Below are 144179 nucleotides of genomic sequence, written 5' to 3' on the forward strand. Positions count from 1 at the left end.
AGCACCAGCCATGCACCTGCCATGTCCAAGGCCAGAATTGTCCTAAGGGGGGTAAAGCCTCATGGAGATCTGCTAGCTGCCTGTAGTCATCCAGACTGATATTCAAAAGCATCTAATGCCCTTCTTGGAGGAAGATTTATTTCCCTGCCCCATCAGCAGCAGCCTTGGCTATGGGACTCAATTTTGCCAGAGAAACATGAGCAGAAGAGATGTGTGACATTTCCAAGCAGAAAAGCCAGCTTAGAGTTCACCGTACAAACAACACAACTTTCAAGGTCGAGGCTGTTCCATCAGCCTGGTCATGGAGTGATGCTGCCCACAAGGAATGTGAAGCATGACTGCAAGATACACCACCAGCTCACAGAGCCCTGGGATGGGGTCATTCGTCACTGCAGCATGACCTAGACTATTCAGGGCTCGGAAGCGCCAACAGGCAAATCCACTGCCTGATGTTTGTCAGTCATCTTTCTAAACTTATGATAAATACCAGAGTGGCCCAGGGTCTACAGTCAGATTGAGCTGGGTCTGAATCCTGACCTTGCTATCCTTGCCCTGTGCCATCTTGGCAAGCCGTGCAGCCCTTCTTAGCCTTAATTTTCTCATGTATAAAAATGAGAGGAATAATGTCAACCGCATACACATTTGAGGTGAAGTCTAACAGAGAAAACAAAGGGAGAGGCCCTTGCTCTGTCTCTGGCACTCCAGAAACATCCCCTCAAACTTTCTCCATCCCTAAGTGCCACCCCGACACACAGACATGTGTGCACATGCGCACACCCACATACCTTCTCCCGGTTCTCGCAGCACCTCCATTTCCCTGTGAGCCCTTTCTTCCCTGTCCTACCCTAATGACCGGTGCTCAGGCCATCCCCATCCTCCTCTGCACTTGTGTGCTTTCTCTCCTGTTGCCTCTCTCCTTCCTAGCACTTCGCTGTCCCCTGCACGCACACCCAGACACTCATCTTCCTTCTGACGCCTTCCCTTCCTCCCTCCTCCAGTAACAACTGTCTTACTTGAGAGCCTCGACCTCCTTCCCTGCATCTGTAATCAGCAGTGAAATGCTGAGCACAGCTGGATTTTCAAAGCCAATGGTTAATTGCAGGGAGCTGAGGGTGACCCAATGGCAGTTTCAAGTATTTGGAGTGTGAAATAATGAAGACGCTGGTGAGCAGACAGCCTGAAAATCAGCATCTAACCCCCCTGAACAGCTTCCAAGGGTTCTGATGAAAGCCGCCTCTCCCCAGCTGCTGAGGCTTGTGCTCGAGCTGGGAGGCAGACGAGAGCCAGAGACCACCCCAGGGAGATGCGCAGCAGGAGAGTGCGTCCTCAGACCTGCGGAAAGGTTTTGATAACTTCCCAGTTACCATGGCAGCTGGGCTCAGAAAGGATTACACAGGAACTAAGCAGCAAAATCTTTAATGGGGTGGTGACCTTGAGGACCTAGGTCTCCCCTAGCCACAACAGTGATCTCTTGGTCCCCAACACCGTTAATGAGTGACCCTCACTAAGACCCTCCACACAAAGAACGGGCCTTACTGCGTCATGGATGACAAGGGAACCTGATCAATTATGTCATTGCCTTGGCTCTTTTTTACTCTCAAAACCAGGAGGACAGTCAGTCTGTGCCCCTCATCATATCTTTCTTTGCCCAGTCCGCAATCCAGATTGATAGTGGGCAGGCAAATCCCCCCAAAAGACCTCTCTACAGACTATAAAGTGGTCCCATGGGTTTATTTACATAGATGGAATTTCCTGAAGAGTCTTCAACTTCTAAGATACAGCATTTTGTTAACTATTTTTACTCTGTGCCAGCACTGGGGACAAAGCAATGAAAAAATCTAGGTCCCTGCTTTCAAGGGGTTTATAGTCAAAGGGGGAGAAACACAAACCAACAAGCAATTTTAATAGTGAGGTAAGCCCTGGGTGCTGAGTGTGGGGAGAGGCAGAAAGTGCTGATCATATGGTAAGTGCTCAGTAAATGGAATCAACATACCAGGCACCTCCTACCACAGTACATTTGTATCTGCTATTTCTCGGTCTGGAACGTTCTCCCCCATTATCTGTGTATGGGCTTCCTATTGTGGCTTTACCAGCTCCTAGTGGCCATCTACACTCCTTGACTCCTGGCTGGTCCTCACATCACTTCAACTTCTTACTTTGGTCATAATATCTCCTACCTCTGACTCTCTTTTTGTTTTCCTCTTATAAGCACCCTTGTGAGGACACTGGATCCACCAAGAAAATCCAAAATAATCTTCCCATCTCAAATTTTTCATTTAATCCCATCTGCAAAGTCCCTTTACCACGTAAGGTAATAGTCACAGGTTGTGGAGATTGGGATGTGGACATATTTGGGGGGCCACTATTTGGTGTATAGCAACCCTCACAACTGTACTTAAAATCTCTGCTTAGACACTACTTATATCAGGCCTTTTTGGCCAAAGTAGCATAAAATACAGACACACTACCCATTCCTCCCTGTCTTCCCTATCTTGATTAATTTTTCTCCACTTTTTCACATCCCTATCTGCAGTACTATTATTTGCTCATTTATTGATTTTTGACCCCTCTCCCCCCAACTACAATGTGAGTTCCATGAAGGTAGGTATTTGGTTGGCTTTATGTCACCAGAGCCTAGAACAGTGCCTGGCAGTTAAAATGAAAGAATCTAACCTACAGATAGGATGGCACTGATGAGAACTTAGCTAGGCAAAGGGGTAGTAAAGAGAAAAAGGGGGTGGGGAGGGCTGCAGGAAAAGAGAAAACATGAACATGTAAGAAACATGGTTAGTTCCAGAGACAAAAAGAGATTCAGCATCACTCTGAGGTGGACACTTTTGGTTGCCCAACCACCGTCCATTTCCCCACTCGCTTCTAGTAGAAGCCCAATTGTGAGCACATGAACACCCTCATGTACACACGTACCCAACGCAACTCAACCCAACACTGACCCCATGCTTTGTCTTTATCACACAGATTCTGACCCCTAGAGGCTGCATTTCCCAACTTCCCGTGTCAACCATGGGTTTGACCCATGGGAGGCCCTGATAGGAGACAGAAAGTGTTATGGACTGGAGTGTTTCCCCTCCAAATTCAGATGTTGAAGCCCTAACCCCCAATATGATTGTATCTGGAGATAAGGCCCTGACATAAGGGTGGGGCCTTAATCTGAAAGGACAGGTGTTCTCGAATAAGAGGAAGAGACACCAGAGCATTCATTCTCTCTCTCTCTTTCTTTCTCTCTCTCTGCACACGCACAGGGGAAAGGCCATGTGGTCTTAGGCACCCAGCCTCTAGGACTGTGAGAAAATAAATGTCTGCTGTGTAAGCCACCCCGTCTGTGCTATTCTATTATGGCCGCCTGAGCTAATTGAGACAGGAAGGAAGGAGAAAGAAAAAGCCAGAATATTTCTCTCTCCTTCCCTGTCTCAGGCCGCTCTGTCTCATCAGTGACTTCAGCTGGACAGGCTTACGGGATCCCGGCCTCTTCCAGGTGACCAAGGCCCCATCTGTGGTCTTTGTCCCTACACCATCCCGTTGGCTTTTCGGCCCTCCTTTACTGATGAATTCCCTGCATTTAATGCCTTCTGTTGTAAGACTTCCCTGGTGGGACCCCGCTCGACACCTCATAAGGCACAGAAGGTGTGTGTAAGGGAAGCAGTACCAAAGGACAGTGAAGGGCACTGCAGGGGCAGCTCACCGAGTTCCTTGCCTCTCACATTGCAGGGGGCAATGTCGGAGCTCAAAGTGGGGCATATCCAGGTGGCAATGGGGAGTCAACACAGAACGTCTTCCACAGGGGGAGGGCCATTTTGAAGGCTCCATTTCAGAAAGATCATGTCATAAAAGGCATCTACCTTCACCACCTGGAGAATTATTCTGTGGGGCTTAACATTTTCTATATGATTTCTCTAATGTTGTATAGACACCACCTAAGACTTCTCTTCCAGAAGGAACGGTGGTGGGAAGGAGAAAAGAGAAAACAAAGTGAACAGAGGTGAGAGCTGGCCCTCCCACCCTCACTGGATCTAGACTGTGTCTAAACCACCATTTACATGGCAGGGCATGCCATAGAAACTAAGGTGTCCCCATGCCCACCCTCCTTCCCCTCACAAGCCCCGGCTTCTTATGCTTCGAAGCCGAGCAGGGACTGAGAAAATGCGAGCCAGAAACACCCCAGTCAGCACTTTAAATAGAAAATCTATCTGTTCCAAATATGGGCGTCATATGGGTGATGCGGCGAGTGCCAGCTCATAGCTGTAACTCAAAGCCAGGGCCCCGGTCTGTACGATCAATCACACATGGCAGGCGGAGGCCGGTGTGTTCTCATTCTTCAGCAGAACTCTCTCCCTCTCTCTTATTTGCTTTGCTTTTCTCCCTTTCTTTCCTCTTCCCTTTCACTCTTTTTTCTTTTTAAAATATTCTTGGAAACACTTTTCTGCCAATCGCTGTCAGCGGCTACTCAGGCCTGGGTAAAGCAACAGCAGATGCACAATGAGATGCACAGACTTGGAAACAAGCGTGGGAGGGAGTAGTCCTCTCTCACCAGAAAGAGCAGATAAAACATTAGACGCTAATACAGCCTGAGACAGAATCTAATCTAATAAGAATCATTCTTCAGGTGCACAGGCGGGCAGAAAACCGAATTGAACGCTTCATCACACAGAGCTGATTTCTTTTAAGTAATATTAAAAATGTTACTCTCCTACAAGAGAAGGCTGCTGAGATTTATACATATTGCTAATATATTTAAGGCAGAAGAAGAAAAGAGAATGGTCTCCAACAGGGGCATAGAAATTGAATGGAAACAATGTCAGAACTCAAGGTAGGGCCTCCTGTCCCGAAGAGCCCGGAATTATCTGAGACTCTCTTAGGACCGGCCTTCTTGATTACCCAGGCCAGAGGGTCTGGCTGGGGCTTTCGGATGAAGGGAAACACATTTTAAGGGCACTGGCCTGTTATAGAAATCAGCTAAGGTTTCTAGTATTTAAGAAAAGCCATGGATTTCAGAGAAAGGCTCATAGGAAAGTCAGGAGACCTCTGTCTCTCCTGGCCCCTCTCACGCGACACGGACCTGCATGCATCTGGGTCGGCTCACACGAGCCATCCTGTCCTCTCCAAGACCTGCGCAGAGCTACCTGCACACGGAGGACCCGACAGAGCCTATGGCTGGGAGGCCGCATGGGGTTGGGTAGACAGAACACCGTCAACCTCATACTTAGACTCTTGCTGTCTGTAGTCAAACATTCATCATTTTTCAATACAGGGGAGATGACTGGGGCCTCTCCTCAACATTGAGAGCTCCCTGGTATCAGTGGCCTGATAAATTCTTCATCAATAAGGCCAGCATGTCCCAATCCCCCAAGAAGTGGATAAATCCAGACTTCTTTGATATTTGATGTACAAAGTCTCAGTTGGGTCTACTTAACAATGTATGCTCGGTGGGGAAGAGGCCAGTTCTTTTTCCCAGGAAAAAAAATGCCACCACTGAATCCCAAAGGAAAGAACATTAGGAAAGCACAGAAATGATCCTTTCTTAAGCCTCCAGAATTTCTAGGACCATTTGTCAGACATCAACTCTACTGTCTCTCTCTGGAATGCCTCTCACCCTCTCTGGACTATGTCTCCAGCCCCTCTTCACCTAGCCAGCCTCTGCTTGTCTTTCTAACCTCAGCCCCAGAAATCTCCTTCCTCCAGGAAGTCTTCCCAACCTTTCATAATACCAGGCTCTCTGTGATACCATCTCGTGGTCTTCTGGGCTTCTCTTCCGTGGCTCTAATCACAACTGCAAACAATCATTGCCTCTGAGATTATTTAATGCCTGTGTCCCCCTCCAAACTGTAAACTCCATGAAGGCAGTGTGGCAGCCCTAGAAATGGGCCCCTCAGGTCTCCGCCAAAGTACTATGCCACGGCCTTTCTTCCCATGGGCTCCGCCCAGCTACTGCCCTAGCAAGCCCTGAATGCAGGTTGTTCCTGCCAGATGCGGGACTCCTCTGACAGGCCAAACCGTTCTTAGAATGGGGCAGCCGTCTGAGACTCTTGCTACCCATGTTCCTTCCTGCTCTCTCTCCTTCACAGGGCTCTCTGAAGGCTCTCTGCATCCCTCCAGCCGCCTCCCCTTTTTCTCTCCAAGGGCATCTGCTTCCCTGAGCACCCAGACGATTCATACTGATGCAGGTAGTGATTCCCACCTATTCCCCAGTTTTTCCTGGGCCCAAGGCCTGGTGTGTAAGAGGTGCTCAATTAAGATGCATAAAATGAATATATGCTTGCAGACATGGTCGAGCCTGGTTGAGAGAGTGTGGATTAATCAGAGCAAATCTAACTCATCCTCTGGGAAATTAGCTCCAAGGACAGAATCCATACCAAATGCCCCAAGTTCTTTAGAGCCTTTGTAAGTGACCATACCAATGGCTGAAGGAAAAAGATGTTTTCAACACTGTAACACGGTAGCAACACAGTATCAACATGGCTACCTTTATTGATCACCCTGTACATACAAGGCATTGACTACATAATTTATAAACATTAATTCATTGAAGTCTCACAATAGCCATATGAGGTTAATCTTACTCCCATTTTGCAGATGAGAAAACTGAGGCTTAGTGAGTCAGAACAGTTTAAGTTTTGCTGTGGTGACAAAAAACCCCAAATCTTGGTGGCTTAAAACTATTGTGTGTAAATATAAGTTCTCCACCTCCTGCTAGCCTTTCAAAGAAGTAAAAAAAACTTTGAACGGCGCCAGTTGCTAAGTGTGACCTCTACAACCTGAGTTGGTGAGGCCCTGCTTCACTTGGACCTCCATCACCCGGGAACATCCATAACTTCCTTGCTGGAGTTAAGCTGCAGGGACCTGAGGTCACAGCAACAGATCTGCACTCCCAGCTCTCACCAGGTCTGGCCAACCCAGATCAGTTGGCTCTCCAAACACAATACAAAGCCCACTCACTAACCATTCTTGTCACTGTTGAAAGCTGGGACAGCCCTTTCAAAGACATGGCACTTTATTATTTTTAGTCTTCACATTATTGCTGTGACTGTGTCCAGAATCCCCAGCTCTGGGCTATTGTTTCAGCCAGGCAACTAGAAAAGAGTCTATTTTTATTTCAGTTTTTTTTTTTTTCTTAATAAACATTAAGAAATGTTTATTTCCCAACAATTTTTAGAATGACTGGTTATCCCAAGTGGCCAAGAAAATTTGAATGAGCTTCACTTTTGGTAGTTCACTTAGGCAAATGCCAAGATGGGCAAATCACAAAACCAACAGATTCTTTTTTTAATGTCCAAAGTACAAAATTAAACTATACTATTACATAAGCTTGTTCAAACTATACCATACACACCCAACTCCCCCAGTCCCCGGGGGTCCCTTCGGGAGGTTCTGACAATCGCTCCTGGATGATGACCACTGCCACAGACTGGGGTGAAAGGGTAAGACATTTTGCTCCACCTCTGGATGTGCTTAGTGAAACTGAAAGTGACAAATGATATCACAACCATCTCTAGACAGGAATCCACTTTGGTTTCCGGATGTGTCTCCACTGAGAGGCAACCCCGATATGGGCCACTCAAGGGACCTTAGAAACCAGCCAGCGAAAGGAAGAGGAGAGACCCAGTTGCCACATGTCCAGCGTGTCCCTCACGGACTGCAGCCCAGGACTCACAGCTCTGATGCTACCAGGGCTCCTGCAACCTGAAGCAACACCTGGTTTCTTGATTCAAGCCTCTCTTTGGCAAAACAGGTTCTCTCCCGGCAGGGTCTCGAGTCCCTCTAATATTTCTTAAGCCTAATTAGAGACGGGGGTCTGAGAAGCCTCAGCCGTTCTTGAGAGTCAGGGAGTCCCAGGGAGGGAGACCTTGGTCCCATTCCTAGGACCTGCCAGTTGTGTTGGCCAGAGTCCTACATCCAGCGAGCTGTGATCTGAGCCAATCCCATAACCAATTTCAGTACCTCAGTTTCCCTACCCATAAAACTTAGCTCTGGGACTTGGGAGCCTTAATGAGCATTGGCCTTTCCTGGATAAATTAACCAGGTGCCGGAAACATCTGTGGCTGGAGGCAGAATCTGCTGTATAAACAGAATATAGTATTCTTATACACAAGACTGCAGCTAGAGCTCAAATCACAACTAAGCCTGACTTCATCCTAAGTCCTATTCAGTAAGTATCTTGGGAAAGGTCAATCCCTTCTCTAGATTAACATTATATTTGAAGAACTCACCTTCTCATTTACCTTGCTCTATTCTTCTCAGGACAAAGGGTTTTCTGTAAAAAGTGAAAAGTCAATAATTCTTATAGCACCATTTTCCATTTAAATCATAACAACCCTCCAAAAATAAATAGCCCAAGAGAACACATGCTCTGTATGGACAAGGGCAATATCTTATTCACAAACATATCCACAAAGTACTGATCCGTAGAAGATACTAAAAAAGAACTTGTTGGACAAATGAGTATGTGGACAGATAATAACCCTAGAAAACTACTACTATCTGTCTGCATAGTTTTAGACTGCCTTTCCGGCATCTCCTTCTATGCTGTCCTTAGTTTATGACTTTATTAGGGCAGAAAATACAGTCACTTGATAAACCGGGTAAGGCTCAAAGAAGTCAACTTGACAGGCAGTGGCAGATCTGGAAACAAAATCTAGGTCTCCAAACATCCAATTCAATCTTATCTTTACAATTCACTGCTTTCCTTTGCCTAAAGTAAGGGTCAGAAGGACTATAGACGGGGGGGGGGGGGGGGGGGGGTGCAAATACAGACCATCACATGAGTTTTATAAAGTTTTACTGGAACACAGCCACACCCATCTTCTTACATATGATCTGTGGCTATTTTCCCACTAAAACAGCAGAGCTGAGTCGTTGCCATAGAGACTTTCTGGCCCACAAAGCCTAAAATATTTACTATGTGGCTCTTTATAGAAAGCATGCTGACCCCAGCTCTCTAGCAACCTTCCCTGGAATCCATAGCCCTCCTTGGAGCTACTGCTCGAGACAAGGGCTGGTTGGTTACATTGTTTTGGTCGCATAGTCCACACAACACCAGTCCATGAATGCTTGCTACTGTGAGTGTGAAGAGCTTTACACCCGTCACCCTGTGAAATTCTCCCAACAATCATTATGAGCTGGGCATCACTATACACATACATAGTGTGCTAACGGAACTGGGCTGAATCAGGTGAAATTGCCATTTTTGTTGGTCAAATCCTAGCAATTTCCATTTTGAAGATAGGAAAACATCATCAGAGTTAAGTGAAAGCACTCACTCAGATGCTAACTGGCTCTGTGCCTAGGGCAGCCAGGAGCTATACTGTTGCTTCTTGAAAATTCACACTTCACTTTTTGTATTACAAGTTGTGCAAATCCTGAAGAACCCAATCTAATGCTGTTTAAGCAAGCTTTTCCCAAGTTGATGTGACCGGAAAAGTTCTTGGGATTTCCTCCCCACGTAGCACCTGTAAGTATCCCACAAAACTAGTCTTCCTTGGGACACATTAGAGAAACACCCCCAGTCCCTCTATCCCCATCTGAGAGGCTGCAACATTTCATAGGCGCTGTGGTCCCCCTTACCCTGAATGCCACTATCTCCTGCCCCCCCACCCCCCACTCAGAATGCCTATACAACTGCCTTTAGGCATGCCCAATTTAAGACACACTGTACCTTGCTCCATGGGCAAATGGAACTCCATTTTCACTAAAATAACCTGAATAGTCCATGCTGTTGCTGCAGGCTAATTCCATTTACAGGAATAATGAAACTCCATCCTTGTGTGGTGTTGGATGTTCATTTAATACACTTTAACCATCCCATACCTCCCATTTGTAATGCAAATAAACTGCATCTTCCATCAGAACTGCTGCTCACTCTCCCTCTAAGTCCAAGTTCTTAGGATTTATGTGCTGTATCAGTCGCGGGCTTTTTTCCAAAGGTAGTATCCAAAATCCGAGGCTGCCTTTTAGTCCAGGTCAATTAAACAATGTACTTGGCTGTTTTCCCCTGACTTTTTAAAAGAGAATAATTGCTAGTATATGTAAAGTTTACAGTCGGGGCCTCATTTATTACAAATTTTGTCCAGGAATAATATTTAAGTCCATAACTTACATTAAGCATCCTCCCCTACCCCCTCCTAAAATATTAACTTGGTAGGGAGGTTAGAAATCTATCATAACCAATGACAGACATCCATGCACAAAAATAGCAACTCTCAATTTTAATATTTTATTGCCATATTTTGAAACAACTGGTTAGGCAGCTGCTACTGTTATCTTCCAATTATTTCTCATTTTTCCAGAGTTTTAAATGCAAGCTGTAACAAATTAAATCTAAATATCTATATGCTCCTTAAAAAAAAAAAAAGTTTCGGAGAAGACTACCAAAAAAAGTTGAAGTAGAGAGGAAGAAAGGGATATTGGCAGCAAGAAAGAAAACTCTATTTTTAATGTCTCCAATGATTTGTTTCAATTGCCTCCAGGTATGTGGCTGTGCTTTTCCCCAGGTGGTCCATGAAGCCTCCATTCTGAATAGGCTCTTAGGCTGAGACTTTGCAGTTTGCTAAAAATGCACTTCTCCTGCCATTTTTGTAAAGGTGCTCAAGAAATCCCTTCACAGGGGAGCCTGGGTAGCTCAGTCGGTTGAGTGGCTGCCTTCAGCTCAGGTCGTGGTCCCGGGGTCCTGGGATCGAGCCTCACATCGGGCTCCCTGCTCCGCGGGAAGCCTGCTTCTCCCTCTCCCACTCCCCCTGCTTGTGTTCCCTCTCTCGCTGTGTCTCTCTGTCAAATAAATAAATAAAAATCTTAAAAAAAAAAAGAAGAAGAAGAAGAAGAAATCCCTTCACTGAATGTTGAATATTTTGCATGCTCTGGTGTATACTAGCAATGGTGCTCAGATACCCAAGAAATTTCTCCCAAGATTAAATGGGTCATATTTTGGCGATATCAGTTCAAACAGAATTGCATGTGATTTTTGACTGAATACAAAGGCAGAGAACAGTGTGATTATTTCTTTTTCCAACATCAACACGCTTTTCATCATAAAATACAGGCCTTGGGTCTAACAATTACATTTTTGCTAAAAAAAAAAAAAAATAATTAATACCTATCCAAATCTTGTTTTCTTTGTTTGCTTTTGAAAAAAATCTGGGTCCTTGACCCTAATTAGGGGAAGCCGAGGGTGAACATGGGAGGCAGACTGTCACAGTGCCTCTCCCTCCCACTGCCGAGAGTCAACACAGATTTCATGTCACTGCGGCTTTTTTGGGCGCCAGGCTGTGGAGTGGCCCACGCTTGCTGTCCTTCTTGCTGTAGTACATGATGCGGCTGCTTGCAGGTGGCTCCTGGGATCACTGGCGGATAAACGAAGCCCTGCTATTTTATCAAGCTCCTTGTACACCTGGTTTCAACTGCTGGTGACTCCAAGAGAAGGCCCCCAGGCACGGCACACAAGTCTCCAGACCTGTGACTCCTTCCAGCCTTTGTCTCCTCCCCCTCAGGCCTGAGTTCTTTCTGCTCGAGTTCCCTTCCTTCCCCATGACCTGGTCTAACTATTACTCTTCACTTCTAATAGAAGTGGCTACTCTCTACTTCATTGCAATGTCTCCCCCCAAATCATCTCTGGCAACTTAAAAAACAAAACAGGAAAACAGAAAACTTAAAAAACAAAACAGAAAAACAAACAAACAGATTCCCAGGCCTTATTTCAAGACCTGACTTTTTAAAAAACTCTCCAGGCATTAAGACACGGAGCCAGATGCAGGAACCAGTTCCAGAGCAAACTCCAGCAAGCATGAGCATCACCCAGGGTGGCTGCTAAAGTGCAGGTTTGAGGCCTGAGGATGTACATTTTGGACAAGCTCTGGGTGCCACACCTAGAGAACCACTTGTCTTGGGTAAGCCCCCTGTGGGTCAGGATGCGTACTACCCTATCAGTCCCAGTGCTGAACGGAATCTGGCACATTTGTCTGAATGAACCCCAGAAGCTACTCTAACATTAATACAGTACAAGGGAAAACCCATGATGATCACCATTTTTAAAGTATTAAGTCTATGATTCTAGTTTCATCCACAATGATGCTCCACTTGCAGAGCTAAAACCCAGCTGCTCATTTAGACATAAAGAGAGCCTCAAAAGTGCTAAACTGACAGGGTAAGCACCACTCGATTCTCTTTAAGGAAAAATGCCATCTTATTGGTTGGCTGGCAGGTTGGTTGACTTTTCTTCTGAGAAGTAATGAGAGGCAAGTGTCTAGTACATGAAAGCATCAGGAGAAAATTATCGTTTTGTCCAAGTGGGCTTTAAATCGGGAGCAATGATTTCCTGCTAACACTGAATTTATTCAGAATCCATGGAGGATTTGCATGGCCAGCCTCTAATCACTTTCAGCAGAGCTCCCCACGACTGCTACAGTCCGTTGAAACAAGAGGAGAGATTGTCATCTGAGATTTGCCACATCAGGGCTTCATGAAAATACAAAATCAACACCTTCCCTTTCTCCCTCTCCTACCCCAGATGATTTCTGAATTCCGTGCATTTGTGAATTCACAGAAGCATGAACAGAATGACGTGAACATCACAAATGCAAATGTCTTTGTTCCTAACAAATTGCTCTAGCTTCCCTCCTTCCCTAAGTTTGGGAGTGGGAGGGAATGGACTCCACACATCATTTCATCTTAAGTTCAAAAGGTGAGGGCAAACGTGAGTTACACTTTTCCAAAGTGTTTTGTTAGGAGTAGCTCTTACACACACACACACACACACACACACACACACACACCCTCAACTATTTTTTTTGCAATGCTGCTTTGTACTTTAATAAAACTGACGTCTGCATCTCTAAACAAATACTTTACTGTCAAAAGAATCTAGCTTAGTTTCATTTGCTTGAAAATGTTTTCATCTCAGACCAAATTTAGACTACCCCACCACCTGTTTACACCACCAATCTCCAGCAAAGCAGCAAAAACTCACCTCTTCCATCCACTTCCCAGATGGAACAGTCGAGGTGACCCAGATATCCAAGAGGTTAATTTAATCAGCCCCTACACCTCCTTCTTGAGAATGTGCAACCTTTGTGCTCCAAACGCTGCAGAAACACTCATCAACTCCAGTGCATGAGAGGGCAATTTCCTATCGGAAAGATTCAGTGTATACTGGGCAGCATTTGAGCTCTTTACGAAATGCTGACGGGGGGGTGCAGGGTGAGCGAAATGGGTGTATAAAGGGTCAAACGGTACAAACTTCCAGTTATAAGTCACAGGAATGTCATGTACAGCACGGTGGCTGTAAGTTCACACTAAAGTGCTATTTCAAAGATGCTGAGAGAATAGATCTTAAAAGTCTTCACCATAAGAAAAAAATTTTTCTAACTATGTATGGTGACAAATGTTAACGAGACTTACTCATTTTGATCATTTAGCAATACATACAAATATCAAATCAAGAAAAAGAAAAAAATACTGAGACAGAATAATATGAAAAAAGAGTGAACAATCTAGGCTATTCTGGAAACAATATCTAATACTCTTGGAGCCTGTTTCCACATCTGTGAATGGGAGGTTTGTGGTGGCCAAGAGATCAGGCTAGGTCCCCTCCTGCTCTAAAATTCTATTAAAATATTTGCAAGGTAACTTTTATTCTCCTATTACCTCTTAAGGCTGCACCTTCTCAAATCTGTTCGGTCTCATAGCAAATAAACCTTGGCATATACAGGAGTTCGGTTAGGTATTTTTGAGGTTGAAAGCAACAGAAACCAACTCAAAGGTGAAGAAAATAAAAGGGCAGTGTTATTAAGAAGATTCAAATATGCTTTTATGAGACCTAGGGGCAGGAACACAAACAGGGACAGAAAGGGACTAGAAACAGAAAATCCAGGTGTTAAGAACCTGCAGGCATGCTTTCATTTTTGTACCTCTCTGCTTCTTCCCCTGCACTCCGCTGTGCTACTCAGCCCTGTATCACAAATGGTTATGAGTTCTCTACTCAAGAAATGAGCCTGAATGGACACTAGAACCCATGAATCTCACTTCTTGTACATCAATCAGAAAAGGGTCCAATGATAAACACAACACGTAGAGCGTAGGGAGGTTGCAGTGAATCACTGCAATGAAGAGGGTGAAGCAGTTCCTTGAAATTGGTGGGGGAGGGGAGAGAGTGGTTCACCACAGAGGGGAAGATACAAGATGAACGGGAATCTGTGTTGAAATAAGAACTATTTTCCTCGTGCTGTGTTGAGAAGTTGTGCCAAGTCCTGGTAAGAGGACTCAAGACCTGAGCTCCAGTCCTGATCCTGCCACCTATGAATAGGTTTGCTTTAATCAATCACTGTTTTGAAGTCTGGTTTCATCATCTTTGAGCAGGAATTAACATGTTTCTCACTCCCTTAGTATTCTTAGTACCAAGCACGTTGGTTTCATAATGCATTTGTCCTCCTTTCCCATTCTAAATGAGAAACTATATGAGCAAGTACTTTGTTAATATATAAAATATTAACGTAGATCATTCTTAAAAGCTGATTCAAATGCAATGTAACTAGTCTATTCACTTTCTTCCAGGATCTGGGTCTTTCACCTCCATAATAAAGGTCCCCCTCAGCAGGTATGGAATACCAGAGACTATAAGCCAAAGCAATACCACCCGGCCATTAAGACCAGACTAGATATTTTATGTAGGCAGCACATGCATTTTGTATTTCTTTGGCCCATTGCCTCCTGAGAGTACATTTCTGTTATAGTACAGTGGGCTAGAAGTGGAAATCATCAGCTGCAATTCCTCTCTGTATCTCATTAGAGGTCTAGTTTCCCCTTAATGCACATGAAGACCTTTCATTAGCAATAATGGGGGCTGCACACACATCAAAGAGAAAAATAGACCCTCACCATTGTGATCTAGGAGATGAGGTTACTGGGACACTTGCCTGCCTGATTGGAGAATTATGACATTCAGAGATGCATGATCAGATCAAGGAAAAATTAAAATCTTTGTGACTATTTAAAAAAAGTAAAATGCAATTTAAAAACCTCAAACTGGAGAAGGGCAACAATCAAAACTAAAAAAAATCACAGGCAGATTGAATCTAGGAATGAGTTAAGCAAGTGAAAGCCAAATGACAAGATAAACAAAGGTGGGGAAAGATTACTCGGGGGATCTGACAAAATAAGAGCTGTTTCCAATACATACAAAGTAAAACATTGGCAAGAGAGACTATGGTCCAAGAAGAAAAGGCAAGGACCATTTACCGTCAGAAGCGGTAAACACTGCTGAAAAGTTAAACAAATCCTTTGCCTCCATATCCACAAAGGAAGATGGAAGATGCCAGAAATGACTGTGCCCTGGAGAAAGGTCAATGAAAAAAAATATTACTGAAGGAAATGGAAGTGACACCTGAGTTTATGTCTTGAGGTTGACACAATGCCAGAAGCAATATTTTCCTACTGCAATCAACTCAACTTTAAATAAGGAGAATGGGCCACCCTCTATTGTTACAGGTCTGATGAAGTAGTAGAGTCCTTCACTTTTGTCCAAATGTAAAAACCGTAATTTGGGGATTAAAAGAAGAGAAAGTCATTTTTACCTTTCTTTATAGTGTAACATCAGTGGATGAGGATTTTTTTATAGTTTTTTTCTGAAAGGAAGACACACGTAGAAAGAAGACTAAAGATGTATCTGCAACCTATTGAAAGGGGCTTCCAGCAAGTCCTACTATACGCATGGATTCAGTAACCCATCTACTATCCCCTCACTTCATGAAGGTTCCAGGGAATACTTAATAAGACTCTGAGGCTACATCCAATCTTTTCAATCAAAGAACTGCAAATGGGTTGCCTAACTCACAGTTGTAAGGAAATGCAACATCAATCCTGTGGAATCAAATTGTGACTCTAATAAACTGATCATATGACAATTGATATGAGGGCCTAACAGCCTCTGAGAACAAGACAACAGGTAATCGAAGAATTGTCTGGGATAGACCAAACCCCTAAGGATTGGCCCAAACTCCCCAAGCTGGGGGTGGTGGCTCTTGAAAACCATTTCTGTATCTGTGGGTTTTATCCCTAAAATCACTATCGAGGCTTTGGTATAGCCATTATGGGTTCTACTATAGGGCCAACCAGGCTTAAGGTACATTAGAGTCTTTTTTTTCCTACATAAAAAGGAAACTCAAGGGAATGGGTATTAGGCCACAGCTGTTTGCTCCAGCAAACTATAATTTCCCAGTAGCTCTGGCTCCCCAGCCCCTCCCTCCCTGTCTCAAGTAGTCTGGAGACAGATCAATCCCTGTCCCTGTTCCAATCCATGCAAAAAGGTGCAGACTCTAATTGGAAAAGTCACCACACGGTAAGCCAGCTTTAACTCCTCCACTGCACAGTCTTGGCTATGGGATGCAGAAACCACCCACTGCTTTTCTCTCATCTTTGTAAACATCTAAGAGACTCGGGATCTTCATCCTTCCCCTCATTATTTATCTACTAACTGCTGTCCCAACAGAAGGGAGATAGACCTCTGTTGAGATAGACCAAAGCACTGTCCAAGGCACTGACGACTTGATCAGGCTCTCTGCAGATGGGCACTTGAGTCATTTGCTAAAATAAGCCCTATAGGCATTTGGCTTGACCCCAGTTTAGTATTACCTCTCTAAATACCCTTGTCCCATTTCTATGATAGGACTATCACAGAAGAAGATGCCCAATGAGAAGATTAAGGGAAAAATTGGTAAATGGTATATATTTAATATGAATGAGAAATGTTTACTATAAAAATGGAGTTTAAAACTCAAAACGATTCTTTCATAACACACCAGAGTTCAATGCCAGCATGGTTTGAAAATGAAGATTTCACTTAGGTTTTCCAAAGAATGTTAAAAAATACAGTGCGAACAATGTAGAAACACTTTAGAAGACACTAAAATTTGAAATTTCAAAATAATTAAGTTAGCATTAGATAACCACATCTCAATTTCCAAGCTTCCAAAAATGGAGAAAAAACTTTTAGTTTACCTCAGTATTTTAAAAATCAGGTTATCTGGGGCAGTCTGAAGATTCATTCTCTCAGGTATTTTCAATTAAGAATAATGCTATGTCTTCTAGAACCTTATCAAGCATTATCAATGATCATGGAGTCAACTTCAAATATGTTTTACTGTTTCAGTTTGTCACATTTAATTTTCCATTAGATTAATATGCTAGGCTTTTTCTGTGTTTTTGTTCTTGGGTAAGTGAATGATTTATTAGACCTGGTACTCAGTTTATGAGCTTTTCTCATTTCAACTTGAAGAAACTGCAAATATTTATAGAAGATGAACCATACATATCTGTTCCTGAAAAATGTCAGGATATAGCACTCAAATCAAATGCGAACAGAAGCTATTCCCTAACACTACATACTGTGCAGATTTAATTTCCATTGACATGTTTCCCTAAACAGTTTTTCCCACTACAGTAATTCCTAACCCCAAAACTCCTGAAATCTTCAAATGTGCACTCGCATATTACTCTGAGTTATGGGTATCTAAACAGTCATATGGAATTTAGTAAATAACCACATTTTAAAAAATATAATTGAATCCTGTTAATCTTACACCATGAGGAAAACAGTAATTATGTTTCAACTGATTTTCCTTTTATTTTACTCTTTGATACTTCAAGGGTGTTTTGTTTAACTCACAATAGAATTCCAAATGTAGGCAATTAGAATGCAAGGAAATAAACCAACAGAGTATACAATCCACAAGGACAGAGAACATGACCGGCTTTGTTTATCAATACATCTCATCTATGTAACACAGTCACACTCAAATGTGTGTGGACTCAAATAAGCAAGCCCCATGGGTGGGACTGCAAATCAGTAGAACCTTTTTTTTTTTTGGAAAGATTTTTTTTTTTATTCATGAGAGAGCGAGAGAGAAAGGCAGAGGGAGAAGCAGGCTCCCAAGGAGCAGGGAGCCCGATGCGGCACTCGATCCCAGGACCCTGAGATCATGACCTGAGCCGAAGGCAGACGCTTAACCATCTGAGCCACCCAGGCGCCCTCAGTATAACCTTTCTTGAAGGCAATTTGGCAATACAGGTAAAAAGCCTTAGAATTTTATATACTCTTTGACCACTAAGTCCATTTCTAGGAGTTTATCCTAGAAAAATTAATTCATGTGAGCAAGTACCTGAATTCTAGAATGGTCAAAGGCCATAGCTTTTTAAAAGCAAAACCCTGCTAACAACCTAATATCCTGAATAAGAACTTAGTGTAGCGCTCATCAGGTAAGTACTGAGCATCTGCTACATACCAACCACTATTCTAGGTGCTTTACCCCACTCTTCAATAAACTTCAACACTCACACCCACCCTATAGGGTATTACACTTGTCCCCTTTCCTCAACTCATTTGGATGAGGTAAGTGAAGCAGAGGGAGGTTAAGCAACTAGTTTAAGGATACCCTAGAAGGAAAAGAGTCAGGTTTCAATCCAGCTGCCTGATCCCAGAGCCCCAGTGGTACCTCCAAAACAATGTTGTGGGGGGCGGAGGGGGGAGAAAAAGGATTTCTCAACTCTCCTTACCCCTTACCCATTCTTTCTGATCTTCCTATGGGCCATGTCTTCAAGGTGAAAGTCACGAAATAGAAGTCTCACAGGCACAATCCACAGCTGTAGATCTCACTGACTTTGGTGTTACAAATAGCAGGACTTTTGATTATCTTTTTTTTTTTTTTAAGATTTTATTTAATTGAGACAGCAAGACAGAGAACACAAGCAGGGGGAGAGACAGAGGGAGACGGAAAAGCAGACTACCCGCTAAGCAGGGAGACAGACACAGGGCTCGATCCCAGGACCCCGGGATCAAGACCTGAGCCAAAGGCAGACGGGTTAACCAACTGAGCCACCCAGGAGCCCCTCGACTGTCTTTCAAATATGAAATTAAAAAGTTTTTTTCTCTCCTCAATGTAGTACTGTTCTTCCAATTCTTCTTTCCCCACTTATGAAACATAATGTCAGCAGAATTGTATTTCATTGTATGGAAAAGATAAGTAAGAAGTCCTAAATAAAAAAATAGACACAGAATGAATTTCATTTTCATACAAAATATGGATGGCTTTCTTGATGAAATTTTTTAAAAAAAATTCTAGTGCCTGATTAATGACCTACGAGCATGGGGACTGGTTGACATTCACCGGTGGAAACGAAAAGGCAGACCGACAAGAAGCATGCCGTGCGATTCCAGGCCTAGGTATGAGGGTGCCTGGGCTTCCAGGGCACTAATTTGGGAGCAACGAAGTAAAGAATTCCCAGTAGGTACCAGGGCTGCTAGGTCAGGGGTCCGGACAAGCAGCATTGGACTGCATGTTGAAATGTGGCACCTCACACGGAGCAGCAAAGACGACGGAGCCTGGAGGTCTGGGCTCCCATGTAGCTTCTGGTCGAATCCGTTTAATCTTTCGGAGATAAATAGTGTAAGCAAAACAAAAATAAAAAGCTAGATATAATATGTGTAAAATCAAATGAGCAAGCAGTCAAGGTTGTTTTATTTTTACTTTATTATTAGCTAGAAAGACTTTTCACTAGGCAAGTGTATTTCTTCCAAGAATTGCCCCAATGTGATCTCAAGAGTCCATGTTAAAACGCCTTTTCTGGAAGCTTCCTTTTCTCAGTTGTTGTATTCCTGAAGAGCCTGGGCCATGAAGAGTTTGCCTAAGTTTTGGGCAGTGAACTCCTTGATGTTCTGGCAGTAAGTGTTAATCTGGCCTGTGCATTTGGGAAAGTGAGAAAGAGAGTCACAATGTTCCACAAATTATAAAATGACCTAGCACACTAGGCAAGCAAGAAAATCAGAATACATAATCACCAGAATTTTATTTTGTTTTGTTCTCAATCAAGAGTTTATAGGAACCAATTCTGTTTGTCCATATCCTTGTAATACAGAATGTAAATTCTTTTGAAAATAAGCTATCTTCCACTCTTGGTTACGTGGAGACGGAAGAAAAACAACAGCAGTTAGGTACTATTAGCTATCAATCAAAAGGTACTGACCTTGGGGCTTGGACGCACACTGTACTAACACAAGTGAGAAAACAACACTGGCTCTCCTCAGCCAGGCACAAAGCAGCTACCAAATCACAGAACTGCAAACAAAATGGACCACCTGACCCAGATGTGCACAGTACAGTAGTTTTCAGGCTGTGCTCTAGAAATATTAAGGGTTCCTTTTCTGGCCCAAGACAGAGCAGAAGCAGAGCGTCCCCACCAAGACAGGGGTCCATCGCTGCTCTTTAAGTCTTAAAACTAATGATCTAATCTGATGCAACATTTATGCAAGGTATTTTATATATATATAATACAAGTCTGTTTGAATTGGAATGTGTCTCGGTTTCCCAAATTTATGTGTGTTCTAGAAGGTTTTAAGAATTTGGAATCTGACCCCCCCCACCACACACACACACACACACACACTGAAAATGTATAAATGGAACTGAGAAATTGTAGAGTATTAGCTTTTTTTTGAGTGGGGTTTTCACTCTAAAAAAATCTCTCACGGACAACCGGCTGAATGAATCAAACAGTATTTAGCAACATTTATACAGAAATAAGGTTATCACAGCTAAATAAGAGCAAAATCAAGTCCTAGCATAGGACACAAGACCCCACCACTAAAAAATAGTGTTAAATGGTAGATACTCCCAAAGTACAACCAGAACTGCATTCCTATTGCTACAATGTAAGTCAAAGTAAGGGAAATCCTTTTCCTCCAGTCAGAAAATCCAATTCAATTCAAACACCCACCTACAGACGTGGGTTCAGTGCTGGGCTGGAACATGAAAAGTAAGCAGCTTGAGCTGAATGATCTTCTGCGTTATGGAACGTAAATATTTTTCCTTGGTTTCTATGAAAGATGACTCAAATAAAACCTTTCCACTTTAGAAAGTTTATAATGCCATCTCAAAAATGTTTAGCTAAACATAGAGTGAAGAAGCACTGAAAGGACCTTAGAAATAACAAAGACTGACAAATTCTTAAATTTCAGAAATTATAGGTGCTAAATTCAAATTCATCATTCAACCATTTTAAATACACTAGGTTTTATGATATATTTTTCTGTTTATAAATCTCTCCTTGTCTTCTGCTTCCTAAGGAAAAGAGAAAACTAGCCATGTTTGCACTGGCCAACAATACCTGCAATGAGCAGAGAATCCATCCTGGCAGGAGGCTGAGGAGGTTTGAAAAGTTTGGACAGATCCTCCTCAGGTAGTGGGGGTTCTCCTCGACTCTGGCGCTGCATATTCTCCTGCTGGCGACGCTGCTGATACTAAAATTCAGAGAAGAAATGATTTGGTTATTTTTCTCTGAGGAGAAAAAAAAAAAAAAAGACCTCCATCAATTATGCAATCAGCAAAACCCCACTGCCCTGAATTCCAACCTCAGTTTTATAAATGGTAACCCATGGTAACTCCTCCTTCTAAGAAGCTAATAAATATGGCAACAAAGAAAATTCCTTTGTTGGAAACTCTAGTGTCACTTTGGGCTCTAAGAGTCTATTAACTAATGATATCGAAAAAGCAAACTGGTTATGTGGGAAACTGGGGGCTTAAAAGGCAAAGAAGCTCATGATTAGTGAGTGGAGTGATTTTACCATTTATGACAATGGAGTAGATGACAGCATTAGAAGTATGACTTACCTTAACTGTAATAATGAAGTAATTAACCACCACATGGGGGAATTTTTTCAACTTTATCCTTACCGACCAAAACAATAATACTGATGATGGTGATAACTATAACATCATCATCATCACTATCATTATTATTATTATACTAGTAAATACTTCTACTAATCAGCTGTGCTTTTAGCTCTATAGCTAAGAATGAACATTAGCTTAGGAAATGCTCAAAAACTGTCAAACTAGGGGCGCCTGGGTGGCTCAGTCGGTCAAGCGGCTGCCTTCAGCTCAGGTCGTGATCCCAGGGTCCCGGGATCGAGCCCCGCATCAGGCTCCCTGCTCAGCGGGGAGCCTGCTTCTCCCTCTCCCTCTGCCTGCCTCTCTGCCTACTTGTTCTATCTCTCTGTCAAATAAATAAATAAAATCTTTAAAAAAAAAAAAAACACTTAAAAAAAAAAAACCTGTCAAACTATGGACTCCTAGGATTCTCAGAAGAGAAGGTGGGGATACATCTAAAGGTATGGATCAACTACAAACTTACTGAGCCAATTACAATCAAGAGGTAATACTTATGGGGTGCTTACAATGGCAGAGGGAAAATATCCCACACAGAGCCTTAAAAGGTGAGGTAATGAGAAACCAAGGTGGGCTAGTAAAAAATTTAAGTTCTTGGGTTCCTAAAGAAGGGAAGTACCTTGCTTTTTGCAAAGATTTCTATACTCATTATAGGGTTTGAGGGTAGAAGCCAGACAAATTTAAAAAGGGTTGTGAATGGTGCTGGTACAAATAAACATCAAATGCAAAATTTTAAGACATGCTGGAATTCTGGAAAATGACTGTAAGACTAGTTTCCAGAATCAACTGTCTCTGAGTTGACAGATTTTCAATTTGATACTCCAGGTTGCATCCTTTCCCTATGGGAAGAACCAGCAGGAGAACGGAATCAAGCGAGGTTTTTCTGTCCTTCCCCCCACCGCCACCCTTTAGAAGTTTTTCACTACTGCCATCTTTAACCAACCATCCTCTTTTCAGTTAAAAAGTATATACTTTACAGATTTATATGTGTTTTTTAAATTCTAAGTACAGTAGAAACAAAGTATTTTAAATTTCACTATATATGAACATTGATATTAAAAAATTTTTTTTAAATATTCTCAGAGCCACCTAAGTTGTAGTTGTGCTGAGTTAACACCACCAAGTTTAAAGTACATTTTAATGAACACACGGTAGTCATACAAATGCTTTCACAGGTAAACATTCTGGAATCAACTTATCTATGAATCAAATGTTGTAAGAATACTTCAGAGCAATACAGTCCAAAAACAATATTCCAGGAACTGTGAAAATCATGTGGCCTTCAAGCAACATGAAAAAAGAAAAGGTTAAATGGCCATAGCAGTATATATGTGCATATGAGAATATTCAGGTAGCTCTAGGGTTTTTATCTGTATTATACTATTTCACAGCAGTTGGTCTATTATTTCCTATCAAAACTGCTTGCTCTTAATCACAACTGCTCAGTTTTTCAAATGAACGGAAGATCGCTAACTATGCTGCAAGGAGCCACTACCAAACCAATTACAGTTAGTAAAGAAATGAGCTGTGAGGCTCCAGAATCTCATTGCCTCTGACTTTCTCAATAAATGTCTCTCTTATTTGCATAACACTGCCATCGTGATCTGAGCTTAATATACCAGCTCTCTTTAAAACAGGTATGTTTAAGTACAACTTAGAAACAGTGTGTGGTAATAAATATGATCGCTACTAGCTAATAGTTAACGCTTTATCAAGTATGATTTTGATCACTCTGAAGCACCACACTTAGAAATGAATCCCGGGCGCCTGGGTGGCTCAGTTGGTTGGGCGACTGCCTTCGGCTCAGGTCATGATCCTGGAGTCCCAGGATCAAGTCCCGCATCGGGCTCCCTGCTCGGCGGGGAGTCTGCTTCTCCCCCTGACCCTTCCCCTCTCATGCTCTCTGTCTCCCATTCTCTCTCTCAGATAAATAAATAAAATCTTAAAAAAAAAAAAAAAACCTGGTAAAACCAGGGGTGCCTGGGTGGCTCAGTCAGTTAAGCGACTGCCTTCGGCTCAGGTCGCGATCTCAGGGTCCTGGGATTGAATCCTGCATCACGCTCCCTGCTCAGTGGGGAGTCTGCTGCTCCCCCTGCTTATGTGCATGCTCTCTCTCTCTCTCAAATAAATAAATAAAATCTTGGCGCCTGGGTGGCTCAGTTGGTTGAGCGACTGCCTTCGGCTCAGGTCATGATCCTAGAGTCCTAGGATCGAGTCCCACATCGGGCTCCTTGCTCAGCAGGGAGTCTGCTTCTCCCTCTGACCCTCCTCCCTCTCATGCTCTCTATCATTCTCTCTCTCTCAATAAATAAGTAAAATCTTTAAAAAAAAAAAAAGAAATGAATCCCGTGTATGTCGGATTTTCCCGTAACACCAACCTGATGTTTCTGCTGCTGCTGTTTACTCGTGTTCCTCATGTACGTGTTATATTTAACTATATCTTGGCTCATTTCATCCACTCTGTCCATCAGCAACTGTAGATTCTTCCCCAAATGGTTGCTGAAATGTAAATATACTGACATGTCATACTTTAAAGCCAGAGGTCTGCCACTGCTCTAAACACCTCTGAGATATTAAACTGATTTGCCATTTGCTATAAGAATGAGAGCACACAACCGCATAAAAGCAAGGGGACAGCAAAGAATCTGAGTCAGCTTGTTACTAAACTTCCCATACTGAACCCACACCTGTAACCACCAGAGTATCTGAAATAGCTCAGTTTATTATCAGAGCATACATGTATCAGAGTAGGAGCTGTTACACGTATCTAGCAGGTTATCTATAATGTATGTTTTCTGAACAACCAAGTTTAACCTAAGCTCAGTACTCCTGCACCCTTTTCTTAGGCCACTTAGCACTGCCCCCTCCCCAACTGTGCTCCAGAGCATTTAAATCAGGAGCCATGGAAAGGAGGAACCAGACACTAAGACTTCTGGTACATGATTCCTCTATCCAGCAGGTTCTAAAAGAACAACAACAGCATTTATTCTGCAAAGCCAAATGAAGAAAAAAAGAGGGCTCCCTCCCTCTTGCCCTTCCTAGAATCCACAGTACATTGACACTTCTTTTCCTCTCCAGAAATTTCTATTGCAACTCATTTACCAAAATCATCTTATAAAGGGATGCTCACGGTTAGTACAATCACCACCATATTCATTGATTTCTGCCTGCAACTATCTCTTACCATGGTAAAGCCTGCTACTGCATACATATACTCTAAAAATACCTAGTTAACAAATAGTATTCACTCCTTCATTTCAAACAAGTATTAAGCACCTATTACATTCTGACTTCAGTGTTAGCAAAGAGAGAAGCGATATGAATGAGACATTCATGGTCTCTGTTTTCACTGAGCTTACAGATGATTGGGAGTAGGGAGGAGAAAAAAGGTAGAAACACTTTAGATAGTATGGTTGCCCTATCCCTTTCCCTTATGGAGAGGACAGGCTGAAAGCAAGTGATTAGAAGGAATCAGCCAAGCAAAAAAGTATTCTAAGCAGAAGACAGCATTAGTGCTGAATGCCTGAGATGGGCAAGTACTAGGCAGATAAAAAGAAGAGGTCCAGCATGGCTGGAGCAGTGATAGGTTATGGAGGTCAGACAAACACAGATGGGAAGCCATTAGCTGCACCACAAAACACCCCAACAACAGTTAGTGTGAACGAGACTCCTCAACTCCAACTTAAATGGTGCCCTTGAGTTGCATGTGTTTATGATATATTTTGTCTTAAATTTTAAAATGACCACTCTGGCTGCTATGCAGAGAACAGACTGGAGAGTAGAAACCAGGAGATGAGTAAAGAGTCTACTGTGGAGTGCTGGCAAGGATGTAGAGAAATCGGACACCCATACACTGTGCTGGGAAGGCAAAATAATGGTCAAGATGGTAGATTTTATGTTACGTAAATTTTATCTCTACTTTAAAAACTACACACATAAGCACACAGAATCTACTGTGGTATTACAAAGAGAACAGTGGTGGCCTGGACGAGGATGGTGGCAGTAAGCATGGGAAAGCATGAGAAAAATGGGCAGAAGTGAGAGAGAAATCAAGGGTGACTCTCAGTTTCCTGGCTTGAGCAGCCAAATGTTGGTTTATGGCATTTACAGAGAAGGGGCAGGCTGAGGAAGGAACAGACTGGGAATGTTGGGAATAAATGAAAGTAAATTCAGTTACAATATGGATCCTAAATGGACTGTATCTATAACCTGGAGAAAATTAGCAAGTTTTGGCTCTTTCTTAAATAGCAGAAAAAAGCACAGAACTGGTGTGTGTGTGTGTAAATAAATGTACCATCTAATCCCAGGTCTGGCACTATCTACATAACCTTGGCCCAGTGACTTGGCCTAATGACTTAATCTCTTTTTCAAATGTTTCAGTTTTTTGAAAAAGGGCTTTTTTCAAATTAAGTTTTCATATTTTTCTTATTCCATTTTAATTTTGTGAATCATTTTTTAACTTTAAAATATTTCTTTTTCTTTGGAAACGAGATTAAGTATTTGTTCCTGTTTTCTTCTAATTTCTTAACAGCTTGATTTTAACTTACCTCTAATTAAGTGTCTGGGCCTATGGTGAAAGGTGAGTGAATAAAATGATTTGCTCTACCAAGTAGCTAGTCAAATGTCCAGATCCACTGATTATATAGCCACATTGTGTTCTAAACAACTTCAAGGTTAAAATTTAACAATACTCTGTCACCTAAATGCACTCTTTCAATACATTCTAATGAGTACATATGTACTCTGCTAGTCACTTTGTCGGACACTGAGGCTTAAAATCTGTAAGACACTGCTGCACTCCACCCATCCTAATGAGAAGACAGGAATGCACCCAGATAAACACAGCACAATGGTGTCATCGTTCTAATAGAATGGAAGCACAAAAGATAGCATGGCAGAACCAGATGAGAGTTTCCAGATTCTCTGACAGCTGAAGTTAAGAGTTTTTGAAGAGGAGTTGGAGACAAGGAAGGTGGGAAGGACACTGACAGACACTGGGTGAAGGCAGTGTGTTCAGACACTCTGGCATGAAAAGCATAATGCCTTTGAAGAACTGCACAGAAGGGCAGGACTGGGAAAAAAGAGAGCAGTGAAACTAAGAGGCAGACAACAGTCATAGCACAGAGTCTTGGAAGCCAGGACTAGAAGTCTGGATTCTATTCTAAGGCCAATGGGGAACCAGCCAAAAAGTTAAGCAAAGGAGTAATATGATCATACAATTTGCATTTAGCAAGATCACTACAACGAAAGAGGAAAAGGTTAAAAGCAGGAAGTTAGGAGACTGCGAAAGTAATCAGGAATAGAAATAACGAGACCCTGGTCTAAGGTAGCAAAAGACACAGAAATAAGATGAAATCACGCCAGGAATGTACACACGAGAAGACAGACCCTGAGGAACACTGATCTTTAGAGATGAGCAAAGAGGGATCACCATGGAGAATGAAAAGGGACCTCACAGCGTTGCAGTTGCACAGACTCCAAAAAAAGGTATTTCAGGAAGAAGAGGTCATCAACATATTAAATGTTTAAGCGTCTACAACACCCAGTAACATGGTGATAAAGTCGTCCTTTATGACTTTAGTGAGAGCTCTGACAACACAGAATAGGTGGAACACTAAGAAGTCTGACTACAAAAACAGATGAATGCAAGGTGCCTGGGGGGCTCAGTCAGTTAACCACCCAACTCGATTTCGGCTCAGGTCATGATCTCAGGGTTGTTAGAATGAGCCCTGCATCGGGATCCACCCTCAGCATGGAGTCTGCTTAAGACTCTCTCTCCTTCTCCCTCTGCTCCATCCCACCACCCCATACCCGATCGTGTGCACTCTCTCTCTCAAATAAATGAATGAATCTTTAAAAAAACAAAACAAAACAGGTGAATATGAACCAAAAGGTGAAAGGAAATGGATAATAATGGCATGAGGTCAAAAAGTGCTTTTTTTGTAACTTTGTTTTTTAAGATGAGGGAGACTTGAATTTAAACATCCTTATTCTTGGAAGATGTATGTTCAAATATTTAGGGGTTAAAAGTTATGTCAGGAATTTACTTTCAAATGGTTCAGAAAAAAAAGTTATGCATTTATGTATATAGATAGCAGGTATAAATGTGGCAAGACAGACCACTGGTGAATCTAGGCAAAAGGTTTATGTGTGTTCATCAGATTGTTTTCTTTCAGTTTTTCTGAGGAGTTGAACATTTTCCGTTTTTTTTAATGGGAAAAACAAGTCAAGAAACCTAACAGAAAAGAACCAGTACGGAAAGTAACTGAAGATATCTGAGGAAAGAGAGTGTAGAAGAACCCAGTCAGATCCCGAGAAGGCAGGATGGACAGGAATGGAGCACCAACCCTCTCATTTCTATCAGTGGGAGAACTGAGGCCCAGAGAGCTAAGCAAGAAATGCTATCATTACTATGCAATTAGTTGTTAAATAAGTCATTTATATGCTGAAGTGCAAAAGGAATTCAGAGAAGAGAAAGATCACCACAAACCCTACCCCTGGGCGATGGGCAGGAGGATAGTGACACTGGAGAAAATCATAAAGGAGAGTTACTGCCATATGCAGAGACAGATCCATTATTTGTTCCTACACCTTAAATCCTGGAGTCTGACTACACTAATTATAGCAATGAGAAAGGTGCTACTAGAAGAGACCCTCTCGATCTACACCAAAAAATGTCTTTAATATAAAGTAATATTGCTAAATATATGTAATTAGCGAAAGAACACAAGCATAGATATGTGGCCTTTAAACGTTTCATAACATTTTTATCACTACAATGTTCTTCAAAATATATCCAATAAGGAACCCTCAAAAATCTGTACAACAGATCTTGAACGGGAAAAGGAATTAAAATAATACCTATTTCAGATAACATTCACAGGAAATCAGGTCCATTACCAAGAGCAGCTTTATGGGGATCTTTTCAGTACCCATTCAACTAGAATACTGAACCAGGGAGTTACTGTTAGGAGTTTCAATAATATAGCCTTTTCTTTTATTGTCAAGGAAACAAAGAACTGAAAAACAGCTCACTTCAACAGATGTGAACCAAGACACGCAGTGAGAAGTCTGCTCTGGCTGCAGACTTAATGTACAAGGCCCACCCTTAGTTTACTTGTTTAAAGAGGAAATAAAAACAGAATTGTTTCTTCATGTGTGAAAAGCTGAAGGCTTGGGTAACACATTTGTAAACATTAATAAAGGCTGTTATGAAACAGCCATTGCTAGAACTTCCAGCCAATAAAATTAAAACTAAAAATTAAAAAAATTCTCGGGGCGCCTGGGTGGCTCAGTTGGTTAAGCGACTGCCTTCAGCTCAGGTCATGATCCTGGAGTCCTGGGATCGAGTCCCGCATTGGGCTCCCTGCTCGGCGGGGAGCCTGCTTCTCCCTCTGACCCTCCTCCCTCTCATGCTCTCTGTATCTCATTCTCTCTGTCTCAAATAAATAAATAAAATCTTAAAAAAAAAAAAAATTAAAAAAATTCTTTAAATGAAAGGAAATGTAGTATGCTTTATTCACAGCCTAGAACAAATATATCAGGTAAACCAAAAAGTGTATCCACATACGGGCTGTGAAAAGCAAGACCAAGCAAAATTTGAGGAGCTTCTTGGGCATGATTTCTGATGTGGTTTCTTAGAAAAAAATTTATGGCGACAGGCCTGACTACCATCATGCCATTGATGTAAGAAATTAAAATTTGAAGGGCGCCTGGGTGGCTCAGTTGGTTAAGCGTCGGACTCTTGATTTCGGCTCAGGTCATGATCTCAGGGTCGTGAGACGGAGCCTCGCGTCAGGCTCCACACTCAGTGGAGAGTCTGCCTGAGACTCTCTCTCTCCCTCTCCCACTCAGCCCCTCCCCTCCTGCCCCTCCCCCCACTTGCATGCTCGCCCTCTCTCTCTCTCTCAAGCAAATAAATCTTAAAAATAAACTGAAATTTGAGATGTACAGAGTCTTTTAAAACAGGACTATCAGTCTGGATGACTGTAACAACCCATCAGCATAGGCGCTGCTTCAGGGTTGCTTCATTTTTTTCCTTCCAACAGCAACACAAATTTACCTTTTAAATAATTTCACATGAAAAGGAAAGGGCCCCTCTTTCTATTTCACATAAGATACAGAAGATAGAAACAGTAATAAAATATTTGTCTAGATCTTAGTTGCTATGGCAAACTGGGAACATTTTCTTGGCTATTATAAATGCTGTTTTGGACAAACAGACATTATGGACCAGCTCACTGGTAATTTAAAGCACAAAAGGGCTGTATTTGTTTTGTATGCTCAATAAGCTTGGGAAAAGGTGAAGGCATATATTATATAAGCAAACACTTCCATGTAGTAAATTTAAAATTATTGTATAACTACATATACTCAATACATCAAATTGTAACCTTGCATGCTAAAGAATGTTCTTAGTGCAATGCTTTAAATACAGGTGTGCTCAGTGTGTTTGTAAAAGCAATGAAGAATTAAGTATGACCTTCTAAAAGAGACAAATTAAAGGACTATTATGAATATATGTTTGCAGTCAACAGTGCACTCTTCAGTGCCAAATTAGCCTTGAAAGCTGGCTGTATCACTTAGCACTCCGTTCACCATGCAGTTTCCATCTCCTTCCTCTGTACATACTTTCTCGTGGCCCCTATGATGGATTCATGCAATACAAAGTGTCACTTCAAGTACGGTCCTATCCAGCCCAGAGCATGGAGAACAATACTGGGCTCTCAGGTCCTCCTGGGTTTACCCTACTTGTCTTCTAACAAACAAGTACAAAGTCTGTATGTTCTTTTGCACAAGCTTCTATCTGGGATTAGAGAAATCTGATAAACTGAGCCTCCATTCCAAACTGGTTGCTTAAGAAAACACACCTTGTTTTTTTCAGTCATCCAACAAATGCATACAGACTGACTACCTACTCTGTCTATTTAATTTCATTCTACAGGCCTGCTGCTAGCATTCTCCCACCACAAAACAATCAAGCTTAACGGGCACTTAAGAGGAGCTATATAGACGATTCTGCCTATATTTCTGTTAAGAGCAATAAATGCTAGGAAAAGAAACATTAATTCCATAAAGGAAATAATCTGTTTGGAACACCTCAGTCAGCATTTTACCAATACAATAAATAATATGTAGCAACTAGGTAGCTAAAGCAGTCACAATGGAGGAAGTTATGTCACCACAGTCTAAGACAGAAAAAGCAGTGTCAGGTTCAGAAAATCCTAATTTTACTTGAAAATCCACATTGGAAATTCACTACTAATAGAGTCTGCATCTGAACAAGGGCAAGTGCCACCAGTAAAACGAAGAAGCATTTTTGTATTTTTCCTGAGCATTATTAAATATCCCGACATAATACCATAGGCCTCCAAGGACAGTGTACAATAAATAAAGCTAAGCTCCCCCCCCCCCGCCAAAAAACCCTCCCCCATGGGCATTTACCCTGTATCAAAAGCAAAAATGATACAGCAAAGGCATCAGAGGGTTCTTATAACAGGAATTATTAGTATTCAAACACTTTCATTTTATCAGTTTGGCTTTTTTCCTGGGATCTTAGCAGGGCTGGACAAATACTACATATCATTACATATGTCTCAAGAACCTCAAAATATGCTTGGATAATTTTTCTCTGGATCGATGGGTTAAATTCTAAGTGAAAGAATCTTTTGCAGAAAGTGATTAAAAAAGGACTTTTCATTAGACAGGGTCACTTACCTACTAGCAAGACTGAGCAATTCATGTTTATCTGCTACAGCTGACTTCTTCTCAAGCTCCCACATTAGGACGTTGATCAGATGTGAATTTTTAATTACAATCGGCACTTCTTCAAACATGTGCTCAAAGGTGATATTTCCCTTTTTCAATCTGTGAAGCATGTTAAAAAATACTTTAGTCTGGTGGTCAGAAGTAAGTGTTAAATTGACTATTTCATACATTTTCCCTAATTACAGGCCCTCTCCAGGATCTTTGTTTCATTAGGACTCTTTAAAAAAGAGAAACTAGTTTTACAGAGTCAAGCATAAGTCGAATGATTTGAATAACACTGAAAACAATCCAAGTTTGAGCTATACAGCCCAGAAAAAAAGATTCTTGGCAGAAGAAACTATTCTTTCTTTGTAATCAGGTATCTTCAAAATTTCACTGATACTAAAATGTAAATGTCATGGGTAGTTATGCTATATAATCTGTATCTAAAACATTTAAAATAAATAGATACAACAGAGAAATACTTCAGTTCTTGGAAAGTTCATTTTAAAAGCCTACCAAACTAAAGAAACTAACAACTAGCAGAACACTCACAGGATATCCTATACACAATGGTTCAGAACACAGCAAGAATGCAATTTCTCATTAATTTAGTTGTAACTATCATACCCAGGAATTGTTCATGAGTTAGCTTTTAAAACGTTTTGCACCTTAATTTCTTTAGAAGCTATTGGGAAACTAGCAAAGAACTGTCCTACATGAAATCAAAGCCACTAACTTCAATTTAATAAGAAATCAAAACTCCCAAAGTTAACAGAAAATGAAAGAATTCTGAATTTTTAAAAATTTTAATGTAAATATTCCAATGCCATTATGTAAGATCATAAAACAGCTTTACCGATTAAGTCTGTGCATATCTATCACCCATAAAATTTCCAAAATGCCACATTCCTTACTGATACCTTAAAATGTTTATGTCTTTCCCATCCCCACCCCCCATGAAACAGGCGCTCAGAAAGTAAGACATACAGCTTACAATCATCCTGATACAGAGCTCACAGTCTGACAGCTGCCGGTCACTCATCCCACCTCCCTTTATTTAATCATTTATTTCTTCAAATTCAGTAGCTAATTAATTCCCACTCCAACTGAATTCACCCACAGTGAGAACAACAGATGAGACACTCCATAAAGAACAGTTTAAACATGGAAAGGGAGAAATCAAGTGGCACTCGGCCATGCAAAAGACTTCTACCATCCACATGGCAAAAGCATTACCACGCCACCACTACCAAGGATTCAACAAATGTGGCAAACTAAAATCTTAAAAGGAAAACAGCCAATGCTTTACCATACACCTCACAGGCCCCCAAACACTTACGCTTCAGGAGAAAAATCCTTCTCTTTACAAACTTCCATCAGTTTAGGAGTCAGTCTATATGCTTTCAGTGAGAGAGACCCTTGGGCAGTTTTTATGGGATCTCAAATAGGGAAAAGAGAAAGAAATTACTAACAATTTCGTTACTGACAATGCTTTGCCTGAAAGACACTGGTTCTAGGCACACTGTTACTTACCACACGATATTTACAAAATGAAGATCAAAATAAAAGATCAGAACTCAATCTGAAGCAGATTAAAACCAGTATAGCGAATAGTTAAGTGAAAATGTAGGAACCTTATCATCCTACTTGGAATTGGTAGAGTAACTTCCTCCCAACGTTTTAAAAACAGAAGATTCAAAATGCAGTTATTTTCAAATCTATTCATCAGCTTGAACCAGAAATCTTGATGAAAATTAAACATCTCATATGTTCTATACACCTTATATTCATCTTGTATAATTAGAAGAAAAATACTAATGAATATTAAATGTGAAAATACACTGCATGCATTTGTGTAGTTCAGTCGAGTAATTTAAATGAATAGCCCTGTGAACAAAATTTATCCATCCTAATAGTCACTGTCCAAATTTTTTAGTTAAAACAGATTCTAAAAATGAAATGACTAAAAAGTGCTATCACAAAAGTGTCTTTTTAGTTCCAGAGAAACTCATTTTGTCAAAACTAGCTGCTTACACACTCCATGAGTAAGGGAGCTTAGCACTTGCTGCATGATAACGGCTCCGGCATGCCAATATTCGCCTAAAACCTGTGTTAACATTCATGTTGTCTGAAACTTAACACAGTGAAACTTTTAGCAATAGGTGATAAAATGAAAACCAAAATAGATTGAAACAAGTGGAAAATTCATCAAGGTCTGATGATGCAATGTTTCCAGCCAATATAAGTACACTTTAACAACTTGTTCTTTACTGTAATCCAATTGTTAACATACTGAAACAATTTTGGGGCAGCTCATAAGATTGATCGTATTCATTAGTATTTTTTCTGACAGATACTCAGGACGTTACATTTACTTCTCAGCTGGAAACTATATGCAAGTCTGCCAGATATGGCAAACTGTGAGTGTTTGGGGAGGGGGAAGGCTATAAAGCTGTTAAATTGCCTACAGTTCTGATACAGCACAGAACATCTGGTCTGGAGAGCTTGAGGAAACACCATTAAATAGGCCGAAAAGAAAAAAATCTTTGTGCTAAGAAACAGTCCAGGTTTTGTACGCTGCTGTCAGAGGTATAAAAAAAACTTGGCACACTGTGTTATGATTGGTCAGTCACGTACAGAGCCAGACACTCTAGCAATTGGGGTTTGTTAGACATCTGGTCTAGTTCCACCAGCCCCTTCAAATGAGGGAGGGGAGATGGAGGAATAAAAATGAAGCAGCTACTCCAGCATTCCAAAATGTACACATCAGGGCTCTGATAGCAAGAAAAATAAACAGAAAGAAGGAAACCCTGTCTAGACTTAGCTGCTGCTGAGGCTGCTGCAGAAACAGGGTTGGTATTTACTTGAGAAGGCCTTCCAGGCTGCTCTTAGAGGCAAAAAGACAGAAAGCAAAAATAGTAGTAATAACATTAAGGGAAGAAAAGAATAATAAAGGAAACTCCTACTAACCGTAAATGAGAACGACAGATTCTTCAATGGCATGCTGGTAACTGAACTGAGAATCCAGGAGTGCTCGGGTGACGAACGAGCCATAGTACGTGGACTGGTACCAACCCACGTGGAGGTGATCGATGTTGACATGGCGAAGGCTGCGCATCATTTCCATTTGATATTGGACTAGATGATAGGGAGGAGGGGGTAAAAGAAAAACTATTTAATGATGCCACAAATAGTAAAAAACAAGCCTTTTTGGAAACCTGTTTTTACACAACTATTTATTAGCTAAAGGACACAACACAGTTTCCAGATTTAAAATTCATTCAGTTCACCTATACCGAAAATGAATTTAAGCTTTCAAATCATTTCAAATCACTGAAGCTTTCCTTTTTTCATTAATGAAATAACATACTGCGGAAAAGTTACTAAAAACAACAGTAATAATGCCTTGTTCTAAACAAGAAATTATTTATTAAATGTGGTTTCCACTCCCTTCTTAAAACTCTTAAAAATAGTAAATGTTTAAGAAAAAAATTGTATAATTGCTAAAATGGTTAATTTTAAGACATTTCATTTGAATTAATAAAGTGAGAATGTCTTCTTCAACACAGCTTTTAGAACTGAGAAGTTAAAATCATCAAGAAAATGAATAGGGAAACAATTAACTACCACATTATTTAAATACGAACAGAATACAAGCTGTAGCTGATTTAAAATATAAGAATTCATTTTTGCCTTCATCTGGTGCCCCCTGCTGCATATGCTAAATTTTAAAAAAAAATCTTTTTTCTTGCGTGTGTGTTCTTTTGCGTTACGTAACAGATATTAATTTTTCATTAGAGTTATAGGTTAATCACCACGTATAGAATGAAAAGGTTGAAAGACTTTTACTTTCATCAAATTAATGACTATAATGTCTATTATTAACTTAAAGCAATATTACTAGAATAGGTGCAAACTGAGACTATAATAAGTAGAAGATTTTAAAAAGCAATAGAGTCCAATAATGAATAGCAAATATGTAATACAGGAGACAATTTTATAGTCAACATAATAACCAAGTTACTTCTATTATAATGAATGTACAACTATGTGGAGTAAATATATTTGCTTACCTTGGAATCTAACCTATTTCATTTTTAAACTTTTAATCAGGCTTTAGCAAAAGTAAAGTTATATGCCTGTCATTTCCTTGGTTATAGCACTATGGTTTAATAAAGCAAACAAGATTCAGGATCATAAAGTATGAAAGAATCTCCCTCAGATGGTCACAATCTTATTTTTTCAACGTTTGTTACTAGGCAAAGAAATTATAAATCTGCTTATTCCAAGGAAGGTTATATTTCTCATGATAAATATGGCAGCCAGCTTTTCAACTATTCAAGAATTTGGTTTTTTAGTTTTTCTTTTTATATACAATATGATGGCCTCAAGAAGAAGCAGTATAAAAATAATATGATAATCTTATATCAATTATCTTTTATCTTAAATTTTTGTCCCTCTGGCACATAACAGACCTCCTTTCCAGCTACTTTAACAGATTTGTACGTATCAACCACATAAATATGGTATAGAACCACTGCTATGGCCTCTTTCTGCTTTAAAATTCCCGCTTTTAAATTAAAATCACCCATTTGACTAATGGAATTTAATCAAATACCACAAGTAAAACAGGAGCCAGTACTATTCATTTTAAAGGAATAGGGAGAAGGAGATAGGGAGAGATTACCAAGCAATTGACAGTACAAACATGGCTTTATAGGATGATTTCTTTCTGCCAATGTACAATTTAGGTGTAATATAAGCAGAAGTTAGATTCAATCTGCAACAGTAGAAAAAAAAGAAAAGACTTGGAATCTTGAGATCTAGGTTCTCATACTAGCTCTTAGATTGCTCTTAGATTTTTCCCATGGGGAATCTTGCTGTCCAGTTAATGATCCTTTTCTGATGCTCAGCCTTCCCACCTCCAGAAAGATCAGAGAGCACATCACAAGCAAAATGTTGTGACTCCACAGTGTTCATTAAATATGCTAATTAAAGTAATAATTTTTCTAAAGACTAAAGCAGAGCCTCCAGCATGCATTAATACCTAAAAAATGCATTTCTCTGGAAGAGTCTGTAATCTTACTAAGTCTCTCCCCAAATAGCCTGAATACAATAGGTTTTATAATAGCATTTTCAGGATGCAGGGGGTAAAACAAACTATATGATTAGTAGCAAACCTCCAAATTCCTTCTTCACCCAGAATCTTACCTATTTTATAGCTCCTTGGACAAGAATGAAAATGAAGTATTCCTCTCAGCTAAAAAGAGACTAAGGGATAGGAGCTTGTCATTCTACAGGAAATACCACTGTTCCAGTGTATTTACTTCTTGAGAATTGAGAAGTAGAGAGATGAGCTTGTAAGGCTCTAATAAAAATTTATTTTTAAGGTTATAAAGAGTTTTCATATGACCTAAATATGGCAAATAAATATTAAAATGTAAGGGGTAGGACCAAGACAGGTAAGTTGATAAATTGCTTCTAAAAATCTACAAGGCACTGGAATTTCACTATTACCCAAAAAATACAGTCTGGGCCTATTCTATGTGAAATGTCCAAATATTCTCTATTTCGGTTTGGACTTTCCACCCCAAGTTTAAAAATTAAAAAACACAACTTAAAGAATGTCCTCTTGGAGGTGTCACACAAAGAAAGGATCTTAAAGGATTGCAAGTGCCTGGGTGGCACAGTTGGCTGACCATCCAACTCTTTGGTTTTGCTTCAAGTCGTGATCTCGGGGTCATGAGACCGAGCCCTGCGCTGGGCCCCATGTCGGCCTCTATGCAGCGTTCCATGTAGGGCTCCATACTCAGCACAGAGCCTGATTAAGATTCTCTCTTCCTCTCCCTCTGCCCCTTCTGCTCATGCTCTCTCTAAAATAAATAAATAAATCTTAAAAAATAAAAGGACGGCAAGTGATCTGTGAAAAGATGAGCTTCCAAGTAAAGTTGGGGTGCACTGAGGCCCAGTCCTCACCAGGACTATGCACATGAGCCTCCAGTAAGTGCACAGTTCAAAGAGGTAAGTTTAATTCAATAACAAACAAACAAACAAAAATTTAAGTGATATGTTTTTCTATTATATACAAGCTGAGGACCAAGAAAAACCTCAGAGCCTGCCAAGTGAATTGCTTTCTTTGTAGACTTTTCGGTCTGTGTCCTCCCTTTTAATGGTGACAAAGACATGTGACTCTCATCTCCCTTCACCCAGTGTTTCTTTTCTTCCCCCTCCAACCCAAGTTTTCAAAAAACACAAAACCAAACCCTGCAAGTATCCTCACAAATCTAAGGACAAGAAATGCACAGCAGACTATCCCAATACACCGGTCTCAAAACCACGCTCCTGGCAGCTACCACCAATCAAATGATCTGAGCTGCCACACCAGCTAACACCTATTTATTTACCCCTCCGGCCTATGGAAGACACAAGGAAAAAATCGTGAAATGGTGATGTCCCAGTTAATTTTACCCAGGAAATAAGGAACGACCACTGCAGATTCTCATCTCCCAGCGAATGCCATTGCTTTTGTGGCTATGCTAGTTTCTCTCAGGAGTTATACTGGGGTGGGCACTTAAGGCACACACAAGAGACCCAATTTAGCTACAACACTAAGATAACAGGGGAGGAGAGGAAGCTCATGCTTTCTGGAAGTGGCTATGAGGATGCCTTGTCCCATCCCACAGGCTCTGGGTGAGTGGGAGGTAGAGCCGTATTTGCCTTCTCCTGCCCAGCTGAACTCACTTTACTGGGCTGGAGTTTTAACAGGAGGGCATAAAAGATGTGCCTAGGTAGAGATAAGGTTCATCCCTGTGTAGGGAGTGCCTCGTACCTCAGAACTCAAGAGAGTCACAGCAAAAGAAACAAAAGGAAAAAAGAGAAGGAAAAGAAAAAATGAGGCTCCTTGATACAAAGTACCAAAATTCCCTACTGTTGAGTTAATGCAGGTCAATGAAGTAAGAAATAAGCATTTCCTGGCATCTTTGTAGAGTTGGTCCAGGGTTAGGCACACTTTCACTTTTATTCTAAAGTTCTCATATTTAACAAAAAGAAGCCCAAAAGCAGCAATTTCAACCAATGATATTCACTTCTGAATTGATAACCAAATATTCCTGGGGGAGTTCCCAAAGATGAATAGCAAGAGGAAAATTGTTTTGGAGGGGGACTATTTTTAAATCATGGTAATATCCAACAAAAGGGCTCAGCTCAGAATTGTATAGTGAAAAGTTCAGGAAGGAACTTTTTAATTTTTAAGCATTCTTAGTCTAAAAAGCAAACACCCTACTGACTGAGGAGAAACAGTGCACAGCAAATGAATTTCAAAAACAAATTGGTAGTTTCTATTAAGCCAACTCAAATTACTAATACAAAAGCAATCTTAACATGCAACTGAGGTGGGTGCTACAAAATTTGGAAGGATTATAAAAATGAGCTGAAGTTTTATAAATCTCTTCAATCTCTACAACTGTCTTAATTGGCTAAGCCTCTCCCAAGCAAAGGAGAACCTGGTTTACAACACTGAATAACTGTTCGAGGTTTGGCACCAGTATATTCATATTCACTTTTTCCAGACATCCTCTTTGCAAAACAGTCAATTTTAAATTGCCTAGAACTAAAACTGTCTTAACTGAGGCAGGCTGCCCAATAACTATTCCTTTCAAAAATCCACCGCATTTGTTAGGCTTTCTTTTGTTTTTATCTCCAAATATGAAAACAGCTAAAATAATATGTTGTTTTATATTTAAATGCTATATCTGGAGTTACACTGGCAAGCAACAAAAAAGCTTAAGATTTGAGTTCTCCTGAAGATCACTGAGAAGGACAAGGAATTAGAAGCTTTTTAGTTCAGTAGAATAATGAACCAGCATTCTTTCTCCTTCAATTCCTCACCCTCATCTTTAAAATCATCTTTTTTATTATTTTAAGTGAGCCTTACCAAAATACAAAAGAAAAACAAGAACAAAGACTTGCCATAGGTGGCTAGGCTGAGATGAGCTGAGGGCAGAAAGTTAAAGCTGTAGCATAGTCCAAAACTCGAGATAATCAGTCTATCAGATTAGGGGGGGGGGGGGAAGTGTTTTATAGATGTATTAGGGAACTTTTAAAAGACAAAGTGACCTAATGTAAATTTTAGAAATTAAAGACAATTTAATAGACATACTGTTTTCATTTAATGACTTAATACCATATCAAATAAATCCAAATTATTTTAAAATAAATTATGACAAAATTATATAAAAAATATACATATATATATATATATATAGCCTAGAGGGAAAGGGTAGAGCTAAACACTAGGAGAGAAGGTAGCACTTAGTGAGCACTTATTATGTCAGACTTCCTGCGAAGTGGTCTACATATGTTATCTGACTTTATTCCTCACAGTAACTCTAATGAGCTAATTACGGTTACTGAAATCCTCTTAGAAAAACTGTTTACCACAGCTTGTAAAGTGGCAGGACTCAATTTGACTTCAGACTCTCTGACTCCAAAGCCCAGGTAACCACCCACTCACAGAATCTCATCTCTTCTTATTGGTAGAGTGTAAATTATTTCTGAGCCAATAAAGCGTAACACACAAACACAACAGAAATACACAATTTCAAGGTTTTGAGAAAACACAGCTTGTGCATGTTTGACCACTAAATCAACCAATAATTTAGCAATACCAGTAAGATTTTAAGTGATAAAACTACCTAAAAAGATTTGTAATTGTCAAAGTCCATAGTTATCACAAATATGTAATCAAACTCCTAAAACACTGCTATGTTACTATTTGAAATTTATGCCAATACTACTCTTTGTAACTAAGAACTGGCTTAGATCAAAGATGACTTGCACAAACACATCAAGTAAGGGAACAGAGACCAGATCTAGTAGATGCTCTTTGCAGCAAAGAAACCTACTAAGTTCAATCAAGAGATGCAAATGGCTTTAAAAGCAAGCAAACAAACAAAACCCCACAACTCTGAAACAAATCAATGGTTTCAACAAACATGACAGGGAAGTGGAATACATCAAAATCTCCTATCTGTTTTAGCGCGAGGGCTAACCTAAGTAGGACTTTTAAGAAAATAATTATAAGCCTCCTTCCCAGCAGCACCATGGGACACCAGTGAACACCGACAGGCTATGAACTGTGAAGGCTTTGCTCATCATTTAACAAGACAAACTATTCTGAGCTTTCCTCTTCATATCAGACTTTCTGCCAAGCTGCACATACGTTTCAGGCAGTGTTCAAAGCTAGTAGCAGATGTAGATTTAAGCAAACAGAATGTGCATTTGAAAGAAGACTTAAATAAGAGTCTACTATGGGTGGAGAGAACTATGGAATATATATACATTTCTTAAAACTTCCATATTCTCTTTACCCAGTCTGTATCATATATGCATCCTTTTTTCCAATTAATACATCATCTGTTATTAAGGCCACCCCTGTGAATGCTTAAGGATTTTGGTAACAGTTCATTTTTCACATTAAGTGCCTGATACATTACTCTACCTAGAAACTAATTTGTTTTATTTTAAAAGAAATAAGAAAAATACTGCCTTTCTTAATAATCTTACAGAATATTTTTTAATAGTTCATTTGTCCTGGGTGGTTTAATTTCTTCTTTAAAGTATTTATGAATTCTGACAAATAATTTCTTCGGAATGCCAAGCTGAAGATAAGGGAAGGGGTGGCAACCACTCTATCTTTTAAAACTAGTAAGAGCTTTGAAAATTGGGGCAAATAAGGTTTTTTGAGGTTTTAATGTTTCTCAAAAAGTATTTTATGAAATAAACTTGACTCTTTACAGAAAATAACATGTATATCCTGTAAAAAATTCATATTGTTATCTTCTCAACTAAATCATGAAACATAGTCAAAGAGATTCTATTTCTTTGAGGTTATGAAATCTAAAATGTATACACATCTCTGCCCTTGATCATGAAAACACATGCAAGTAAGTGGATGATGGAGAGCAACTAATAAGTTAACTATAGGTCATCTGAGATCTGTTTATACAAAGTGAATTCACCTGGACAGGACCAAAGGCTACAGACCTCTTTACCCATCACCACGAAGAATTCTCTCCTGAAGAACAGCCTACTGACCACTGCTACCTCTTGCTACAATTATGAGGATGATATGTTAGAAGATTAAAGGAGAATCTCTGGATTTAGAAAAATACATATTTCATACTAGGTTATAGGCTCTTTCATGAGGACAAGTAACACTTCTGTCATATTTACAGCTATATATCAGGTATTAGACTAATTCTGGCCCAAAATTAAGTACTGAAAGTATTCAGGAAAAAAAAAACAAAACGGAGTATTTCAAAAACATGATTGTTGTTAATGTACTAGAAAGGTCACAATTATTAGTAAATTTTTTATATATATCCATGTTACTATGTCCACAGAGGACACGAATTAGCTTGCTTTAAAACAGATAAAATCATCAGAAATCAAGACTGGGTAAAGTATAAATTAGAATGCATAAATAGAAATTGCAGGTGAGGCAGAGACCTGAACAAAATGAAGTAAACCACAGATATTTTTTTTTTATAATAGCATTTTTTAAAATTTTTTTAAAAGATTTTATTTATTTATTTATCAGAGAGAGAGAGACAGCGAGAGCGGGAACACAAACAGGAATGGGAGAGAGAGAAGCAGGCTTCCCGCCAAGCAGGGAGCCCGATGCGGGGCTCGATCCCAGGACGCTGGGATCAATGACCTGAGCAGAAGGCAGACGCTTAATGACTGAACCACCCAGGCGCCCCCATAGATATTTTGTTTTACTAAAATACACAAATTTGGCTCTAAGCATTCTGGCAATCAAAGCAATAAGGGAAACTTGGTCATTTACATTATCCAAAGGGAGAAAAACATCAGATCTCAAAGTCAGTAAGACTTTCCCCAGTACTTAACCCATATATAAAGTTTTCATGTGGGGTTTCAAAGCAAAACTAGTATGCAATTTTTTGAGAAACAGAAGACATTTCTGTAATAGAATAATTACACTTGATTTACCTTTCCTATAAATCTAAGTTTTTAATGTAAAACAAGGAAAGAATGGCCTCATGAGTACTTGTTATAACACACAAAATAGTCTATACAAGTTATCAAAAAAAAAAAAAAAAAGAAGAAGAAGAAAAGGGCTGCCAAAATGAATTAATAGTTTCACCCCCAGGGGCGCCTGGGTGGCACAGTCAGTTGGGTGTCCGATTCTTGGTTTCGGCTCAGATTGTGATCTCAGGGTTGTGGGATCAAGCCCTGCATTGGGCTCTGTACTCAGCACAGAGTCTGCTTAGAGTTTCTTTCTCCCTCTCCCTCTGCTGCTCCACCGTGCACGTGCACTCTCCCTAATAAATAAATAAATCTTAAAAAAAAAAAAAGTTTCATCCCCTATCAGTTCAAACTTCAGTTGTTCAAAAAATAGAATGAGATGCTTTAGCAGTGCGCAGTCAATATTCAAAATAGAGAACAAATGATCACTTTTGGGAGGTACTGGTTGCGATGTGCAAACAAAACTGTTTGTACTGAAACCATTTACTGAGCACCACCTGTGCTGGGAGCCTCATAAAGTTAGAGTGACACCATTTTCTAAAAAGTACCCTCTTCAGTATGGCTGCCCAACAAGCTGGTGGTAGTTACTGCATTTATCTCCCTGAGCTTTAATTTCCCCAGCTGGAAAATGGTGATTTCCACTTCCAACCATATGATGATGGCAATTTAAAAAATTTACCTCCAGTCCACATGGCTTTGTGCTTACTGAGCATTTTCAGGGGGAAAGTCCCATAGATACTACACACTACAAACGTATACACTGACTTTATCCATCCCACCCACAAACCCTACTACTTCTCCCTCACTAAGGGGTACTCTGAGTCATCAATCTTCACCACACTCAGCTCATATAGCTATTTACCTTCTGAATTGGTCTCAAATTTATTTTCTCCAAGGCATTTAGAATGTTTCTAAAAAGGGCGCCTGGGTGGCTCAGTTGGTTAAGCGACTGCCTTCGGCTCAGGTCATGATCCTGGAGTCCCGGGATCGAGTCCCGCATCGGGCTCCCTGCTCAGCAGGGAGCCTGCTTCTCCCTCTGACCCTCCCCCCTCTCATGTACTCGCTCTCTCTCATTCTCTCTCTCAAATAAATAAAATCTTTAAAAAAAAAAAAAAAAAGAATGTTTCTAAAAAATTTATAAATGGCATGGGAAAATGTTCATGAGATGCTACCAGGAAAAAAAGAAGAATATAAAACTATAAACCATATAAATGCCAGTATGTAAACAACCTGGGTTCCTCCCTCCTTGTAAGGAGAAAGACTACAAAGAAACATGCTAAAATGGTAACGACGGTAGTTCTCCAGGGAGTGACATCATACGTGATTTTTGTTTTCTTACTTATTCTTGCCCTTATTTTCCATGTTTTTTGACAAAAGAAGTATGCAATACACGTAACATGAAAGGTGTATGTGCATACATATCAACAGAATTTTCTACTGCTGCTAACTTGCCTACATTTACCACGGTCATCAAATAACCTGGGTACCAGCACTCCTAAACTGTGGGAGCAGGGAACAGAACAGGGTACTTCAGACTACTCAGAATCTGAAGTAGCCAACTTGGTCTAAATACCGTCTGCTACAGACTGAATTATCACCTACCCCAAGTTCTTATGTTAAAGCCCTAACTCCCCAAGTTGATGGTATTCAGAGATGGGGTCTTTAGAAAGTAATCGGGTTCAGTTGAGGCCATGATGGTGGGGCCCTTCACAATGGGACTAGTGCCCTTTAGATACCATGTAAGAAGAGACACCACAGAGTTTGCTTCCTTCCTCCCTCCCTCTCTCTCCTCCCATCTCCAGCCACAGGCAGTACTAGGGCCATGTGAAGTCACAGTGAAAAGTGCCAACCCTGCTGGCACCCTGATCTTGGACTTCCAGTCTCCCAAACTGTGAGAAATAAATTCCTGTTGTTTAAACCATCCAGTCTACTGTACTTGTTAATTAAGCAGCCCAAACCCAGACACCATCGTTAATACACATCAGTTGTGTGACCTACAACAAAATTATTTTGGCCTAGGTCTCCTCTGTTGCAAATTAAGAGGAAAAAACAGTACTTACTTCAGAAAGTAGTTAAAAGAGGATTAAATGAAATTATTCACAGCAAGAGTGTGGTGTGTTAAATAACCTCAAGAAGAATTCAATACGTCTTCACCATCACCTATTATTCAGAAGTGCTGTGTAGAATCGAGAAGTCATGGCACTTATCTCGAGCAAAGGATAAGTTTTTGGAAAATTGGACTGGATTAACTTGGTCTCCAAGTGTTGTATAAACTCTCCCTTGCCCATCTCCATACCAGGAGTAGGAAGGAATCAGGAAAACAGAGAAGGGGATTAGAGATTGTATGTGTGACTACAAAAACAAAGTCTGTGAATCTGTAACATCTATTTCATGAAACCAAATTTATAGTATGAATATGAATACGATAAAAAAAACAATCTAGCATAAAAAAGGATTACAAAACAAACAAAAAAAACTTCTTAGATACTAAAACTATGAGCTAATTTTATTCCGTACAATAAAGAACAGATTCAATAAAGAAAGAGACAAGCTACAGAAATTAGATTTCAAGCAAAGGTAATCTTGGGTGTTCTATTATTATTGTGTATGTAACAATATAATTGCATTGTACCATATAAGTTTCTATCTCCTGATTCCATTTATAACTCTTCCAAAGAAAGAAAATAAGCTCCCTGTCCCCTCCCAACAAGTAACTTTAGAAACAACACTGAGAATGAGGGTGGGGATGGGATGGAGGAGTGAGCAGTAATGCCAGCTTGCATGGGGACTTGGTAAAGGCTAATGGAAATACTGCCACCCCAATAAAACAGTAAACTCAATCAGATAGAGCAAACAGCTTTATAGCAGGCCCCTATTGCTCAGGGAAATGATCCACTCTGGCAGCCTCAACTTTCCAAAGATAGTTTCCTTTACCTTCAAACATCAGGACAATTTGGACTAGAAAACCAGTATTAAACATGTCATAAGAAGAAAGCCGAAGGGACACAATCTTTTAAGAATATCTTAACTACAAATTAAAGGGAAAGCTGGCAAGAATGGCAAATGACCAGAGTTAAAGAAAAGGTTAGGAAGGCAAATAATTTTCCTATGGATTACTTAAATCAGAGAAACAGAAGTACTTACAACCACACTCTCCATTCACCCCTTTTTTGTCCCCCCGATTTCCCTGCACGCTCTGCTTAGTCCAAACTTATTTTTATAGGATAAGGAATACAGAGTTCTATGCTGAGAAAATGATCAAGCAGAAATCCTTATGGCAGCCACAATAAATCTGAGGTTAGAAAACCTGTGGCTTATTTTTAAGGAGGCCATGTTACCTTTCCCATTACAATCTCCTTTTCCCAAAACCACATGCATATGTACTTTTGTGGAAAGAAGATCTAAAACTTTCACCAAATTCTCAATGGGACTCAAGATCCAAAAGATGAGTAACAAGTACTGAGGTGTAGTGGAGAACAAGCCAAACGTGGTCCCACTTAGGGATTCTCACTCCTCTGTATGATTGTGGGGAGAGGAGGAGGGGCTGGGTGTGAAGCAATAATCAATTCACTTCGGGGGTAGCCAAACAGTAGCAAAAACAGCACTGAGATCACTAAAAATAACACTATCCAGAAGAGTTAGAATGACAGGCCAAAGGAATAGAGAAAACCCCAGCTGTCAGCAAGATACCCAACAATGTCACTCTTACCCTTGTCCTGCCAAGACCAGGAAGTCCATCATGGAGAAAGCCGGATGGAGGCTTCACCTAAACTACTCTGTGATGGAGACTAGTTAATTCCCAAAATGGACAAGAGAAAACACATGCTCTTACCCATACAGGGACAGTGACTAGGGCTTATAAGCTAATAAGACTGTTCTAAAGGCAGGGACGGAGTTGTGATCCTAACAGAGAGATAAACCTTCTCTTTTTGAGAAGAAACATTTTGGGGAAAGGTTGGTCTCTACCAAAAATATTACATTATAAAAACACGCTTAGCACAAACCATATTCTGCTATGTTACAAATATACCTTGGAGGTATACAGCTCTACAAACACACAGTAACACCATCCTCAAGCAACTCAGTACTCCTGTTATCTTTCAGAGATTTTACACAGAGATCTCTACATGCCATTACTGAGACATGTCTAATCAGCTGTCACTATGTAATCTGAAGCTCCTAAAGATGTTTTTCTAGGGAGGGCCTCGTGGATTAGTGAAGAAGATGAAATACAGTGTGTAGGGGGAAGTAAAAATCATTGAAAGGCAAGAAAATCACTACAGAAAGATGTTGGAAGGCTACAAAACAGACCAAATAATTCTCTTCCGCAATTGGCAGGCAAGATCCTGCCAGATGTTTGAAATAGAATTAACCTTTATGGACTACACTGATAGAAATAAACTGCATAACTATAAACAAATAAATATCTAGGGAAGCATAAATAACTACCTAAGAAGGGCTATCTTTGTTTTACTTTCCCTGAATTTGTTTCAAATAGATTATTTCTCCCATCCCACCAAAAAATAAAAAATAAAAATAAATAAAAAATTTGTCCCTCACAGCAGTGTCCACAGATACTGAGAGCCAAAAGCTTATGCCAAGGCTTTTGAAATTGTGCCAAAGGCAAACCAAATAGTATCTCCTTAAAAAGCTGAGTTTAATCAGAGTATTTGCAAACCAGGTAATATCACCTTAACAACAAAAACTTTTTTTTTTTTCTCTTTTTCCTTGAAGAAAAGATTACAACAGTCAGTCAGATAAAGGCATCACAAATGGCTTACAGATGCTTCCTCCTCATATTTTGGGGAAGAAAAATCTTAAACAGCAAATCATGCATTCATCCCTTCATATATTCATACAAGCAGGTATTCCAAGCTCTAATGTGCCAGGGTTTTAGGTGCTGTCCAGCACTGGGCCTTGAAGACTGAAAAGGTTCCCACAGCTGATATTCTAGTAGAGAAGAGCAGATACGACATACACTGTGACAGCCAGTAGTCCTGGCTCTACACAAATGCTTAAATGTTCCCTCAAGAAAATATCTGGGCAATCCCAGATAGTTCTCCGCACATTTAAAATGAACAAACTATTTCTGTTAATAACAACCAGGAAATCAAGTCTGGGAGTCAAAGACCTGGCTTCTTACCCTGCCAAATAATGCAGTGCAGAAGAATAGTCACGGGCTGAGAAAACAAGAGACCCGAATCACTATTTTGGCTTTGCCAGTAAATACAATAAAATAAAGCAGGGGAAAACCTCCCAATAACCAAACTGCTCTTAAAGATATAGTTTTAAAACCATCTAGACTTTATCTCAAATGAAAAAATGATTTGGTTTAATGTTTATCACATGGTAATGATGACAAAGAGTTTTAAAAGCAAGGACCAGATAACTATCCTCCCTGAATAAAATTTCATGTGTTTCTTTGCTAAGCTTTGAAGTTGGAATCAATTATCTCTAAAGTGCTTTTAGATGATAATATTCCACAGAGATAAATGAAAAAAGTCCGTTTTCACTAAAAAATACAGTCTAGAAACCCTAACAACAAGTGTGGTCAGAAGAGCAGGGGCAGTAACAAGGAACACAGCCTAAGAAGTAACAAGAGTTTGGGCACCTGGGTGGCTCAGTTGGTTAAGCGACTGCCTTCGGCTCAGGTCATGATCCTGGAGTCCCGGGATCGAGTCCCGCATCGGGCTCCCTGCTCGGCAGGGAGTCTGCTTCTCCCTCTGACCCTCCTCCCTCTCATGCTCTCTGTCTCTCATTCTCTCTCTCGCAAATAAATAAAATCTTTAAAAAAAAAAAAAAAAGTAACAAGAGTTCTAGACTAATGAGTATATGTGGGTTCCCCACACAGAAAAAGGGTCTTGGGCTAACCCTTAAGAAGGTGGAGGTTCGAAAGAGTCATCAGATTTTCTTCCCAACATTTACTTTATTTCAGACAAATATGCACTGGAACAGTGGCTCTCAAACTTATATCATCTGAAGATCATTTAATGGACATTTGGTCTCATGAAAACCACCAATTTCAAGTTTAAAAAAGCTGTTATCCTAATTTTAATTATATAAATAGAAGTTTGATTAAAATTAAAACCATAATAAATCTACTGTATATCTGTGATAGAGATGCTGTGCATGAGGTCCAGGGTTTAAACACACAACCTGGAGATGGATGATGTGGATGTGGATTATAGACAGCAGCCTAAGAGGCTGCTTTTCTCATTCTAGTTGTACTAACTTAGAAGCTCCTTATGCAGACTTACAGGTTATAAGAAAATGCAACAAGAGTTTTGTTGTCAGATGATCTTACATATATGCATATATGTGTTTTATATATATATATATGTATATATATATAAATCTCTGTCCAAGGGACACATTATACCTAAAAATTACTATTTCAATTGGGGAAATTCTGGAACTAGATTTTAACCCTTGATTTTATTAAGCTCTGGAGCTATTCATATCCTACTGCCATATTTAGATATAGTTTTGAAAATATGCACAGCAATCTCATCTTCTTTTTTTAAGACTTTTTTTTTTTAATTATTTATTTATTAGTGAGAGAGGGATAGACCAGAAGCAGGGGGGAGCAGCAGGCTGAGGGAGAAGCAGGCTCCCTGCCAAGCAGGGAGCTGGATGTGGGACTCGATCCCAGGACCCTGGGATCATGACCTGAGCCGAAGGCAGACGCTCAACCGACTGAGCCACCCAAGCACCCCTCTCATCAACTTCTTCCTCAAATAAATTATCAAGGCTTAGTAAAAGTGGAAACACTTTACTCATCCCAGTATCACAATTTCAATGTTAAAAATTGTGATTTTTTTTTTTTTTACTCACAAGTAATAATGTAAAGCTACTTAGGATACTACATGTTTAGCTAAAACATGCTACTTTTAGCAAATTATTTGAAGGAATGGAAATAGCTTTTATTGGCACTGTGTCATAAAGAAGGCATAAAAATGTAAACTCTTCTCTAAAGTCAAAGATTCATGCAGACATACTTCTCCTCATAGGCAGTACTGGAAAAGCAGGGTCAGATTTTTCATTCAGCATATTCTAAAGACAAACACTCAGAGGCTGAAATTTTAATTTTATTATTTTCACTATTTCCCTCCATACTAAATTAAGATTAGAAAGCAATTAACATTATTTCAAATTCCACTGAGTATAAAAAAAGAAGGAAAGAGGACTGGCAATTTTAATTATAAGATACCATGGATTAAAAAAATGCAAACCACTTTCATAGATGTTCAGGTAAAAGAAAGGAGGATCTGAGAGGAAAATTCTAGAGCCAATGAAGCTGTTCCCTGTAAACAAAGTATGTGGGTGAGCACTGCAGTAGCAATGCTCTTTTCCTGCTAAAAACACAACTGTATTCTATCAGTACTGATCCTGACACATTTTTTCCAGCCTGTATCACAGCTCACAGAGTAATTGTTAAATAAAAACTCTCTCCTCTTCAACCATGGATTTTCCATGATGAACAAGAAAATCACATAGCACTTCTCTGTGATATAAGAACAGCATATATGCTAAGGAGGAATGCTTCTGTGCATATCAATTGTGAAACTGAAGGAATATCTAGTAACATGCACATATTTAATGGTAAGCCTTTTACATACTGTATACAACTGATATTACGCAATATTAACAGTCATTTTGTAAAACAAACAACATAACTACTCTGCGTTCTCCCCAAACATAGTATTTGTCATTAACTCTGCAGCTGTTTTACAAGGTTCACTGCAACAGTGTGACTTCTGCTTGTTTGTGCTTTAAAAAAAAGTGCTGCTATAAATGATGCTCTGGTAGTCCAGCCTTGAACATTTTTAGCTACAAAATTCATTATTTTTGAAAATAATTCTTTGGAAAGTATTATTTTACATTTGTCCTGGAAAAAAACTTTATTGATTTACAAACATACACACACACACACATATCACTGTAGTTTATTTTTAAATACACAATGTTTTGATGGCATTATGCCACTACTTGAAAAAGTTTCATAAATGACCAAAAACTTTGGGGGCAAGGGGAAAATGACTCAAGAAGTCAATAAAACCTACTCCGAGGCAGTCATAGTAATAATAATTGTGTCACAGTAATTCCGAATTATTTACTGAGCACCTATTATATTTCATCAATAAATCAGACACTCCCCATATTTGACATTAAGGTAGGTATTAGTTTTTCCATTTGTCACCTGAGTAACTTGTCCATAAAAAAAGTAACCACCAGGACTCAAGGCTAGCCTTTCCTGCTACCAAACCCACCTTCTTTTCAATATATCATAAAAATGTTTGGCCTATTACTGATTCTTCTGCTAGAAATTATTTAGCAGTAAGATTATAATTCAAATTCTGTAAAAAAAAAAAAAGTTACATTATTAAGTGGTTATCAAAAATTAGAAACTACAGGGGAGCCTGGGTGGCTCAGTCGTTAAGCGTCTGCCTTTGGCTCAGGTCATGATCCCAGGGTCCTGGGATCCAGCCCTGTATCAGGCTCCCTGCTCGGCGGGAGGCCTGCTTCTCTCTTTCCCACTCCCCCTGCTTGTGTTCCCTCTCTCACGGTCTCTCTCTCTGTGTCAAATAAATAAATAAAATCTTAAAAAATAAAAAAAATTAGAATACCTAATATGTCTGGCGACAGGAAGATTTAACTATGAAAAAAATGTTCATGCCTTCAAGTGTTTACAACACAGCTTTAACAATGATGGTGAAGATCATTTAATAACACAATATGAACTATAATGTGAGGCAGATACAAAAGGTAAGGTAAAATTAAAATTTTTAGGCATTTAAAATTTTAAAAAAGCATTCTAAGTTGAAGAAAATATACCAAATTATTAACAATCACTGTTAAAGATACAAGATGAATAACTTTTCCTGTTTTCCAAATTCTCTAAAATATTATTCTATTAACTTTTTATAATTCAAAAAACATATTTAAAAAAGACTTAGCAAGAGCTAAAAGTTCAAACAGAGTACACTCTGTTCTTTAATTCATAACAAAATTCACATGCTCACAAAAGTGATAGTTAAGTTTAAAGATACAGATAAGATAGCGAGAGAAAAAAGCAAAAGAGATGCAAGAATTTGAGGAGTTCAGTAACAGAAGCATTTCAAGAGGTAAACCAGATGTTCCAATGGAATTGCAGCAGGGTCTAAGATTCATAATGTCAAAGGCTATATTCAGATCAAAGAGCATAAAGTAGGGTCCATTTACTACAGAATTGTCCATTACACTGAAGGGATCAAGCCACACTAAGCTCTCAGCAAAATGCAAAATTAGTATCAGTTGAAGGCTGTTGAGTAAGAAAATACTGGAAAGATGAGAAGAGTGCTTCCTCAAGCATTTCATTGGGGAAAGGAAGTTTAGCAATCAGGTCGAAACAGAGAGGTCAAAAGCATGATTTAAGTGAACAACGTCTCATTTGAGGCAGTAAAAAGTTACGAACAATAATTAGCAAATATCTACTTTATTTGATTTCACTGCCACCGTGTCTTTCTCTCTAAGCATCTCTCTTCTGTTTTACTTTTATACAGATTAGGCAATGTTACACTTTCTCCAAGGACTTCTCAAAACCAGATTTAAACAACTCTTCAAAAAGACATTCCTGTGTCCAGAGGCATCACAGTTCAAATGCCCTCACAAGACACTTCACACGTCACATTTGACGAGAGCAGAAGGTACATACGCTGGTTAAATTATTCTTAACAGGTAAAAAATAAAAATTATTCTGTGTTTGGTCTGTATCTAATAAATTTACCTTCCCTACAAAATTAAAATGGAATTTTACTAAAGATATACAAAGTGGTATGAATCCACTTGAGCAGGAAATATTTGATTTTTTTTTTTAAGATTTTATTTATTTGACAGAGAGAGACACAGCGAGAGAGGGAATACAAGCAGAGGGAGAGGGAGAAGCAGGCTTCCCGCCAAGCAGGGAGCCTGATGTGGGGCTTGATCTCAGGACCCTGGGATCATGACCTGAGCCGAAGGCAGACGCTTAATGACTGAGCCACCCAGGCACCCCGAAATATTTGATTTCTTAGGAATAAAAACCTTACCTTCCAATAAACTGCCTGTTACTTCAACAACCTAATCAAGAGACTCTATAAAAAAAAATGAAATGCTGTGGTATGTTGTTTGCTATAGTTGTGATGCATGAACTCTTCCAAAGAGACCTCTGCTCAGATGATAATCATCTGGCACTGAATTATGACTAGTACATTAAATGCCTGTCCAGTGAAATTAACTAAACTTGCATGAATATTTAAGGTCAAAACATCTCACAGTACCTACCATCTACTAAACAGTAACATTTTGCAGACAGCATCATAAAACAATAACTTCGATATCTGCTCTCCTATCAGAAGTAAAAGCAGATAGAGGCATACACCACACAGTAAACAGAATGCCTTTTCATTGTCCCAGTGCCCTATATATCTCCTTAGTATGAGAGATTCCCTACTTCATACCCAACTGTTACCTCCAGTTTTGAGCTTCACTTCTTTATATATTAATCTGCTTGGGCAGCCATAACAAAATACCATAGACTGGGTGGCTTAAACAATAGAACTTTATTTTCTCATAGCTCAGGATGCTGGGAAGTCCAAGATCAAAGTGCTGGCTCCTTCAGTTCCTGGTAAGAGCCTTCTTCCTGGCTTGCCCTACTTCTCCCTGTGTCCTCACATGACGGAGAGAATGAGTGTACAAGTTCTCCAGTTTTCTTCTTGTAAGGACCAAATCATATCAGACTACGGCCCAAGCTTCAGCATTACATCTAACTTAACTTACCTCCCAATGGTTCTATCTCCAAGTACCATCACATTGCAGGTTAGGGCTTCAACATATAAAATTTGGAGGACACAAACAACAAATAAAATTTGTTAACCCATAACAATTTCTATTTAACTTTCTCAATTTGGCAATGGTATGTGTGCACAGGGATGGATGACATAATCTGAAATGTTTAAATCATTAAGTTTTTAATAAAAAATGGTTGATATCAAAATATTCATAGAAAAGACTAAAAAAAACAATAACAAAACTGGGCAAAAGCAAAAAACATAATCTCTAGCAATAATGAAGTTGCTGTTTTATAAATGCTAAGGTCATACCAGCACTGAATGATTTATATAACCATGCAGGTTACATATGTTGAATTGCTTTTAATTATAGCTATCTTTACCTCTTTTAAAGCCACAAGATGACTAATAATAGCTTCCACTGATTGCTAGCTTACACACCTCTCATGTATTTGTGATAAGCCTCCCAACAGTTCTTTGATGTGGGTACTATTATTATTCCCATTTTACAGACAAGGAAAGTGTAAGCATTGTCCACTACAGGAGTACAATTTTAAAATACAGAATTCAAAGGAATAAAATACGACCTATCTGTAATAATTTCCCATCTGGAGGGGCGCCTGGGTGGCTCAGTCAGTTAAGCATCTGCCTTTGGCTCAGGTCATGATCCCAGGGTCCTAGGATGGAGCCCTGCACTGGGCTTCCTGCTCAGTGAGGAGTCTGCTTCTCCCTCTTCATCTGCCCCTTCCCCTGCTTGTGCTCACTCACGCTTCCTCTCTCTCTCTCTAATAAATAAATAAAATTAAATTAAAAAAAAGAATTCCCTATCTGGAAAAAGAACTAATCACAAATCTGTAAACTTTCATTTGATTATTAATAAAAAGAGCGTCTTTGTTCTGTTTTAATCTCAAAGAGAAGCTGTTATGCTACAACCACTGGCGAGAGCCAAGATGAAACTGGGCGGAAAGGATCAAGTTCTCACCAGATGGAAGTCTTGCAGACATGAAGGTTTTTTCCAAAATATTTGATTCAAACTAGAAAGAACAGAAAGTCTATCTCCTGAAATAATACATCTACTTTGAAACTATTCTTGCTGAATCTCCCCTAATGTGAAGATGTAGAATGAACACAAAGTTTCCAAAAGAAAAGTCAGTGTGATTTTTTTCCCTTTTCTCAATTAATAAACGTTTTAAAATTACTTTGCAGTGATTTCTATTCCTACTATTCCAAAGAAACAAGATGATGTGTTTCTCCTTAGATACTACTGTTATTTTTACAAAACAACACTCCTTAATGTTACATAAAACTGCTAGACCATTGGAAGGAAAAACACAGAAATTTAGAATATCATGAAATCTTTTCCAGACTCAAAATTATGACTAGTGCTAAAATTCAAAGATTGAAGGAAATAGATAAGAAAATAATCCTTTTGAACTGTAAGCATACACTACAGGAAGTATGCATAGCATGAAAACAACACCGCATTCTACAGTGTTTATAAATCAACATCCTGCAGATGTTATGATTAAGAATATCCACAATTTGTTCAATTATAAATAAATTGTCAAATTAGCAAGAACTCATATCTGCTTCAAATGTTCTTTTGGAAGGAGTATGCAAATCATAAATATATGCAGCACAATCAACAAGGAATACTTTACTACTTATTTCATAAGAGATACTTCTTGAAATATATGTATTTCCCAAACTTTTTTGTACAGAATGCAAATGCAGTATCGACTAGAAAAATATTTATAAAATGTAGCTGTAGCACAACTTATTTGATATTATGCAAATCACCCAGTCTTTCAGGTTATAAAAGGCTGTGCCTTTCGTCTCTCTTATTTATAAACAACCATAGTATGTCTAAAATAAACTTCAAATTCTGATTTCTTAGAGTGTTTGATACAAGAAACTAACCAGAAGTTTGCCCTAAAGAGAAACGGAACATCTGGTGAAATGTGTAACGTGCTTCAGGATCACATCTGTTGCTAAGGTTAGTATTCCAATGTGATAGCTGTAATCTCCATGCTAAGTGGTAAAGGCATAATGGAGAATAAAAAGGTACTAAGGAAGCACCTTCTTCAGCCGCAGAGTGCTTTCTTTTTTAGCAACATGCTAACAACTAGGCCTCACAGAGTACTGGGAGAAATATTTCTGTAATAAGTACACACTTCAGCTCAAAACACATACCTATTTAATAGACTCCGTCTACCATGTGATTGCTGATTACATCCCTCCCCCAAGTACATTAACATAGGCATTAATCAAGACAGGATGTATGCTATTTCTTGTCTGTGATTCATCAATCTATTCTGCTTTTATTTTCAGTTCACCAATAAGAGAATTTAGAGTAGAAGAAACAGGGAAGGAAAACTAACAAGTCCAGATAACCAGAAGAGATGGCATTATTAACTCAAAAAAAGACTGCTTTTACAAGCACACCATGCTCAGCAGCCTTTCTCCTCCATTTACTTTTAACTTTCAATTTTCTGCCATAAACAGTGACAACAAAATTCTACGCTTACTGCAGTATAAATTGCCTTACATTTGTGACACTTTTAAAAGCCCCTACCGTGCCATCAAAGGTTCCCAAACAAGGAAAGATCTGCACAGCAGGAAAGGAACCCACTTACATTTTCTAACAGCTGTGAAGGATCAGTTCCCTACAGTAACAGAATCAACTGTAAACTGAAAAGTGTTTAGAAATAAAATGTTTCCATCACCTCACACTATCAGCTACTTCCATTAGTACTCATGAAAGAGACACTGCATTTTACCCAACATTTTAATACAATAAACTTTACTGACAGTAGAAAAGAGAACACAATTACAGATTAATCCTACTATTAAACACAGGAAATTATCAATGAAGGGAATGGATACTCCTCATTTCTGCTGCTTAACTACTGGACTAAAGAACTAATCACAAAGCCTTAGGGGATAGTTTACAAATGTTATTTTCAACACTTATTTTGGGTTCCATATTCTGGACTAAAACCATATTACTTAAAATATAAAACCTTTAGCATGACATCAGGAATTGATTTTACACCAAGTTCAAAGTCAATGATAAGCTCTGTGGAGTGAAATTTTGTTTATGTGTGGTGGTTCTGTGCGTATCTTAACTACCTACTAACCAGAAAGAATAATACAGTCTTACATAACCTAGAAAATAAAAAAATGAGTGACCAAATGGGCTCAAATAACCCATTTTACATTAAAAACAGGAAAATGTGAAAAGATAATCAAAATCATTACAGAGTGAATTCCAACTCCAATTCCAGATGATTTCCACAACATTTCCTGAGAACCCATTTCTATTCCTAGGCGTTACAGTAAAAGCTGACAGCCAGCCTTGACTCAAGACACAGGCCTTGCCTTCAAGCAGTTCACAGTAGGTAAGAAAGTCATATTAACAATATCCTGTGATAAATTCAATAGATATATAGGGTGCAGAATTAACTCACAGGGGACTATGGGAACAGGGGCAATAGAAAAGACTTTACAGAGGTTCAAAACCTGTGCTAGTTTCTAAGAGATGGGCAACAGCTTGCCAGGCAGAAAAAGTGAGAGCAGTATTCTGGCCTGAGAAAACCACTATCCAAAGGCAGAGAAGTGTGAAAGAATTTTTAGGGCACTCTATACACAATTTCATACTATATCATGGGCACAGGAGAAAGAACAAGAAATAGGGCGGAAACACAGGCCTGAGCCAAATCTCAAAGGGCCACAGGCCAGGGAGAATTGGACTTTACTGTGGAGGCAAGAAGGTGCCAGACAAGGGTTTTAAGGGGCGGGGGTGGGGGGGTGGGGGGAGCGGTGATACTGTCAGACTTCTGTCTTAAGGCATCATTTTGGAGTGGAAGATGGACTAAAAAGGGAAAGACTTGGGCAAGGAAATCTATTATGGGGCTACTGCAGTAATTCAGGCCACAGATGATAAGAAAGGCCTGAAGTTAGGTATGTGGACAGCCTGAGCAGTTAACATGAAAAATGGAATACGCTCAACAACTTTATATGTTACCTTTAAAGGGGGCTCATGCAAAAAGTAAGTGTGCCATCGAGAAAATATCAAAATTCCAAAAAGCATTTTAGGTTGTATACCGTATGAACAGATTATCTCAAAACAATTTTAATTCGTAAGAATCAACAAAGTCTACGTTCAAGAAGAGGACTAGAAATCCACATCCTGCCTGCCCCACCCTTGGAGCCCCAGCAAGAGACACAAATAACAAAATGGTATCATAAAATTCACAAATCAACAGCACAACCGCAAGTTTTCAAACAAACAACTGCTACAATTTGTAAGTACATTATTTTGTTACTACTGTATCATCTAAAGACAAATAGATGTAGGAATTCAAGAAAAATTAATGCAGCCATCTCACAGGCTTTATGAAGTGTTTTCTACTTGGCTCTATTTTTTTTTTTTAAGTTAGAAGGGCCAGACCTTTGTTTTAATCTGGAGCATTTTTATAGGCTTTTAAAACTGCATCGTTTCCAAACTGTTTTTCCCACGGCTATTTTCATTTCTGGAATAATTTTCAAATCTATTGAAAACCACCTAAATTTTAAAAACCTCTATCAGTGAGGGTTGCTAAATTATGTATATACTTCATGATTCCTTTTCAAGTTACTTATAATAGAAACTTGGGTCACAAAAGCAAGCATTCATTCACATAAGAAACCTACAATGCCCAAGACACTAATCTAGAATGAATCAGGTCTGACTAGTGCCCATATATACTTATAATACAAGTTAAGGATAGTTAAAAATGAAGTATTTCAAAAGGTCAAGAGACACATTCTGACCACAGCTTAAATGCAACACAACAAAACGTTACTGTCAGTCCAAAGAAATAAAAAAATAAAGATAAATACCATATTTAGTCCAATTTAACTCCTTATTTCCCTCACTTTTATCTATGATATTCATATTATGGGGAAAAACTAAAGAAACATTTGAATAACAAGGGAAGAGTTCCAAAAATTTTGTCAGAAACTACTGTCAAACTCACCATAAACATATTAGACAGCAGTGAAATGCCTTCTTCTGAATATGCTCAAGTACTAGCTCTAAACCCAGAATGGTGTCCAATCTCCCTAGTATTCATACTTTAAATAAGGGTTGTAAATGGCCAACTTTAGCATACAAAATGTCTTGATATGTGCAGTGCTTTTAAAAATGTAGAAATTTCACATAAAAACTGGAAACAATTCAAATGCCCAGTGAGGACCGAATGAATACATAAAATGTGATATATTCACACAATAGAACATAGCAGTGGAAAATGAACAAACTGCAGAGGATGAACCTCATAAATATAATGCTGAATAAAAGAAGCAAGACATAAAGAAAATACATACTGTCATTACATTTATGAAGTTTAAAATCAAACAAAACTAAATTCAAAGTAGATACAAACATAGCTGGCAAAACTATAAAAGATTAAGTCCAGAAATGTCAGAAAACTAGTTGCTTCTAGGGGGAAACACAAGGAAGATGTGATCAGGCCATAACACTAACGGAGATTCAGTGTGCAACCCATGTCCTATTTCTTGACCGAAGTAGTGATTATGTGGATGATGGCTTTATAATTATTCAATAAACCACATTTGTTTTATATACTTCTCCTGTAAATATATTATGGAATAAACATGTTAAATGGGATATGGGAAGTAATGTTTTTTTAAATGAGGCAAATAGCTCAAAATTAATGAGTATCTTTATTTAAAAAAAAAAAGTGTGTAAATGGTTCAGTCACTTTAGAAAAGTCTGGCACTTCCTTAATTGATTAGACATAGTTACCATACAACCCAGCAATTCCCTCCTAAGTATAGACCCAAGAGAAATTACAACATGATGTCCACACAGAAACTTGTATACAAATGCTTACAGCAGCATTATAGCCCAACGTCCAACCACTAAAAAATAAACAAAATGTGGAATATTACCCAGCCACAACAAAGAGGTTCTGATAAATGCTACAATATGGATGAACATGAAAAAATGCTGAAGGAAATAAGCCAGACACAAATGGACAAATACTGTATGATTCTACTTATAGGAGGTAGCTAGAAAAGTCAAATTCACACAGACAGAAAGTAGATTAAAGATTATCAGGGGCTGCAGGGAAAAGGAATGAGAAGTTATTGCTAAACAGGCACAGAGTTTCTGTTTGGAGTGATGACAAAGTTTTGAAATAGTGCTAATGGTTGTACAACGTAATGACTGTAATTAATGCCACTTAGTTGTACATTTAAAAATTGTTTAAATGACAAGTTTTGTTATATGTATATTTTACAATTTAAAAATACGTATACCAAAAAAGAATGAAGTACTAACACACGCTACAATAGAGATGAACCTTAAAAACACGCTAAGTGAAAGAAGTTGATCACAAAGACCACACAATATATGATTCCATGCATATGAAATGTACAAAACAGGGGCATATAAAGAAACAGAAAGTAGATTAGTGGTTGTTTAAGGCTAGAGGTGGAGGGTGGGGGAAGGGAGATGACAGCTAATGGTACAAGGTTTCTTTGTGAGGTAATGAAAATGTTCTAAAATTGATTGCTGTGATGCTACACACATCTGTAAATATACTAAAAAACAATGAATTGTACACTTTAAATGGGTGAATTGTATGGTACAGGAATCATACCCCAAAAAAGTTGTTAAAGGGGTGCCTGGGTGGCTCAGGTCTTGATCTCAGGGTTATGGGATCGAGCCCCCCATGGGCTTCATGCTGGGTGTGGCGTCTGCTTAAGATTCTCTCTCTCCCTCACCCTATGCCCCTCCTCACCTTCTCTCTCTCTCTACCTCTCTTAAAAAAAACAAAAGTTGTAGAATTCGTTAATACAGATAAGAACAATTTTTCTAGCCTCATCTGTTTAGAAGTAATAATGTAGATGGTGGAATAACTTAATTTATATTTTTAAATGACTATAAATTTCTGAACTAAACAATCAAAAAGAAAAACAGCTCCTCTCTTCCTTTATCCCTCAACCCCACCAATAACAGCACTTGTTGGAAATATGCTAGGGGGAAAAAAAAGAAAAAACGAGTTTTGAAAAGAAGTTCTAAGCTGAGGCAACTTATTGAAGGTTGCTATAGCAGACATTTAATAAGCCTAGGAAAGGGAGTACTAGATTTATTAATTCTTCCAGATTGCTGAAACCTTACTCTCATCCTAACTACCATATCTGGACTGATTTACACTGGGACTTAATTACAACCTACTTCTCTTCAAATTTTCAGTGTATAGAATAAAAATGTCTAATATAATTAGATAAGCAAATACTCAAAGATTAGTTCTGCTCTCTGCATTCATCTTAAATAAAAAGTGAAAACACGGGTAGTAAATGTTTTAAGGATATTTGCTACATTAAGCAAGTGAATACAAAACCCATTATTCTCCATACATTAAAGGCTCTGAAAAGCAAATAAAATGTGAGAGCAATATGAATATATATCATGGCTAAGTCCATAGTAATTTTCAAATCAAAATTAGTGATAATGTTGTGTCTCAGAACATATATTCAACCCCAATGTTTATTATTCAGGTACTTTGTTGTTTCCCAGCATTCTTAAATCAAAGAATAACAGCCCTAGTGTAAACACAGTTTACTACATTACTAAGTTTGATGGCCAGTCCTAATGAGATCAAACATTTGGTTAAACTAAGTTAGGAAATGTAAGAACAACTTTCATTTTCCATTTATAAATAACAACCCATTTGCACATTGTATCCATCATATATATACACGTACCATACATTTAATGAAATGCTGTTAATATGATGGACTCCAGTTCAAGACCAAAATGCCACCTTTTAGTTCTGAGTCACTCCCCATTCTCTACAAACCTGGCTTTCAGTAGAGGGACGGTGTACTTAAAAAGCTCTGAAGACACTCAAAATATATGTGCTGTCACATGCACTTTTTTGGTTGCTCAACATGTACTAATTAAACCTGCATTTCCTGCTTACCACATATTCTTCAACTGTTTAAATTTTGCCTCAAAACACCACTACCAATAAGCTCTACCTACATAAAACTTTTTTTAATGAATCCTACAAAAGAAATGCCCATCTAATTAAAAATGGGGGGAGGGGTGTATAAAGTTTCTGTTTTCAATTTTAAGGTTTGATAGATTAGACACAATAATTTTTTTATTTCATTTTTATTTTAAATCCAGTACAGTTAATATACAGTATTATTTTAGTTTCAGGTGTACAATGTAATGATTCAAAAATTCTATACATTACTCAGTGCTCATCAAGTAAGTGTACTCTTAAGCCCTTGACCTATTTCACCCATTCCCCAACCCAGTGTCCCTCTGGTAACCATCAGTCTTTTCTCTATAATTAAGAGTCTGTTTTTTGGTTTATATCGTTTTTTCTTCATTTCTTTTTCTTAAATTCCACATGAGTGAAATCATGTGTTACTTGTCTTTCCCTGACTGCCTTATTTCACCTAGCATTATACTCCCACAGAACCATCCACGTTGTTGCAAATGCCAAGAGTTCATTCGCTTATATGGCTGAGTAATATTCCATTGTGTATATATCTCACTATCTTCTTTATCCATTCATCTACTGATGGACACCTAGGCTGCTTCCATAATTTGTCTTATGTATAAAAAATGCTGCCATAAACATAGGGGTGCATGTATCCCTTCGAGTTAGTTTTGTATTTTGTGGATAAATACCCAAGAGTGCAATTACTGAATCATAATTCTATTTTTAACTTTTTGAAGAACCTACACACTGTCTTCCACAGTGGCCGCACCAGTTTGCATTCCCACCAACAGTGCACAATGGTTCATTTCTCCACATCTTCATCAACACTAATTTCTTGTGGATTTGATTTTAGCCATTCTGATGGATGTAAGGTAATAACTAATCGTGGCCTTTCCCTGATGATTAGTGATGCTGAGCATCTATTCATGTGTCTGTTGGCCATCTATATATGTTCTTTGGAGAAATGTCTGTTCATGTCTTCTGCCCATTTTTCAACTGGATTATTTGCTTTCTGGGTGTTGAGCTGTAGAAGTTCTTTATATAGATACTAACCCTTTATCAGGTATGTCATTTGCAAATATGTTCTACCATTCAGTAGGCTGTCTTTTAGTTTTGTTGACTGCTTCCTTCGCTGTGCAGAAGCTTTTTATTTTGATGTAGTCCAAGCAGTTTACTTTTGCTTTTGTTTCCCTTGCCTTAGGAGACATATCTAGAAAAAAATGCTGCTATGGCCAATGCCAGAGAAATTACTGCCTGTGCTCTCTTCTAGGATTTTTATGGTTCCAGGTCTCACATTCAGGTCCTTAATCCATTTTGAGTTTATTTTTGTGTATGGTGTAAAAAAGTAGTCCCAGTTTCATTCTTTTGCATGTAGCTGTCCAGATTTCCCAACACCATTTGTTGAAGAGACCGTCTTTTTTTTTTTTTTTTTTTTTTTGAGACAGAGAGAATGAGAGACAGAGAGCATGAGAGGGAGGAGGGTCAGAGGGAGAAGCAGACTCCCTGCTGAGCAGGGAGCCCGATGCGGGACTCGATCCCGGGACTCCAGGATCATGACCTGAGCCGAAGGCAGTTGCTTAACCAACTGAGCCACCCAGGCGCCCGAAGAGACCGTCTTTTTCCCATTGTATATTCTTTCCTGCTTTGTCAAAGATTAACTGACCATATAACTGTGGGTTTATTTCTAGGCTCTCCATTCTGTTCCATTGATCTATGTGTCTATTTTTGTGCCAGTACCATACTGTTTTGTTTACTACAGTTTTGTAGTATAACTTGAAATCTGTGATTATGATATATCCATTTTTTTTTTTCAAGATTGCTTTGGCTATTCAGGGACTTTTGTGGGTACACACAAATTTTAGGATTGTTTGTTCTAGTTCTGTGAAAAATGCCATTAGTATTTTGACAGGGACTGCATTAAATCTGTAGGTTGCTTTGGGTAGGGATAAGTATGGGCATTTTAACAACATTAATTCTTCCAATCCATGAGCATGGAGTATCTTCCCATTTGTTTGTGTCATCTTCAACTTCTTTCACCAATGCTTTATAGTTTTCAGAGTACAGATCTTTCATCTCTTTGGTGAAATTTATTCCTACATGTTTCATTATTTTTGGTGCAATTGTATATGGGGCTGTTTTCTTCATTTCTCTTTCTGATGCTTCATTATTAGTGTATAGAAATGCAATGGATTTCTGTGTATTGATTTTGTATCCTGTGACCTTACTGAATTCATTTATCAGCTCTAGTAGCTTTTTGGTGGAATCTTCAGAGTTTTCCTTATATAGAATCAGTCATCTGCAAATAGTCAAAGTTTTACTTCTTCTTTACCAATCCAGATGCCTTTTATTTCTTTTTCTTGCCCAACTACTGTGACTAGGAATTCCAGTACTATGTTGAGTAAAAGTGGACATCCGTATCTTGTTCCTGAGCTTAGGGGATAAGTTCACAGTTTTTCCCCACTGAATATGATATCAGCTGTGGGTTTTTCATATGTTGAAGTATGTTCCCTCTAAACCTAGTTTACTGGAGTTTTTTATCATGAATGGATGTCATACTTTGTCAAATGCTTTTTCTGCATCTCTTGAAATGATCATATGGTTTTTACCCTTTCTCTTCTTGATGTGATATACAATGTTGATTGATTTGTGAATACTGAACCCCCTTGTGTCCCAGGAATAAATCCCACTTGATCATGATGAATAATTTTTTTTATTGTATTGCTGAATTCAATTTCCTAATATTTTGTTGAGGATTCTTGTTAAGGATCTATATTCAGAGATATCGACCTGTAGTTCTTCTTTATAGTGTCTGCATCTGATTTTTGGTATCAGGGTAATGTTAGCCTCACAGAATGAATTTGGAAGGTTTCTTTCCCCTTCTATTTTTGGGAATAGTTTGATAACAGTAGGTATTAACTCTTCTTTAAATATTCAGAAGAATTCACTTGTGAAGCTGTCTGGTCCTTAACTACTATTTATTGGGAGTTTTTCCAATTACTGATTCAATTTCATTGCTGGTAATCAGTCTATTCAAATTTTCTATTTCTCCCTGCTTCAGTTTTGGGAGGTTATACGTTTTGAGGAATTTATCCATTTCTTCTAGGTTGTCCAATTTGTTGGCATATAATTTTTCATAACATTCTCTATAATCCTTTGTATTTCTATGGTGTTGGTTGTTATTTCTCTTCTTTCATTTCTGATTTTGTTTGAGTCCTCTTTTTTTTTTTTTTTTGAGTCTGGCTAAAAGTTTATCAATTTTGTTGATCTTTTCAAACAACCAGCTCCTGGTTTCATTGACCTATTTTTTTAAGTTTCTATTTTGTTTATTTCTGCTCAAATCTTTATTATTTCTTTCCTTCTGCTGGTTTGGGGTTTTGTTTATTCTTCTCTTTCTAGCTCCTTCAGGTGTAAAATTAGATTGAGATTTTTCTTGCTTCTTGAGGTACACCTGTATTGCTATAAACTTCCCTCTTAGAACCACTTTTGTGTCATCCCAAAGATTTTGGACCACTGTTTTTTCATTTTCACTTATCTCCATGTATTTTTTAATTTCCTCTTTGATTTCTTGGTTGACTCATTCACTGTTCAGCAGCATGTTATTTAACCTCTATGTACTTGTGATTTTTCCAGACTTTTTCTTGTGGTTATTTTCTAGTTTCATAGCACTGCAGTCAGAAAAGATGCATGGTATGATTTCAATCTTTTTTAACTTGTTGAGACTCATTTTGTAACCTAATATGTGGTATATTCTGGAGAATGTTCCATGTGCACTTGAAAAGAAAGTATATTCTGCTGTTTTAGGATGGAATGTTCTGTTAGATGCATCTGCTCCAATGTGTCATTCAAAGCCACTGTTTCCTGATTTTCTGATTGGATGGTCTATCCATTGACATAAATGAGGTGTTAAAGTCCCCTACCATTACTGTATTACTATTAATTGCTTCTTTTACGTTTGTTATTAACTGCTTTATGTACCTGAGTGCTCCCATGTTGAGTGCATAAATATTTACAACTGTTATATCTTCTTGTTGAAATGTTCCCTTTATTTAGTGTCCTTCTTTGTCTCTTGTTAGAGTCTTAGTTTTAAAGTCTATTTTGTCCGATATAAGTATAAACACAATAATCTGTGTATTATTCCACTTGGATGAGAGGTTTTCTCATAGCTAGTGAAATCATGAATATTAATTCCCTCTACCCAGTGCTCACTGTTTTACGCTGGTGGATAAGGTCTTGCTTTCTAGTAACAACCTTCTATGAATCCTACCATGGATCCCACTCTAGCACCATGTATTTTACCTACCGGACCAAACTAAATCTAACAAACCACAAGGATAAGCAAAGAAATATATACACATAATTTTGCAAGCACTCTGAAAGGCTTCCTAAATCTAACAGAAATTCAACATGATTTCAACAGTATGAAAAAAACTAAGAGAAACTGAAGGAAAGAATCAACCACTTCATAAAGACTTAACCAAGATTCCTCTTAATGGCAAATTCTCAGTACATTTTAAAAGACCATGAGATTTACATGATACAAACTATGTATTTTTTTTTCAGGACCTTGATTTTATGTATATACATATATAAATATGCTATAATAGATGCCTTTATATATGCTATAATAGATGTTCATATATATAAGAATATATATATTCTTATTATATATATATATAAAAGCCATCAGTACAGTTATAAAGACCAATTACATCTACTGATTCATAGAAAAGTCCACCTAGCTTATTACCTTTGACTAAAAGTAAATATAGTTTTCAAATCTAATCTAACTGGAACTTTCAAATCAAATCTAACCTAACTGGAACTTAGGCAAAACATTTATAGAATGTTTTGGTACAATAGTAAGGATTAAACCAGGGTTCCACAAGCATAATTAAAAAGCACTCCAGAAAAAAGTATAATCTGTCCTTTAAAAAAAAAACCCTTTTCCTGCCACTCTCATTGCATTTTCATTTTATACTGTGACAGACATTTATTTAGAAATACTGTTCACAATATATGCTTAACGAATATGTTCTCCAAGGTAAAGTATTAAAATAGTTCAATATCAAATTTAAGAGATACTAAGAGAACAGCAAGTCTTCAATTTGGTTCTATAATCCACTGTGTCTTCTTAATAAATCCCAAGTTCTTCTATCTGGCATAAAGCTTAAATTAATTTTATCTTTATGTCAATTCCTGCTTACCTCTTTCTACTTGGGAATAAACTGTAATCAATTTATATGCCAAAGTAACTAACTTTGTAAAAAAGATTTCTTAAGGCCCAAATCTTTACATATCCAAAGTTCATGTCCAGAAAAGCATGCAATTAAACAAAAATGTTATGCCTCCTGAAAACTAGGTAAGTTTTTGGCCTTCAGTAATAATGATGCAAGAATGTATTAGGAAGTCAAAATAACAAATTTCGTTGTTACATTACCAAATAGAGGTAAAGTATATCCACAAATATAGTGAACGTTCAATTTGTGGAAAAGTACATTTTTAATCTTATTAATCTTGTAAGTACATCAGCATCAATTTTATCAGCAAATTTTAGTAACTGTTTGTTCATTATTATAAGTGATAGCTTAACAGAACAGCCTCCCTAAGAGTAAGGGGTGGCTATTTTCGGGGCCATTTTTCCAGAAATAAAGTTTTAATGCTTTTCAAATGGCATCGCCCACAACATGATAATTAACAGAGAATCACACTGCACCACTGATAAGTGGATGCTGAATACAAAACTGGGCAGCCTGCTAGGCCAATTCACTAAATCACTCTGAACCCATGATAGAAGAATTAAAATCTGTGGATGTAAGAGTCCACTGTAGTGCAGTTTAAATGAAAATTTGTATTTTTTATATAAACTTTGTTTTACCTATTAAATCTCTCCTCCCAAGACACACTCAAAAAATAAAGTTTCAGCCAACAAATGGAAAGTCATTTACGCTTTAGACACTAGGCAGTAACCAAGGAAACAGTTTGACACATCAACATCAGAGTAGGTCAACATAGAAGTATTTGCCCACTTACATTAATTCAACAAGATCCGCTCCCCAAGTTACATATGCCTGTTCCAAAATTCAGTAGGTGCAAAATGAAAAACAGATTCTCCTCGCACTCCTATGCCCCTCATTCAGACTTCACCCTCTTTCTAGTATATTTATCCTTAAAGAGGCAGTCTATATTTATACTATTTATACAAGCCTATTATCTGTAAGGATACATAAATTCACATATTTTCAACACAAATGGTAGCATACAAAAAAAAGCACCCCCAACACTATTCCCTTAAAAATATGTCTCAGAGATTTTCCACACCTGTTCATAAAGTTTTTCATACATCTGTACAGATGTGTGGCATCCCACTAAATGGATATAAAATATTTTAATCATTCTCCTACTGGTGGACGTTAAAGTTTTTTCAATCTTCTGATATTACACATTCCTGTAATAAATATTCTTGTATGTACATCACTTCACGTATGTATAAGAAAACATGTAAATCAAATTCTCTTAAGGAAAATTTCAAGGTAAAGAACCGTGAGCAAATATTTCCATTTTTGATACCGGTATCCCCCACTTTTCAAAAGTTATGTTACACCACTTCACTTTTACAAAAGACCTACTAAAAGAAATTCAAACAAGATTTTCACTTTTACAGAAAAAAGGCAAAAAGTAAAAACTGTTCAGAATTTGTTTTGCAACAAGTACCCCAAGCAGTGAGAGTGGCACCTCCAAGCTCCTTTCTCAGGACCTACATTCAGCATCTCAGCATCAAGCCGCCATAGCTCTGAACTGTGTCTGTGAGCATCTACGCTTTATCTTGATTTTACGCATCCATTAGCGAAATGTGTCCTAGTATCAAAACAACCTAAGAGATTATTTTTGGGGTCTGGGAACACTCAGAAATTTCTCCATATAAATTAATGGTAATTACTTTTTCCACTTCATATCATTTCAGCTTAAAAAAGCTTTCATAGAGGGGCGCCTGGGTGGCTCAGTCGTTAAGCGTCTGCCTTCGGCTCAGGTCATGATCCCAGGGTCCTGGGATCGAGCCCTGCTTCGGGCTCCCTGCTCCGCGGGAAGCCTGCTTCTCCCTCTCCTATTCCCCCTGCTTGTATTCCCTCTCTCGCTGTGTCTCTCTCTGTCAAATAAATAAATAAAATCTTTAAAATAAAAAAAAAAAGCTTTCATAGAAACACTCTACTTTTGGAAAAAGGGAAAAAACTTGTATTGCCAAATTTCTCTTCATATAGTTTGTACCAACTTAAACCCCCATCAGCAATGTAAGAGTGGTCCTGTTTTCCTACAAAGTGTTTGTCAAATTCAGTGTGGTACAAAACTTTCTAATCTTTACAAATCTAAAGGGTGACAAATTTTGTTGTAATTTTAAATTGCATCTCTTATATCATGAATAAGGTTGAGCTATTTGCAGATCTTTTCCTGCGAACTGTCTGAATCATCTTTGGCCCACTGTTTCCAGTGGTCTACTTGTTTTCTTTTCTCCCCCATCCGATCTGTAAAAGTGATTTATACATAATTAAGAAATTAGCTTTTTGTCCGTGCTGAACTATAATTTTTTCTTTCACTTTGCCATACAGATGTTTTAATTTTTATTTTTTTGAATTATCAACCATATATTTTATGCCTTCTGGGTTCTGTGTCATACACCAAAAGATCTTATCCTAATCTGAGACTGCATATTATATAATTCACTCATGTTTTCTTTAGTTCTTTCATGATTTTTTTTGTTTTGTTTTTATTACACTGAAATCTTTGGCCTATATGTAAATTATTCTTGAGAAGTAGTTCTGTTACCTCTCCCTGTTAAGTTTTCCTAAAACTAAATTATGTTCAGATGAGATAGAGATACTATGTGATGCAGATAGCTTAATCATTCAAAGGAAGCATGAGCTAAAACTAAATCATGGAGGTGTATTCCAACATAATAATAGGGAATGAGAAAATAAAAGTTTCTCTCCATACTTCCTTTATTCATCCCATGATCATGCCCACACCATCTTTAAACAACAATAAGAAAATCTCACCTAATGCAAAGGCCTTAAAAACTAGGATCAACCTCATAAATTCTTGTGCTTAACTATGCACAGTACATTTTTTCTAAAGAAAAGGTCCACACCTTGGGGGACAGATGGTCGTACAATGGCCCAAAGCAGAGTGTTACAGCCCAAACAATGAGGAGGGTGTCTAAGCCTAAAACAGGGTAAGACAGGCAGTCCCACAAGAGGACAGCTGACATGGGGAGTCAGAGACGCAGGAAAGTGAGGAAGGTGGGAGGTGGAAGACAGATGGAAAAGTCAGCATCTGAGCAGGGTAAGGAAGGCAAGGCAACCCATGGATGGTGCAGAGGCTGCTTTAAAGGCAACCAACTTGAGTGATGGAAACCTGAGTAAGGTAGAAGGGCCCACAGTGACCCCCTATCCCCTGGCTGAACACAAGCAGGGCCACAGGTGACTCACCTGAAAATATCCATAAGCCCTACCTGACCAATGGGTTACTTACACCTGGACACATGTACTAAAAAAAAAAGGACAATTCCATATGTTCCCACACCTCCTCACTTTCCCCCTTGAACTACAGTCCTCCCCACCCCCTACCACCTTCCCGCAGTCTCTGCTTTGCTGTCCTATCCACTGCTTCCTTGTGGTATATTCAATAAACTTCTATCTCCTTTGTTCTGCCTTGGATGAATTCTTTCACCACCGGCGCCACCAGCTTCCACCACCAGATCGTTGCCCCATGTTTGGGGGCCCTCATTCAATCAAGAGACACCCCATTTAGGCACCACCTTAAATTCCCTAACTCTGTCAGCATAAAAGGCCCAGAAGAAGTGATACTCCAACAGCAATGAGCACACTCAGTGCCCAGTTCTCATCTTCTAAATACCATTCTTCTCGAGGAGAATAAGGGCTCCTTTGAGAATGACTGAATCCAGAACTGTGACAGGGAAGTACAAAATGAGTCTGGAATATCATGTTATGTCAGAGAGCAAGGAAATGATGCTCAAATAATTGATGAGGACATTGCAAAAGGCCACAGCTACCTTGAATGGGAGCCTACTGATCAAACTGGGGATAAAATGAACATCAAATAAATAATAACAGTAACATATAATAACCCATTAAATAAAAAAGGAAACCATGAATATATATACCTATAAATACATGATTAAATTGAAAAGTTTTTAAATAGGATGCTTACAAAATTTCCAAATACCCCCCTACCCCTGCCCCCCTCCCTGGCCAAATATTCATAAATGGTTCTTGCCTGATACTCTTCAAAGTTTTTTAGCTCTACTATAATTCATAATTAATAATAGTGATTAAGTTTGATAGAAGATAAGCAAATTTCATGACTACATCAAGGATTAGATTCCAAGGCACTACAGAAATTGCTTCTGAAATAATCTGTTACTTCTGTCTAAAATACAGGGTTCCATAACTAGGGCTTCAGAATATTTACAATTCATTTTGTTGTTTTTGTTGTTAGCATGATACTGAATTTCTATCATATAATCACATATTTAATTCTTGTATCATGCTTAGTCTTCTTGAGAAACTAAAACCAAAGTAATTTGTGAGGGTAAAATTGATGATGCGTAAATCTGACTACAAAACGTATAGGAAGAACAGCCTACCTCTAAAAACAGAATGAAAACCAGAGACCAGAAATTTTTTAAAAGAAAAAAAGCAAAACAAAAAGTAGTTAAGGTAGTACCTGCAGTCAAACAAAAAAGCCTAGGACACCAAGCCTCCCCATATTATAACACATTCATGCAATAAGGGCACAGAAGTGGTAGTCTCACTGTAGCTTTTCCAACAGGCTGCAGATACCCCCAGGGGAAATACTGGGCCTGCCTTAAATTTTTTAAAAAGAAAGGATAGATTTTTAGTTTTTTAAAAAAGTTTAATTTTTAAAAATGCATGCCTCTTTGCAAAAAAATGGGATACTAAAGACATGTTTTTGCCTTCACCCACCTTCACCAATGCTGATAGATCTGCTCCCTTTCCTCTTCTGTTTTACTACCAATAAATACCTTTCTACACACTGGGAACAAACTGGAGTTCACTCCACCAGTGAGCTTGTGAATTAAACTGGCATTGTAAGGATGACCACTCCACCAGTGAGCTTGTGAATTAAACTGGCATTTTAAGGAGGTTCCTTAAAACCACTACAAAGAGTGAGGTTCCCACTGCATTATATTACAAACTATTTTTTTACCCCCTTTACCAGAAATCTCTAGCTAAGCCTGTCCTCCTCACACTGAATTAGTAATGGTTTATGTTTCTTCCCTCAAGGCCTAAACCTTTATTTGTTCCTATTAAATATCATACTGTTTAAAAATCTAAATTTCAACTTGCCCTGATTACTTTGTATTATACAATGCAAATTAGTCTACTCAATAAGGCTTGATTTTGAAATTTGATAAGTATAATCTCAACCAATTAAATTAAATTATGCTATGGTGGAAGACAGATCCTATATATTTCATATGGCTCCAGGCATACAATGAACCCAAAATCTTACCCCAAATGTACCCAAAATTGTGAAAAATAACAATATCTACTGCTCATTCAGTATTTACCATGAGTCAGGCACTGCACCTTACTGTTTTACATGCATTCTTACTTAATCCCCAGAACAACCCAGAATGGTAAATGGTATTATCATACTCACAAGTCAGATCAATTCAAACGCAGCCAAGTCTGTTTAACATCAGAGCCATTGCCTTGACCACTACACCAGAGGGCCACAATCATGGCTACTGGGTAGCTCTGGTTTCACATACCAAATAATTTTTACCATAGCTTTATTATTTTTTTTTGAAAGCGGGGTGGGGGGAGACTCTCAAGCAGGCTCCACATTCAGCACAGAGCCCGACACAGGGCTCAATCTAAGGACCCTGAGATCATGACCTGAGTGGAAATCAAGAGCCAGATGCTTAACCAACTGAGACACTGAGGCAACCCTATTTTTACCATAGCTTTAATAAACTGATCAATCTGATATAAAATAAATGTGACAAAGGCTGATTATTCAGAGAAATAAAACGCATGTCATTCAAAATGAGTTTAAGCCACAATTTCCAGATCCTCCTAAGCCTAGCCTACAAGTTAGCTGTCACTCACTAATGCAAACCACTCCTTTACTCAGAAGACATCAAATTTCTCATATCTACCCCTTCTCTTCATCCTCACTACCAATATTCTGATGGTCTTCCTCTAATTTAATATTTTTTCTTAAAACAGATCTGAACATCATAATACTCATAAAAAGCCTTCATAGTTGTTCACTGTCAATGATATAAAGGCCAAACTGTTTAACAAAATGGTCACAATAGACACTTTATTATAAGTCAATTGTCTTCATTTTACAAATGAGGAAATTGAAGCTAAAAGACTATTAGCACACCCTGCATCTCTTAGTACCTTCGGTCACCCAACAGCCTTTATTTCTAAATGGCTCCCCACCACTCTCCCCCCTTTTTGAAAACTTCCAATCTCTCATGTCAATTCCTATCTCTTTAATGCTGCCTACCCCTAAATTTCATTGATCAATACTCTTTTCCACTGAGAGATGCAAGACATTTTTTGTATCAGTAACAGAAGTGTGGCTGTTAAGAATTTACATATAAATTTTACATACACACATTTATGTTATATAAATGAGTTATAGGTCCACCATTCTTAAGTCACCCAACTGTATCATTTTATGAATTACAATGTTTATTTACATTTCCACCCATTTCATAGTTCTATTTCCCAATAATTTTTGTAATCAGTAACACTGGACATTCAAAGTCTCTAAACTCCACAAACTTTTTCCTTAAATTTCACCAAAACTGCTAATTTAAATGAACACACAAGTGCTCTGATTATTCTCTTTTAAAGATACAAATTTTTTTAGGGGTGCCTGGGTGGTTCTGTCAGTTAAGCATCTGCCTTTGGCTCAGGTCATGATCCCAGGGTCCTGGGATCGAGCCCTGTGTCGGGCTCCCTGCTCTGCCGGAAGCCTGCTTCTCTTTCTCCCCTACTTGTGCTCTCTAGTTCTCTCTCTGTCTCTCAAATAAATAAATAAAATCTTTAAAAATGGAAGGAAGGAAGGAAGGAAGAGAAAGAAAGAAAGAAAGAAAGGAAGAAAGGAAGAAGAAAGAAAGAAAAGAGAAAGAGAGAAAGACTGATTTTTAAAGATTTTAATTTATTTATTTTAGGGGGGGAGGGTCAGAAGGAGAGTCTCAAGCAGACTCCCCACTGAGTGTGGAGCCCGCACCCAGCTAGATCTCACAACCCTGAGATCAGGACCCAAGCTGAACCCAAGAGTTGGATGTTTAACCAACTGTGCCACCCGGGCACCCCTCTGATTATTCTCTTTTAAACGTAAAGGCCCTGAAGATCAATCACAAATAACCATGTAGAATTTTTTTAATGGAAATAATTAAGTAGAAGACAAAGTATTTTAACAATCTTAAGTAGCCACTGATAATCTGGCCCGGGAGCAAGAATGCTGAATTGCCTAGAGAAAAAAGCAGGTGAGAACATACACCTTTGTGGGGTGGTGGCCATAGCAGCTGAAACAGAAGATTAAAGCCAACTGTGGGGGGTGGGGGGATGGGTTAGCCTGGTGATGGGTATTAAGGAGGGCACGTTCTGCATGGAGCACTGGGTGTTAAACACAAACAATGAATCATGGAACACTACATCAAAAACTAATGATGTAATGTATGGTGATTAACATAACATAATAATAATAATAAAAAAAAAGCCAGAGGTACAGATCAAAGAAGAAAAAGAAGGTAGTGGGAGGGGAAGAATGAAGCGGGGGAAATCGGAGGGGTAGACGAACCATGAGAGACGATGGACTCTGAAAAACAAACAGGGTTCTAGAGGGGAGGGGGGTGGGAGGATGGGTTAGCCTGGTGGTGGGTATTGAGGAGGGCACGTTCTGCATGGAGCACTGGGTGTTATGCACAAACAATGAATCATGGAACACTCCATCTAAAACTAATGATGTAATGTATGGGGATTAACATAAGAATAAAAAAAATTAAAAAAAAAAGCCAACTGTCAATCCCCTAAAGTCTTCAAGTTCTTCAAGAAGAAACCTCTTCACTTCTTAGCTACTGTTTAGCAAAAACACCAATGGTCAAATGCAAGCATGGCTTACTGTTCCTTTATAGTGGATCAAACAACATTCTTTTAAAAAACAGAAAAAAAGAAAGATTTAAGACAGTTTGAAAGGAACCCAGAAAGGCATCCATAAGTAAAACTGCCATCCAATATGGAAGTTATATTTAGCATGCTTAGGGCTCAGAGTCCATTTTTAATGCAAAAGCTAGGTTAAACATAACATTGGTACTTTTAAACACCTTTTTTGAGAAATAGGAAGGGATTTTTCTATCACTGCTAATTTACTTAGAAATTATATGCTTTCCCAAGTTAAGTCCACCCTTCTAAACATAGGGTATGCTCAAAACATTCAACTGGTGGTACCTTTAATCATAAAATAAGACTTCTGGTCTAAATTTATTTTGTTAAATTGCTTTACTCTAATCAGTATTCCTTCAAAGCTATGAAAAAAAATACTTTTTTCTAAATATGTTAAAATTAGGGAAGAATACATTCCCTAATCACAAACAAAATTAAAACAAAGGAAACTAAAACAATTTTTTTTCATATCATTCAAACACTGTTAAATTGCTCCACTCACTACTATAGGATCAAGCTTAACTACTTCAGCTTTGTAAACAATTCACAAACTCCCTGTTTCAGTTCTAGCCATTCAATAAATATTTTACTATTTACCACATGCCACTGTGCTACATTCAAGGGAAACAAACTGATGAGAATCCAGGCCAGAAAAAGTGAATGATAATAACTGAAAAGATAATTAAGATACAACCCAACAGTCCTCATAATATTTATTAACTACTGGGGTGTTTTTCACATACTCCAGAAATTCTCTGATACTCCTCCCACCAGGAGGTGGAATTTACCTCCCCTCCTCTTGAGTATGGGCTGGACTTATGACTCACTTCTAGTGAAAACAGTTACTATTCGGCGGAGAAACCTGGCAGTCGCCATCTAAACCAAGTAACCAAGGTTAATATCACCATGCTGAGTTAATGTAGCCCCTGATATAAGGTGATGAGAAGGGCACTTCACTTGTATTCTTCCTCAAAATCCATAACCTTAATCTGATCATGAGAAAATGTCAAACTCAGAATGACAGACAACAGGCCTAACAGCTAAGAGTACTTTTCAAAAATGTCAACGTCAGGAAAAACAAGGAAAAGATACAGATTGGAGGAGACTAGCGAGAAATGACAACTAAAAGCACATGGTATCTTGGGTCAAATCCTAAAACAGAAAACACGAGTGGGAAAACTGGAGAAATCTAAATAAGTAAAATAAATAAAATCTGCAGTTTAGTTAATGGTTTTATACCAATTTTTAGTTTTGACAAATGCACCACAGTTACATGAGATGTTAATATTAAGGGAAGCTGGATGAAAGGTTCCTTTGTATAAAAGGCATTGTGTCGTGGAAACAAACTATGCCAATTACACCATGTAGCACCACACATGGGAAATGTTAATTGCTGTCATCAAATATTCCTGATACTGAAGTGCTGATAAGCTACAATGAATGTTCTCCAACATCGAATTCAGATTCAGTCAGAGGTGGATCCTAACTCACCTGTATGAAGTTAAGATACCCAACAGTATGTCCAAGATGGCACACTGTATATAAGCAAAAGCAAAAGTGTCATCTCATCTGTGTGAAAAGTTACACAGTAAGGTACATAATATATAACATTTACCCATGTTGTTTAAATACTAAACTATTAGGAATACAGTATAAGGAGGAAAATTATTCAAGCTGTTTCTTCCATGAGAGTTCTTTCAACCAAAACATTTGTGTCCTAATGGTTCCTTAAGTTATAAAGATTTCTAAGATAGTATGGTAATTCAAAAAGGATGTCAACCACCATCTTACCAAGAGATCAAAGTTAGCATCGCTCGTGGTGTGATGAGGGTATCATTCTACCCTCTAATAGAATGTAATGAGAAGGGCACTTCATCACTGTGAGGTTTTCCCTCAAAACCTAAAACTCATCTAACCAAGAAAAAATATCAACAAACTCAAACTGAGGGACATGCTACAGAAGACTTACCCAGTACTCCCCAAAGCTACCCAGATCATGAAAAACAAGGAAAGACTGAGAAATGATCACAGACTAGAGGGTACTAACAGGACATGACTAAATGCAGTGTGGGATTATGAACTGGATCCCAGAAAAATAAAGGACATTAATGGAAAAAACTGGTGCAATATGGATAAAGTCTGGAGTTCCATTAACAGTAATGTACCTTATGTACCTGGATTTCTTAATGAGATTAATGTACCACAGTAATATAAGATGATAACATTAGGGGAAGCCTGGTTGAGGGCTACAGGGGAACTCTCTGTATTGTCTTTGTAACTTTTTAGTATACCTAAAATGATTCCAAAATGAAAAACTTAAGATTTTGTATTTATTCATTTGAGAGAGAGAGAGAGCACACACGCACATGAGCAGGGGGGATGGTCAAAGGGAGAAGGGGAAGCAGACTCCTTCACTGAGCAGGGAGCCCAACTCAGGGGCTGGATCCCAGGACTCCAGGATCATGACCTAACCAAAGGCAGACGCTTAATGGACTGAGCCACCCAGGTGCCCCCAAAATGAAAAATTTAATAAAAAATAAAGACTGCAGACAAACTTTGTTTTATGTTTATGAAGGTTATCTAGTAGCCATGGATAAACTTTCTTGGAGTAAACATTATCACCAATGAATGCAATCACCAAGCTGAGTTTCCATAAATATTTCAAATGCAACACCACAAATCCTGATTAGGTCACAGAATTATAAATAACATGATAATCATCAATTCAATTAGATTACTACATATACTTAAAAATCTACAATTCAACAGCCTCTTGCTGCTTAATTAATAAAACCCAAACTCCTACAAGGCTCTCAATGACATAGCCCCTTGTTTCTCATTTAACAGGATTTATTCAGACACACAATAGCTTTCTTTCTGAGAGTCGCTAAACAATGCTAAGCTCATTCCCACCTCACGGGTGGCTTTTGCCTTGGTTTTCTTTCACTCCTGGCTCTTCACCCAGCCTATCTTCACCCCTTCTTATCCTTCACCTCAACGGAATATACTTTGGAATATTCGACTGAATATTCAGTCAAATATACCTCCATATCAGAGACTCTTTGAAGGGACCCGCTTAAGGTAGGACACCACCCAATAAAGCATCTGCTTATTTCTCCCATGGTACTTAGCGCAATTTGTGATTATTTGGTTAACTGTTAAATTAATTAAGCAGCAAGAGGCTGTTGAATTGTAGATTTTTAAGTATGTCTTTCTCCTCCACTTGTTCATTTTGTTATCCCTCAATATCTGGCAAAGCTCCTGAGATAGCTAGCACACAGTAATTATGTTTTTTTTAAAAGATTTTATTTATTTGAGAAAGCACGCACACACACACGCGCACGCACACACACACGCGCACGCGCGCGGGGGAGGTACGAGGAAAAGGGAGAGAGAATCTTGAGCTGACTCCACGCTGAGTACAGAGCCCTACATGAGGCTCAATCCCACGACCCTGAGATCATGACCTGAGCAGAAACCAAGAGTCGATGCTAAACCAACTGAGCCACGCAGGCGCCCCAATGTCTGTTAAATGAAAGAATCCAACAAGTTGCAAAAGCTATTAGGAAAGGGCGTAAACTGTCTAAGGAATCCATCCCATGAATGGACTATTCCGTTCAAAGAGCGAAGTAGATTTCCTTTTATTTCTACTTTTAAATCTTAGGATCTTTATAATAAAGATTAATCTTCTCAATGTCACCAGCTAGACCCCAAGACCTGACCTTTACTGTCCACCTGCTTTACCACACTGACCTCTGTCCCACATTTTTCCTTAAGCTCTCTTTCCAGCTAATCTCTTAACACAGGCAAATGGAAACCAAAACCACCCTTCAAGCAATAGCAACTGCCCTAACAAGACCCTCCACCCGCCCAGACCACTCAGACCATTTTGAGCATAACCCCTAACTCATGCCTGCACAGATGGACTATGACATGACCTCTAGAATAGCTGACAACTACCTTTACCTCATTATAATACTAAAATTTCTGCCCAAGGAGGAGCACAAGCCTCATCTACGTAACATGCAATGTATGTATAGGCACATTTTCTTAAGATATAAGTGCAGCCTTACGCCCGCCTCTACATAGAGGACAAGGCTTCCCTACCTAAATATTCATCCTAACCCTAAATAAAAGGAACCCATTCACCCTTGCTCAGGAAGTCATGGCTTTGGAAGTTATTCCCAGTGATCTCCTTATTTGCTACAAATAGTTTCCTTTGTGCGACAACTCACCTGGTATAGTTTCTATCTGTGACTCACCAAGGAGCAAACTCATGTTGGTTGGATCACATTAAGACACAACTAAAAATATCATTTCACATCCATATCACATCAAGTATTCCAAACAATGTATGTACTTTCAAAATGGACCGAATAACTCCCTGAATTGAAAAATCTTAAATATTTAATATTTTAGTAATGCTGGTATTTTAAGTGCAGGAATCCCCCTGTTGGTTATCAACAGCTTACATTTACTATACCCATCTGCTCTGTAATACGTACCATCATCACAGAACAAGTGCTTTTTACAAACTATTCAAGAGGGAAAGGGATGACAAAGTTAATTCTTCTAGAATATTTCAGATATTAAAGTTATTTGATATCTGAAGTCACACTCTCAAAATGTGTGTATAACCTTGATCTCATTTGCCATTTCTACCATCTCTCTAGTACTCACCTTTTCATTCTTACTGCTATGCCCATATTTCATTCAAACCCTCATTATCCATCTGTTTTTCATGCCTCTAGCCACGAAATATTGATTTTATACTATCACACCTCTGCTGGGGAACCCAGAATGATTCACAGCTGCTTCACATTCATGCTTCTTTTTCAAGCATTCAAAGTCTTCCATAATCTGACCCTATCTATTCCCCCGAACCAAGATTTCGCTCTAATTGACAGATCTTCTCATTTTTCTCTGCCTATATGCTTGTTCCTGAATCTACGCTTCTCTGCTTTTTATGAGTTCATCGTTGCTGAATCAATCAGTCACATATCCCTAAATTTACAAATACTTCCCTATCTTCCCAAAATAAGAATGTTGCAAACTCCCAGTAAGCAACTCTTCCCATGTTCACATCGTTTCCTATTTTTAATACTTTTCTCCTTTGTCTTATCAGGAAGGAGAAAAGGGCTGTTGACTGCCACTTCCATATACTCCTTTCACTGCCAAGGGCAAATAAGATACACTAAAAGAAGACCATTATATTTTTAAGTGCCCATAACCAGGCTTAAAAGTTACACTGGACATGGACACTTCAAGCCAAATTACAACAATTATAGGAGTTCTCAAAAATTGAAACAGTGAAAATTAATGAGCACATGAATACATGTACAAAGCATTTTAAATGTAAATTTTCAAAATGGTACTGAACAATGATTATTATATATTATGCTAAGGACAACAATATCTTAAATTACTAAATCATCCCTGTTCTCCCCCCTTACTAGTCAAAATGAATATTTATTTTCCCAACCCAAAATATTTGCTTAAATACATAACAAAGATGCCATTAAATACCTGTGAAAGACTATATAGTAAAGAAAATTAGTGGACAGAGAATCTGTTGATTTTGATCAATAAAAATTTCATTCATCTATACCAGACAAAAGTTTAAAATTTCAAGTTCAAAAACAAAGCAAGATAATTCATCAAACAAATTAAATAAATTGTGATTTGTATATAATTCATTCATTATGGGTGAAATAGTTCAAATCTTTCATAAATCCTCAAAGACGTTCATCAAAACCACTTAATACCAACTTATGGAAAACCGATAGCAGTACTACATTCTCAAAGCATGAAATCTATATTTTAAATGCACATACTTATATCAATCAATAATTAATTCAATTATAAGAAATGTCCTTATAGTATTCTACTACCATATGATAAACAAAAGTGTAGGGAGGCCTGGGTGGCTCAGTTGGTTAATGATCCCAGGGTCCTGGGATCGAGTCTTGCATCATGTTCCTTGCTCAGCGGGGAGCCTGCTTCCCTCTCTACCTCTGCCTACCGCTCCCCCTGCTTGTGCACACACTCTCTAACAAATAAATAAATAAAATCTTAAAAGAAAAAAAGTGTAATTATGATCCACGCAAAAAAACTAAAGAGAAGCAAGGTCAGATGAACTTGCTATTCAACTGCTATACTTTCAAGCTTTTAATTTTCTATTTAACTGGTTTTCTCATTCTATGGCTGATTTAGCTGTTGAACTTGCACCTCCCTAGAATTTTGGCTTGGACAGAGCCTTTCTTTAAAAAAACAAAACAAAACAAACTCTTCACAGTGAAAAGAATTATGGTCTAAATCACAAAGATGACAAGAAACCTTAGCAATTTAAATAGACAAGCCTTGAAATAATATTGTGATCAAAGTATCAAGCATCCTAATAAAACCCAGGTGGCTCAAGCTTATCATATATGGTACTCATTACCACAATTGCACTATTTAATTTACTTCCTGGTGTCAACAAAAACTTTCTGTTATTAATTCCCCCCAGTTATGGATGTGCTTAAGTTACTGCAGTTTTCTGATGAGACAACTCTTCGTCCAAAAAAATTTAAAAAGAGAGAGCAGGTCTCCTTTTAAATGTTTTGGAACTGGAGCTATGGCAGGTAAAACCACAGAAACCACGGTGACTTTGTATTATTAGTCATCTATATAAGTATATGTTAATTCCTAAGAAGGTACCAGATGACTCATGGTTAACACAGTTTTGTTAAGGGCTCACATGTTTACATCAAAAAGGTAACCATATGCACATAAAAAGAACTGTTTACTAGTTATAAACCTCAGATTCAAATAGGAGATTTATCCACTGACAAAGGTACACAGGTTAGATTCTACCAGTCAGTTCCTCTCACCCAGACAAAACTTTTCCATCATTCATATGATGCTCTGTTGGTTACAACTTGTAAGATTTTGAAGCAATTTTCCTATCTATAGGTCTTACTGACTTTTTTCAAAAGTACTTAAGTGTTTCTCAGGAAATTTGTTCCCAAAAAGATTCCATTTAGGCACAGTAAACATGCTAGGAATATTACATCTACCTCAATATTGGTGCCAAACACTGAAGCAGCAAAAAGATTATAACCAAAGGTAGAGAAGAATAAGAAAAGGGTAGCACAATATAGTTACAGTCCCCGGATTTCCTAGTCGGTCTCAACCATAGGTACACACCATGACATCCAAAAGGTAAACTGTGAGAAGTGCACAGGTTGTACACATCCAGTTTAGAGGCAGCTAGTTGTACTGGTTACAAAGGAAAACCACTAACTGCTCAGTGTTTCGTTAGTGGCACCCAGCATTCACACAGATTCCTTACAACTAACTGATCCACTTCCTTTCCATGCTCTCTTCTCTTTCATTCCACTTGTGCAGATGGCAGTCACAGCAGATTGGAAACAGTGCACAACACACCACTTAACAATGCTGTGTATGCAGTAAAGACAGAAATTCACATGACAGTCACTACTGTCTAAGTCATCTGAAATGTATTCTAGAAAGTTTTCCTGTCAGTCAACATTGATTTCCTAAATTAAATTAAATCATCTATTCAACCTATTGCTTGTAATTGCATTCAGTGGCATTTAATATGAACTATATTCCTCCCTTAATCTACCCAGATTAATCTATAGTTAATTACTTTCTTCATTCCATTTAGCAAAATATTAGAAGCTGTGCTTTCAGTATTTAAACAGGTTTCTACTGTCTGAGCTGAATGTATATATTCAATCACCATTAATTTTCTGTTGACCTGAAGGTTAGAATCGCCCTTCATTTTTATTTAATACCTAGTATACATACACAAACTTAGGAAACTTTCTGAAGTTTAACGTTAAATTCAAACAATCATTTGATTCCAGTGTGCTGACAGTAACTGATAACACTAAGAAGTAAACTTTTAAGTAAATACGTCATGCCTGGGGCACCTGGGTGGCTCAGCTGGTTAAGTGTCTGCCTTCAGCTCAGGTCATGATCCCAGCATTCTGGGATCAAGCCCCACATCGCTTCTCCCTCTCCCTCTGCCTGCCGCTCCCCGCCCCCCCCCCCGCTTGTGCTCTCCCTCTCTCTGTCAAATAAATAAATAAAATCTTAAAAAAAAAATCATGCCTACAAGTTACAATTGCAGGCATCTATATCCCTCATTCATAGTGATTTTGACAAAATACTGGGATTACTGACAACCCCCCTAAATTGTAGTGGATTACACATTTCATGTTGGGGTTTCTAATTCTGAATTTGTGGCTAATTTTAAACCTGGGCCTCTCTGAGCCCCAGTCTCCCATCTGTTAAAAGAATTACAAAAGTTCCTGTTGTGATCTACTCTGCAAATGTGAAAACTGAGGCTGAAGAGACCCATGATTTCAATTAGCAGTAAGACAGAACTTTACCCAAACTTTAGCCAGAACTCAGTCTAAATGTCCTTCCCTTTATGCCTTTCAAAAATGTTTGCAAGATCTATGAATGATTTTAGGAATTCTCTTAACTAGGACTATAATGGTATTTATGTGTACACACATCATTTCCATGTATGTGACATTGGCTATTATTTTTTATCAGGCTGCCCAGAGAATAAAGAGACAATTCGAAAGAAATTCAAGCCTGGATTCTGACAGAACATCAGTCTCACTGCTAGTTATGTCAAATATCTCCTAAAAGAACATGGAAATAACCCAGATATGGCTTACAGTGATCTTAGTATTTCATCTCATGTCCATACCATCCCATTCCTCATGCGATCACCAGGGAAAATGGCTAAAACCCATCAAAGTATTAGGTCAGCACTCTTTGCAAAACCTTTTACTCTCTTCTGGTAGTAAATCTTTTCAGTGTTTTGTCTTGACTACATTTTCAGGGCAGGAGTGGTGATGGGAGTGATAGGAGAAGAAATTTTAAATCTAAGGAGAAGAATTCACGTTACCAAAAGAATCTTGGTAGTAGACTTTTTAAAACAAGTACATTTATTTACAGAATAAGTTACTGACAGAAAAGCTTTCATTTAAAATTCTGGGAGTCACTACTAAATGAGATCAAAAGTAAAAATAAAGTATTTCCACTATGAAAGTGAAAAATACATGATGATGTATAAATTTTTAGGAACAAAATTATTTTAACAAAACTACAGGAACACTCTGAATTGCACACGGCGAGATATGGATATGCCGATATATACTAGTAAATCCAAGTCATTCTCCAACTACACAAAAATATTTTTTGGACACTTTCACCTGAATAGCAACATAAGCTTTACTTTATACTCATAATCTAATTCACTAAAATAAAGTGCTAACAAATCTTCCCATGCTTCAAGTCAAATATATTGCTTAGAATAGCTAAGGTCTTTAAATAATGAACACTTCAGAAAACATCCTTAGTAGAAATACAGGTACACAACAGCCAGTGGAAATGCCTGGCACCTGGTTCCCTCTGAAATATTGATTTGATGAAATGAACAACAAATAAAGAAAAGGAAAGGGGAGTAAAGCGAGAGCAGATGAGCCTGGAAGCTACAGTGGCTTGAGGACAACCGCAGCTGCCGATGCTGCCCTCCTGCCTGCCGGGGTTATTACTGGCATGCTCCAAGTCCAAAGAGTCCCACCTAGGACTCCGCTGCTGGACTCCTACAGCCACAGCCGCTAAGTGTGGGGTTAGTAACCTGCCATCAAAAACGACCTCTATGAAGTCAGCACTATCCAATTCTACAAAACAGTCATTAGATCTATTTCTGAAAAGACTACTGGAATAATTTTGTGATCTTCTCACCAATCAAGTGGGGAAGAAAGGTGGTCTGTATATTACAATGTCTGCAGGTTCAATGTTAGAGAAAACAAAGGGTGAATGTGTATGGAGCTGAGGGTAGTGGGGAGATGTAGGGTTGCATTACAATGCATTCAGTAACCACTATATTGCTACTTAAGCCAAAATAAAGGTTGCCTTTGTTTTCAAATATGTTAGAAAGCATCTAAAATGCACTGGGTAAAAATTACTACCAAAAAATAAAAGCAGCAAATAACCCCCAAGTGGAAAGAGATAAAGGTATGAAACCACCACTCAGAAAGTGGTAATAGGTAAGCCGTGAAGAGTAATCGCAAATGAATAAAAGTTTCAAGATCTATGAAAATTTCACCTAGTGAGATAAGCTGGTTAGCATTTCTGGGCAAGACAGGAAGCAAGCTTGAATTGTGTTGCTTACGACAATTTTTGGAAAAACAGAAACAGCAAGGATCTTTGGTTACACACTGTAACTGTGGTTTTTGACATTTTAATTAGTGCCAAACAGTTCATTTTTAATGGTTATTGCCTTAAGGTTCAGTAATAAATTCAAATATCTATACCTAAAGTTGTTGTGGTTCAAAAGTAAGACAATTTTTATTTAATTAAAATGTAAACCACTGGGAACAGTAATTTAAGGATTACACTTTTAGACTTGGGAAACTTAGGAATTTTAAATACTATTTAAGTACTGTATCCACCTGTAATTTTCAAATCTTAAAGTATTACTTTAAGTCTGCACAAAATTTGAACACGTTTTACTTGGTTTCTTTCCAAACCATAGCACTTACACTTTAGGGACCAAGGGAGGGTATAGTGTAAAGCACTTTAATTTCTTTAAGAAGGAAAATCTTTTACCTTGACCACATTTTCAATAGTATACATCCTTCCATGCACAGGAATTCCTCAACTCATTTAAAAGGGAAAAAAACCTAAATTTTAAAACATTAAATAAACGCAAAAAATTTCTTCAGACTTTTAAAATGAAGCTAGACATTATTCCTACTTTTGTATTTAATATCTTGAGACACCCAAACTAAAAGAACAAAAAAATCATAAAAACACTGGGATCGATGCTTCACATTTGGATTGTATGTCTCATATTCTAATCACCTTAATAAACTGAAGACTAAACATATAAAGTAAGACTCTTAAGTTAGTTTCAAATCACAAACCATAGGCTTTCTGAGCAATCAAAATAATTTAACTAAGCAATAATCTAAAGTTCATTGCCCTGAATATTCAGTGATAAGCCATTAAATACGAATGGTTTAACATTTTCAAAATACTACCACGAATATCAACAAAGAGATCAGTACCCAGGAGAATTATATAATAATTCAGTGTATAGATTCTCTCTAGTTACCTACATACACACTGTTTCATTTAAAATGAAATATATATGAAATGTTTTTTATTAAATATTTACAATTCACTAAATATCATATTTAAATATTTATTAAATATTTTAAAAAGAGCTAAGTGCAGCAGGGTCCTAAGTTTCCATAAACATGGCACTAAATTATTGCCAGGAATCCTTTATGTATCAAAAGAGCCTAGACAGCAAAAGCAGCTTCCTCACCTGGATACAAAATCAGCAACAAAATTTGAAAAATATTGTCAAGGAACATAATTATCACTGAACAATAAAGATGCCAAGTTGAATATATATTAAATAATTTGTTCTTTATTTCTAGAGATGTTTGTTATTTATGAGGGCCCAGAAATGTGAATAATTCCAACAAACTCACAAGAAACAACTTCTTTAAAAATTACTTAAAATACAAACAACACCCACTTACAAAATCAAACTTTACCTCTCCTATGAAGTCATCCCCCAAAAGAAATTAGTAGCTCGTACCTGAGGATTCCCATCACTTTTTGTCCTCCCTTACTCTAGACTTTTATCAGGTCTGTTCCACAATTCTTTACGTATTTCTCTCCCACTTAAAATCTTTCAAAGCAGTAACTAGGATTTCCTATCTTTGGATCTTTTCCACCACCCATTCAATGTAATTTGCTGAATAAATGCTAAAATGAATTACTAAGAACTAATTTTTTTCTGAGTTATTTGAAACATTTTATCACAAAGTAAACACCCTCCTACTTTTCCAATAAGGTTCAAAACACACTCCAAAATGCTCTCTATATATTTCTAATATTTGCACCAAGAAAAACTCTTTGAAAAAAATGCAGTAAAACAGGAATTTTTAAAAAGTGAGTGTGTCGATCACAATGATTACTGATTATTCACATAGATAGAAAATAATACAAAATAGTAAGTAAACATCATATCTTGTCACAAAATGTCTCCATCTGCATAAAAAAAATATGAAAGCTTTCTCTATCCTGACTCGACTCTTCCGTGAACTCAAAAGCAATACAAAGCCAAAACAGTAATTATTGGGGAGGTTTCAAGCAGTTTTTGCCCTGGGTGTGGGCTTCAGGCAAACTAAAAAGAAAGAGAAGGAAGGTGAGAGTTCAGGAAGCAAGTGATTAAGCAGAGATTCTCCCCAATGAAAACTATGGCTTACTTACGTGGAGAGTGTTGCAAATAAGGCAGCTAGATAAAACCTACTCTCTCTGAACCCAGTGATACAAAAATAACACCTAAGCATTGAAAAAGTACTCCCAGTACATTTTATTGTAAACTACATTTTTGCCAATTCGTATTTAGCCTTTGAAAAGTCTAATACTCCACACGACTTCTTTTCTTTTGGAAGTTTAATGATAAAATAATTGTATATAACAACAGTCTAAAGTAGTTCTTGTTCTAAAACCAAACTTGAATAATAAAAAATAATTTTCAAGTACCTGAAAGTGAACAAAAACGCCAAAAGCTATCTGTGTGTCTATATCACGTCAATGTGTAGAATTACTTCAGAAATTCTACATGCTACACACGTTCATACTGCCTAAGTTAGGCATCATTTCATTCCCCTAACTGTATTTTCATACTACAATATAGTCTTCATGCTTCGTTTTTGAAGAAAACTTATTTGAAGTCTAAGGATCATCCTTTGGACTGACTTAAAGAGAGCAAAATAAAAAATCTGTCCATTCCAAATATGAAAATTATGGATCTGGCTCTGATGCAGAATAAAGTAAGCTTCTTATATCACCTGCAATATTAAATTGATTTAGTCTGCTGAAAAATAAGACAGTGAGTTACTGGATCTGTGTTTAATTCAGTGCACTTTATAACATACTTAAGGAATTCAGTTGTATAAAACAGTATCTGAATCTTATCAGATGAAAATATTTTTCCCTTTTAGCAAGCCTCGGGTTGCATGTCTGAGAAAACAAATTAGTCTCCAGTTCTCCTAAGCTTGATAATAGTGCCCCCTAATGGGAATTTTAATAAGAGTCTTTCTACTCAGGTTTTAAAAAGCATATATTCTCTAATATGAGCAAGCTATCTCGCTTTTAACTACGAAGTAAATCCTGTAATATCAAGATTTAATCCACTTAAGGGAGAGTTATCACATGTGAAAAAACAAAAAGTGAATTCATGGAGAGAAACAAAAAAGAAAAACTTTATGCCCAACAGTTTTCTTGGTTTTCAATCACCCTATTGTAGCATAATCCAAGGTGGCATTGATCTCATAAAGAAATTATCCTTCAGCTACATTTCTAGCACTCAGTGAGCAATTAACATGTGCTAAATGAAAGATAGTACAGAGTCAGGAAAAAACTAGTTCAGAACTGAAGCCATTCAATGTCACATAGATCTAAGTATAGAGCTGAGATTCCCACCCAAGTTTTTTGGCCTCATACCATTCATTACCTTTCCATAACACAGGCATACCCTGCTTTTGGAAGTTTGCGGTATACCACTTCACTTTTCTGAAAGACCTACTGAAAGAAATCCAAAGAGAATTTTCACTTTTACAAAAAAAGGCAAAAAGCAAAAATAACATTCGGCATTTGTTTTGCAGTGAACCTTTGGAGGGTAGCACGCATGCCAAGCAGCAAGAGTGGCCCTGACAATCTTCCCCAGGGTCAAGGTGCCAGTGCTCTGAACTGTGCCTGTGAGCATTTGTGCTTTATCTGGAGTTATCTTGTGCATCCATTAGCAAGATGTGTACTAAGGTACCAGAAAAGCCTAACAGAAGTTAGTTTTTGGGTCTGGGAATGCTCAAAATGTTTTCTATATAAATTAATAGTAACTGCTTCACTTTGTGACAAAGGTTTCACAGAAACACTACTTTCACAGAAACCTATACCTGGCTCACAAGTCTGCAACCGTGAATTGAATGTTTTTCTTCCCTAATATCTACAGACAGTTCCCCTAAACATCAACAACTCAGTGGGGGCGGGGAGTGGGGAGTGGAGGGGGGGTAAAGGAAAAATGCATTAAAATAAAGGAAAAACTACATCTTCTGATACTTTCCAGATGTACCAGTAAAACAAATACCCAATAATATCAGTGTTTTTATTACAGTGACCACAATATATTCTGGACTCAGAGTCAATGTTAAGGACAACATCTAGAAAGGAATAAGCAACAAACAAAAAGTCATCTATTTATGATGGAAAGAGACAACTAATTACCTTATTCTTTAACCTTATAGAGAGGGAAAGTAACAAAATATATATATATATATATATATATATATATATATATATATATATATATACACACACACACATATACACACACACACAAAAAAAATGTGGTCACTTTCTTAAAGTGCTGGACGGTTAAAAAAAAAAAATTCAGGTTTGGTGCCCATATGGTCTCTGTCACAACTAGCCAACTATGCCACTGCAGCAGGAACACAGCCACAGAAAATACATAAATGAATGGGCATGGCGGTGTTCCAATAAAACTTTACACGCAGAAGCAGGCCCACAGATTGTAGCTTGTCAGCCCCTAATTTAAAACATTTCACTTTGGGACCACAGATTAAAAATCTCCACTTTACATGAGGCACCAAAACAAAAACACAGAAACAAATACCTAAGCAACTCAAAATATGTAATCATTAAAATTACAAAATATTTAGTGAGAACTTTACTTCCATAAGGTGAAGGGTAGAAAAAAGGCTCTTTCCCTAAATAAATATTTGTTTTAGCAGGCATAAAGTAACAGAAAAGCAGTACGTAAAACAATGGATGTTTAGAATGATTTAAAATAACATGCAGGGCTCTTCTATTCCACGATATATCCATATAATGAGAAAATTTACTTTTAGCTAGGTTTCATAAAAATCTAATGGTGACTACATAGTAAAGCCTATTCAGACAAATAAATGAATTATGTGAGAGAACCTAAAATTCCAGACTGATTATATAAGGGTAGGAAGAAATACAGAGTATTATCGCAGATCTTTCACATGTATAAGAAAAATAGCAAATCCTATTTGCTTCTAAAGATAAATAAAAAAAAAAACAAATTTAGTTGTTTTACCCAAAAAGCAGATTTCAGTTACAAAATAATGATGATTCCCATTCTATACCCTTTAATCATTGGCTTCCACTTCACTAAGTGTCCAAAAGCAACAACAGGAAAATCATGAGACTTGGAACCAGTCAGCTGAAGATTTAAAGCCCTATTCTATAAATTCCCAGTTAAATGGTTTTTGACAAGTTATTTGTCTTATTGAGGATCAGTTTCCTAATTTGGAAAATGGGACTGATAACACCTTCAAACGTGCAGAGTAACAACTAATTATAGGCAACGTACATATAGTACACAGCACACAATGTCCAGCAATTTTTTTGTTATTTAACACTAAATTGAAATTTCTTATGTCCATGTTGTTAAAACACTTTTTAATGAGCTTCTTAAAGTACGTATTAATAAAATAGCATATTGGTCAATTACCTGAAAGCCCATAAGAAGTCAGCATCCAACGATCAAGATTTAAAATTAATAAATACGTTTTGCTTTGTTCACCTGCCATAATTGCACTGAACATTATCTTTTGCACATATTCTAAATTGAGAATTTTATAAGACAAATTTAATTACCTTGAGAAAACTATGTGACAATATGAACTGTTCTGGAAAGGATTCTACTCCCAACTATGCCACTAACACAGTAACTGAGGAAATCACTTCAAGTGAACCCCTCAAACTCCTCACTTACAAACCAAAAAAACTATGTTAACAATCCCTTGTCTTCTCCTCTAGTCTTCCAGCTCAAAATAGTTATTACTGCAATATAATTAAGCATCTCCAGATATGCTGGTAGACAGAGGAACTGAGATATCCTAATACTGCCAGAATGGAGTGCAGAGAAATCCCAACCGTAATCTGATAGTATCACAGTAGTTCAGATGACATATACAGTTCAGATGAAACAAGGAGAGCTTGGCCAGCTTAAAAACAAAAAGGTGCATACTGCACAAAAGTTTTTAAAAATGTAAATACCCAAGTGCCTAGAATAAAATAGCCTTGATTAGTTTCTAAGGGTATTACTTTAATGAAAAAATGATTTTTGTAAGACCAAATTGCAATATCAAGGTACTAACCTTAGCAAGAATATGTTCAGTGTCTATTATATCTTCAAGGTACTATGAGTATGTGAAATCAAATTACATAAGTAACATTTTATCCAAGTGAAAAGTCATCAGTTAAAAGTTACAAGAAAACAAATGACAAAAAGGAAAATGTTTTAAAAATCTCATTTATAACAGCACCGAAATGAATAAAACACCTGGGGATAACTTGTACACTGAAAACTACAAAACAGGTGGAAGAAAGTAAAGACAACACAAAGAAATGGAAAGACATCCTGTGTTCGTAGACTGAAGATTTAATATTGTTAAAATGTCCATATTACCCAAAGTGATCTACAAATTCAATGTAGTCCCTATCAAAATCCCAATGGCATCTTTATGGAAATAGGGGAAAAAAATCCTAAAATTCATATGGAATTTCAAAAAACCCTAAATAGCCAAAATCTTGAGAAAGAAAAACAAAGCTGAATACCTCACACGTCCCGATTTCAAACATATTACAAAGCAACAGTAATCAAAGCAGAATGGTACCAGCAGAAAATTCCTAGAGGAAAAAATAAGGAAGACGCTTCCTATCATTGGTCATGGCAATAATTTCTTGCATATTACACCAAAAGTACTAGCTACAAAAGCAAAAACAGACAATATCGATTACATCAAACTTAAAAAGCTTCAGCAAAGGAAACAATCCACAGAGTAAAAAAGTAACCTACAGAATGGGAGAAAATATCTGCAAACCATACATATGATAAGGTAGTATTAATATCCAGAATATACAAAGACCTTCCTCAACTCAACAACAACAATCCTAAAAAACAGGCAAAGGACCTTACTAGACATTTCTTCAAAGAATACATACGGACAACAAGCACATGAAAAAATGCTCACTCATCATCAGGGAAATGGAAATCAAAACCACAATGAGGTATCACCTCACACCTATCAGAAGGATCACTATCAAAAAAATAAATAACCAGAAAAAAAATTTTGGAGAGGATGTGAAGAAATCAGAACACTTGCACACTACTGGTGGGGAATGTAAATTGGTATACCACTATGAAAAACAGTATGGAAGTTCTTAAAAAAATTAAATATAGAATTACTATATGACCCAGCAAATCCCATTTCTGGGTATATATCTAAGAGAACTGAATAGGATCTTGAAGAGGTATTTGCAACACTATTCAAAAGAGCCAAGAGATGGAAACAACCTAAATATTTATCAACAGATGAATTGATAAAGTGGTATATATATACCACAGAATATTATTCAGCCTTATAAAAGGGTATCTTGTCATATGCTATAACATGGATGAACCTTGAGAACATTAAGCTAAGTGAAATAACCTAGTCTCTCTGGGCGCCTGGGTGGCTCAGTCGGTTAAGCGACTGCCTTCAGCTCAGGTCATGATGCTAGAGTCCCAGGATCGAGTCCCACATCGGGCTCCCCGCTCAGTGGGGAGTCTGCTTCTCCCTCTGACCCTCTCCTCTCTCATGCTCTCTCTCACTCTCTCTCTCCCAAATAAATAAATAATCTTAAAAAAAAAAAAAAGAAAGAAAGAAAGAAATAACCCAGTCTCTAAAAAGACAAATATCGCATCATTTCATTTCACTTTTAGGAAATATTTAAAGGAGTCAAACTCTTAGAAACAGAAAGCAGATGGGACACCTGGCTGGCTCAGTCAGTGGAGTATGTGACTGTTGATCTCAGGGTTATGGGATTGAGCCCCACTTTGGGTATAGAGATTACTTAAAAATAAAATCTTTTTTAAAAAAAGAAAAAGGAAGGAAGCAAGCAAGTAAGCAAGCAGAATAGTGGTTGCCAGAGGCTGGCAAGGGGGAAAAGAAGAGGAACTGGTCAAAGGATATAGAGTTTCAGGTTTTTGCAAGACGAAAAAGTTCTAGGGATCTGTTCCAGAACAACCTGCATATAGTTAGCACTCTATACTATACACTCAAAAATGGTTTAGGAATGGTAAATTACACTACTTGTTCTTACCATTAAAAAAAAAAAGTTATACAGAAAATGATCCTTGAGTGTTCAGACACGTGGGAAATTATTTTTAACTAGATTTTTTTTTAAAATCTTTCAGGTTATTAACCTTGGCCTTTGGTGTGAACTTTAACTACTAATGGCCTTTGCTAACAAAGCAATTATGCTCAGTGTCTTCTTTCTGAAATAGTTAAGCTCTTTTTTTTTTTTAAGATTTTATTTATTTATTTGACAGAGACACAGCGAGAGAGGGAACACAAGCAGGGGGAGTGGGAGAGGGAGAAGCAGGCTTCCCGCGGAGCAGGGAGCCCGATATGGGGCTCGATCCCAGGACCCTGGGATCATGACCTGAGCCGAAGGCAGACGCTTAACGACTGAGCCACCCAGGCACCCTAAGCTCATCTTCTTAAACGTTAAGTCAAAATACTACAGAAGAAAATGGGCGCCTGGGTGGCTCAGTTGGTTAAGCGAGTCTGCTTGAGATTCTGTCTCCCTCTCCCTCTTGCACCTCTGCCCACTCACATGCATTCTCTCCCTCTAAAATAAAAATAAAATCTCTCTCAAAAAAAAATTTTTTTTTAAATAAAAAGAAAAACCATGAAAGGAGTACCCTTACCTTCATCAAAGTCAGCATCATCTTCTGTGTGCTGCGGGAAAGGAAAGCAGTTGGTAATTTCAAGACGATCTTCTACAACCAAGCCCAAAAGCACTCCTTGAACCACTTCAGTTCCTTGTCCTTCTTCTTGATAATGTTTTATTATTTTTAATACCACCTAAAAGAAAATACAGAAGTGACCTTAACAACCATCCGTACAGTTTCTATTTCCTTTATTTCCAAGAAAAAATGAACCATACTATGGGTTTGCAAAAATCACAAAATTACATAATAGAACTAGCCAAGTTTCTTGTAAATCAATTCCTTTACTCTGACAGAAATAATAAAACTCACATAATCTAAATGTACATCTGTAACTCCTGGAGTTTGAAGACATGTCAAAAATGTCCACGTACAGCACTCATGACCTTCAGGTCAAGGTTCCCAAAAGGTCTGGCATCCAGGAGCTCCTTCAAACAGTATTACCTCAATCCAAAATTATTACAGAGGAAGTGGTCCTATTAATATCTCTTAACAGCATGATAATTTCCTGACACAGATGATAAAACCATCAATAAGACACAGAGATAAAAAACTCAATTACCTGAAAACCTGAAAGCAAACTGTTCCCTTGACAATTTCTCAACATCTCAAAATGGCTCCTGAACAGAACATCTCATTAAGCCAAAGGAAGCAACAATGGGAACGTTTGATAACAGAAAACAAAAAGAACAAAGTCTCCAGCACTACCTAATTTTCCTCAACCAGGATACACCACATAACCTCTAATGGAAAACTGGCTCTTACATTACTCTCTCCTTTAACATTTCCATAAAGATAAAGAGGTAACATTGCAAGGTTGGACAGGAAATTAATTTAAAAGTTCACAGTAACAATAATCATTAGTTATAATTCCTAGAAAATAAGGGTTTTGTTTTAATTTTTTTTTAATTTTTTTTAGTATCATATAATGTATTATTTGTTTCAGAGGTACAGGTCTGTGATTCATCAGTCTTACACAATTCACAACGCTCACCATAGTACTCACCCTCCCCAATGTCCATCACCCAGCCATCCCAACCCTCCCACCCAAAGCATTCAAAATATAAAAAATATAATATAAACATGTATAGATATATATATTTATAAATATAAAAAAATTTTATCAAAACTAAGCTCATTCTTCAGTTTGACATCTTATGCCTTTATTTCCTACATACATGCTAAAATCTCAATTCTTTAGTTCAAAAAGTAATGTAATGGGCTTGCAATTCAAACTTGAAAGATGTCAAAAGGAAATTCCTGATCAGAACTAACAAATTCACATACAAGCTTTTGATATCCTACAGAAATAACTAAGAATTTATAAATAAAAACATTCCATAGATGTTTCATATTTACAAGACAAAAATCCTTGTTCTGCTTATGGTCTCCCCTCTTCAATAGTCTCCTAGAAAGGAAGAGATGTGTTTATTCACCACATCTTCAACACCCAACACAGGTCCTGGCACTTAAAAGATACTCGGAATCTATTTGCTCAAGGAGTGAATGTTAAACATTTATCAATCACTTACATCAAGCACTCCACAGTGCCTTACACATAATGACTCATTCAATCCCCTAACTACAGCATGAAGTGAGAAATAGTATTTCCTCATTTATTTGACAGATGAGGAAACAGAGACAATCTGACACAGAATTATTAAATCAGGGAGATGAAATATGACTTTGGACTTCAAGGTACTTATAATTACTTCACAATAACTGAGTAACTTTGTTTGTAGTAACAAGGCTGAAACAGAAAGAATGCAGGGACAAAAGCTCTGGAAGAAGGCGCTGTAGCTAGGCTGCAGAAGCAGGGTTTGATGCTTGAAGTAGTAAGGTTACTGGGTCAGGCAGCAAAAGACCTAAGCTAAGGGAATGGTCCTAGAGGTCAAATTTTTTGTGCCCTGATCACTAGACATCAAGTAGAATCAAGAGGAAACTGCCACTAGCTGCTGTAATGCAATACAGTTTCTAATCTTTAGCAGCACTATTCTCACAAGCCACAAGATGGGAATGTTCCACCACAAAAGTTCTGTTTCAGCCAAGCTCATGCCCTTTCATTTTCTCTCCCTCCAACCAACCATATGCCTCTGTCCCTAAAACAGGGCTGATATATTTTTAATTAATCCTGTTTGTCATGCTTCCTCTTACTTTTAAAAATAGATACATGAAAGCTTAATAGTCTCCAAAACAAAAACATACTCCTATATTTTGTTTATAAGCATCACAAATGATCCCACATACTCAAGAGCTCTGTATCACTTGTTCTCAGCTTATCAAAATGGCCTGCGGAGCTTTTTTTTTAAATAAATGAAGAGAGGTCTTCACCCTGGCTACATATTAGAGCCATCAGTGTTTAAAAAAACAAAAGGAAAAAGCAAAAAAAATACAAAAAGCAGATGGCCTAAATCCAACCTCTGAAATTCAGAGTTAACTGATCTGGGCTAAGGATCCTATATTGGTTTTGAGGGGATTTTCTTTTCATTTCTGTTTTAGATTCTCCAGGTGATTCTAACATCCTACTTCATTCTAACTTTTAATGAGGAAGTATGGAGCAGCCTTCCTTTTTTTTTTTTTTTTGTTTTAACTCCTCAGAGGACTGCAATGCACACAAGTGGTTAAAACAAAGTTTCCTTTCCTCTGTTTTAAGACTCCCTGTGTTGATGAAAAGTTGAGTACACTGAGAAACACAGACCCAAAAGTGAACATTTTATTTATAAAAGCATAAATATCACCCCCTAATAGAGGAACTCAAGCCTTACTTGGAAGAATCTCTAGAGCACAGAGATGAGAGGGAAAGTAATGCCAGCAATCCATCTGAGAAGCATCAAGTGTTCTGTAAGACAGGCTTTATAGCTTGACCCCAAATTAAAGACTGCTTATATGAATGCTGATCGGGCTTGTTTATCCTACAAATTCATGGGTAAATCAAGATTTTCCTACATATTATGCCTAAAGGATGGAAACAAACTGGCCAGTAGAATCCTAAATTACCAAATTCTTCTACACCCCCTCCCAAACTTTGTCATACTCTGGGTCTAAGTGTTTATTAACCTACTTGATTTGCCCTGCACAGTCAGTATTGGTCTCTGAATACATCAACTATCTCTAGAACAGTCGCCCAGCTTTCTGAGGTTTGCACATTCTCAAGTTGGGTGGATCTTAGCAAGGAATAGTAAACAGATGTCCGGTCTGCTGAAATTACCCTAGAGGAACCATTTTTTCTAATACTGTTTATTATTCAGCGCAATTTGAAAAAGTAAAGCAGACTATTTTGTAATCTCTAATGAACACAATACTATTTTTTAAAAGTGCCTGACTTTTTAAAAAATGAAAACCTAACTTTGCCCAAAAGGCTAAACACAACTATTTAACTTCAAAGACACAAAGTATTCTCAATACTATAGGATAAAATATAAATAACAATCTAAAATATCCAAATAAATTAATTCTACCAGAAGTCAACAAACCTAAAATTTCAGTTAATCAGCATGATGAATAAAATCTTCCATCCTCCCTAAAATGGAACATTTAGCAGAATCTCTAAGACCTCTCTATCAAAACCATATCAAAAACTTACAATTCCATACCAGGGAACCATTTAAATCTGACCCAAACAAAGATTATGCTGATGAATTAGAGTAATTTTCTATCAAATATGATATCTGCAAAGACCAGTTACTACAGAAAGATTTGGAAGCTGTGCACAGAATCACGAGAATTCTGTTATTTTTGCCTTCTTTCATTCACTCATTAATCCATTCACCTAGGTATGTGTTGAGTGACTTCTACAGGCCAGCCACCTCTGACAGGCCTGTTGGGAAAATGAAACTAAAATCAAACACATAAGAGTCTTTACTTTCATGAGGTTTATATTTTAAAATAGCAAGTCTCAAAAGTTTTTGATCCTGAGGCCCTTTTAATACTCTTAAAAATTACTAAGACCCCAAAGAATTTTTTATATTGATATTTACATATTAGAAATTCAAACTGAAAAATGTTCAAAATATTTATTCACTTAAAAACAATAATAAAATATATTACACTGTCATAAATTACACTTGTGAAAAATAACTTTATTTTTCAAAATAAAAACAATCAGGAGACAAAAAATGACATTTTCACACTTTTGTAAAACATTTACATTTTCAGAAAGAAATTTTAATCAGGATAGACGAATAACATTGTGGGGCGCCTGGGTGGCTCAGGCAGTTAAGCATCTGCCTTCAGCTCAGGTCGTGATCCCAGGTTCCTGGGATCAAGCCCCGTATTGGGCTCCCTGGCTCAGCAGGGAGTCTGCTTCTCCCTCTCCTTCTCCCTCTGTGTGCGCGTGCATGCTCTCTCTCTCTTTCATAAATAAATAAATCTTTTAAAAAAAGAATAACATTGTTTCACATTTTTTGTGAATCTTATTAATCTCTAGTTTAATAAAAGACAACTGGATTTTCCTATCTGCTTCTGCATTCAATCTTTTAATACCACACAGCATGTAGCATCTAGAAACCTCCATTAAACACTCATAAAGAATGAGAGTAAAAATGACAAATAATGTTTAAATATTATGAAAATAGTTTTGACCTCAGAGACCCTCTATAAAAGTGTTGGCGATTCTCCCACTTTACGAACCACTATTCCAGAATGACAATTAAGAATGTGAATGAAAATTACAGATAGTGAAGCACACTGAAGAAAAAAACAGAGGCATGAAAGGGAGGTAACCTTAACGTGTATGACCCAGGAAAGGCCCCTCCCTGAGACAACACATGAGCAGAGAAGTGAAGACCAAGCAGTCAGCTTGGGTGAAGAGAATACTTGCCAGCTATGGAGTTCAAATTAAAATGCTTATATTAACTTTTCATGAAGTACACAAGTCATACTTTAGCAGAACAAAAAGGCCTAGAGATGGATGAACACTAGGATGGGAGTAGACTTTCATGTTTTTACCAAAAGTACTGGCATATAAATAATAAACGCAATCTACTCACAGACATAGTTATGTCTTAAGATACCATTACATTAATTCAAGATGAGCAATTTCATATAATTTTTGTTGATGAATTATGAAATACAATGTATTAACAAAATCCTTTCAGGAAGTATTACAATGATTTTTAATCAGCGATATTTCTAATACTAGTGTCAGAGCCAATCTTTACCTGGTAAAATAAGGGCTATGAAGCTACCACACAAAATTCCTCTATTAAAGCAACTCTTAATAAAGTTCAGGGTTAAAAAGTAAACTATTTAAGAAATATATCTGGAATTTTTAGGCCTTGCAATACACCAATTTGAAGTACTGAATCCCCTCTACTCCTGCAGACATATAGAAATGTTGACTATACTGCATTTCTAAAAAGTTTAACCAATCAAGCAAGACAAGGAATCCGACAACCAGAGCATTAACCCTGTGAGTTAACGCAGCAGTACCCACAGGTACAACAGACATAGATATAATACCCAAGAGCTAGGAGCTAGATTGCAATCCATTCTCTGTGCTGGATCAAAAGATGGTATCCTGGACTTCTGAGTCAGGAGAGTGGAAACTGAGACCTTTCCAAAAAGTTAGAACCCCATGAAAAGTGTTGGTGGAAAGGTAGAAGACAGTAATTGCAGCATCTTCTAGTTAAATATAAACTTACTACACGACCCAGATTCCTATTCCTAGGAATTCACCAGGAGAAATGAAAATGTACCCACACTAAGATATGTCCACAACTGCTCATAACAGCATTATTCATAGTAGCTAAAAACTGAAAGCAACCCAAAGGCCACCAAAGTTAGATAAACAAATTGTAGTATATCCATTCTATGTACTACTACTCAGCAATAAAAAGGAACGAAATATCAGTACAACAGAGAGGGATCTTGAAAACATTATACTAACTGGAAGAAGTCAAATGAAATGCTATGTACTGTGTGATTTCATTTATATAAAATTCTAGAAAAGGCAAAACAAACCCCCTAAGTAGTTGCCTGGGGCCCAGGTGAGGGGGAGGATACTGATGGCAGATCAGCACACTCTTTAGGGTGAAGCAACTATTTTACACCTTGATGTGGTGTTGTTTACAACTACACCATATTATACATTTAAAATAGGTGGATTTTATTCTGTATAAATAATACCTTAACTTTAAAAACCTGTACATGTTTTTTAAAATCTGAAGAAACAATTCATATATGTACCAACTACCAATTTTTCTCAATTCAGGGTTCAAAGATCCCCTGAAATGCTTATAAGGAACTAGGTAAAAAACCACTGCTATATCCCTGCATTACATATAACATATGTTTTGTATAACTATATATAAACTCAAATTTATAATAATTCACATTTATAATAAGCCCAGGCAATCAAGAATATATAAAACTGTATGGTTTTAGAAGCCAAAAAAGTATAACATTTAGAATTTTGCCATTATTTTAAAGTATTTTGGAATTTAATGGGATTAACTAGGTATTTTACCGATAATTTCTATATACTTAAAGGCATTTTCCTGGAAGAAAGGTCTGTGGCATTCGTCAGATTCCCAAAGAGCCACGACACACAAAGGGTTAGAGTTTTAAAAATTACTAGTAATAAAACTTTATTATATACATGCAGTTATGCTTTTATGTTTGCATGAACAAGAATGGTGTGGAAGGATATATCTCTTATGAATCTTTGTTATTATTATAATAAGCATGTATTTGTTTTCAATTCAAAAAACATAAAATGTTAAGGAAAAGTTAACAGAAAAGATTTTAAAATCCAGCAATTACAGCAATTTACTGCATGAAGTTTCACCAAAAAAAACCCCACTAATTTCTTTTCGACAACACTACTGAGTTGACAGAATGATGTGGATATATCTTGATTTTAGCATGTTCTTTTAGGTATGTAAAAAAGGGAGGGTGAATAAGTGGGCTTTGAAAGGAGGAGAAAACGAAAAAATACAACTATAAGCCTGAGCACCTGCTGACTTTAAATTCTAGTCTCCGGTTGATAGGGTCACTCTTCACGTCTATTCACAGACGTCACTGCACTCACATACACAAACGACTGGACAATATGCGTATGTACACACCACTGGAGTCAAAGAGGTAACTTCTGGATACACAGACTTGTTTTCAACAAGCAGAGAGATCTGTTTAAGAGAAGCCTGACATAAGCCAATTATAAATCAGCAAAAATATCAATTCAAACTTTGAGCAAACTAACAGCAATAAATCTTCACCAAGAAAAGCAGCAGGTTTTCCACTGTCCCTGTGTAAGACATAAAAAGGATCTGTTGAAAGCCCAGTTAAAATTAGGGACATAAGTAGTTTTAAATTGTGGAACTACACCACCATTTTTAACCTTCCTGTATAAAGCCAAGTTCACAGGGAATGTTCAGAGGTTGCAACCTGTATTGTGCACCTAGAATAAGAAAACACTAAATCCACTTGTTCATCTTTTTTAAACAGTTCACAGATAAAAGAAATGCTGAAAGTATTTAAATGTTTTACCACTAGAGCCAATAATAAAAAAGTAAATCTGGTGGTATTTAATAATCACAATAGTATTTTATATATGGCTCTATTAAATATTATTAGACTCTGGTTATAGGAAGATGCTATTAGTGAAAATAGGTATGCAAATAATTTATAACAGGGCTTCTCAGACTACCCATGGTGAAGAACTTATTTTCTTCCAATCCCTCACAGACCAATACTATAGTAAAAAAATAAAACTTACAGGAAACGTGACTTTTTTAAAAAAGAGAAAACACAAGGCCAGAGATCACACTCTTGGCTATCACAGCAATATCATACTGCTATAAAAGTTTCTAAACACTCAGTCTCAATCCTGTGCTTATCTCATACAGACAGTGAACAGTTCACAAACCATACCCACACTTTAGGTAGCAGTGGTTTATGGAAGCAGGTAGACCATTCTTTCCTAAGTCCAAAAGTTGAACTTTAGAATCAAACACTTCTTAATTTATGTCACTGATATGAAGTCTTTCAAAATACAACAATATTTCAATAGACGTGAACTCCAAACTGTGCAGCTATCAAGCCCATAGTTCCTCTACTACCCCATGCTGCTTCTATAGGAGAGGACAGGCATACTCCTTAGATGGGGTCAAACCACTATTCCCTTAGCTCTGATTCCAATCTGAACACTGTATTTTTAAGAGGGGTAAAAAACAAACTTATTTCAGCAGCAGGAGCCCACTTTAAATGACAAGCTCTGTAAGACAGAGGTAAGAAAGTAAATTATCCAGTGAGTGAGCCCAGCTGAAGCTCCAACATTCAAATGCTGATTTGCTGTCTTCCATTTGTTATACATAGTAACTCTAGAACTAACATTTATTTCTTTCTGAAAAAAATAATGTTCAAGTGAGTAAGAAAGCTTTAGTAAAAGCTTAAAAATTAATTCTTATGATTGTATACACAAATGTGAACCTCTAGTCTGTACAAACAGAAAAATCACATGGCATAGTTGAGAGGCTGGAGCACTAGAATCCAAAATAAAGTTTGCCAGTTCTGTGGCCTTAGAGAAGGTATCCTATCTATCCTAGCCTCACGTACCTCCTGTGGAGATAAGTCAGTCAGTGCCTATCTCACAGCACTGTTGCAAGGATTAAAAAATTATCCACCCAAAGTACCTAGCATACAGTGCCTAGTAAATTCTCAGTAACATATTAGCTATACTCTAATAAACATTTCACCTAATCCATTCACTCATCCGTCCACCTATCCAACAAATATTTAGTAACTAGAATATGCCAGTTATATTCATGGCATTGACCCTTGCCTCCCCAGAATGTTCAGTTTATTCCTCAGAGATTTTTTTTCAGTCTAATAAGATGTAAATATAACTTATTAAAAATCAACCACCTGACAACAAACTTCCAGTTTTATTAAGACTTATCGGTCATGTTGATCTAGAGCTCTCTCTTATAACAACCAATACCACAGGGTTTCAAAATAAGATTTTTTAAATCTGCATCAAAAAGTCAAAGTTGAGAGTAAATGGTCTTTATTCAAAACAGCAGTGTATACGTGTGTTTATGTATGTATGCAGATTCCCTCAAAAACATCAATAATCTTGCTAAAAATAAAAACTAGATCCACTCCAAGAGATTCTTAGAAGTCTGAAATAAAACGGCAAAGCCCAACTGCACCAGTTGCCGGCCATTTGGAGAAGAGGTCAGGCAGGATGCACGATTCCTAGACTGGCTTTATTCCAGTTTTGTAGATTCTGGGAGGTAAGGTCTACAGCCTGAATTTCTCACATCAATCACCGTCAAAGAACAGCTATTACCATAGAAGAATTTTAGTCTCAAAGAAACTGTAATGCCACAGAATCTCCCCTTAGCATATTCTGTAAAGTCAATAACTAGACTTTCATTTAATTCTGGCTTCTTTCACTGACTGATCTGTGAACTTGGCAGTTTTCTTATTTGGTTAAGCCTAGATCATTTTTTTCTAACACTGAACAAAGAAGGTAGTTACTGCCAAAATGTAAATTCAAAAAGCAGAAAGCAGCATTAGTCTTGAATTTAACACATTTTATGGCTCAAGTGGGATAGGGGTTCCATTTCATAACTGGCTGAGTCAAATAATAAATAGGATTTAAATCACTGCTTTTCAGTTTTGATGTGAAAGAAATTTAAGTAACTTCAATAGCAAAAAAAAAAAAGATATTTTGCTCCTGACACATATGGGATTAGTTGCAATGCTCCAAAACACTTAATCAATATCACCTCTATAATATTTCAGTTGAAAGAGCATACTTCATTATTATTCTCTTGGATCTAATGCTCATCAATGGTCCACAATTTTAAAGTTAAATCAACTAATAATTGTTGCGAAAAGGGGGAAAAGGGAAATTCAACAGAATATAGCACTGCTATCCTCAAAAAATTAGTCATGAGATAGTTCAATAATGCAATCAAACATACAAATGTATAATCACAATTAAAGGTTAAGTGATGAGGATGTTTTATTTTGAACATTAAGTTTTTACTTTACCAACTCAATATACATAACCAATCTGCAAATTTTCCCACATGTAGCTGGAAAGTAATTTTTCCAAAGTAAAATGAGTGTTAAAAAAGCTCTGCTGGAACAAAATTCATTTCCCCTCTCATATATAACAATTCAAAAAATTACAAAACTGTTAGGAGCTATCTACTCCTAACATGTTTTAAGTTGGTTATATTGAGGAGCACAGACCACTGCTTAATTAGAAGGCTTTTAGGTGATTTGGGGGCACTTCAATTATAGTTTGTTTCTGCTTCCTTAACAGGAGGCAGTGCTTGCTAAAGTAAGTCCAGAAGGAAACATTAAAAAGAGTAACTGTGACTGCCTCTGGGAAGAGGGTGGCTGAAGACAGAGATGAAAAGTGAGAGCTTCTTTTCACTACATACTCTTTTTTGCTTTTTGATTTATGTACCAAGTGTACCCAAAAGGCTGTTTAATTAAATAGGGTTAACATATTTAAAAGACTTCAGCTTTTAAAAAGCACACCACAGTAATACCAGAACAAGGTGATTATTCACCTTTCTCAAGAGGTCCCTCACAACCGAATTGAAGATTATGCATTTCTACACAAAATGAAAAACAGGGGTTTTCTTCTATTCAATGGAAAATATTTTGTTTTAACTGTTTTAAAGGCTATCCGTAAACCAAACTTGAAAATAGTTATCTACAAGCCCTCATTTGGAGGCTAAAAACAGAAGGTAAAGAAGATCTTAATAGTCAGGCTATCAAGTTTGATTTGATTTTGTGTAAGGGGGTTTTCCAAAAGGTTTTTGCATTCTAGGACTATAGCTGTCCTTTAAAATAATTATTTACTCAGCAGCATTATGTGTGATGGCCAAGTACAAAATATAATCTGTAAGACCAGTCACATGAGACTTTTGCAATAATTCAGAAAGGAGAGTGAGAAATGAATAGTGCAGACAACACAGTTATAGACTCACAAACTATGTAAATGATCCTAAGAGAATCCAAAGAAAACCCTACAGAGCAATCAAAGATGATACCAGAAGCCTGGATGACTTGGGCAGATGTGGTATCACTAACAGAGGACAGAAAATATTTTACTGATTTATCATTGTAACAAGTATGTTAGCATACTAACAGGCACAGGTAATTTTAAAAATAAAGACTAAGATTTTTAAAAATCATAACTCCTTAGGCAATGGTGCCAAGAAGCAGCACTCCAATATTCTGCACATGGGAAAATAAACTGTATTATACAACTATACTGGAGAGCAATTTGGCAACATGCTTAAAATCATGCATAACCTTTAAGCCATTAACTTCAACTATAGGTATTTTTTTTTTTTTAAGATTTTATTTCATTTATTTGACAGAGAGAGACAGCGAGAGAGGGAACACAAGCGGGGAGAGGGAGAAGCAGGCTTCCCACCGAGCAGGGAGCCCGATGCGGGGCTCGATCCCAGGACCCTGGGATCATGACCTGAGCCGGAGGCAGACACTCAACTACTGAGCCACCCAGGCACCCCCAACTATAGGTATTTAACACTAGAAAAGTAAACCCCAAAATCTTAATGGTGCTACCCACCCTCACGTTATGAGCTTATAAACCGAGTAATTTTCTTTCTGGTTGGGGGAGGGGGTGGGGTGTGTGTGTGTGTGTGTGTGTGTGTGTGTGTGTGTGTGTAAGAGAGAGAGATTTCTCCAAACTTCTCTTACAATGAATACATATGGGTTTTGTTTTAAAGAATCGTATTTTAGCACATTACTATTGTCCCATAAATAAACAAACAATGGCTACTTACATCAAATGAAACTAGTTGGGGACAGGGATAGAGGTATAGAAGGTACTAAGGAAAAGAATTCATATTAATCATCAGGATACAATGACTATCTGTGGTGTTTAGGTACTATTTGGAGTAAAACTAAAACCTTAAAATATTATGCCAAAATACAGCTGACAAATTCAGGCTCAAACAGTAAAAAAGTTTTATATTTTGACTAAGTTAATATTAAGTTACTACTCTTTTGCTGAATCAATTTTTTCTACTTATTTTTGGGCTTGGTGCCAACATTAACAAAAATACAGGGTACTACTCTTGCAAACACTAGTGTCCATTTCAGCTCTTTCGGTTTTAATAAGTACAGTGTGTCACCATATAGATGGAGATGTGCATTACACTGTACTTTTTGCTATTAAATCTAATCTTTACAAGATATAGCCATTTTACAGAATCATCTTCTACAAATAGTTTATGGGAAAAAACAAAGTTATTTTCTCTTTAAGTATATTTTCTCATACACTGCCAAAGGAAATAATATCCAAGTACCACAATTTAAATATTTTACAAAAGAAAAACTATGAACTAATCTCCAAGAGAAAAGCATATGCAACCAAGCTTTCGTGTAAGTGCTGAAATTAGAAGCTTTCATCTAAGAAACTAGGGTAGACGTGGGTAAAGTACAAGTGAGAATATTTGACTACAAAATAAGACCTGGTAAAGACCCTCGCCAAAGGCTAATGCTCTGTAGAGGCTTGTCAAAGCTAAGACTGAGCTAAATGTCCAAAAAAATGCTAGGCAGACTTAAAATCCCTGGTGTTGCTCAGCAAAGCTCTTGAAATCTCAGATATTAAGCTGAAGATCAGAATTTATAATTATATAGTAGCTAGTTGAAGCCAAAGGTGACAAGAAAACAAAAGAAAAGAAACCAGTGAATACTGTGCACCCACACCTTTTAATATCAAAATAGGCATTTGAAGAGTACATATGCCATTTCATCTGGGCCAAATATGCTACAACTGAAGTTAAAATTTTTCATTATCTTCCATTTACTTGGTAAAGCATTGAGTTTGGAATCCCACTGTAACTATTAAAATCAATACCAACTACTAAATCTGTTACTACAATAATTAAACATCAATAAAAATAGTATTTATTAAGCTTCTATTCATTACAGCAGAAAGGCCATGCATTATCCTCATATTAAAGAAGAAACAAAGGCCCAGAGATGCTAGCTGATTTATTAAATCATCTCCCCCATGAGAAATACCATGTATGCTAGGCTCCTTAAATTAGCCCAAGATAGTTACAAGAAACAACATTAATACAGTTTGTCATCACTGATGTATATACCATAAACACAGGAAGAAGCACTATCAGAAAGCTTTCTCAAAAAAGCAATGGATTCCAATAAGCCCTCTGATCTTAAGGGAAAGGAACAAAGTCCAGGATGTCTCCAGGATTATATGAATCTTAAAAACATCCTGAGAAGTCAGACAGACTTAGATTTGCCTACCCTAAGGCAAGTAAACTACCTTACTAAGGAATACCTACCAGTACTCCTCAATTCTCTTTAGCTTACCTCCTATTTTCTTCAATGCTGATTCCCCAATATCTTACATCTGTGTGACCCATTGGCTAAAAGCTGTCTTTTTCCAAATGAGAATATTTACTAAATTGACTTCTATTAGCTACAAATCTTCTCCTCGAATATGACAGATTATTAAATATAAAGATTCTGATATATTCGCTTTCTTGTACATTTTGAAGTTCTAAGTCTGTAAGAGACCTAAGTTTTGGAAAATACACTTCCTGATGCTTGAGCAAGAAACACTGGATTAATTCTTTTGTGAACACTATTTCTATTTCCCCTTATGCTGACATTCAAGTCACATAATCTATATGTATATGAGCTTCCTCATTTGTAAAATGGGGATAATAATGGTTCCCAAATCAGAGCTTCAAAGCTATAATACATATAAAGCTATAATACATATAAAGTACTCTGAATAGTACCTGGCACATAGTAAGAACTAACATCTATTGAGTCCTTACAATGGATGAAGCAGTTGTAATAATGGAAAGCAAAATGCATCAAAGACGGCAATTTGTGATTTGAGTCCAAACTCTAGAATAAATTCACTTTACACCCTTGAAAAGCCACTCAGCTTCTATGAGTGACTGAATCATACATATAATCCAGTTAATACTGGTTCTATCAGGTCCTGGAGTTCCTAGGATATAATAATGTATGTCAAATGTTTTCATCTACTATAAAAAGCTGTTACTTATAATTAGTAACATCTTACTTGCTAAAGCAAAAATATAACTAAGTGATCAAAATGTCAGACTGCATACTCAATTTAATCCTCATGCAGCATGTACTTAGCCTCATGTTAAAAATAATGCTAACAAGACTGCTTATCTGGTTTACTATCCATAGCAAATAAAAAGCTAGAAATAAAAGGGGTAAGACATGTAAGTTGAACAACAAAAACAGTAAGAAAAAAAGACAGCCAACTAGAAAGACAACTTATGCAAGGCACCTCAAAGACAGGGGACATTATAGAAATAAACAGATGTAAATACCCAAAGGGATTCTCGAGGACTACTGTCCAGTATGGGGCAACAAATTATGTTCTTAAAGATAATACTAAGTCATCAAAACATGGCTAAGCTGTTTTCAATATTCTCTGACTAAAGAGGCAGAAATTTATGTAATACACTTCAGAAAGATTTACAATTAAAATGGCTAAAATGTAAAAATTTTGGTGCTTGAAAGAATTTCAAGTTATCTGACTGAAATATCCACACATGTGAACCAACTTAGTCTTTACTGAAGTCAGAAAGCTGAAAGGAGGAACCAAGAGCCACACAATTTTTTGTTGTTAAAACATTTAAAGGCCAGGGCGCCTGGGTGGCTCAGTTGGTTAAGCGACTGCCTTCGGCTCAGGTCATGATCCTGGAGTCCCGGGATCGAGTCCCGCATCGGGCTCCCTGCTCGGCGGGGGGTCTGCTTCTCCCTCTGCCCTCTTCCCTCTCGTGCTCTCTGTCACTCATTCTCTCTCTCAAATAAATAAATAAAATCTTTAAAAAAAAAACAAAACATTTAAAGGCCAAATTGTATTCTACTTGAGACTTGGATTTTAGACTAGGGTTTCCATTTCATAGTTTAACAAGCTACTATCTAGTCTAACAAGCTACTAACTTCATGTAGTGTCACACACACAATACACAGTGATATATGTCATTAGGCCTAGTATAAGCCCTTTACAAATTTGAATTATTCCTTTCAGTTCACAAAGCACTTCCACCATTTTCTCATCAGCTTTGAAGAGCCACAGGTATGTAAGGCAGATAACATCTACCCTTAGAACTGTTGTGAGAATCAGACATAATCTAACCAAACTTTCCTTCACAGGGTCTTGTAAATAGCAGGTGCTCAATTAACATTAGTGACTTTTCTTACAGATAAGACACTGATGCTTTAAATAAAGGAAGAAATATGAGCAAGTTTACAAAGCTCACTGGTCTCCCAGCCTCACTCATGTTTCTCACCAACACACCATTTCTACAAAGCATTTACTGACCCAGTTTCCTCATGATTCATTTTCAAGAAAATTTCTTGTACCCAGAACTGTTTTAATTCATTCACAGTATCTGCATGCTTTCTATGTGTCAGTCACTGTTAATATTGCAGTGAACAAACCTGACACTGATCCTGCTCTTGGGAAGTTGATATTTTAGTGAGAGAAGACAAGCAACAAATAAGAGAATTTCGACAGTAACAAGGGCCTGACTGGGTGATAAAAGGGTCAATGAACTAATAGGGCCACTTAAGAGCAGTTGGAAAGTACCCGTGAGGAAACATCTGAATGATACCTAAATGACAAAGTAGATGGAACTCTGACTTTTTCACTTATTAATAACATACTCTGCCTTACATCCAATAGAGGAGGAATGAGGCAGCTAACAATTCTAAACAAAATAACTTTTTACATAAAGGGAAAAACAAAATTTTAAAGGAATAAATTTCGATGGTAATCAGTTTTAAGCACTGAAACTATGAAAGACACAAGTATTTTACAATTTGGGGCACCTGGATGGCACAGTCAGTTAAGCATCGAACTCTTGGTTTTGGCTCAGGTCATGATCTCAGGATCAAGATCAAGCCCTGTGTCTGGCTCCAGTCTCAGAGCTCAGAACAGAGTCTGTCCCTCGTCCTCCCCCTTGGGCCCTTCCCCCCACGCATGCTCACTCGCACACTCTCTCTCTTTCTCTAAAATAAATAAAATCTCTTAAAAATTTTTACAATTTTGTCTTCAAATTATCATCTCAAAAAAAAAATAAGCAAATTATCATCTCAGTGAGAAAAGAAAAACAGTAAACCATTAACAAACAGTCTATGATAATGTGCCAAGATGAGCGATACAAGCTGTCATCATTAAAAGTTCAGATAAAGGAAGAAATCAATGTGGACCAGAACAATACTTCTCAAATATTAATATGCTATAAACCACCTGATACAGTAGATCAAGACGGGGGGCCTAAGATTCTGAGATACTGTATTTCTGCGTTTCTTTTTTTTTTTTTTTTAAAGATTTTATTTATTTATTTGACAGAGAGAGACACAGCGAGAGAGGGAACACGAGCAGGGGGAGTGGGAGAGGGAGAAGCAGGCTTCCTGCGGAGCAGGGAGCCCGATGCGGGGCTCGATCCCAGGACCCTGGGATCATGACCTGAGCCGAAGGCAGACGCTTAACCGGCTGAGCCACCCAGGCGCCCCTGTATTTCTGTGTTTCTAACAAGGTACCAGGTGAGGCCAATTCCACTTGTCTCACTGATCCATGGAAAGATTCAGACTGGTTTGGGGGAACGATGTAGGTTTTACATGAAAAGTTCTACAGGAAAGATTAGTTTGATCTTTTCTAGGAACAATGAGATCATTTGACTGCAATGAAGAGCCACTCCTCCATTCCAAGAGGATGCACTGAGCACTGACTCTGTGCAGGGTACAGTAAAAATCTCATTGACAAGTCTAACGGAATGGACAATTAAAAGATTCTTGAGAGATACCATTTCACACAAGAAAAACAAACCATCTAATTGTCCATTAACGGTCAGATGAGGACAATTATGTCATATTCATACAATGAGGTGCTCTATAGTAATGAAAAGGAATGAATTATAGCCACAGTCTAGAATGGACTAATCTCAAAAACAATGTGAGATATGCATATATGACTCAAGATGTAGGAGAACATGTACTATGATTTAATTCACATTTCATTCATATTATTGATATAAACAGGCAAAACTGAACAAATTGTTTAGAAATATTCTGTATGGTGAAGCTTTAAGAAAACCCAATCCCTGAAACAAAGCTCACAATAGTGATTATAGGGTGGGGATTAGGGATGGGAGGAAAGGATGAAATAGGGGAAGAGGCTTCAAAGATAATCACAATGTTCTATTTCTCAGGTTGAATGGCAGGTAGCTGGATGTTTATTTTGTGATTATTTAAATTATGTATCATAGATACTATTTTGCATGTGTGATATATTTTGATATTTTTTATAGTTCTTTGCGAATGCTATCAATGATTTTTCTAAAAACTAAATCAGGGAATTATTGGTGATGGAGATTCTAACAACAGTGAGTTGAAGAAAGAATGGAAAACTACAAATATAGATAATTCTTTAACCATTGACTTCAAGAGGAAAAAAGTGGAAGCTAAGAATGGAACTAAGTGAAAAAGAGAACTGAACATTGTAATATGGGAAAGTCCTGACAATGTTGACATGTTAAGGGAAAAGTAATATTAAAGATAAAGAAGATGTGATGAAACAGAACCAAAGGTAGGAAAGGAAAGGTTCGATACAAGAAGAAAAACAGGTCTTGACCACTAACAAGATGCCAGGAACAAATGTGATTAAACATGAGACTAACCAAAGAGTCTTGTGTTGCTGGAATGTACACTTCCTATGAGGCTTGGAAATAGTAGGAAATTAACCTGAACACAAAAGCAAGGACATCTTGGTAGGCCTTGAATTCACTGCAACATCACTGTAAACATTTAAAGAAGGAAGTTAACAAGATCTAAACTTTCACATTAAGTGAATGTTTTAATTAAATTATGAAGGATGGACTGAACAGGGCTAAGAAAACAATTCAAGATACCATTAGAATACTCTATAAAAGATATCAGGACATGTACTAGGAGCAGTATAAAAATGAGGGGCGCCTGGGTGGATCAGTCGTTAAGGGTCCAACTCTTGATTTCGGCTCAGGTCATGATCTCAGGGTCATGGGATCAAGTCCCATTGCCGGCTTGCACTCAGTGGGGAGTCTGCTTCTCTCCCTCTCCCTCTGGCCCTCCCCCCCTCCCCCGCTCGTGTCTCCCCCTCTTAAAATAAATAAATCTTAAAAAAAATAAAATGAAATCTTTTATTCATTCATTTATTCTATCTATATCAGTTAAAAGGTCTCTATTGGAACATAACACGTGAAAAAGCAAAGTCCTCCAATAGCTTATGTTCTGGTGGGGGAGTCAAACAAGAAAACAAACAAGACAGTTACAGGCAGTGGAAAATGCTATGAAACAGAGTGGTGTGATGGAGGATGATGGGGAGGGAGCGACATTCAACAGGGCTGGTAGGCAAGGCCTTTCTTGAAATGGGGGAATTTAAGCCAAGGACCTAAAGAATCAAAAGAAGCCACTAAATACTTGAGTATTTCAGGAAGAGAAAACAACTAAAATGTCACTGTGAATGGAGCCTAGAATAAAGTAGGAGGTGAGTTTGGAGAAAGAGACAGGAGTAGCAGGACCCTGAAGAATGTGGTAAGAAGTCTGTATTTTATTGCAAGTGGATATGATTGATGGCATAGAGATAGATGAGAAGCAGATGAATTTGATGTATTTTGGAGATGGAACCAACAGGATTTGCTGAGGGGGGAAAAAAGAACAAATGTAGGTTAATGCCTAGGTTTTCTGACTTGTTCAAATGGTTAGATGGTAGTTCCATTTACTAAGACGGGAGAGACTGAGGTAAGACCAAGGATGGGGAGAGAGGAAGGAAGGGGAGATGACAGTAATCTTATTTTGTACAAGTTAAATTTGAGATGCCTATACGATATCCAAAAAGCGATGTCAGGCGGGCAGTAGGATATTTAAGAGTGGCATGCAAAAACCACGTCTGGCAAGAAATATAAATCTAAAGGTTTTCAGAATATAAATAATATTTAAAGTCAATGAAAGGAACTTAAGGAGGGTCTACTACTGTAACTTTTTGTAACACAAATAATAACACTGAAGCAACTAAGGTTAAATGGTAACTTACTATGTCTGACATTGTTCTAGTTATTGACACATTTCAGCCTATTTTAATCCTCAAAACAACTAAAATGAGGAAAATAACTATAAAGAGATTAACTTAACCAATGTCATTCAGCTAATTTTAGAGACAGGACTCAAACCCAAGCAGTCTGGCTCCATGAGCGTGCTTTTACCTACTCTCGATACACTACGTCAAGCAGAGACCTGATAGAAGGATGCCTAAACCCAAGTCCTGAGGCACTCCAACATTCACAGATGGGGAAAGGAGAAGCCAACATAAGAGATGTTTATGCCCACTGCACAGTTTCAGATAAACGCTGAACCACAGGTTCAGAAGTGGCCACAAAGTAAATCTCCACTTGGGAAGTTACAGATGTCAGGTCCCAGCAGAGAATCAATGAAGTTTACCTTACCTTCCCAAAAGCCCTAGATTCCTAGGTCCTTCACTACACCTCCTTCACCTATTTGTCTTCCTCAAGAGTCTTTCTCCAAATCCAGGCATCTCAAAACAATACCCCAACAATCTGTCACACACACCCCTAGCCTCTGTTCCCTTCCTCAGCCCTCAACTCCCCCAGGAGGTGGCAGAGAAAGCTGTTGCGCCTCCCAACAAAAAGTGAAGATGAAAGAGAAAGGTTTTAGGGGAAAACCTCGTCCCAGTCTCACCAGGCCCAGGGGAAGACCGCTAAGCAGCGCGTCTGGCGGGACTGGACTAAGAACTGAGCTCCCCACGTGGGCCTGTAGAAACGGAACCCCACTCACCAAGCCATCTATCTGCACTTGCTTCACCGCCGAATCTCCAGACCCGCCTTTGCCTTTGCCTTTCCCCGCCGGGCCGGTGGTGGAGCTGGAAGAAGTGGCAGCAGAGCCGGTGCCTTCCTTGCGGGACGCCATCTTTCCAGCCAGACAGGAAAAAAGAGAAACGTGAGTGACCGGAAGCGGAAGTACGAGCTTTACGTGACGTCATGCACAGCCCGAGGGGCGGAGCTGGGAGGAAAAGCTGGAGTGCGGCTCCGCCTCCCTTCTCTTTTCCAGCCTCGCCTCCTTCGCGGAGGTAACCTTTTGCGCATGTGCATTGTGCTTCTGCGGCTTCTTTCTCATCGAAAGCTTTAAGACAAAATTAGACTTTTTAAAATATTTTCCACCATATGTTTAGTCAGTCTCTATTAGTCAGTTGACCTTAACAGCATTATAGCTCTTGTTTTATGTAGCGTCTCGCCTAAAAACGATTTCACTTTTTTTTTTTTAATTAATCCGCATTCCCAATCTTGTAAACTATGAAGAGCTGTACCAACTCCCATCACACATACTTGGAAACTGAGACGGGGTTTGTCCAACGTGGCGAGCTGGTATTGCAGTTTGTTTTAGGTAGTTTTAGGTAGCAGTCTCTAACCACTTAGATTATACAGAAAGTATAATGTGGGAACTTTGATCAGAATAACGAGAGTTAACAGCCATTTGCTGCTATTAGTTTTATGCAGGATTTACATGAGTAAAGTACCAAAGAAGCTCTTTTATGTACATTGTTCAAGGATAATGCAGAACATATTCCCTAAAAATCATGCTGACTTATAACACAGTTCTCTGAAATATGGAACTGAAGTCTTTAAAACAATACTTAACAGTTTTAGCAAATCATTTTAGATAAGGAATTTAAGACATTCTTATGTTTCCTTATTTTTGAAATGTCTACTCAATCAATAGATGTCTATGCAGAACTGATAATTCCCTAATTTATTTTTCCCTAGACCTCTCCACTGAAGTCCACACCAGCATATCCATCTGCCTATGCAACTTCTCTACTTAAATGTTCAACATGTACCACAAACTTAACCTTTCCAAAACTGAGCTCTAAATACCACCTCCCTCACATAGTCTTCCTCACCTCATTTGATGACATCTTGATTCTTCCAGTTGATTAGACCAAAAACCTTGGAGTCACCTTTGACTTCTCTGTTTCCCTCACACCCCTGCGGGCAACCCTAGCTCAGACTATACAGGAAAGGGAATTCTAGGAAGTATGATTCCAGCTTAGCAAAGTTGACATAGTACAAATCCACTCAACTACGTCTAAAAGAAACTCACTTCAAATATAATGATATAGGCATATTGAAAGTAAAATGATGGAAAAAATATATCATGCCAACATTAAGCAAAAGAATGCAGGAGTGATTATATTAATATCAGATAAAGGAGAATTTGGAGAAAAGGAAATCACCAGAGACAGAGGGAGACATTATACAATGACAAAATGGCCAATCACCAAAAACACATAGTAATTCTAAATGTGTATGTCCTAGTAACAAAGCTGAGCTTCTGTAAAGAAAAAACTCATAGAACTCAAAGAACAAATAGATAAATAGACAATCATAGTTAGAGATTTCAACTCCCCTCTCTCAACAATTGACAGAACAACTAGAGAGAAAATTAGCTAGGATATAAAGGAACTCAGCAATACCATCAACAGGATCTAATCAATGCTTATAGAACATTCCACCCAATAACAGAATACACATTCATTTCATTATTTTCAAATGCCCATGGAACATATAAACCATATCCTGAGCCATAAACAAACCTCAACAAATTTAAAAGAACTGAAATCACACAGAGTTATGTTCTCCAACCACAATGGATTCAAACTAGAAGTCAAAACATAAAGATAACTTGGAAACTAAACAACATGCTTCCAATAACCCATGGATCAAAGAGGAAGTCTTGAGGGAACTTTAAAAACACACACACATTGAACTGAATGAATATGAAAATATAAAATGTCAAAAGTTGTGAGACACAGCTACATCAGTGCTAAGAGAAAAGTTTATAGCTAAATGCATACATTATGAAAGAGGAAATATCTCAAATCAATAACCAAAGCTCCCTCCTCAAGATCTTAGAAAAATAAGAGCCAAATAAACCTAAAGCATGCAGAAAAATTTAAATAACAGATTATAGCAGAATACTGAATATTCAGTACTGATCACCCAAAGAATGTTGGTTACCATCATTAAATTGTATTTCTGCCTCCAAAAAAAGCAGTTTGATATTGTGGGTATTAATGCCATTGTAGCTATTCATTTACTGACCAAAATAAATTTACCCTGGATTTGTAACAATACGTTCTTCATTTTTTCTGTCACAGGAACTAAAGTTTTTAACATACTTCTACATATGCTGAAAATATTTCAAATTTAGTCAGAGGCAAAAAGAGAGAGGATGGTGAGGGTTCCAAAGCCAGCTGTGGGCTGTGCCCATGGGTGACTACCACCTAGGGACAGGAAGCAATGAATAGCCTGTCATACCTGAATGAGAAAATGAAAAAATAAACTGACTAGTTCTGCCTTTGTGGCATAGTAACCCCTCCCACTAGGAAAACACAGCCCAGTGAATGTAAGACTGTGACCAGTCCAGCCATGCCTTAGAACCAGCCAGTGCTGGAGCTGTTTCCCTCACTTGGCTAAGGTTTACTTAAGCCCCTAACAAGGTGTTACACAGGCAATACCATCATTTTTCCTTTTACTTATTTTTTTTTTAAAGTAAGTTCTATGTCCAAAATGGGGCCTAAACTCACAACCCCAAGATGTAAGAGATGTATGTTCTTACCTCTTCTATATAGATTATTTTCTAGGAAAGGAGCACAAAGATCTTTTTTTTTATCCCTTGGGAAAGAGATGTGTTTATGTGATTATGTAGTTATGTAGTTAAATGAGAGTGAAGACACCAAAGATGAACCAAAGGATTTTTTTAAATGTTACTTTATTCCTATTTGGTATACAGATGATCAAAGGATTTTTCAAAATATCAATTTATTCCTATTCAGTTGTTGCCTGCTTCCAGACCTCTATGGAAGGCAAGGTTCCTTTGAACATCTGATAAGTCTTGGGGCCTGAGCTGAGCAGCGCTCTTGGTCATGGAGTAGATGGATATAGAGCGGGCACTGTGTCTGTGTCTGTTCAGGGCTCACAGCTAACCTCTATAGGCTCGACTTAGCATTTGTTCTAGCTTTTGCTGAAGGAAAAGGGTAGAAAGTAATCTGATCTTACTATTTACTGTCCCTTTGGGAAGTAACTGTATATTCATGACATAGAGCTAAGGGGTCCTCCTTCTCTAGTATCCATTAAAAACAAAAGAAGCAAGGAAACTTTCAAAGCTTTCAGCAAGAGATTCTGTAAGAGATGTATGTTCTTACCTCTTCTATATAGATTATTTTCTAGGAAAGGAGCACAAAGATCTTTTTTTTTATCCCTTGGGAAAGAGATGTGTTTATGTGATGGTTATAAGATCTCCAAAAATATCAGATTAGCCCTTCCTTCTTTCAGGAGTCACAAGTAACAGGGAATGGAGAGAAAACAGGAAGTCTACCCTCCAACCACAATCACTCATGAGGAGGGGATCAGAAACTCCCTATTCTATGGAAATGGGGGGAAAGGTCAATTTCTCCCCCTACCTAAGGCACCTATAGGGTGTCATCATAATTAACAACCCAGGTCTACAACACAAAAATTAGATATAAGCAAAGCAGAAGAAACAACATATAAAGAGGGAAAAAGTTCTGGATTAAGTTAGTACACTTTTTAGAGGTCCACAAACATTCATTTGGCCAAAGAAAATCATCCGGCTTAAAACACTAAGCACTTTGCTTAATATTTAACTGAAGTGGAAAAGACACCTTTGGGAGATGCCGAAAGCAGCTAATAACAACAGGTTTCTGCATCCCTGTCTCTTCACAATGCTGTCCAGGATAAAACAAGAACATATACAGAACATCTTAAATTTCCTTAAAGCAAGGTGTTACACAGGCAATACCATCATTTTTCCTTTTACTTATTTTTTTTTTAAAGTAAGTTCTATGTCCAAAATGGGGCCTAAACTCACAACCCCAAGACCAAGAGTTGCACATTCCACCAATCAAGCCAGCCAGGCCCCCCTATCATTTTTCCTTTTAAAATACATTTTGGGGAGGGGGGGCTGGATTTAGCAAATATTCCATCAGTTAGGTCACTTTGGGCTGCAAGTAACAAAAAACAAACAAGTACACAGAAAACCCCAATTTTAATTATTTTAAACAAGAAGGAGATGGACTGTATCACATAACTAAATATCTAGAGGAGGGCATATTGCAAATAAAGTGGCATAAATTCTCCAGTTCCATGTCATTATGATGCTCTTGACTCTGGCTTCTAACATGTTTTGGTTCTGTCCACAGACTGGCTACCCCCATAATTTCAAAACAGCTGCCAGGAGCAATGGACACATTGCACTTCTTTTTTTATGTTTATTGCAAGAAAAAGAAAACCTCTCCCCAAACCATGGGGAGAAAAGATCTTTCTCTTTAGTCTGATTGGGATCAATTTAAATCATATGCTTCCCTCCGTGTACATGTGGAATGAGATTGTGTGAGGCCATTGTTTGAAGAGCTAAGTGATTTGCTCAGTATCGTGAAAGGAACAATAGAGAGGGTAAAGAAAGAGCCAATAAAAAGGAAATAATATTCATTTACACATATGACCCAGCATGTGGGCATTTCCTATATGTTTCCTAAAATAATAATAATTCAGAAAACAACATTTGGCCTTCTCCTCCCAGTATTTTGATTTATGAATTACCAACTCATATTAAAACAAGGTGATCTAGCACTGAAAACATTTGCCCAGATTCTAAGAGTGACTTTTATTTTGTATCATACCACATAATTAATACCGTGTATTGGTGTAATTTAATTATAAATATGAGACTTTGAAATAATATTCTACTGGATTATTGAAAGTCTGTTTAATTTCTTGCCACCAGGAGTTCAGTTTCTGCCCTGAAGTCCTCCTGCTGCTTAAAAATATATACGAAAGCATGAGTGAAATGGTTGTCTTCAACATTTTGTTCAATATAAATAAATAGTGTTTGTAGAAAATCCTTTTAATGCCATAATCTGACATAATTTTTGATCTTTAAACTCCTTTAAGTAACAGGAATAATATTTGCTTACCCAGAGTAATTTTACAAGGATTCATTAATCTCCTAAAATGCTTTGATAAGTTAAAATGAAAGACCCCATATGGTCGGTATGAACTTCTCTACCAGTTTCAGTTATGATTTAATTAAATTTGAAAAGGCAGTTTGTTATGCATCAAAGTAAAACAGTTTGCACATTGCTGCCACTTTCTAACTTTTCCTCTTCTCTACCAAGTTTTGGTGTTACCACTTTAATTAATACCATTAAACATTTGTAGTAACATTCCAATGTAGAACCCTATTCAGATCTATTAGAGTGAAATACTGAATTCCTTTTGACTTAATTCCCATGGCAGTATTTGTCCTCTGAATGATTTCATTCAAATAGATTATTACAGCAAGCATATTTGCTAGTCCAATTTTACAGCCATCTGATAACCAATGGTGGATACTTCCTGATTACTGTCTGGTTTAAAAATACCCTTGACAAACAGAAATCCCTTGAAACTTTTTCTTAAGAGACATTTTCTTCATTGTCATACACCCTGAAGGAAGAGTCACTAGTACTAGCTGGGCCAACAGACAGAAATCCTACTTGCTTTCCTTAATTGACAACTGGGTAACACTAATATGTCCTTGATGTTTCTTGCCCAAGCAGCTGGGAGGGGGTCTTCATATTTAACTAACTTTACTCAACGGAAGATTCATCCCACTGACATACCCAGTTCAAATCAAATTGTTTATACTTTCAAAAGAAAAAAAAATGTCAAGATAGATTTTATTGTATGTATGTAAAAAAGATTTAATTTATTTTACTTTGAAAAAATATTGCACCTTTTACAGAAAACATATAAACTCGGATTTTGAACCTAGCTGACATCAAAGTTTCATCAAAGACATCTGCCAATATAAAATTCTGCCAAGTAGTTTTAACTTTATCAGTTAGGACTGGGTTTGGTTGCATATAAAAGAAACTGAATGTGCCATTGTAGGTTTGTCCTCAGTTGAAAAAAATAAAGTACCATTCTGATGAGTGATGTTGATAAGGAGGGAGGCTGTGTATGTGTCAAGGTGGGGGGTATATGGGCAATCTCTGTATCTTCCTTTTAATTTTGTTGTAAACCTAATGCTGCTCTAAAATAAATAATGTCTCAAAAAGTGAAAAAAAAAACCCTTAAAATAATATTTTTTAAACCAAGGTAAAAGTTTATTTTTCTTCTCATGTAAAACAAGTCCAGACATAGAAAGCCTAGATTAGGAAAGATGGTTTCACAAATGACACAGACTCCTTCCTTTAGCCACTTTGCCAACTTAGCACATGGCCTCCATGCTCAAGGTTACCTCATGGACTAAAATAGGTTTCTGGTGTTCCATTCATCACATCCAAATTCCAGTAAGAAGGAAGAAAGTGGAAAAAAACCAAAGTGCCAATCGCTGAGCTAAGTTGGCATCGTTTAAGCAGCCTTCCCAGAAGTCCCTTGTAACATTTACACTTACATATCCTTGGCTAGAACTTAACCATATGACTATACTTAACTGCGCACAAGTTTGGGAAATGGATTCTTTTCTCTGAACACATATTAATGTCCAGAGTGAAATCCAAATTCAATTACTAAAAAAGGAGAGATTGGGTGACAACTCACAGTCTGTGTCACATCCACTATGTTATATGTGATGTTTTTGTGGGAAATGTCATGCAGCCATTGAAAATAATGAATGAGAGCTATGCCGATTGACTTGGGGTGTGTGGCGGGGGAGGATTTTCACAAGGATTGCTGGATGAGAAAAGCAAAAATGTATAAAAGTGATAAAATATGATTCCATTTTTGAATAACGTAAAGCAGCAAAAATCTCTACGTATATGTATGCAAATGATATACAAGTATATGAATTTGGGAAATTGATGAAGGATACTCAGTAAGTTGTCAATGTTTTTTTTCTGGGCAAGGAGAGAAGGGATGAATATCTTTGTGTTGTTCCATTGTTCCACTTGTTACGATAGGCATTTTTGTAAATGTTTTAAAATGTTTTAAAAACCTTTTAAAACATTTTAAAATGTGGAGCAGCCTCCAGATCCAACCTTCAAAACACTGCCTGCCATATATGAAAATTCACAGTAAGCAAGTCCAGGATGGAGTCTATCATAGGGGATCCTAGTGAAGAACTTAGGCCCTCAATACAGTTTACCTAAGTTGTTTTAAATTATTTATTCAGGGAAATTATTTACTTAGAACATGTGTTAGAGAGTCATAGTTAACCTTTAAACATGCAAGCGCTTCCTTTTTTCTCTTCCAGGGATGGCATCCAAAGGCATTCAGAATGGTCCAGTGTTTGACCTACCATCGTAGACTGTCCTACATTACAGCCTCTAACAAAACTAGGCTGCCCAGAACCCCTGGTAATAGAATCATTTACCTTTATACCAAAAAGATTGGGAAATCACCAAAATCTGCATTTTTGGTCAGGCCAACTTCGAGGGGTTCGTGCTGTGAGATCTAAAGTCCTTATGAAGTTGTCTAAAATGAAAAAAACACGTCAGCAGGGCTTATCGTGGTTCCACGTGTGGCAAGTGTGTTTGTGACAGGATCAAGCGTGCTTTCCTTATTGAGGGGCAGAAAATTGTTGTGCAAGTGTTGAAGGCACAAGCACAGAATTAGAAAGCTAAATAAAAAAATGAAGCTTTTTTTGAGTAAGAAAAAAATCAAAAGGAAAAAAAAATGTGTTAGCTACATAATGTTAGAAAGAACATTGTGTTCTTTTTGAACTAATGGATGTTAACCAATGTTTATAAATATTTAAATATGGATGTAAGGCACAGTAATGTCCCAATAGATCTTTGTGAATTATCTGGAATACTAACATTTATGAAATTAAACAAAATAACCTTTATGAATTATATTTAATGTTTACCTATTTAATTCCATTTAGGCCATGAATCTTTCATGAAAAAGTCTTGTTTGGGAATTAGTCACACCTTGCAAGAATAAATCATTCTGTCAACTTGGCCTCATCAAAATTTCATGAAGAAAAAACTTCAAAATCATGTACAACAAATCATATTATAAATTATATTTGATCCAGACATAATAAAGAATATGAAGAGCATGAAAAAATAAAGAAAAATAAATTAATTCCCTAGCTACCTGAGCTGAATGTCTATTTGGCATGGAAAATGTCCAGTGTAGTGACCTAAGAAAAAAGCTAGCAGCTAGCAATGCTGAGACACTATTGTTCCAGCACTACAAGGTCAAAATTATTTTCAATGACTAATAATGATATCAAAATAATTTTTAAAGTAAAATTTCAGATTTAAATTTATATCTAAATAGTTCAACCAATAATGGCAATATTTGTCTTCTGCCTTGGTTGTGGCCAAATATTGATTTTCTAATACTAGGTCATTGACCATCAGACCAAAAAGTATTCATTGGAAAATATCCTAGTGGATAAACAGTGATGCTTGACTGCAAACCTCAGGAACATTAATATGCATAATAAGGACTTGGGAAGATTGTAATAAATGTCACTTCCTTTCTGAATAGTATCCCTATCCCTCAATACATGTTCTGAGCCAGAAATGGGCATTTTAAACAAGCAACAAGAGCTTTTTCTGCATGTCTCAGGATCATGTTTTGAGAAATACTGCTGTAATAGAAAACTCTGTTTTAGACTTGGTAAACGCTGTTATAGACTGTTTTCATGTTTGTGAAATAAAGATCTGGTATGCAAATGGCACTGTCATATACATAGAGCTTGGAAAGTAATTATGCTGTAGTTTAATACATTAAAAACAACAACAACAACAACTAGAATAGGACTCACATCTCTATTCCTGCACCACATTTTTCTCCCTAGTTAACCTTAAAAATCAAACCAGTTATTTTAAGCCAGTTATTTCACCAAGTAAAAAGATGGCGTTATTCAGGAATAGCAGACAATTGCAATACCAGACAAGTGAGCTGCAGCAAAACTACAGGCAAATCTGGGAAACAAAGAGGTACTGCTCTTTTATAGAGATAATCAGGGGGTTTGAAAGACTAGTATAAACAAAAAGTCCAATGGAGTAAACTGAAAACTTGTAGTGACTTCTCATTGGCCAAGTTGTGACTGTCTCTCATTGGCTAGGCTGTTGGTGGGGCACTGGATAAGGAAAGCCTTTCTTCCTCCTGCTGAAGTAGTAAAGTAGCATCCACCTACAAGGTCTGTCTTTTCCTGTTGGGTCTGTTATTGAATAAGAGTAGTGGAGTGTGAGAGTTCTCTCTGCCCAATTTCCCAACTCCAGTGTAGTGAGGTTTCTCTTTATTATCACAAGTGAAATATGACCAATGGAATGGAGTTGGTAGATAAATCTGTGAATCTTATTATTATTATTATTATTATTATTATTTTTAACTGTTTTGCAAGACAAGGCTGGTATAATTTCTCTGTGGTGGGAGTATAGCTGGGGTGGGGAGTTGGCATGCAGGAATAAAGAAGAATAAAACTGGAAAGCAGTGAGTAACTATACTCAAGAACCATGAATCCAAACCTATAATAACACATGAGAGCTTCCATTCCTAAATTTATTTTCAGTGAAATAAAAGCAGCCATCTAAGTGACCTTGTGCTGGGAATCAGGACATGAGAATCATTATAGAATATCTTAGTTCCAATTCCATAAACCTGTACCTTCAAATAAAACCCCAAATGCAAATAATACATCTCAATCACTTTGTAAATCACTTTTCTCTATTGGTTCTTTCTCTCAATCGTTAGCCAAAACTAGATCTGGGACGGATTCCAGGCCAGGACAAAAATGCAAAATTTTATTCTCCCCATTCTTTGATTATCTTGCTCTGAATTGAAGCGGATGCTTGGCAATTAGCTGCTGGGGAACAAATTTTTCTGATTAACTCTTCATTAATTGAGTTGACCAAGTAACTTGTAAACTTTCGGTCATCTTTCTCCCTTCCTGTTACTGGAGTCCAGTGTGTAGTCTTCATATATTAGAGACCATAGACATATAAAGGGTTCTTAAAAAATAGTCTAGTCCTGCCAACCAGTTTGACAGTGTGGAACTGAACCCAGCTTTTTTGAATTGTTACTCAAAGTGAAATGGCTTGGGTTAGTGACAGAACTCGGACTCAAGTTTAGGGATTCTGACACTTAGAAAACGAAGCCCTTGAGCATTTTTTCCTAAAACACCCTGTGTAAGTGATTTAGAATGGTCTTAAGGGGCGGAGATGCAAAATGGTGCCATCTTCTGCCCTAAGTTTGGCACTCAGGAGCAGTAGTTCGTATGGAGGGTGGGTAGCAAGAACATTGGAACTACAGGAAGCCCTTAACTTCAGTACTGGTTTCCAGTGATAGTCCTAACACTAAAGAACCACGTGCCCTTAGCAAACGGCTTAACTTCTTCGAGGGACGGCACCTAGGACAAACCTGCTCAGTCAGACGGAGTTGTCCAATTACTCTGATCCCTTTCCTCTCCCCACTTGAGAATTATAAACACTAAGGGGAATAATATATGGTAAATCACTTAGAATAATGCCCGTAGCATACTAAGGTTCCATATTCTCGTTGATTATTATACTGCCAATCCTTGAGAGGCGGACCGCACACAGGAACACGCCAGACGCAAGCACCGCCCCGAGGGCGCGCACCTTAAAGCGCGGGCACTGCGAGTGAAACGCGCGCTGGTCCGGGCGTGACGTAACCAGGGGCGGGCCCGGCAGATGGGGGCGTTTGCTTCCGGGGACAAAGGGGCTTTACTTCCGGGAGGAGCGGGTGGTTGGGGTAGGAGTTTTCTACCGTCCTAGGTCTTGATCCCGGTAAGCCAGGCATGAAGATCACGAGGCAGAAACATGTCAAGAAGCATCTCGGCTTCTTCCGCAATAATTTCGGAGTTCGCGAGCCGTACCAGATCCTGGTGGACGGTACCTTCTGTCAGGCGGCGCTGCGCGGCCGTATCCAGCTGCGGGAGCAGCTGCCCCGCTACCTCCTGGGCGAGACACAGCTGTGCACCACCAGGTGGGCCGGGCGGGTCCGGGGAGGAGGCCCGGGGATCCCGCGGGTGTGGTAGAGGCGAGGCCACGACGTGCAAACCGCCCCACCCACGAGGAGTTGACAGTGAAGTGGAGGCACTAAGGAGGTCAGGCGAGTGCCTGCGATGTAGGTAGAAAGTACAGTGCCCTGCAAATATTCGCGTCGTTGGCCTGGCAGATAAGACCAGTGCTTTGTAGTGCGACCGGGCTTCGAATCAAGGTCCCAGCCCTACCAGCTTTGTGATTTCCTGCGAGTTAATCTCTGGGCCTTGGATTTCTCATCCGCAAGGAAGAGACCGTAACTAAAAAGGTTGCTGTAAGGATCAAACGAGGTATAGTGTATGTACGGCACTTGCTGGTGTCCCAAACCTACCCCCTTTAAATGGCAGCCTTTTCTAGTGTAAATGAAAATTTTTCAAGCCTCACAACTGCCCTGTGCGGTAATATCTTCGATTCCCAGAAAGATAATTTAGAACTCGAGGTTAACCTTTGCCCATGGGCATGGGTTTATGCGGTTGTCTTTACTAAGTACCAGCCATATGCCAGGCGCTGCTCTAGCCACTGAGGATAACTTGGTGAGCAGGACAAACTTCCAGCCCTCATGGCCAGTAGAGTGCAGAAGTCAGCCTCGATGGGTGTGTTGTGACTCCCTCAGTGTGGGAACGCTTAAGATGGAACCTCCTGGGACGCCTGGGTGGCTCAGTTGGTTGAGCGACTGCCTTCGGCTCAGGTCATGATCCTGGAGTCCCAGGATGGAGTCCTGCATCAGGCTCCCTGCTCAGCGGGGAGCCTGCTTCTCCCTCTAACCCTCCCCCTGCTTGTGTTCGCTCTCTCGCTGTGTCTCTCTCTGTCAAATAAATAAATAAAATCTTTAAAAAAAAAAAAAAAAGATGGAACCTCCTGGAGATGGGAGGGAAGATGGAATCATGGAAGGTTTCATAAAGGAGGTAACTTCTGAGCCCAGGCACCTTTTGGTTCTGAGGGGAAGGACTGTTTTGAGTAGAAAAGAGAGAAGTGACTTGTGGAGCCTCTTGAATAAAGAAATGGAGCTGTAAAATGCCTGGAAAAGAGGTTAGAGCACAGGATATAATTGGAAGTGAAGCTGGGAAGAAGGTAAATCGAACTTACAACATGAACTACTGAGGAACTTAGGGGTTTTCCCCCCTCATGGTAGATTATTTACTTTAAAAAAGTAGAAAAGGAAAAATAAAATGACCCATAATACCACGCCAATGAATTACCACTGTCAACGTGCTGTATCATCCATCCAGTTCTTTACGTATACACATGCACACGCACACACAAACACAGGAATGGGCTCTAACTGGGCACACCGTGTCGTTGGCCTGTCTTCTCACAGAATACTGCTTCATGAACAGCGTTCCATATTCAAGTAGCGCCTCAAAATGGTTATAGATACCCCACAATTTTTTATCCCCTTAGCCTTTAGGGCTGCCAGACAAGTCCTTAGTTGGCTTGTGCCTGGAGTTCATCACTTCTGGCTACACAAAACCTGTTCATTTACCCCTGTGTGCCATAGAAATATTAACATTTTTAATATAGTGCTATAACAAAAAAGCTTGGAAAGTACTGCATGAAATTACATTCTATAGCAATTTTTCCCTAAAGAATTTAACTTCCAGAATATTTTATACATACACAAAAGTAGAGTAATATAATGAAATGTCTATCACCCAGCTTTGGAATTATTGACATGGCCAGTCTTGTTTCATTTACCCACTCCCTCCTTCCCCCTGCCCACACACACACAGCTTACTGATGGTTTGTTTTAAAGCATATTACTCTGTCAGTTCTTGGTGTGCATCATGAAGATAAATGCTATCAGACCTAACAGCTGTCTTTTAGAAAAGCTAACAGTGTGAGGGCTAAGTTGGAGAAGCAAGAGCGTGAAGGCAGGCAAACTCATTTTGTGGTTGTCCAATCAAGAAATAATGGGAGCCTGAACTTCAGAGAGGAAAGGCAGGAACCCAAGGGTTCTGCAAAGAGACATTATGAGCTAGATAGCAACAGCCGAGATAGGACTAACAGCTGATGGAGTAGGGGTGGGGGTAGGGGTGAAGAAGAAAAGGTCAGTTAGGATTTCTGGCTTACACCCAGCGTCTGGGAAGCTCATATAGTCAAAGAGAGAGCATGCCCTGGAGGAGAAGTTTGGAGGCAGGGAAATACTTCGATTTTAGATGTGAATTTAAAGAGCTGATATACATCTACAGGAAATATTCAATAAATACTTGGCAGTTTGGGCCTGAAACTGAAAAAGAGTTCAGAACCGATGACTAGAAAGCAAAATCTCTTCTTAAACAAAAACTAAAGGGATGATAAAGAGAGTGAGGCAAGGTAGAGTCTGACAAGGGCTGGCTAGAGCTTAAGAAATTTTTGACTCAGTACTTATAATTAATTAGTTCTTTCTTGCTTGCTTTCTTCCTTTCTGTGATGGAAGAAGTGCCTGGGGAGCTTATTAAAATGCTAATATTTGGCTCCTCAAGAGGTGCGGATGTGGGGATGAGAAAGGAGTAGAAATTAATGTGATTATCATCACTATGTCATTTTGATATGGATAGTTTTTAGCTGACACTTTGAAAAACACTGACTTAATATGAAAATGCAGAGTGAAAAAGGAAGTTGTGATTGTTATTAAACTGGTGACTTGAAAATTTTTACTTTTCTGTACTGAAAATAGTTTAAAGGTGTACCAGTTTGTACTTGAATTAGAAGCATATAGCGGTAAGGTTGGGGCAAGGCATCTGTTGTCAACTACTTGGATTCACATTTCAGCTCTACCACTTATTAGTTGTGTTTGAGCATGTTGCTTGAAATCTCTCAGAGTGAGGTGCTCTAAAATGCGGGTAATTTTCAAGTAAGGTGCCTAACTCAGGGCTGTTTGAGATTTAAGCAAGAAGTTATGTAAAGAGCAATTAGCATGCTGCCTGACACATAGTAAATGCTCAGTAAATTTTAACTGTGATTCCTTCTACTCAATGGTTGTATTTTCCAGGTTTTTTAAAGAGTGAACTGGCCGCCATATGATTGGGGCCAACACATGACAAATTCAGATTGTAATGGTATAGTTTTACTTTCTTAAAAATTGGGTATTTTTTTAATACTTGCTTTCTGTGAACAACGATATGTATCTGTTATAATTGTGAGCTGTTAATAATTTTTTTTTTCCAGGTGTGTGTTAAAAGAGTTAGAAACATTGGGAAAAGACTTATATGGGGCAAAACTGATTGCACAAAAATGCCAAGTCCGAAATTGTCCCCATTTCAAGAATGCTGTGAGTGGATCAGAATGTCTGCTCGCCATGGTTGAAGAGGGAAATCCTCATCATTATTTTGTGGCAACACAGGTGATACTGCTTTTAAAACCAGAGTCAATTTTAATCATTTCTATCTATGTTTCATATGGAGCTACATATAATCAGAAAAAATTAGGTGGAAGTGCTTTGTTAAAATGTCTCGACTTTTTAAAATGCAGGCTTTTAAGTTAATTTGCAGTCAGTGAAAGCAGTTGTCATTGGAGAATTTGAGGAGAGAACCTTCAGCATATTGATTTTTCTTCTTCCTGAAGTTTTTTTTTAAGTAAAATTATTGACAGAGAGATGTGATTGTATGTTTCAGGGTTCTTGAAGGGAAAATAAGTAGAGCAAAGATTTTATATTCTGTGTTCATCAGTGTTTTCTCATGTTCCTTTATTTCATATTTTTTCCTCAAAAAGTCATGTTTCATATTATTTGAAATAGTGCTACCAATATGGAACTGTTTCTGACTTTTAAAGACCAGGAGGGGGAAAGAGAGACTCTCAGTGTTGATATTATCGAATGAGTTCATGTATATACAGATTTGCTTAAATATGCTTTTAGAATTATAAAATCACACGATTAGATGCAGAGCTGAATCTAGAATGTGAGTCAGCTAATTCTTACTTTATTGCTATTCCTACAACCTCTGTTAACATTCTTAACCCTTTTTGAAGCATGTCTTAGAGTAGAAACATGGGACATTGCCTCCACATATTTACCATTGCCTTAGTTTGTAATTTGTGGTCCTAGAACATTGATAAGTGTAGTTCACATTGTTGCCACTTAACTGTGCTCAGATTTCATCTTTGTCTTCTTTTTTTTAAATTATAAAGTATATTCCCGTTAGTGAGACATACTGATTTGAAAAGTAAAATTTGTGATCTCTTTTATTTTTACTATTTAAGGCATCTTATTTAATTGGCATATTTGAACTAAACAATTCTATTTTTCCTTTCAATAGGATCAGAATTTGTCTATGAAAGTAAAGAAAAAGCCTGGAGTTCCTCTCATGTTTATTATTCAGAACACTATAGTCTTGGACAAACCTTCTCCCAAAACTGTTGCTTTTGTTAAAGCAGTGGAGTCAGGTCAGCTTGTCTCAGTGCACGAGAAACAAAGTATCAAGCAACTCAAAGAAGAACAGGGTTTAGTGAAAAACCCAGAACAGAGAAGAAGAAAAAAACACAAGAAAATAAGTGGCCCCAATCCTCTTAGCTGTTTGAAGAAAAAGAAGAAAGCACAGGATCCAAAATCACCTGCCTCTGAAAAGAAAAGAAAAAGAAAAAGAATCCGGAACAGATCTACCTCAAAAGTACTTTCTGAAAAGCAGAGTGATAATGAATGAATTCCTTGAATACTTTTAAAGACATTCAAATGGGAAAAACAGATTTCTTTTTAAAACTGTGGAAGTACTTACAATAAAAGACTGTTATTTTTATAAATAAATATTGACCCATAAGCCTTTGCCTAAAATTATTTGTAGAAAGAAAGAAAGAAAAGAAAAAAGAAAAGAACAGAACAAACCAGGATGGATGGGTTTAGGCATTCTGGAGATTATTTTTCAGTGTAAAACTGTTGTCTCTTTCTGTCTTACCACTGCCCCTACCCCCCACCATTACATGCAAATAGTGTAAAAAAATCAAATCATACAACAGAGGAAAACATTCACAGAGGAAAATTTGTTACTTAATTCATGTAGCAGTTGTAGAATTTATATTTCCAAATAATATGAGTATGCTGCTACCTTTTAGTCCATCTATTACTTGACTTTCTTTTAGAAAGTGGAAATTTTGCTTACTTGTATGACTCCTCCATTTTTCTAATATATTAATAGTTCAGTCTTTATACATCCCAGATAAAGTATTTGCATTATTATGACTATAACCTTTGTTCCCCACTGAACCAAGTAGCCATGCTATGATTTATATAAGAAATTTATTTCTTATACTACTTTGTTGTTATTCCAGAAGTGAATAATGTCCTCATTTTCTTTAAGCATCTGACTTGGTTTTGCCACCAATAATTTTGTAAAGGAACTTACAATTTTCTATATGATAATATGGGATAATTCCTCACCCCTCGAGATACTTCTAGAGTCCTCTGTCCTCCAATGTGGAAAGGTTTTCTGCCCCATATGTTGCTCACCTGTCATCCACACACTTCTTGCCCTTATCCAGAAATTTGCTTTGTCATTTGTCATTTGCTTTGTCTGTTCCCTAGATTCTTTATTTTACTCTCTTGGTTTTCTTTTTTGCTGTAGTGAAGCAGGGATTGTGTAGGAAGTACATTTTTTTGAGCCCAACCAGTGTTAGCCTCATATTCGTTGCATTAATAATTTAGCAAAATAATTCCTTTTTAAAAAAAAATTTTTTTAAAGTAATCTCTTATGCCCAACATGGGACTTGAACTTAACAACCCTGAGATCAAGAGTTGCAAGCTCTACTGACTGAGGCAGCCAAGCTCCCCTAGCAAGATAATTCTTGATTAAAGATTTCACTCAGTTCCCCTAAAGAGTCTCTTAATTGTTCATAGGGCCCTAGGGGGAAAAACAATTTTTTTGAGTTCCATTTGTCCACTAAGGAGGATGATTTTCTTTAAAAGGAAATGCTAAATTCAATAGCAAAAATTCCAAAATAACACTCTAAGATTGGCTATGAATGTTACTTAAAAGGTGTCTAAAGGGTCACCAGAATTATAACATTATGTAGTATATACATTTTAAGTTTTTTAATAAAATGTCTAAAGGGCTAATTATATTAGGAATTGAATAATCAAACTTGTCTTTTTCAGCCCTCTCCCCAATTGTTTGAGTTACTCATCAGACCAAAATTGCAATGTGTCTGTGCTATAATATTGAAGTATAAAGTTGGAAAAATGGGAATCTGATGATTAGCTCCTGACTTTGTGCTGCCTGGGACACCTTTGAGTAGTGGTTCTGAATCTATCATTAGGGTTTCACAATCAGGTATGAAGTACATCATGAACAAAGTCTCGTAATGGCTAAAATAAATGATCTTTCTCAAATTTGAGACCATTTCCATTTTCTACAGAAATATTTTCAGTTGAATTAAGAGATGCTTTTTTGGGTAGAAAGTGAAGTTATAGCCTTAATTAAGCACACAGGGGGGTGCCTGGGTGGCTCAGTCGTTAAGCGTCTGCCTTCGGCTTGGGTCATGATCCCAGGGTCCTGGGATCGAGCCCTGCATCAGGCTCCCTGCTTGGCAGAGGCCTGCTTCGCCCTCTCCCACTCCCCCTGCTTGTGTTCCCTCTCTCGCTGTGTCTCTCTCTCAAATAAATAAAATCTTTTTAAAAAAAAGTACACTAGGAATAACACACAGGTTGTGTTACCTAGCAAGCCAGGTTAGGGCTTGATTGTCATTTCATGATTCTGTTTTAAATACTTAAAGGAACATTTTTTAAAAAGAAGGCAGAGATACTGGGAAAAAGTGAATATAGCTCTATAGTTTCTGTGAGGGGAAAAAAAATTGTCAAGAATGATAAAGAGTTAGGGGGCGCCTGGGTGGCTCAGTCCTAAGCGTCTGCTTTCGGCTCAGGTCATGATCCCAGAGTCCTGGAATGGAGCCCCGCATCGGGCTTCTCCCTCGCCCACTCCCCCTGCTTGTGTTCCCTCTCTCGCTGTGTCTCTCTGTCAAATAAATAAATAAAATCTTTAAAAAAATAAAAAGAATGATGAGAGTTAGGGGGCACCTGGGTGGCTCAGTCGGTTAAGGGTCTGCCTTCAGCTCAGATGATGATCTCGGGGTCCCTGTATTGAGCCCCCTTCGGGCTCCTTGCTCGGTGGGGAGTCTGCTTCTCCCTCTCCCTCTGTGCCGCCACCCCTCCCCCATGCGCTTGTGCTCTCTCTCATAAATAAAATCTTTAAGAAAAGAATGAGAGGATTACCAAATCAAATGTAGACAAAGTGATAAAGCAGATGAAATGTACACTGATGATATTTTCAATATGCTAAAATGAATAAATTTTAGGCATTTGTCTTTTTAACAAGGCTTATTGTGACTTATAATAAGTATATATATATATTTGGTTTTTGTTCATGGTTGTTGGCTCACAGATCCCAAAACTGTTGGAATTTCCTAAGTGATGAGAGTTTAAAGGTGTCTTTTATGTTAATGAGATGGTTTTGAAAAACATCTAAGGATGACAGCTGGTTACCTTTGGAGCCAATCATGTGATTAGAGGGTTGGAACTTTCAGTCCCCACCCCACCCCCAACCTCTGGTGGTGCGGGGGAGTGAGGGGAGAATGGTCACTGATTTAATCAATCGTGCTTATGTACTGAAGCCTCTATAAAATCCCACAGGGACAGGGTTTGGAGAGCTTCCAGGTTAATGAGTGGAGATCGGGGAGAGTGACCCACCTGGAGAGGGCTTGGAAACTCCTACCCTTTCCCCATACCTTGCCCTATGCATCTCTTCCATCTGGCTGTTTCTGAGTTATATCCTTTTATAATGAACTTGTAATGTAGTAAGTAAAATGTCTCTCTGAGTTCCTTGAGCCACTCTAGCAAGTTAATTTAATGGAGAAGAGTGTTGTGGGAACTTCTGATTTATAGCCAGAGGTCAGAAGCATGGATAACAGCCTGTATGGGTCTGAAGGGGGCAGGGGGCAGGGGAGGTGGCAGTCGAAGTACTGAGCCCTTAACCTGTGGGATCTAATACTATCTCCCGGTAGATAATGCCAGAATTGAGCTGAATTGTAAGATGCCCAGCTGGGCACTGCTTATATGTGTAAGGTCTAAACCCCCAATACGCATTGAAATTGGGTCCAGGAAACCAAAATATTTATATTTATTCAGTGCTATCTGGTCACCTATTAATAGTGTCTGAACTGAAGAGCTAGAAAAGTCAACTTATTTTTATAAAATAGCAATTTTTAAATTAAAATATTAAAAATACAATGTATTAGAATAATACATTATTTAATATTTTAAAACTGATTAGTCATATATATTTATATATTTATAAATTACTTTTAAAATATTTTAACAAAAGGATCTCATATCTTTGTACAATTCTTTTGTGAATAGTACCCTCCTAACAGCACCCCAGAAATCCTTAGCACTTCTTGCTTTTCTCCATACGACTCAGGGAAGGGCGCATGGCACCATGGGAGTGTATATATGTGATTGCAATCCATTTTGCAGGTTGGCAAAAAGAAAATGTTGAGAACCTCTGCTTTAGAGGGTAGCTACCAGCTTTGTGGGGATAAACGTGAAGTCCATGTGCTTTTGAACTCTGAAGTTTGCCAGGCTGAAAAATAGTGTTTCTGAAAACCACTGTTTTTTATGAACACTTCAAAAAAGTATTTGTAGTTGAGTTTGGGCAGAAGTCTGTATTCCCTACATTTTTGAAGCCCTACAGCCATTTCTCATCCCCACAGGTATGTAAATTAAAACTAGAAGTCATTTCAAAGCAGCTGAGTTTCAAAAGTAAAATTTCCTGTTTTCTATTTATGCATAGAGTTAAGAGTAATTTATGTCTCTGCAGCTGGTAAAGCAAGTTGTCTGTGATTTGACAGGTTTAAAGAATAGATTTTCATGGGTGGATAGGATGAATAGTTTGTATTCTCTAAAATGTTTTAAAAATATGTCATACTATAGCTTTTCTTAAGAGTTCTTAGTTTAGATGTAGATGAAAAAAATACAATAACTTGGTATAACTCTGTCTATATATTTTGAGATCCAGAACTAATTAGGAATAAAGGCAGAAGAAGTGTCTGGACTGAGCTTAGGAAGTGATTTCTTATATGATCCTAGATTGGTGGCCTCTGAATTTTTAATCATACATCCTTGTCAGTAAAAGAACTTCTGTGTATACCTGTAAATGTATGTTTATAAACTACATAGGTTTACTACTGTACATTATAAAATATACACAGGAAAAAAAAACCCAAAATGTAAAGGATGGTAAAGATAAAAGAAATTATTTTAAAATCTTTGCCATTAGATGGCTTCATTAGGCTAATATTTTAAGACATAAGTTTTATCAATAATATTAGATATGAATCCACCAGAAGTACTTTTTACAATTACATTTTTTTGTGAGATCTGACTAGATCATTGGTTTTCCTTTATAATATTTATGATAGTGTACTAAACAAAAAAAAGAGTGTACTAAGAGTAGGATGTCTCAATACATATTTGTCAAATACGTGAGAATGAAGTCACGTCCATCAGAAAGGATAGCCATAGCCTTTTATCCAGTTTTCAGACCTAAATGAGTTCAGAGGCCCAGAGCCTTTCAATTTAAGGGGAGGCTGGGTTCTTTTGAGCAAAGAAAATGAAGCGCTGCTGTGAGATTCCCTGTGACCATTTTCTTTTTTTTTTTAAGATTTTTTATTTATTTATTTGACAGAGAGAGACACAGCGACAGAGGGAACACAAGCAGGGGGAGTGGCAGAGAGAGAGGGAGAATCAGGCTGAGCGGAGAGCCGGTCAGATGTGGGGCTCGATCCCAGGACCCCGGGATCATGACCTGAGCCGAAGGCAGACGCTCAACGACTGAGCCTCCCAGGCGCCCCTCCCTGTGACCATTGTCTACAGTGAATGTGCACGGGGGAATAGAAACACCCAGACTTTGGGAGATTATTAGATACTGGTTCTCAAATGATGCTAATTGCTAGGGACCCAGATGTTGCTGCTCAGACATTCAAAGTAGGGATTTATAGGGGTCAGGTGATTCATTGAGTTATAGGCCAAGTTTGAATCACAGTGGGCTCATGGACCTGTGTTTTCCCCCCAGCTCCAGAACGTATAATTGGGAAAGACATACTAGGCAACTGGTGTGTCCCCCATGTTAGCTCCCTCATTTATGGACTAAGGGTCACTAGGCTATGAAGAGTCAAGGGGAAGCTGTTGGAATTTTTCCTCCCTACCAGGATAGTGAACTGAAAGAATAGAATGTCATTGGCATGATTACAGGGATTACTACCATCATCAAACACTTGATTGATGCAGAAGTGTTGATTCCTATTACATCTCCATTTAACTCATCTATTTGGTCTGTGCAGGAGGCAGATGGATTTTAAAGCATGACTACATTACTTTAATGTTGATCAGAGGGTGACTCATTTGAAACGGCTCTTCCAGATGTATTCTCTTTACTGGAACAAATCCACACAGCTCCTTTAACCTGATAGGGAAAATGCTTTCCTCTCCCCTGCCCCCCTAGTTTTTAACCATTTGCTAGGACCACCAAAAGCAGTGTGTTTTTCCTTGACCGCATCCACAGTATACCTTCACAGTCTTGCTTCATGCTAAGTCAGCTTCCCTGCTCTCAGCCATAATACAGTCTGCAGAGATCTTGATCATCTCGACATTACATAAAACATCACCCTTACCCACGACGTTGATAGCATTATGCAAATAAAATCTGATGAGCAGGAAGTAGAAAGTACTACAAATGTCTTTGTCAAGCTTTATGAACTAGAGGGTGGGAGATAGACCCCATGAAAATTCAGGGGTCTGCCACCTCAGTGACATTCCTGAGAGTCCAGTGCTCTTCAGCATGTCAGAATAACCTCTTGATGACACATTGTTGCACCACAACCACCTATCATCCAAGAAGGGGTAGGGGGCACAAAAGCTTAGTAGGCTATTTTGAGTATTAGAGGCAACACATGCCACATTTTAATTTGTTACTTTGAGGGCGCCTGGGTGGCTCAGTCATTAAGCGTCTGCCTTCGGTTCAGGTCATGATCTCAGGGTCCTGGGATCGAGCCCCGCATCGGGCTCCCTGCTCCGCGGGAGGCCTGCTTCTCCCTCCCCCACTCCCCCTGCTTCTGTTCCCTCTCTCGCTGTGTCTCTGTCAAATAAATAAATAAAATCTTTAAAAAAAAAAAAAAAGAATTTGTTACTTTGACCCAAATACTAAGTAACCCAGAGGCTTGAGAGTTTGAATGGGGTCTAGAGCAAAATAAGGCTCTGTAGCAAGTCTAGGCTACAGTGCAAGCTGTTTTTCAGGTTGGGCCACCAGATCCAATGAACTCAAAGTTTTTGTAGCAGTGTGAAGTCTCTGGCAAGTACAGTAGAAGAATTATGGCACACACCTCTAAGGTTTTGGAAAAAATTCATATCCTTGTCTGCAGATAATTATTATCCTTTGACAAAGAGCTATAAGCTTGCTACTGGGTCCTAGCCAAAGGACATCGAATGACCAGGCAACTTGAACTTCCTATAACTAACTGGATGCTATCTGCCCATTAAGCCATGAGGTTGGGCATGTGCATCAAGTGGGAATGGTGCATAAGAGATCTGGCCTAGGTAGGTACAGCATGTACAAGTAGGGTGCGTGAGGGAGTTTTCTCATACTCCTTTGACACCATCCTGTGTTGCATTGCCATCTCTCCCCCAACTCATGACCTCAAGGAGTTTTCTTACGATCAGTTGACTGAGGAAGAAAAAAACTTGAGCCTGCCTTATAGATGTTTTCATACCATACGCTGCCCCAAACCAAAAGTGAACAGCTACAGCATTAAAGCCCCATGCACTGATGGCCCAGAAAGACAGCAATGGAGGGAAATGCCCCCATTGACGGAACTTTGAACAATACATCTTGTTGTCCACTTTGTTTGGATTCAGAAATGGTCTGTTTACTCTTTAAGTAACAGAATTCCAGATGGGACTGAGACTGAAATGGGGGGGGTAATTAGTATAGCTCAGAGATAGCTACAATGACCATGAGGACTTTGCATTTTCTCATTTTGTGAAGAGGGTGAAAATATCTTCATTTGTATGAAAGATCGTTACATCACATTAGGTGGCACAGGGAGTTGTTTCATTGTTCCCTGAAAGTTACAATCTGTACAGAAGGGTGTGTGTGAGTGCTGAATAGCCAAAGGGGTTTAATGTGCCAACTCAAGCCCACCTTTCTATACTCTACATGGTGATGATGGGGCCGGGACTCTGCAAACCAGTTCTCTGGGGGCAGCTGCTTTCTCTTAGATCCTGCCAATGAGGGGAGCTACAGGCAGGCCCTGGAAGGAGGGGAGAGGAAGAAAGAACATGCTTCTTCCTGGGAGCTTACTGTAGACTCCTTGAGGCTCTTGTGAGTGTCACCCCTTCACTGTAACAATTTCCTACCAATGGTCCCTAAATCCAATTTGCAAAGCTTACCGACACAGCTGCATTGCCTCCACCCCTCTCCCCCCAACCAGAGAACCAGACATCAGCACTAGGTGGCTGGAGCCTGTTCTTCTGAGATCTGCCCAGGTAGCAGACCCACAGGGCTCCTCCCGTGAATTGAGAGACGTCAGCACCAATGACTTAGAGCCTACCTCCTCAGAGGTTTCAGCTCCACAGGGCTCCTTCTCCAAGTTCTTAAGTTTTAATAATTCTAACCTCTTCCCTTTCTCCCCTTGCCCTAAAGGCAGAAGCTGATTCTTACAATTGCTACCTCCAGAATTCTTAGAGTTCTCTTTTTACCTATTTAGTTACCTGGTTAATTACTTGATACCTATGAATACCTGTTTATATTAAATTCTCTCTGTTTACATAACTGGTGTGCTTTCTCTCTCCTGACTAGACCCTGATCTAATACAAGGGTTCCAACTAGCCAGCTTGATTCATGTGCCCATTCAGGAACTAGGGAGAAGAGGTCAGCTCTACTCAAATTATATAGACTGCGATTAGACAAAGGATAGTCCACCAAAGAAAAACATGGGGTCCTATTACAAAGAGAGGTGGGAGGGATCAGGCAAAAAAAAAAAAAAAAAATCACATCTAAACATTAAGATAGTCCTTAGAGTTTATAAAACACTGTCTCACCACCTTTCTCTGCGCTCTAAAAACCTGCTTAATAAAATCATTATAAAGGTAAAAAGACAAATGGAAGTGAGATGCCATTTCACACCTACAAAGATGATCATGAGCTGGGACGCCTGGGTGGCTCAATCAGTTAAGCGTCTGCCTTCGGCTCAGGTCATGATCCCAGGGTCCTGGGATCAAGTCCGGCATTGGGCTCCCTGCTCAGTGGGGAGTCTGCTTCTCCCTCTGCCTGCTGCTCCCCCTGCTTGTGCTCTCTCTCTCTGACAAATAAATGAATAAAGTCTTAAAAAAAAAAAAGATGGTCATGAGCAAATGGACAGAAAATAACAAGTGTTCTCAAAGATGTGGAGAAATTGGAACCCAGATGTTGCTGGTGGGAATATAAAATGGTGCAGCTGCTTTTTTTTTAAGATTTTATTTATTTATTTGACAGAGAGAGACACAGCGAGAGAGGGAACAGAAGCAGGGGGAGTGGGAGAGGGAGAAGCAGGCTTCCCGCCAAGCAGGGAACTGGATGCGGGGCTCAATCCCAGGCCCCTGGGATCATGACCTGAACCGAAGGCAGACGCTTAACGACTGAACCACCCAGGCGCCCCTAAAAGGTGCAGCTGCTTTGAAAAACAGTCTGGCAAATCCTCAAATGGTTAAACATAGAACTACCATATTATCTCGTAATTCTGCTCCTAGGTATTACCCAAGAGAAATGAAGACTTATGTCCATGCAAAAACTTTCACAGGAGAATTCATAGCAGCATTATTCATAACACCAAAAAGCGGAGACAACCCAACAGTCCATTAACTGATGAATGGATAAACAAAGTGTGGTGTATCCATACTATGGAATATTATTTTGTAACCAAAACAAATGAAATAGTGATACATATTATAACATGGATGAACCTTGAAAACATGCTAACTGAAAGAAACCAATTACAAAGGATCATATATGATTCTATTTATATGAAGTATTCAAAATGGACAAATCTGTAGAGACAGACATAGGTTAGTAGATACCCAGGACTGGGAGAGATGAGGGCGATTAGGGGGGTAAGGTGAGTCAGGTTTCTTTTCAGGGTAATGAAAAAATTCTAAAGTTGATTGTGCTTATCGATGTACAACAATGTGAACATATTAAACCATTGAATTTTTACACTTTGGGTGAATTGTGCTATGCGAGTTACATCTCAACAAAGCTGTTTTTAAAATCTATACCATAGGTCTATATTACATGCTTATTTATGAATTCATCATGTACCTGAGTGAATTGAACAAAATGTACTTTCTCACCTTAGATGTTTTTAGTGGCAGCTAAAAAAGAAAAGGATATGTATGAATGTTTCCATTTTCTTTTAAGGAAGAAAATTATTGACAAGCTATTTGGGTGCTAATGCTTCATTTCTGTTTCTCCTATGAATTAATCTCAGGTGCATCTCTGCCAACCAGCCAGTGCTCCCTGTCCACTCCCTGATGTGGTCAGAAAGGTGCCATCTGTTCCCTTCAGCTGCCACAATTTTACAAATTATCCAAAGCTTTCTATAGGTAGCAAATGCTGAAAAGGGGGACGCCTGGGTGGCTCAGTCATTAAGTGTCTGCCTTTGGCTCTGGTCCTGATCCCAGGGTCCTGGAATCGAGCCCTGAATCGGGCTCCTTGCTCATCGGGGAGCCTTGCTTCTCCCTCTACTCCCTGCTTGTGCTCTTTCCCACTATCTCTGTCTCTCTCTCAAATAAATAAATAAAATCCTTAAAAAAATGCTGAAAAGGTAAGTCTTCCAAACGCTCATCACCTTGCACAACTATTTCACAATGATGTTTTGTTCAGGTGAAAATGATAATCCCTAGGTAATGAAACATTTTGATCTCCAAAACTGAATTAGCACATGTGAATCTCTCACATGGTGAGCAAAATGAGCATGATGCTGTTTAACTATATGATGTAATAACATTCATAGTTGCCACTGATAGAGTTTCCACATTCAGAAAGAGCAGAGGCATGAAAAGAAACTGTGAAGACACGGCATAGCAGTTTAGAGACCCACGTTGATTGGGAGCACGTAGTATCCACATGGGCGTTCCCCTTAGAATGGTGGTGAGAGCAGAGCGTGGGTCAGGTAGGTAGCAGCCCTAATCCTGACAGTTTCCGGGTTTTTCTGTCTCATCATCATTTCCTAAAACAATACATTTAGACACTCAGAGCTGTCACTAGGTTTTTCTTCAAAGCCTTTTTTTTTTTTTTTTTTTATTCCACCCTTGTTTTCATGGTGATGCTTGATGTCATTTTTGGAATCTAGGTACTTAATAAATGTTGAATGAGTGAGTGGATGGATGGATGAATGAATGAATGAAACTAAACTGGATGAAATGAACTCTTCTATTATACGTGTAGGGTCTCCAGCCTTCCTAACTCATGACTCTCAGTCTCACTGTTTCTTTGATGTCTGACAAAATTGGGTTCATCTCATTTAACTTGCCAATACAGCACACACATTGCTCAATATTTTATTCCTTGAAACACTTTGGAATTTGGAAATAGCCAACCATAAGGGAAAAAAAACCTTACATTTTGGTGAAAAGGAAGAAATATTTAGAAATATGTTGGTTGGCAAAATATGCACCCCAACTGAAATATTGCTGAGTTTATCTGCCTCTAAACATTATTACTACTTTTCTCGTCATTGTTTTATGAATGATTCTGATTCGGGTAATCTAATGCATGTGTATGGAGGAGTACGGAGAGAGACAGCATGCATGTGCACATGGGTGGTGTCTGTTGCACATAAAACACATTATTTTTTAGAACAAGCGTGGTTACAGTATGAGGCTACTGGCTGGGCCCCTCATTCGTTCTGAAGCTCTGTTTCCCAGAGGTCATTCCTAATTCACGGGAGGCAGAGATACACTGTCTTTCCTTTCTGTCTCTGTCGACCAAAAACAGCTGATGATAAGGGAACCATCCTCAGACCACACTCAAAATTACTATCTGAATCAGTGTCCTTTCAACCGTGTCTTTACCCTTTGCCCTGATACACACGCTGTTCTGACCTCCTGGGAGGACAGCCCCTTACCACCCCATTCATTACTTCTCACTGCAATGAGAAAGTACTCTAGCCTTTCTGAATGTAATGTGCCCTCATCATGTATCTTCTGGCCCATACCACATTCTGGCTAAATACATTCTAGACCTTCTGAATGCTTTCTTAGTGACTTTGGTGAAGCAACAAAACAGGGAGAAGAAAGGGATTCTGCTAAAGCAAAAAAGGAAAAGAAGTCGGAAATAGGTATATATACCATCGACATGAGAAGCAGAATGCTGTGGGGCAGTGTGTCTTAGCCCTTACTTTGAATTGGAGTCATGGGGAATAGTTAAAAAAAAAAAAAAAAAAAAGCCAAAAACAAATAGATGCCCAACTCCCGCCCAAGAGGTTTAGATTCCTTTAGTCTCCTGTGGAATCCAGGCATTCACTCATTCATTCATCTACACATACATACATATAGACATAATAGATTACGGGTTTATTATAAAAGGATGTCACCAGGAATAGCCAGATGGAAGAGATGCATAAGGCAAGTTATGGGGAAAGGGCAGGAGCTTCCAAGTCCTCTCTGAGCATGGCACTCTCCCCAAATCTCCACATGTTTACCATCTGGGAAGCTCAGATTTATGTCATTTCAGTGTTCCTCAGGTGTTTCTCACAAGCAACCAGACAGAAAACCTCAGTATGGAGAAGAATTTGGGCCTGGGAGTTAGGCAGTTCCAGGTCCACACAATTAACAGAGCTTCTCTCAGCCTCTGTTTTTTTATGGGTAAAACAGTTAATACAGATTGTAACTAAGACAGTGTCTGGAGCTTAGTATATGTTCAATAAAAAGTTCATAGGTTATAATGGAATACTATGTAGCCATCAAAACTCATATGTTAAGAAGGCTACTTAATGATCTAAGTAAATAAATGTTCCCTTACCCCCATTCTCCACTTCCCCCAACTTCTGCAGGCACATACCTGGGCCCTATTTTCCTTTCTAAGGAAAACATTATGATTCAGAGCAGCTCTTCTCATCCCTCAGCTGCAAATTTGTCTCTAGCGAGATGTTTCCAAGTATCAAATGAAACTCTCGAAAGGAGGTGCCTGAGCTTCTGAATATTTTTAAAGTTTCCCAAATGATTCCAACAGGTAGTGAGGGTTCAGGAGCACTTAAGGGAACAGTGGCTCTCAAACCTTGGTGTGCGTAAGAATCATTTGGAAATTTTATTAAAACTCAGATTTCTGGGTCTTTCCTCAGACTGTCTGATTCAGTCAGTCTAGGGTAGGGCCCAGACTTTGCATTTTTTATAAGCTTTTTATTTAAATTCAATTTAGTTAACATAGAGTGTAGTATTGGTTTCAGGAGTAGATTTTAGTGATTCATCACTTACATATAACACCCAGTGCTCATCCCAACAAGGGCCCTCCTTAATGCCTATCACCCATTTAGTGCATCCCCCCACCAGCAACCCTCTGTTTGTTCTCTATAGTTAAAAGTTTCTTATGATTTGCCTCCCTCTCTGTTTTTATCTTATTTTATTTTCCTTCCCTTCGTCTCCATTCATCTGTTTTATTTCTTAAATTCCACATATGAGTGAAATCATATGGTATTTGCTTTCTCTGACTGACTTATTTCGCTTAACATAATCCCCCCTAGTTCTATCCACCTCCGTGATCCAGCTCCTCTGACCAGCAACGTTAGCAACAGCTGGGAGCTTGTTAGAAATGCAAATTGTGAGCCCTGCCCCAGAACTACTGGTCAAAATCTCTGGGGGTGGGGTCCAGAAACTTCTGTTTTAACAAGCCCTCCAGGTGATTCTTGTGCATGCTAAAATTTAGGAACCACATATCTAGATAAAAACAACACTAGAGTAAGAGAGAGGGCAGTTCCAGGACTCTGGCGATGTCGTCAGGATTTCTAATGTTTGACACAGGAACCCGATTCTGAGGCCAACGCTGGAGAAACCACAAAGAAGTAAGTATAAGAGAGAAGCCGGCCCTCCAAGGAAACTCAGGTGCTGTTACCAAAATAAGGGGAAAGAATGTTAGATTTAAAAAAAAAAAAAAGTAGCTATCCCTTATAAACACGGAGGGATATAGAGCCATGGCATTGTTTTTGAGAAAGAAATGATACAGGTGAAAGTGTTTTTCAGTGTCTGGCACATAAGTATTTAGTAAATTCTATGAATTACTTTTATTAAGGCAGCATATGGTGAGCACTCAGTATAATTAGATTAGGAAATATAACCTTTATATTTCTGGTGTTAAAAAATGGTGAACGAAAACCATTTAGGTGATACAAATAAACTTTAATACTTCACGAAGTGGACTATCTGTCTCCTTTAGGAGAACTGCAAAATGGAGCAGGAGGCAGAAGACTTGTACGGGATAAAGAGTAAAGAACAAGGAAGAGAAAAATACCTGATTGGGGCTGGACCACGTAGTAAACCTTGTTTGGGGTGAGAAGGAACAAGGAAATACATAGAGAGTCCAGAGTTGGCTTGGTGTCTAGGGATTGGTTGACTGGATATACTGTGTTTTTGGTTCAGGCAGAGCATTTACAGGGACAGGAAAGCTACCTAAGTCTCAGATTACTGATGTGGCAAGCTGGGCAGAAGCAGCTCCATCTTGGGTCTAGAAATGTATTTTAACACTGTTTTATGTTTAGGTCTAAGGTCCCTCTTCAATTAATTTTTGTGTATGGGATGAGGGGATCAAATTTCTTTTTTTCCCCCCTATGGATATATCCAGTTGTTAAAGCAGCCTTTAAAAGAAAAGATTTTCCTTTCCTCATTAAATTAACTTTGTTCCTATTTCCTATTTAATTGTATACTCCTGGAGGGCTTGGACTTTATCTTAGACTCCTTTGTATCTGAATTAGGGTTTGGGTAGTTTCTAAATAGTAGGCAAAATGACAGTAGCTTGAGCAAGTGTATCAATGAGGTATTTCTAAATAACAAAGCATACCAAAACTCATTGGCTTAAATGAACAATCCTTTACAATTAGTGGCTGTGGTTGTGCAGGCTTAGGCTGAGCTTGACTGGATTCTTCTCCAGTTGTGGCAGCTGAGGCAACTCTGCTTCTCACTGCAGGTCTGTGGTTTGCCTTGGAAGGCCTCCTTCCTCCTCGGATTGGAGAGTGAGGGGCAGGCTAACCAGGACTGTTCTTCCGGTAAAGGAAGGGACAAAAATGGCAAGCAGAAATGCTGAGCCTCCTAAGGCTCAGGCTCAGAACGAGCTCACCATTACCGCTACCCATGAAGCGCTCACATCAGCTGAGCCCAAAGTCAGAGGGTGCATACATTCTGGCCGTGATGATGAAAAGGATATGGATATAGGGAGAAGTGAAGAATTAGGGATACATCTGCAATCTACCACAAGATATAAATGTATTTATCACCTATAAAAAGCCAGAGGTAGGCAGCCCAGGGCTGATGTGGTCCACAAAATTCTCAGGAACTCAGGTTGCTTCTAATTGTATCACTGTCAAGGTGGCTTCTTTAGCTCTAGCCAACAGGTAGGAGGAAGGGACAAAGTAGAAA

General features: G+C 38.2%; 2 protein-coding genes and 1 pseudogene across 4 annotated transcripts; 2 read left to right on the forward strand and 1 right to left on the reverse strand.

The window, feature by feature from the left end:
- Window positions 1-18867: 18867 nt before the first annotated feature.
- EIF3H (eukaryotic translation initiation factor 3 subunit H) lies at window positions 18868-113590 on the reverse strand. Of its 3 annotated transcripts, none has more exons than XM_035011793.1 (8): window positions 113314-113468; window positions 93439-93595; window positions 34437-34604; window positions 32806-32905; window positions 31434-31583; window positions 24095-24215; window positions 21157-21289; window positions 18868-19421 (listed from the first exon to the last, which is right to left on the reverse strand). In XM_035011793.1, exons 1-8 carry the CDS (start codon window positions 113443-113445, stop codon window positions 19417-19419), a joined length of 966 nt encoding a protein of 321 aa, XP_034867684.1. In that variant the 5' UTR covers window positions 113446-113468; the 3' UTR covers window positions 18868-19416. The 3 variants fall into 3 exon arrangements, with proteins under 3 accessions (XP_034867684.1, XP_034867682.1, XP_034867683.1); XM_035011791.1 differs by lacking the exon at window positions 18868-19421 and adding an exon at window positions 19505-19731 and having other exon boundaries at window positions 113314-113590; XM_035011792.1 differs by lacking the exon at window positions 18868-19421 and adding an exon at window positions 20542-20866.
- Window positions 113591-120816: 7226 nt separating this feature from the next.
- LOC118014774 lies at window positions 120817-121166 on the forward strand (annotated as a pseudogene).
- A 3076-nt stretch (window positions 121167-124242) lies between these two features.
- On the forward strand, window positions 124243-129294 carry UTP23 (UTP23 small subunit processome component). Its single transcript, XM_035011794.1, has 3 exons — window positions 124243-124505; window positions 127709-127883; window positions 128797-129294. The coding sequence occupies exons 1-3, from the start codon at window positions 124318-124320 to the stop codon at window positions 129178-129180; spliced, it is 747 nt and encodes a 248-aa protein (XP_034867685.1). The 5' UTR covers window positions 124243-124317; the 3' UTR covers window positions 129181-129294.
- Window positions 129295-144179: the final 14885 nt, after the last annotated feature.

This window comes from Mirounga leonina, unplaced genomic scaffold (assembly GCF_011800145.1).
Source record: "Mirounga leonina isolate KUSES-001 unplaced genomic scaffold, KU_Mleo_1.0 Mir_165, whole genome shotgun sequence".
NCBI lineage: Eukaryota > Metazoa > Chordata > Mammalia > Carnivora > Phocidae > Mirounga > Mirounga leonina.

Excerpts from the sequence above, each read along its gene's own strand:
- EIF3H (XM_035011791.1), bottom strand. The coding sequence starts at position 113,445 with ATGGCGTCCCGCAAGGAAGGCACCGGCTCTGCTGCCACTTCTTCCAGC. Across the intron at positions 31,584-32,805 it reads AAGGATTTTTCTCCTGAAGC|ATTGAAAAAGGGAAATATCA; the intron begins GTAAGTGTTTGG and ends CATGCTTCACAG. Across the intron at positions 21,290-24,094 it reads AGCAGCAGCAGAAACATCAG|TATCAGCAGCGTCGCCAGCA; the intron begins GTTGGTGTTACG and ends TCTGAATTTTAG.
- UTP23 (XM_035011794.1), top strand. The coding sequence starts at position 124,318 with ATGAAGATCACGAGGCAGAAACATGTCAAGAAGCATCTCGGCTTCTTC. Across the intron at positions 124,506-127,708 it reads ACACAGCTGTGCACCACCAG|GTGTGTGTTAAAAGAGTTAG; the intron begins GTGGGCCGGGCG and ends TTTTTTTTCCAG. Across the intron at positions 127,884-128,796 it reads ATTATTTTGTGGCAACACAG|GATCAGAATTTGTCTATGAA; the intron begins GTGATACTGCTT and ends TCCTTTCAATAG.